Source organism: Lactuca serriola, chromosome 8, assembly GCF_051521515.1.
Source record: "Lactuca serriola cultivar US96UC23 chromosome 8, Lser_US96UC23_V15, whole genome shotgun sequence".
Lineage (NCBI taxonomy): Eukaryota > Viridiplantae > Streptophyta > Magnoliopsida > Asterales > Asteraceae > Lactuca > Lactuca serriola.
In genome coordinates this window covers 34663263-34807441 of record NC_136415.1, presented here as the reverse complement: position 1 = coordinate 34807441, position 144179 = coordinate 34663263, and the positions used below count along the sequence as shown (strand labels likewise).

Genomic DNA, 144179 nt, shown 5'->3' with positions numbered 1-144179 from the left:
ACTCACCCCGAACTATGCTCATTTTATGCAACCCTCCGAATCCATCCGCAGAAAACCTCTTACCCTTAAGGTGTTTTTAATTGAGCAACCCAAGCATACATAATCTAGAATTACAACTTTTCGATACCACTATGGAGCTCTTTTGGAATTCTTCACTTCCTTTAATAATTTGATCTTTGATCTCTTTCAATTCACCACCTTTATTGTTTGATTTTTGGTATCTTCAACTTCTTGGATTTTCGGAATTTTGATCTTTTGATCTTCACTTTGATTGCTCCAAAATTCTTACACTTCTCTTGTAATTCTCTCTCTCTTTTTTTTTTAACATGTACCTCTCTTTTTTCACTCAAATCCCTACATGCTTAAGCAGGGGCGCTCAATCTCAACCTTTATTAGCTAACGATAACAATCTTCCTGGATACATTTCAGGTTTAGGCTGCTAAACATATTGCATCCCTCAAACTAAGCGAGGTTGTGTTTTTGTCCCATGATTTCACTAGAATAAGGAAGCCACAAATCACTAGAACGTATATAGGCTCAACTAAACATTTGTGTCTTCATGCAATTATCAACACAATTCTAACATGGAATCCTAATTTTACTTTTACCAAAATTTTCTAAATTAAATCCTAAGTAATACTTTTGGTATGCAAATTTTTTTTTTAAAATAACCTAAACTAAGATTCTAAGTTTTCTATTTATGTGACCAACCCCCTACCCCACACTTATTTTATGCAATGCCCTCATTGCATATTATGCATGATAAAAAGATAAAAAGAAAATAAAGAGGGAATTGGAACAAACTCCCCTGAGATAGCAGTCGATAGATTGATCACTTCCTTTCCAGCTCCAATTCAATTGACTTTAGACATGGGAACAGCCCATCCATGCCTTGGGTGTCAATTCTCGTGTGGGTAGCTCCAAATACGCGGAAAATAGTATAAGATCTTCAAAAATTAATATGGAAAGAATAGATAGTCAAGTGGTACTCTAGCCAGCATCAAATTCGCAGCCCCTTTGACATGAAACCAAACGACTCGTCGAGTATATACAAGACTCGTCGAGTTACTTCGGGAAATCTTTGGATTTTTTAGAATTATGGGCGACTCGTCGAGTCAGTTTAATGCACTCAACGAGTTGGTCACTGAATGAAAATAATAGCGTTCTGTATCTGATCCAGCTTCCAATAAACTCTCTATACTTTCTATTCACTTCTAGACTCCCTTGCTAACATCTCTAAGGACCGGACTCAATAATTTAACTCTAACGCTCCTCTTTCTTGACTCTCTTTCTCACTTTGATTCTATGATTCTAAACCCTTTTGAAGCTAGCACTCCTAATTCAATTCTGAAATTTTGACAAAGCATCAAACATCAAATAAACATCAAAATCAAGTTCTAAAAAACATTAAACAAACCAAATAAAAACAAACAAAAATAAAAAGATTGAAAATTGTTCAATAAAAATGCAAAGAACTCAATCCTCCTCCTCATCATCATCATCTAGCCCTGCTCCACTTCCTCCCGCACCACTTCTTCTTGCACTTATCACCTCTTCCCATGATGGAATATATGGAAAGTTACCACCATCGATGTGCAGAATGTTAAAGTGGTCGAAAAGTCGTATATGTGATTGGTTGCTAAAATTCAAGCTCCGCGCCATCTGATCTTGTAGCCGCCTCATCTCCACATTGTACCAATCCATTGGTACTTCTTCGTTGTCAACTGGAATCACCGGCGGCTCTTCCTCCACATCCCGCTCTCTTCTCGAACGAACCCTCCTCCCCGGTGCTTCGGGACCAACAACCGGATCATCATTCGGGATGGCATAATGGCGACCACCATAGTCTTCAATAATCCTCGCTCTCTGGAAAAGAATTGGATTGAATGGAGGTGTAGGGACCATCGTCATGAAGTTCCATGCATCGCGGTTCATCAACCCGAATGAGTTGGCTAACCGGCTGACAAACATCCCACCGTTGATTCGAGAAGTTATGCGATCCTTGACCGCACCCTCCGAGAGATAAGAAGCTAGGCACCAAGGAATATTGCAAAAAACGTCGGGTGTAATAATGCTCCACAAATAGAAGACATCAAGGTTAGACACCTTGTCATCATCCTTCCTTTGGTTGATGGTGGATGAAATGAGACGATGAATGAAGCGGTGTGTTGGGGATCGAATGCTCCCTTCCTGTGCCGACTTCGGAATATAGACCTTGTTACCAATTGTATTCCACTAGCCCACGCTCGTAACTCCTTCGGGAAACACCATATGGGTTTGTGCCAAAAAGGCCCGAAAGATGGGTGTTGAGACCAAGGGCTGATCATAAACCCCTAATCGACAGGCAAGATCCACCACAGAGCATTGATGAAATTCTCCCCCAAGGCAGAAACTAAAGCTTGACGGGGTGATAAGCATCCACTCCCCCGGTGAAAGATACCATGGAGAAAAACTCCAAACATAGCTCCAAATAAACCGGCTCTTGAATACGGAAGACCCGGCTCCACCCGTCACAAATCATTGTTTCGCCTTCATGGTGAAAATCCTTTAAAAGATAAGGAGCTAGCTCCTCCTCATAGTGTACACTCTGCAACCAATCCCAATCTATCCGGTTGGGCACGTAGATGTCTTTCTTCTTTATGTCAACCAACTTCTTCTTCCACTTCCGCAATGTTGAAGCGGACTCGATTTGTGGGAAATTCAACCAAGGAAAGTCCCCTTGGTGGCCACTGGAACTTTGCCCCCTTCTGAACATGATTTCTGCAAAACAAAGACACAAAACCCAGAAACACAGAGTATAATTAAAGAAAACGTCTCGCATATGTTTCCCGACTCGACTCGTCGAGTCCATGTACGACTCGGCGAGTCGCACGAACTGCACGAGTCAGTCGGCGGATCGATGGAAATTGGACCATAAAACCTGGAAATTGCGTCAAGGGTTTTGTCTAGACACATATTATTAAGGTATTAAGGCCAGAATAAGCTTTCAAAACAACATAATTCATGAAAAATCAAAACCCTAGAAATTTACTACTTTTCAAAAACGGGTTTTTTCATGCAATTTTTATCATAGATGGCCTTATAATCATGTTCTTAACAGAAAACAAGAAGAAATTCATTAACTTTTTAGATGGTACTTGAAAGATTTGAAGAAAAATTGAAGAACACTTTGAATGCTTGAGAGAGAGTTGAGAGAGAGGCGCACGGCGAGTGTGTATGTGAAAAGAAACTGATTCATTAGGGTTAAAACCCTAGTTACCGGTTGTAAAAGTAATTTCAAAATTATTTTTTTCTGTAAATAATACCGACTCGTCGAGTCGGGGTCAGACTCGGCGAGTCTGGTCGCGATGTCAAACTTTTTCTGAAATCCATATACACTCGTCGAGTCGTGGTAAGACTCGGCGAGTCTTTTGCAAAAATTCATAAAAAAAAATTCATTTATAAAAAATCATTTCACCCCACACTTAGCCCATGCACACTCTCAAGCAGACATGTCCGACGAATTGGAGAATTAACAATCTAAAAACGAAGGAAAAATTTCAAACAAAACTAAAAAGTAAAAGAAAGCAAACTCTAAATAACGGGTTGCCTCCCGCCAAGCGCTTCTTTTTAAGGAGTCGTTAGCTGGACTCCTTCCCGTCTACGTCTCGTCATCTTCCAGCATCGGGAATGCACGCCTAGTCTTTTGTGGTTTGTACTTTGTTTTGTAAGCGTGATTCTTCTTCTTGTAAGCCCTTTTCAATGCATCTCCTTTCTTTTTCACAACATCATCTTCAGCTGCTTGGGCTTCCCTTTTCCTCTTTTACTTCTTTCCCCCATTCTTTTTCACCTTCTCTTGCACCTCCTTCTCTTTAAATTTAATTACTTCATATTTCGTGATGGTTCGTGCTTTAGGTTTAGTAGTGAATGGTTGATCAGCTTCCACCCTCCTTTCCTTTGTCTCTTCATCCTTTCCTGTGCTCAACCCATCTTCAAACGGAATCGTATCAAGACATGCTACATCGGCGTATTGAACTTTCATTCCCATTCCTCCTTCTGCTGTTTGTTCTTCTAAAGAATCATGAATAATATCTAAATCCAAGGTATGTGAAGAACTAGTAACAAACAGATCTAAGTCGGCCAAGTCTTTTTCAATTTCGACTGGACTCGTCGAGTCCATTAAAATGACTCGGCGAGTCTGATCGGGTTCCATTAATTCTTGGGTGTTTTCTGAGTTGGATCCTTCCAGTAGCTTTTCTAACTCCTCCAAGTCCTTGTTAACATCTCCATCTTATTCAGAGTGTATCAAAAACTTGGTTGGATCTTCCTTTAGCAAAAGTTCAAGCTCTTTTTGTAATATCTCATCATCCAATTGGATAAATGAGATGTCTTCATTCTTTTCCTCTTCTTGCTTGGCCTCTGGAATAGCTTTAAACATTACAGACTCATCACCCACCCTTAATGTCAATGTAGACTCACATATATCAATTAAAGCACATGCGGTGTTCAAGAATGATCTCCCCAAAATAATTGGAATTTCGGGGTCTTCTTCCATATCAACAACCACGAAGTCTACTGGGAAAATAAACTTGTCAACTTTTATAAGGAGATCCTCACAAACGCCTTGTGGATGAATTATCGTCTTGTCCGCCAAATGGATCTTCATATTCACCGGCCTTGGTTCTGGTAAATTCAACTTCTTAAAGAATGAAAAAGGCATCAGATTGATGCTTGTCCCCGAATCAGCTAATGCTCGGGTGAAAACTTCATTACCAAATTGGCACGGAATCACAATATTTCCTGGATCACCCTTCTTTTCAGGTAGCTCATTCACCAATATTTCCGCGACTTCAGCCAAATCTTTCCTAGCAGCAAAAAGGCCCTTAAGCAAGTTGAAGTACTTAGATGTTTGGAGCATTGTTTCCACAAATGGCACATTAACTTGTAAAGCATTAACATGATTCATGAAGGTTCTGTATGCTTCTACTTTTTCTGCAGGCATGGCTTTGGTTGGGTATGGCAGAGGAGGATTATAAGGCTTCAAAGAACTGACAGTTTTCTTATTTACGTATGGACTCGTCGAGTCCAGTGGAGTGACTCGGCGAGTCGGATCGGGTTTTGCTGGGTCCGATTCTTCTACCTTTTCTGCCTTCTTCTTGGAGATTCTCAGTGCTTCTGTAAATGTTTCTTCACTCCTGGAGGTTATTACACTTACATTCTCCATTCTTGGATTGGGTTCGGTGTTACTTGGAAGTTGACCCGGTCTTCTATCATTCACTTGATGCGCAAGCTACCCCAGCTGTTTCTTAATGTTGAGAATTGATGCTTGCTGATTCCTTAGCATGTTTCTGGTCTCGTGTATGTCAGCATCGTGATCATTGTGTCTTTTTTTGGACGCGGCTATGAATCTAGTGAATAACTCTTCTAAATCGGCTTTCTTTTCTACCGATTCTTCCTTTTGGTATAGTCCCCTCTCCTTCTGCTTGTATTTCTCCTCCTTTGCCTTCTTATACTCTTCGTATGGTAGCCATTCCTTCTTAGGTTTCCGCCAATTTTCATCATCTCGATCGCCACTTGAATAGAAGACTTGAGCTCTCTTATTTCCATTCTCATCCAAATCACAATCCTTTGTGAGATGGGGCCCTCTACAATTTTCGCATCCTACCCTAATAGCATGGATTGTTTGATCCATTTTTGTCATTCTTCGATCTAGACTATCAAGCTTACCTATCACCGCTGCCATGTTATCATTTGCCGCGTTCATTACCCCCCGACTTACTTCGTTTCTCGGATTGTGGTATTCTCTAGAGTGCTTAGAGAATTCTTCAATTAATTCTTTAATTACCGAGGGCGCCTTCTTTGTGAGCGGGCCTTGAGAATCAAGCAATTGCCTTTTGGTGACATTGACTCCATCATAGAAGATGGAGACCTCTTGTTGGCTATTAAGGTCATGGTGTGGGCAATTTCTAAGTAGGCTCTTGTACCTTTCCCAAGCTTCATAAAGAGATTCTCCGGGTTGTTGCTCGAAGTTGGCAATGGCTTTCTTTAGCTTGGCTATCTTGGAGGGCGGGCAAAAATGGTCTATGAACTCTTCTTTCATCTTGGCCCATGTGGTGACCGATCCGGGAGGAAGTGACTTTAACCAATCTTTTGCAGCTCCTTTAAATGTGACAGGAAGCATGTGAAGAAGATGGGTCTCGCGTGGAACATTCGGTACGTTGAAGTAATCGGCCACATCATTCACTTCGTCCAAGTGCTTATAAGCGTCTTCGTGATCCTTCCCGTAAAAAGGAATCTCTTTGAGTTGGGCGAGAATATGGCCTTTTAATTCGAAAGTAGCGGTCGCGGGAATTGCGGGTTGCACAAGTCCCAGCCCGGTGTCATCACACATCCTTTTCTTCCATTCCCCCATGGGGACTTCATCAATGTTAGCCATTGTGATAGCTAAATCTTCTTCGGAATCGGTTTCGTGCTCGTAAGTATGCTCTTCTTCTTCCTCGGTCTCGTACTCGATATCTTCTTGAATTGGCTCTTCAATTGTCAACGAGGCACTAGATGCTCCTGATTTGCTGCTCTTTTTCTTGCTGAAAACGGACTTTAAGTTTTTGAGTGGTGAGTTCTTTGAAGATGTGGTTTCTCCAACGGCTTTTCCTTTACTCCTTCTTAGTGCGGATTCCGGGTCTTCCAAAGGAGGGACCAGAGGTGTATCAGATCCTCGGGTCATGAAACAACTGTAAAAAAACAAAAGAAAAGAAACAGAACGCGTAAAAAGAACAAAAACGAAATACTAAAATAAAGCTGAAAAAGCGTCGGACTCGCCGAGTCTGCTCGAATGCACTCGGCGAGTTCAAAAAAAATAAAAAAAAATTTAGTTATCCTAAAAACAAAATTTTATTGAAACTAACTCTAATTACTGAATTACTTTGTAAATAACTTTGTGTAAGATAAATCCCACACAAAGGATCGATTAAACTAGAATTTAATTTTAATTTTAGAATCGTTCCCCGGCAACGGCGCCAAAAACTTGATGTGTGCAAACTCACTTAGTTTTAAACCTACTTTTAATTATCAAATAACACACAAAAGGCAGTGAACCTATCAATTGTGGTATAGCTAAATAAGCAGGGTATCGATCACAGGGAACGGCAAATTAAAACTAAAAACTAATTTTATCTAAGTTAATTAATAAGTAGGGGTTTTCTCTAGTTTTACAAGACTAGAAACTTACTAACTATTACTTAATTTAAGAACTAGAAAATAAAGACTTAACTAGATTCAATAATTGGAAAGGAACTTCTGTTTAGTTCAACTTGGTTGACTCTATGGTTGATTTCAAGGTAATGGTGCGATGGATTAATTCTTTCGTTGGTTACCGATTCAAGTGATTAGATTCGTATTCACTACCCTAATCCTTAGCAAATAAACTAACTTAAACAGTGGCCAATTGTCTAATTTAATTAAATTCACTAGATTAATTATTCGGGTTAAGTTAGACTTGCAATAGTTAACTAATTTATTCTTTTAATTAACTTCTTGTTTGATGGTCATCTTACAAGCTTGCACATGGACTTACTCAATTTTCTTATTAATTCTAGTTTCATATTCATTAATCCTAGACATATAGCATAGCGATCACATAGCATATGAGGTTAATAATCAATAGATGTTCATGTTAATCAATTATCTTCCTATTAACAGAAAATTAATTATTATTCACACACAAGGTTCTTTAGCAAGCTAAAATAACAAAAATTCACCAACTTAAAATTAATCCTACCAATCAATCAAACCATATTGTCAACTTTGTATCCCCAAACAGAAGTCTAAAGGTTTTAGCTCATAATTGAAGTAAATAACAGCAAACAAACAAAGTCAAATTGCTTAACCATAATGATAAAACAAAAGAATAAGTGGAATGATGAAATTTTGCCTCAATTACTCTCCGGAATTGAATTCTAGCTTCTTTCGTCGTCCTCTAGGGTTTCTCTGGCTTCTCAATCGCAGCAAAACACTTCTGAATCGTTCCAGAACTCTTCTCCATCGATCTGTGGAGTTATCTATGAATATCCGAATCGACTCGTCGAGTCAGGTGGTGACTCGTCGAGTCCCTCTCACATTCCCCGTATTGTGATAACTCTCTGGGATCCCGAGTCATTATCTTCTCGATTCTTCGATTGGACTCGCCGAGTAGCCGATCAGACTCGCCGAGTCAGTGCCATTTTTAGTGTTTTTCTTCTTTATTTCATCCTCGATCTTCTAACTGTTTCTCCCGCTTCCTTTCGCTTCCGAGCTTCATCTTTGGACTGAAAATATAATTTAAACACTTTTAAGTATCTTTTGTCCATAATATGCAATAATTTGGCTAATAAATGAATAATAATGTATACTTAATATGAACCAATTATGCACATATCAATGAGGTGGTTCGCATCATTAGTTGTAATGTTAGTGGTGTGTTCAATGTGAGATGTTGTGACTAATATTAAATATAAAAATATGATTACTTGTTGTAATATCTATTTACAATTTGTTTTTTATAAATTAAAATTGATTTTTATATTAAAAAATATAATTGTTTTATCTATTATTTAATCAAGATGATTTGTATATAATTATTTTTGTCATACACAATAATGACAGTTTTAAATCCAATTCAAAGTAAATTAGTTCAAACATGTAGTTAAAAAATGAGAAGTCGGAGTAGGTGTACTTAAAAATGTCAACAATGTTAAGTGTACTTAAATTTACATGAGAGCAAAAAATCATGACTCAATTATAAGCTAGCTTCTAACAAATTTAGTCCCTAAATTCTAATTGTAAGTGATGTGAATTGTGACTAAAGGTATCATCATACATGTAATACTGAATAGTAGCTAATATGGGTCTACATATAATAGCAATGTACTTAGAATAGTTGGTGGGGTCCTACACAACCTGGTGTTCTTACATCACAAACAAACGAACTATTTATCATCATGCACATATAATACACAAGTTCACAAGGTTATTTTTTCATGCTTTCAGGGTAAAGAGTAAGAGTGGATTCTTACCCCTTCCCCATGAAAGAATTGTGTACATCTTGGAGTTTAAAAGCATCCCTCACAACACTCACATAACCAACATTAACACAATCTATCTATATCTCCGATTTATAGTTTTAAATATTTAGTCAGTTTCAGAATTCATCGAAAACCAAATAAGAAATTCATTAAACATGACATGTTACTCCTTTTACCAAAATATAAAATATGCATCATTTTTTACCGATAATAACTTGTACTTTAGTACTTTACCCAAAGGAGCAACTCAATTTCATTTTCTTGAGATATAACAGTAATGTACTTGTAAATCCTTACTTATAATAGCAATATACTTACTTTGTAATAATCCTTTAACCCTATGAGAATAACCATTTATTCCTAAGATCACAAGCATTGTACATACTCGGTGTTGTTTATTTGCAATATCATCTCACCCTTCACATAATTAAGCACACTACAAAACCCAAAGCAATGAAAAAGAAATCAATGAGAGAAAATAAATGATGTTGTGTTCATTATATTTATTGTTGAAATGCTACATTAATGTCCCTAAACAAATGTTTTAAGAATTTATACATTTATGATTGCTAAAAAAACATGAAACAAACAAGTAAATTGACACTTAAAAGGGGTTTTCCATCATTATTCTATTTCCAAACACTAAAAGGTAAATATTCAAGTCAAATTCTATGTTTCGTATGTAGAAGAAACATGAACAATTGATCACAGATGAAACTGGATCAATGAAAACTACTAAAGAACCAATACAATTATAGATATCAGTAAGCACCATTATCAATTGTTGACATAAAGTTTTTCTATCTCTTTTAGAATATATATATATATATATCAAAACCAAATGCTAACCAATTATCAATTGTAATAGGGGTTTAATTGTTGCATGATAGAACATGTCTTAAAACAATAACTACTAAACAATTAAACCCATGATCCATGCATGTTGACATACATAGGCTATCCAATTATAGCATTGTACTATCAAAGTACAATGCTTTTAAACAAAAATATCCCATATATGATTAATTAAAAATGCCCATGTATGAGTACGATATCCTGTAAAATTAGACAGTCGTCCACTTAACCGTAAGGTACACAATAATATCACATAGAAATGTAAAATGTAACAAATCTCTACAAATATTAAGGAGACTTTGACTAAAATGCTTAAATTGCAGGGCGCTATATTAATAAGAATTGAAGATAAATGTAACTTTGCATCCTTAGAGTCACACTATAGTGTGTGCACCCATCAAAAGAAATTGGCGGAAGGAACCAAAAATTGCACATCAACTAAAAAGGCGATAATTTTTTTATCTTGAATAATCAACACAACATATAGAAATTCGGGGGATACGTTATAAAAGAAATTTGATAAGCCTCCAAGCTATTAGATAAAGAATAAAGGCTAACCAGATGGTGGATCGAAAAGGCTAATGACTTCTAAGAAAACAACACCAAACTTGCAATTCATCATGTACTTCTAGTCGGCTATAATAGAGATTTTTAGGGTTAATGATAATGAGGATGAAGAGTATTTATGTAATTTCCAATGCTATAATCAAACATCCAAAATCTATAATTAGGTAGATGTTTTTCTTGTTAGGACATCAGTATAATTTAACACAATAAATGGACAAAAAGGTAACCTGGGTGGGGTGGGCGATTACCTGCCAACCAACTTCAAGGATATCTCATTTGATGTCCTTCCAACCTTCTTCCCTTGAAAAAAAACATATAAAATATGTAATAAATGGACAATAAGAAGTATTTCACAAACACATGTGCTTATAGAAGCCATGGCAACTTACAAACTCACCATCTTCTGATAATTTAAGAGTAATTGAGTTCTTTAATGTCAGCCACAACCTCCAATGGATCTTCTAGAACATCTTATAACAAAATGAATTATATAACTTTTTACCCTTTAACACAATTCACAAAAACTTAGTTATAAAATTACCTTTACAAAATAAGGATCTAGGATCTTGTAACACTCTTCTACACTGATGGAAACCAATAACTAATTCAAAAGGAAGTCATTTGGTTTAATTTTGACCAATAGAAAGGCATACATAAATTCTAAAAATGTAAGATCACTAATAAGATACAACATCAACTAAACTGAGAAAGTTCATAAATAATCAACATAATGATACATACCTCTTAAAACCATTGAATACAGTCGTATCCAAAACAACTTCATTCAAGAATGACAAAGGAACTTCCTCATACCTCCTAAAAAGTGAAACATCTAACTATTTCATGCTTACTCAAAGAAAAGAGCCACACATTCAAATTCTTATTATCCTATTCTTATTCTCCTTTCTCTTATCATCAAGTATATTACAGGACTAAAGTGAACTACCATGACTAAGTACATGAGACTGTTTCTTATTCCAAGCATACACTACCAGACTGAAGTCAGAAGGCCACTTCAATTACTTTTTTTTGTTGGATCCAGATTCTATAACTGAATTGTTATATAACTTGACAAAGAAAGACGTTAGGACTAAAATTTACAATAAGTGTTATGGTCTGAAACAGAGTTTACATATACATCATTCAATAGCACGTGAATTCTATGAGTTTTGGTCAAGCTGCAAGCAAAAGAAAAATCACAGCCAAAACCAAACTCTAATTATCAACATGAGAAAGGTTCTTGTATGAAAGACTACCACCAAATATAATAATAAAAAACAGAACATAAATAACAAAATTTGAAGACAACTGCAGAATCTATGACCAACAAAGTTAGTGATAGAGAAGAGTGATAACCATGTCCAGGGTTTAGAGAGAAGTGCAGCGAATGTTGTGAGGTTTTATGTGATGGTGGTTAAAAGCAAGGGGGGGTCGATTGAACCGCATATATGGTTCTCTGTATATCGAATTTTTAGGGTTTTAAAGAGGAAAGAGGCAGTGTGTAGAGAGGAAAGAAGATGGTTAAGGGAGTCTATGGAAAGTAGAATGTAGAAGGAGATTGAGTGGAAATGTGGTATGGTGGTAGTGGCAAGGTATCAGATATGGTGTAGTGGTGGTGTTGTTAGTGGTGGCTAGTGGTAAGGATTCGTAGGCAGAAAGAAGAAATCTTATAAAGATAGGAAGTAGTGAATCGTTGAGTCTGTGGGGGTTGATTTTTTTGAAGGGGTGTGTGTAGTTGTGATGCGGGTGTCTTTCATCGCACTAGCATAATGGTGAAGGTCGCTTGTGGGTGGTTCGATCATGCAGAGGTGGTGACAACAATGATTTCACAGAATTAGAGTCAGTATTTAGCAATGGTAGCCGACAGGTGGAGAGAATGAGAAGATATGTGTTGTTGGTGACGACCGATAGTGTACGACCTGAAACAAAAAGATTATTCAATATAATTTCTACAATCAATTTTGAGCATAAGGTTTTTATAGGCAGCGACTGGTGAATGGTGTTTCATGGTGGTGCAATTATATTTACCTGTTATAATGGGAAAATTATGCAAAGGAATTCAAATGAGAAGAGCAGATCAAAAGCCAAGTTATTTGCTAAGATATTTGCCAAGATAATCGTCAAATGATCGATAACGAGATGGTTGAAACCCAGCATTAAGTAATTATATTTCATGTTTCTTATTTTATACCACTGACCGGACAAGATTTCCATGTTTTTTAATGCATAAATTCATTGTATAAATGGTATTATGCGTTGCACATCTTAAAATCCAGCATTTGACCAAATTTGCATAATAAAGAGTATATATATATATAATTACATGATAATAATAATAATAATAATAATAATAATAATAATAATAATAATAATAATAATAATAATAATAATAATAATAACAATAATAGAAGTATCATTAGAGAGAATGATGAAAGTATGTTAATACCTAAATACTATGTGTTAAATGTATACATCGAATTAGGATAGTGTTGCCTAAACAAAGTTGATATTGGAAGCCTAGTAGTTTTGCCCATTAATGAGATAAGACTTATTATAGATGCCTAGTTCAATTAAGTTTGATATTGGATAGTATCATTCAGAGAATGTGTGTAAGTTAGGAATGGAGAGTAGACTTCTATTCCGTGACACTTTCAGGTGTCGATGGTACAAAATACATACCGGAGTACAAATAATATTCCTTTTTAGATGACCAGAAACGATGGTCCAGATCAGGAAACTATAACAGTATGTTTGGTTATCTCCTAGAGTAAGATGACAACACTTGATAATTCTAGACGATATTGTGAATTACATTGTCAGAGTGGGTTCATAACCCACCGACGTAGATGAAATGGGATACCATATTCATCAAAATACTCTTATGGCTCAAGTGCCTTTATGACTTACACCGACCAAGGAATCCCCAAGCTGTGTAGTCAAACCCTTGCTTTAAAACGGTTTATCTTCTTGATAATTGTGGGCTAGGATCTTTAAGAATCGGTGGAGATGGGTATGATTGGTTTATATGTGTCTAAGTTTGAGATATAGTAAATAATATGAGAATGTAAAAACACTATTTTTATGTTATAATTCTGCAGTGAATTTTGTTTCCATAACTTTATGTCATTATTCAACAATGAATAAATAAATTGTCACAGGTTAAAACTAAAGTTATAATTTACTACAAAAATGCACACACATAAATTTATAATAGAATAATAACATTCTAATAAATATATGAATATTCAAACAATAATATTCATATTATAATTACTTCATCAATACACATATACGACATTCATTACAGAATAACAACATAAAATAGTGTTTTTACGTTCTCACATTATTTACTGTATTTATTTGAACTTACTTCTCTCTCTCTCTCTCTCTATATATATATATATATATATATATATATATATATATATATATATATATATATATATATATGCTTCTATAGTTGAACAAAGTGGCTTGTAAGAGGGAAAGGACTAGATATTCGTTCTAATTTTTTGAACTGCCTTCGACATTGAGAGGGAAAATGACTAGAACTTTGTGTGACTAAGGTTGTTAAGCAACTGTTAAGAACATTATGAGGTTTACCAAAATATTGGTTGCTTATAGACAATTGGAAGTGTAGTATTGTTTGGAAGGAGCATAGGTACATGTTTTAGATTAAGATGATTCTTGATCAGAATTGATGGTCATATTAGTATATGGAAATGTTTCCATAATGGGAGTTGATTATTAAAATCTATATGTGAGTTGGAAACTTTAATGCAAGAAAGGTGTTCAAGGAACGTTCCTTGAATTTGAGACATCCTTTCGTGGAATTGTTTTTAGTCACAAAGTTCCAATGGAACATTTTGTAGTATCGTTGGCTAAGTCTCTATGACTTTGAAGCCTCGACATCACAGAAGGTCAATGCATGTAAGGTTGGAATTCTAACACATTTAGTAGTGACAAGAATTTGGAATTATGAAATGAGCATCATCAGAATAGTGTCCAGTCGATGTGTTCACAAAGGAAAGACCATAGAGAAACATAGTATGCATGTTCATAACATGACATGACTGTTGTTTAATTCAAGTGTTTAGTTGATTACTCGAAACATTATACAATGAATAAAGTCTTAATTAATATGGTGATTAAATTATAAGAGTTTAATATATATTAAATAGTTTTGAGACCATAGATAATTAAGTTATTATTGTGTTTCACTTTGCATGTTTTACTTCCCGAATAATTTGATTATTTGAAATTCCACAGTCGATCGTACTTTTGGAAGTAAGTAGCGAATTATGACTGTCATGAACTGGATTGTAGATTGTCTAAAGAGTTTTAGACATAACGATTGTTTGCAGCAATGCTCAAGAGTACTTAGTAATGAGGATTTGAAGTATTGGATAAACTCACGCTCAGAGAATTACTTCATGGATTTTATCACGAGTAATTATGAGGCGATAATATCTTATATATTCTTGAAACGGAGATATATGAGTTGTGGTTTACAATTCATCTATGTATTGATAATACGTAAATGCATCAGTAACTTGATGTTATAAAATATTATTATACATGATTTGATGCATAAATAGTGCAAGAATTTAAGTCAAAGTTTATTCATTCCTTTTTCCCTAACGGGAAAAAGCGATATCTTTGGGCCCCTCGGTGATTTGGTGTTGACTTATAAGTGCTAGGCATAACCAAGAATAAATTGATGTGTTCGATTAGAAGTCTTATGTTGTCATCACATATCAGAAATCAGGAAACAAAACTTGGATAATGAGATTGATTATAATCCATGTCTCATGTCTCTATGATATCTTGTAGAACGGAGGAATATTTGATCACTTATTTTAGGACACATAACTGAATGGGTCAGAGTTCGACAGCGGTTTTTGGAAGCTACAATTTGATGATCAGTTTGGAAGTTACACTGGCAGTTATAGTTATAGACTTATCTAAGTGGAAGACTATTGGATTGGGTGTCTAAGCCCATAACTATAATTGGTATAAACTTGAATTGATGGTAACACAGTCCTTTTGGGTTGCCCTCAAACCTAGCACTTGAATATGATAACTTTTAGAGAGACATACTGATTTATTAATTTATTATATGGTTAATAAATTAATTAGAAATCAAATAGATAATTTGTTAATATATTATGAGAATATTATATTAATTAGAAATAGTAATATTTAATTAAGAATTAATCAATAATTAATTTTAATTAATTTTGGGATTAATTGGATTAATTAAAAGTACATGGGTTAACGTGTCATTGTTCCATAGTTGAGCAAGAGGAATTCTAGAACCTTCAAAAGACCTTGGACAATTTTAGTAAGGATCTAGAGGATCTATAATTATCCTTGGACGATAATTAGGAAGCTAGATAATTACCCAAAATAAGATAATGTTATTTAATTGGATTGGGGCTTATCTAGGGTTTCCTTGTTGTAACACCTATTCCAGGTATCATTTAATTTTCTAAGTTTTAGAGTTTTGTGCTAGGACTTGACGAGTTGGGGAGTTCCAACTCGTCGAGTAGAGATCATTTATGAGGATGCGGGACTTCAGATCTACTAGACAAGTTGGAAGGCCCCAACTCGACGAGTAGACACTGTAAAGAGAAACCCTAATTTTTAGGGATTTGTACCCAATTTAAAGAACTTATGGCTTATTTGTAGCCTCTTTCATTGTTCTTACAGTTCAAAGAGAAACCCTAGCCGCATCTTGGTGCTTTCTTGAGTGTGTGTGAGCCTTGGAGAGTGGAACTTGTGCTTTTGGAAGGAGATTTGAAGGATGAAGAGGTTGAAGTGATGAGAAGGCTTTGGGTTCGGCATCTACCTGTCATTAGCATCCATTTAGAGGTAAAAAGTTGATACCTTGGTCTCTTTTTACTTAGATCCCATCTTATGGAAGAATATGGTCACTTTTGGTGCAAAAATGGTGTCATACTCGCATTTAGACTTGTCATGAGGATATGGTTCTTGATCTGGACACCTATGGGTCTTTCATGACATAAAGTTGCTTCTTTTACCTAGTCTAAGCCCTTCTCCATGTCCTAAGTGTTGCATGAAACCTAGTTTTAGTGTTTTAGCCTTAGGAAGCCTTGTATGCACGTAAAGTTTGCAACTTTACGTGGTAACTACACCATAAGGGGTTGGATCTGTGATCTGGAGCCGTGGATTCCACTGGATGCACTCGACGAGTTGAGGTCAACATGGACTGCTGACCTTGATTGTTGACCTTGACTTTGACCAGGGTTGACTTTGAGGGTATTTATGGTATTTTGGGATTATGACAAGTTAATCACATGATGATTATAGGCAGTTTAGTTGGAGTTGTGTGTGGGATTTATCTGATCTTATCTTGTCAGTTCAACATTCATGAGAGGTGAGTCTCCTCACCATACCAATGGTTCGAAGGCACCAAGGCCGACCCATTTTATGGTACACTAGCTGAAGTTATATTATGAGGCATGATAGTTGGTTATATGCTAGGAAGTATGCTAGTTGTATATGTGGTATGCTTGTATGGAAGACCATAGGAGAGCCCATGACACCTGGATGTAAGACCATGTGAGAGCCCATGTCTTTCCTACTAAAGACCATGGGAGAGCCTATGGCAATCGGATGTAAAACCATGTTGAGAGCCCATAGCTTTCCTATCAAATACCATGGGAGAGCCCATGGCACTTACATGTAAGACCATGTGGGGAGCCCATGGTATCCTTGAGTAAGACCCTGGGGACGATCCCATGGCATCCTTATATGTTGTATGCATGGGTTATGTGGTTTATGTAGCTTTTATAGCTAATATGATTATGTGATTATGTGGATTGTGTCGGGTATGCTATGGGGAACTCACTAAGCATTAGCTTATAGTTTGTGGATTTGTTGCAGGTACATCCGAGCCTAAGGGCAAGGGCAAGGCTTAATGGATATAGTGTCTAAGTCCATAAGTATATTTGGTATGTACTTGACCCGACCTGGCATGGTCCATTTGGGTTGCATGGCATCATGCACTTGGATAGACTAAATGAGAGAAATAAGACACTTATGGTTTATTAATATATTATAAGTTCTAATATATTAATAATAAGAATAATAATATTTAGTTAGTATTGATTAATAATTAATTTAGAATTAATTATGTGATCAAAAGAAGACTAATTAAATATATGGGTTGATTGTGTCAATCATCCATAACTTATATAGTGGGCCAAGGATCCATGGATTATCAAGTTGGGTTAAACCCATAAGATGCTCCATAGGGGTTACATAACCCATGGGTCATGGAAATGAAAGGTCATGACAATTAGGGTTTACATTGTGTAACCCTAATTGTAACATACTATATAAAGAAGCTATTATTCACCATTTTCAGCCACTAGAGTGAATCAAAGAGGGCTAGCCGAAAATTCAAGTGTTCTTATTCTCTTAGAGTTTATTCCAAGTGTACTTGGTGTTGTGAGAAGCATTTGAGGCATCACACTTGAGGTGCTAGGCTCACAAGGTTTCAAAGGAATCCAAGCTACAAAGAGGTATGTAATTCTTACTAACTATAAGAATAAAAGATCCCCATGTATGCTAGATAGGATTATGAACCTTGGAAAATCATTTTGCATGTATCTTAGTAAAATATAGATCCAAGGTTTCTAGGGTTGCATGTACACCATAGGAGTGTTAGAATGCTCAAAACCCAACAGTGGTATCAGAGCCTAGGCTTGTTTGTTTGATACTTGATGCAAAATAGCTGAAAAATGATTTTTTTTTGTTCACTGCACATATGAACTTGTCGAGTCCATGGGGGGGACTCAACGAGTCCATGAAGAAATGCATGCTAATCATCGAGTATGTTCATGCACTCGACGAGTAGAGGCTGCAGTGTCCAGATTTTTGAGTTATGCTGCTGGAAATGGACTAGAAACATTACCCTAAACTGTTTTGGTATTTTAAAACGTGTTTTAGTTGGTGTAATGTTTATGCTAATCCATTTTCAATGGCTATTATCAAAAATTACAAGTTTTATATAAGTTTGTTATGATTCTTGAAATTCTTGATAATCATGTTCTTGAACTTATGAATTTAGATGATCATAGGAATTATTTGTAACCTCCATGTTAGTTAATTCTTGATCATTATGTGTTATAATGGAGTCCATAACTTGTCCTCCAGTTATGGAAAACCAAGAGTCACACTTGAATTAAAACCATTAAAAGAACACAAGAGTTATGAAAATGAAGAGTCTTCATTTTAATACTCTAATAAAATCATAAGTTATGAGAAATGAAAAGTTTTGAAAGTTTACAAAACTTGCCCTCAAGTTTTGGAACAAGTAAAGTCATAATTAAAACTTTAGTTCCAAACCTTAAAATTTTAAATATTAAAATTCAACCCTTATAGTTTATAATATTATAAGTGAATAATAATTATATATGTATAAGATAAAAGTCGTTTTACCATTAGTAGGTCTCAGTCACGAAGTCGGTCTATAAGGGGGGTATAAGGTTGTTGCCTATAAAATGGCAACTTAATGGGTGTCCATTCTCACCCACCGCTTCCTTGATCAGTGGAGGGTCGTTAGCTGAAAAGGTAGAACAATGACTATAATTCTCATAATAAGTATTATGAATATACTAAAGTAACTAAACATTTATTAATTCCCAATCTTAGTTATTTTAGGAAAATGTGAATAAGGTGCTAATCCATGAAATTACACTTTTCACTTTGATTAAGTCGTTAGTGGAGCGTGTGTGGATAACCGGCACACTAACTTGGACTTATCAAGGTAGGCGAAGGGTGACTTAATGTTTATCATAGTATCGTTGGAGCGTGTGTGGTTAGCCAGCACTTCGATTGAGGGGTAATACATTAAGTGTACCAAGTAATTTGCATGGTTACTTCACACCTTGTTTTGTGATCCTCGGCATCCCAGTCACAAAACTTGAAGGGCACACTCGATATTGAAACATGTCGTTGAAAAGTTCAATGAATCTCAAAGAACCTAGGAATTTCTAAACCAATTAAAACCTAATAAGATTTATTCTGTTTTATGGTGGAAATTGTTGAATCGTCATTCACCTACCTTCAAATATTGTATAGCTTGGATTACGGCATCCCTCTTCTAAGTTATAAAATATTGTGTTGGGTCCTAGCCTTAATATAGCATTTGGGTGCTTTATTAAGAATTATCCTGAAATCTAATCTAAACTTATTCTTACATTTCAGATGTCTTTCAAAAACAATGCTTCTGGCTCAAACCCTATTGGCTCCTTCTCTCTCATGAACCTTTGTGGGAGAGTCATCTTTGCTGGATCCAATTTTATGGATTGGATCAGAAACATCAGGATGGTCACTCGCTATGAGGACAAAGAATATGTCCTTGATAAGGAGCTGGAGGAGATTGATGAGTCAACTGCTACCCCAGAGGAGATTGCTGCATTTCAGGCACATGAAAGGGATGCTACCAAAGTAGCATGTATCATGACTGCCACAATGACAACTGACCTCCAAAAGTCCTATGAGGACTATTACCCTTTTGAGATGCACATGGACTTGATGGAGCGATGCCATCAAAGTGCTCGTCAAGAGAGGTATGAAATAATCTCCTCCATGATAACCACCCAAATGAAGGACAATGAGTCCCTCACGGCCCACATGCAGAAAATGCAAAGATTTGTGGATCCTTAAAGAAACTGAATGTTGACTTTCCTGAGGAGTTAGTAATAGATATCATTTTGCACTCCTTACATTCATGTGATGATCAATTTAGAATGACATACCACATGAATAAGGAAAAAGTTACACTTAGTAAACTTCAAGGACTCTTAAAGATTATAGAAAGTAGTCTTAAGGGTAAGTCGGGTGTTACTACTCCTCCTACTCCTACTATGGCTAATGTCTTGGCAATCGGGCATGGCAAAGGTAAGAAGAAAAAGAACCCTTCTAAGGGTACCAAGGGTAAGACCCTTGAAGGCTCCTCTTCAAGCAAAACCAAGAATGGTTTTGTCACTCCTTCTGCTAACCCTAATGAGGCTGAATGCTTCTATTTCCATGAAAAGTCGCACTGGAAGCGAAACTGTCCTAAATACCAGCAAGATCTTAAGGATGGGAAAGTAAAACCCAACCATGCAGGTATATACACTATATTGTCTAATAACTCACCTCATTCTAAGTCTTGGGTCCTTGATACAGGTTGTAGAATTCACATATGTTTTGATCTGCAGGGACTAAGAAGAAGTGAGGATTTGGAGCATGGAAAGATAAACCTAATCATGGCGAATAGGAAAGTTTCACCTGTCCCCAAGATTGGAGCTTATTCCTTGTTACTAGATAGTGGGTTTACATTAGACTTGAATAAATGTTGTTATTCGCCATAAATGGCAAGAAATGTTATTTCCTTTCATGCATTGTATAAACAAGGTTTCACCTTTTATTTTGATAATAATAGTGGTGGTATTGATGCTTTCTATAATAATGTTCTTTATTTTAAAGCATTACCTTGTGATGGTGTGTATGAAACTCTATCTGTTGTAGATAACTTAGGAAATAATGTATTGTGTATCGATTGTTCCATTAGCTTAGATAAAGCATCTTTATGGCATTGTCGTCTTGGACATGTAAGCAAGAAATGCATAGGCCAACTCCAAAAGGATGGATTCTTGGAATCATTTGACCTAAAGTCGGATGATAGTTGCGAATCTTGTCCACTTGGAAAAATGACAAAGTCACCTTTTACTAGCACTTGTGCTAGGGGTGAAGGTTTGTTGGATCTCATACACACAGATGTGTGTGAACCCTTCAGAACCGCCACTAGAGACGCCAATCGCTTTTATGTGACTTTTATTGATGATTTTAGTAGATATGGATATGTCTACTTAATCAAACATAAGTCGGAAACCTTTTATAAATTCAAAGAGTTTAAGCAAGAAGTGGAGAATCAGTTAGGCAGGAACATTAAGATGCTTCGATCCGATCGAGGTGGTGAGTATCTTAGTACCGAGTTCCTTGACTATCTTAAGGAATGTGGGATGGTCTCACAATTGACACCTCCCAGAACACCACAGTTGAATGGTGTAGCTGAGAGGCGCAATCGGACCTTGTTGGACATGGTTCATTCCATGATGAGTCGAGTTTCGCTACCAATCTCATTTTGGGGGTATGCCTTAGAGACTGTCGCCCATATCCTTAATCTAGTCCCTACAAAGAAGGTTGTCAAAACACCTCACGAGATGTGGACTGGAAAAGTTCCAAATATAGACCACATCAAGGTTTGGGGTTGTGAGGCTTTCGTGAAACGTGAGACTCACGACAAGCTCGAACCTCGAAGTGAGAGGTGTATTTTCATTGGCTACCCACATAAATCTTTTGGTTATATCTTCTACAGACCCAGTGACAATGTGGTCTTTATAGCAAGAAAAGGAGTCTTTCGAGTGAGAGAACTTATAAGCCAAGGAGACAGTGGGAGGCAAGTTGACCTTGAATAAATTCAAGAGTCAAGCGGTGAAGGAACCTCAAACCCTAGCCCTCAACCTGAGGAGGAAACTCCTGTTGAGCCGACTGAAGAGTCCATACCTCTGAGGCGTTCCACCAGAGTTAGGAATGCACCTGAACATTGTTATGGTTTCCATATTACTGCAGAAGGTGATACCCTTATCAGTGATAATACACTGATAAGTCTAGAAGAGCCTAACAGCTACACAGAAGCCATGGCAGGCCCTGAGTCTGCTAAATGGAAAGAGGCTATGGATAGCGAGATACAATCCATGTATGACAATCAAGTTTGGAACTTGGTTGACAATGTACCAGGTCGTAAGATAGTAGGGTGAAAATGGATCTTCCAAGAAGAAGACTGACATGGATGGTAATGTACAAACTTATAAGGCTCGACTGGTTGCAAAGGGTTATTCTCAAACTCCGGGAGTCGATTATGATGAGACCTTTGCACCAGTGGCCAAGATTAAGTCTATTAGGGTTCTGTTAGCCATTGTTGCATTTCATGATTATGAAATATGGAAAATGGATGTCAAAACCGCTTTCCTTAATGGAAAGTTGGCTGAGGATGTTTACATGGTTCAGCCAGAGGGTTTTGTAAGTGCAGAATACCCTAATAGGGTGTGTAAGCTTGAAAAATCCATATATGGATTGAAACAAGCACCTTGCAGATGGAATCTTTGCTTCAATGAGAAAGTCAAAGAGTTTGGCTTTTCGAGATATGAAGATGAATCGTGTATATATGTCAAGGCTAGTGGGAGTATAGTTAGCTTTTTGGTACTGTATGTGGATGACATACTGCTCAAAGGAAATGACATCTCAACCTTGCAGGAAGTGAAATCCTAGCTTGGGAAGTGTTTTGCTATGAAATACCTAGGAGAAGCTGGCTATATCCTCGGGATAAAGATTTTGAGAAACAGGAGTAAAAGACTAATTGGACTTAGTCAGAGTACCTACTTGGACAAAGTGCTGAAGAGTTTCAGTATGGAAAATTCCAAGAAAGGAGATTTACCTATTCAGTGTAATGCCAGACTGAGTAAAACTCAGAGCCCGAGTACAGATGAAGAGATAGCTGAGATTAGTCGAGTCCCATATGCTTCCGATGTAGGCTCGATCATGTATGCTATGACTTGTACTCATTCTGATGTTGTTTTTTCTTTAAGCATGGTAAGCAAATATCAGAGTAATCTAGGAAAGGCTCATTGGACTGCAGTAAAGAATAATCTCAAGTACATGCGAAGGACTAAGGACTGGTTCCTTGCCCTTGGTGGGAGTGATGACTTGAAAGTAGCAGGGTATAGTGATGCTAGCTTTCAGACTGATAGGGATAATTTCCGCTCTCAGTCGGGCTGGGTCTTTACCTAAAATGGAGGGGCAATTACTTGGAAAAGTTCCAAGCAAGATACAGTGGCTGATTCCACTTACGAATCAGAGTATATAGCAGCAAGTGAAGCAGCAAAGGAGGCTATATGGCTAAGGAACTTCATCGGAGACCTTGGAGTTGTACCAGCTTTTAAGGAGCCCATGGAAATTTTCTGTGATAGTGAAAGTGCAGTTGCCTTAGCAAAGGAACCAAGGGATCACGGGAGATCCAGGCACATCGACAGAAAATATCATTTCACCAAACATCGAATAGAAGAAGGAATCCTCATGGAAAAGAGGGTGTCATTAGATGAGAACCCGACAAATCCCCTCACGAAGGGACTAAGTAGGGTTAAGCATCTTCAGCATGTTAGGTGCATAGGGCTAAGAGATGATATTAGTTTTTAGAAGTTAGATAATTTTGAAATATGTAAAATGTAATTGACATTTGATGATAAATAAAAGTGGTATTATGAGTAAAGTGTTTCTATCTCTTGTCAATCATTTACTAGTATTTATTTTTGCATGTTTTGACTTCCAGAATAATTATGTTATGGTATATATCATATTATTCAAATTCTCCATAGTCAATCATATGTTGGAAGTACATATGAATCAAGACTTCCATGGGTTGGTTTGTAGAGGTCCAAGATGTTGGACAAAGGGGGCTACAACACTCATGAGTGCTCATAAGTTCTGAGTATTGGATTCAACCCACGCTCACTGGTATCACTTCATGGAATTTATCTCGAGTGATCGTGAGACGGTAATATCATATAAGTCATCAAACCTATACATATGATTTGTTACCTATAATTTGGTTATGCATTGATTGTACGAAAACACATTGGTAACTCGATGTTATAAAATGTACCTTTGTGTGTAATTCAACAAGTAGTAGAGTAAACATATGAGAATAAGTTTATCTGTTCCTTCTTGGACTAGAAGCGATATTTGGGCCCCTCGATGATTTTGTTTTGACCCATGTATCGGGCCCGGTCAGAACTAAATTGATGTGTTCAATTAAGTTCTATGTAAAACAAATCGGAAATCGGGAAACAACTGCTAGACAATAGAAAGACATTGTTCCATGTGTTTGTCCGGCTGATATCTAGAATAGAGGATTATATGATCACTTATCTAAAATGGCACTTTATCATCTTCTTAGTTCCGAGAGACCTTGAAAGAGCTACGATTGCTGATCGGTTCCTAAAGTCATACTTGCAACTATAGTTATTAGACTTATCCAAGTGGGAGACTGTTGAATATAGTGTCTAAGTCCATAACTATATTTGGTATGTACTTGACCCGACCCGGCATGGTCCATTTGGGTTGCATGGCATCATGCACTTGGATAGACTAAATGAGAGAAATAAGACACTTATGGTTTATTAATATATTATAAGTTCTAATATATTAATAATAAGAATAATAATATTTAGTTAGTATTGATCAATAATTAATTTAGAATTAATTATGTGATCAAAAGAAGACTAATTAAATATATGGGTTGATTGTGTCAATCATCCATAACTTATATAGTGGGCCAAGGCTCCATGGATTATCAAGTTGGGTTAAACCCATAAGATGCTCCATGGGGGTTACATAACCCATGGGTCATGGAAATGAAAGGTCATGACAATTAGGGTTTACATGGTGTAACCCTAATTGTAACATACTATATAAAGAAGCTATTATTCACCATTTTTGGCCACTAGAGTGAATCAAAGAGGGCTAGCCGAAAATCCAAGTGTTCTTATTCTCTTAGATTTTATTCCAAGTGTACTTGGTGTTGTGTGAAGCATTTGAGGCATCACACTTGAGGTGCTAGGCTCACAAGGTTTCAAACGAATCCAAGCTACAAAGAGGTATGTAATTCTTACTAACTATTAGAATAAAAGATCCCAATGTATGCTAGATAGGATTATGAACCTTGGAAAATCATTTTGCATATATCTTAGTCAAACATAGATCCAAGGTTTCTAGGGTTGCATGTACACCATAGGAGTGTTAGAATGCTCAAACCCAACAATTAGAGGCACGACATTTGTGGTGCTTGCTTCCAAGAGTTATTTAAGAAGGTTTTTGTTTCGTTATTTACTACATGAACTAAAAGCTATGTAAACCCTACTTTTGTTTTGTTATATTCAAAATTACCTAGGGTTTATAGTTTTTGTTGTTCAATAGAATATTACTTCAATAGAGTTATGATATAGATCTTTAGGTTGCATGTACCCTTAAGAATTAAGGATTTATCTGTGTTAATATATGTAAACCTACCATTATCTTCACTATAAGATGCCCTTATTCAACTCTATGTCTGATGTAATGGTACTTTCTGTCGATATGCTTGGATCTACCATGATCCTTGGGTTCCTCGGTCAAAGAAATCGCACATTCGTTATCACAATAAAGTTCCAATGGCTCCTGAATTATCAGGACTACTTTGAGATATCCAATGAAGTTCTTCAACCAACCCGCCTCCTTTGATGCTTCAATCTTTGTGATGTACTCTGATTCACAAGCAGAATCAACCACCGTATCCTACTTGGAACTTTTCCAAGTTACCATTCCTCCATTTAACACAAACACCCAACCCAACTGAGAACAAAAGTTGTATCAATCTGTTTGGAAGCTGGCATCACTATACCCAGTCACTCTCAACATATCACTTCCACCAAGGACTAGAATCTTCTGTACTAGGGCTCTGAGTCTTACTCATGTTGGCATTACTCTGAACAGGTAGCTCTCCTTTCTTTGAATTTTCCATACTAAACCGTTTTAGTACATTATCCAAGTATGTACTCTAACTAAGACCAATTAGTCTTTTCTTTATATTCCTTAAAATTCTTATCCCAAGAATATAAGCTTCCTCTCCCAAATTCTTCATAGCAAAACACTTTCCAAGCCAAGACTTTACTTCTTGTAGAGTTGGAATGTCGTTTCCTGTGAGAAGTATGCCATAACATACATTACTAGAAAGGTCACTATACTCCCACTAGCCTTGACATACACACATGACTCATTCTTAGTCCTAGAGAAACCAAATTCTCTACTTTCTCATGGAAGCAAAGATTCCAGCTGCGAGACGCTTGTTTTAATTCATAAATGGATTTCCCAAGCTTACACACTCTATTAGGAAACTTTACATCTGCAAAACCCTCTGGTTGACTCATGTAAACATCCTCAACCAACTTCCCGTTAAGGAAAACGGTTTTGACATCCATCTACCATATTTTATAATCATGAAAGGCAGCTATGGTGAGCATTATCCTAATAGACTTTATCTTAGACACTGGTGAGAAGGTCTCATCGTAGTCAATCCTTGGGGTTTGAGTAAAGCCCTTCACAACCAGTCATGCCTTGAAAGTGTGTACCTTTCCATCCATGTCAGTCTTCTTCTTGAAGATCCATTTGCACCCAACTGTCTTTCGATCGGGTACATGATCAACCAAATTCCCAACCTGGTTATCATCCATCGACTTGATCTTGTTGTACATTGCCTCTTTCCACTTGGCAGCCTCAGGGATTCTCATCACTTCCTTATAGTTAGTTGGCTCATCCAAATTAACCAGTGTACGATCACTAAAAACGTGTCACCATATGTAGTTATATGAAAACCATCAAACTCAGGTGACATGTTAACTCTACTAGAACTTCGAAGAGGTAATGAATTATCAATTAGTTCAACTATAATTTCTTCTTTTGGTTGAGTGCTAGTGTCATCTAAGGTTCCCTTATTGGTTGACTCTTGAATCTCTTCAAGGTCAATTGTACTCCCATTATCCTATTTGCATATGAGCTCTCTCTCGCGAATGACTCCTCTTCGTGCTACAAAAACCATGTTCTCAGTAGGTCTATAGAACAAATATCCAAAAGACTTTTGTAGGTAGCCAATGAAAATACACTTCTCACTTCTACATTTTAGCTTATCATGAATCTCTAGTCTAAAGAAAGCTTCACAACCCCAGACCTTGATTTCTACTAACGAGGGAACTTTCTCTGTCCACATCTCATGAAGTGTTTTGGACACCTTCTTGGCAGGGATAAGATTGAGGATATGGGCAGATGTCTCTAATGCATATCCCCATAAATAAATGGGAAGAGAAACTCGACTAATCATGGAACGAATCATGTGTAACAAGGTCCACTTGCGCCTCTCAACTACACCATTAAGTTATGGTGTCCTAAGAGGAGTCAATTGTGAAACTATTCCACATTCCTTAAGATAGTTGTAGAACTCGATACTAAGATGTTATCCGCCTCTATCAGATTGGAGCATCTTTATCTTCATGCCTAATTGATTATCGACTTAATGTTTAAATTCTTTAAACTTTTTCAAAGGTTTCTAATTTATATTTGATTAAGTAGATATAACCATATATTTTATAACCATTTGTAAATGTCACATAAAATTGATTAATATCACTTATGGTTGATTTGAAGGGTCCACACACATCTGTGTGTATGAGATCCAACAAACCTTCACCTCTTTCACAATATCCAATGAAAGCTGTTCTTTTTCATTTTGCCCAAAATACAAGATTCGCATTCATCATCCGGCCTTATGTCAAATGATTCCAACACTCCATCCTTTTGGAGTTGGGCAATGCATTTCTTGTTAATGTGGCCAAGAAGACAATGCCACAAGCATGCATTGTCTAATAATTAGACGAGTCAATATGAAATACATTATTTCCTATGCTATCAACACAATATTGTGTTTCACTTTGCATGTTTTGACTTCCCGAATAACTAGGTTATTCAAACCATCCACAGTCGATCATACTTTGGAAGTAGGTATTGAGGCAAGACTGTCATCAATGGGTCTGTAGAGGTGTTTTAGACATAGCACAAGTTTGTTATAATGTTCAAGAGTGTTCCTGGAATAAGATTCGAGTATTGGATTCAACCCACGCTCATCTGAACAACGTCATGGATTTTATCACGAGTGATTGTGAGACGATAATATCTTATATTCTTGAAACCAAGACATGTGAGTTGTAGTTTCAAGTCGGTTGCACATTGACATATGTAAATGCACCAGTAACTTGGTATTATAAACATATTGTTGTGTGTAATTTGATGAGTAAGTATAAGCAAGCACTTGGGTCGAAGTTTATCCATTCATTTTATTTGTTGTAGCTTGTAGAACTTCTTGAGTTTGGCCTTTAAGAACTTATTGCCCCAAGTGTTGCACCTCAAATGGTTCACAACACACCTAGGACAAAGGATGACTTTTGAGAGAATATCCTAACACCAAAAGAATGAATGATTTACCAATCAATCCCCTTACATTTAATTAGTCTCTTTTGATAACAAAATTAATTCCAAATTAATTCTTGATCAATACTAATTAAATAATATGATTTCATATTAATATATTAGAACTCATAATATATTAATAATTCATAAATAACCTCTTCTCAAAAGTCCATCCCATCAAATTGTCCTGGTGATATGCAACCCAAATGGACCATGCTACTCTCGGGTCAAGTACATACCAATTATAGTTATGGGCTTAGACACCTAATCCAAGAGTAATTAAATAATATGAGTTGCTAATATATTATAAGTTCTAATATATTTACATGAAATCATATTATTTAATTATTATTGGATTAGGTGTCTAAGCCCATAACTATAATTGGTATGTACTTGACCCGAGAGTAGCATGGTCCATTTGGGTTGCATATCACCAGGACAATTTGATAGGATGGACTTTTGAGAAGAGGTTGTTTATTATTTATTAATATTATATGAGATCTAATATATTAATATGAAATCATATTATTTAATTAGTATTGATCAAGAATTAATTTGGAATTAATTTTGTGATCAAAAGAGACTAATTAAATGTAAGGGGATTGATTCGTAAGTCATTCATTCTTTTGGTGTTAGGATATTCTCTAAAAATTCATCCTTTGTCCTAGGTGTGTTGTGAATCATTTGAGGTGAAACACTTGGGGCATTAAGTTCTTAAAGTCCAAACTCAAGAAGTTCTACAAGCTGTAACAAAGAGGTAATTCTATAACTCTCTTTTATGTTTGTTGATTATGTCATTTCCATGCTAGTTGTAGGGTTAATCCTTTGGAAATAATATTGCATGTATAATTAGAGAAAACATAGATCCAAAGCATTTAGGTTTGTATGTGCACCATAGGATGTTGTAGTATACTTAATCCCATCAGTGGTATTAGAGCTTTAGGATTATTTTCCATGATCAAAAGTTTTGATCATAAGGGAAAGGCCAAATTTGTGATTGTTCCATATGTCATTCCTATTGAGCCTGTTTGTTTCTATTGTTAAGGAAAGGGACATTGGAATCGAAGTTTCCTTGACTACCTGATAACTTTAGTCAGATTGTATGGTTCTACTTCAGGTAAGTCCACTATCTAACTCTATTAAGTTCGTAATTTTTTATTCTTAATACATGATGTGACAAGGTTGCATTTTGATGTTTTGTAGGATCATGCAAAAGGAAGGAAGCTTAAAGGATGAGTATGTTGAATATGGTTGCGAAGATGGATTTCAATCGCATGGTTCGATGATCGGATTTTTGAGTTGCTGCTTAAGATTTATGATAGATTGCTTAGAAATTTGTAATAACATAGTTTTCATTTGTAATTGCATTGTAAGGAAAAAAGTTTCCGCATTTTATAAATAAATAAAATTTTGTTTTATTTTCTTATATTTCCTTGCAATGGCATTTATGAAAATTGATGTTTGTATGTTTGTATGTTAGCAATATGAATTTGATTCTTTTGTTTGTGGTAGTGTCAAATTTTACCAAATAAGGAAAGATTCTCATCACCTAAGTTTCAGTTGGATAGAAACTTTGAATCATGAAACTTGTAGTGTGTGATGGATGAGAACCTTCATCTTTGGTAAATTAAGACTAATTCCTTGTTCACATGTATATGTGAGTCAAGTGAAGGACTATGGGATCAGGTACACTGGGTGTGCATTGGTCAAGTCCACCTCAAAGAACGATAAGACTATTCGTCATGTTTTACTAAAGTTTGGTAAATATGGTTATGCTTACAAGTTTAAGTATAATTCTGAACATTGGAAAAGTTTCAATGTATGGCAGAATGAATAAGAAGAATCAAATTAGGCAGAAAGATAAAAGTTTCTCCAATCTGAAAAGATGGGAGACTACTTTAGTATCGTGTTTTACGATCATCTTAATGATTATGGAAAACCATTTCACAATTGATCCTCTAAGGATATCTTAGTGCATTTGTATGGCTAAGAAGAGGAATAGTGAATTGTGGGCATGGTTGAATCAAAAAGGAGAATCATACTTCGTTCCAAATCGAGTCTTAGAGTCATACTCCAAGATTGTGACTTGAGTGACATATTCTTAAGCAAGGTTTAAAACACTCATCAAATGTAGAGTAAAATGTTTCTTACTCTTGTACATTTGAAATTGGTAAGTTGTGATGTCTTGGTAAGTACAGAGACCAACTAAGACCAATTGTGTGAAGTGTTAGTCTTGATTAGAATCCGCACTAACTCTTGAATATTTGTTTGTCAAGTAATGTTCCTTGACAAAGTGAATCTTATATGTCAAGAGGTCAATGGGCGTCTTAAAGATCTTGAAAGTTACAAGAACTAATGAAGAGTAAACCTACTGTTAAACACTAGCACATGACTTGAGGTTTGTAACCAATTGTGTTGACATATTCTTGTTTATGTGCCCATTCCAGTTAATTTGACTATGCATGTGAGTTCTATGAATTCTTAGTTGTTTGCGTAACAACCTAGGAAGCAATGGTAGGCCCTTGTGCTGCTAGGTGGCAAGAAATTAAGATTGAATAAGTTCAGTCCATATGAGTTTGGATTTGTCACTAACCTTGTCTTGTGATTATGGTTATGAAAAATTCACATGGATAGGAACACATACACTATAAAATCTAAGTGTCATAAGGTTTCTCTCCAATTCATGAAAATGATTGTGAGGAAACGCTTTCACTAAGTAGATTTTAAGGAAATAGCAATTATGTTATTTGCATTCTCAAATTCGATTATGAGTATGGCATCCCTCTTCATAGTTCGAATTGTGAGAAATGGAAAAGGTCTAAACATTTGAGACTTATTGATTTCTAGAAGTCCAACTGATTTATGGGTACATGTCAAAGCTAGTGGGAGCATAAGTGTTATGCTAATAAAGATAATAATTATTATGCTAGTGGGAGCATAATTATTATGCTAAGTGTTGCAAGTTAGCAATGTGAATTATAGAAAACAAAAAGTTTCAATTTGCAAAGATGCAGGGTTTGAAAAGTTGTTTTGCTATAATTAAGGGAGAGGAATTCATACTTCATTTCAAATCTAAAAGCTTAGATTGAGTTTTTAATCAAATTTAGTTAAATATATATATGAATGTTATGTTGGAATGGTTCAACATAAGGAAATTCTACAAATATGGAAATGTTAATTGCGTTCTCAAATTCGATTATGATTACGACATCTCTCTTCATAGCTCGAATTGTGAGAACATGGCAAATAGAAATACTGTAGCAAAAGATTGGTCAAGTATCATGTCTTTATGAATCGTGTCCCATATGCTTTGGGTATAGGATCGATTGCATATGCTATAATATTCTCGTGTTCTAATTTTCCAAATGCCTAGGGCATTAAGAAGGAAAAAGGAATAGAACTGGATATGACTAAAGTGGTTAAACAACTGTTAAGGAGAATCTAAGGTTCGCCAAGGATTGGTCGCTTAAGGACAGTGGGAAGTATAGTAATGGATGGACCATACCGACATTATTATGAATAGACAGGAGTCTATTAATAATGATTTGTCGTATGGAAACTATGGAATTTTTCCATATTGGGGGTTGAAGAATAGATGAGAAAGTTAGAAACTTTGAATTTGATACTTCATTTCCATGGAATTGTCTTGTAACAATCTCCAAAGGAATATTTTGTAATATCGTTGGTAAAGTCTTTGTGACTTTTGGTACCTAAACATTACAAAAGAATCACTGCATGATAGTTTAGAATCTAACACTTTTTAGCAGTGACAAGAATTTGGAATTCTTACACTTGCAATAAGGATTTGGAATTGTGAAATGAGCATCATTGAAATGTTTTCAATTGATCTAGATCACAAAGTAAGGACCATCGACAAATATAGTGTGCATGCTTGGATCATGGGACAACTATTGTTTTAATTCAAGTATTAAGTTGATTATTTGAAACATTATATAATGAATAATGCATAATCAATATGGGACTCAAAAGTTTTGGGGTCATATAGGATTAGTATTATTCTTGTGTTTCACTTTGCATGTTTTGACTTCCCGGATAACTAGGTTATTCAAACCATCCACAGTTGATCATACTTTGGAAGTAGATATTGAGGCAAGACTGTCATGAATGGGTCTGTAGAGGTGTTTTAGACATAGCACAAGTTTGCTACAGTGTTCATGAGTGCTCCTGGAATAAGATTCGAGTATTGGATTCAACCCACGCTCATCTGAATCACTTCATGGATTTTATCACGAATGATTGTGAGACGATAATATCTTATATTCTTGAAACCAAGACGTGTGACTTGTAGTTGCAAGTCGGTTGCACATTGACATATGTAAACGCACCAGTAACTTGGTGTTATAAAACATATTGTTGTGTGTAATTTGATGAGTAAGTGAAAGCAAGCATTTGGGTCGAAGTTTATCCATTAATTTTACCCTTAGAGGGATAAAAGGGATCTATGTGGGCCCCTCAATGATTTAGTGATGACACCCTAAGTGCTTGGCCAAGCCTGGACTGATTTGATTTGTTCAATTAGTCGGTCGTCATAAATCGGAAATCGGAAAACAACAGATGGATAGAGAATATTATTATAATCCATGTCTCAGTCCATACGATATCTAGAATGGAGGAATATAAGATCCCTTATCTAATGGACGTGTCATTGACTAGGTCAGAGTTCGAAAACGGTTTTTAAGAGCTGCGATTGCTAGTTGGGTTGTGGAGTCTTTCTTGCAATAATAGTTATTAGACTTATCCAAGTGGGAGACTGTTGGATTAGGTGTATAAGCTCATAACTATAATTGGTATGTACTTGACCCGAGAGTAGCATGGTCCATTTGGGTTGCATATCACCAAGAAAATTTGATAGGATGGACTTTTGAAAAGAGGTTATTTATGATTTATTAATATATTATGAGTTCTAATATATTAATATGAAATCATATTATTTAATTAGTATTGATCAAGAATTAATTTGGAATTAATTTTGTTATCAAAAGAGACTAATTAAATATATGGGGATTGATTTGGTAAATCATTCATTCTTACGGTGTGGGCCAATGATCCATGATTATTTAGGTTGGGCTAAACCCATGTGACAATCCATGGATGATCCATGGAGGTTTAAACCCATGGAGCCTAAGGAATATGGAAGGTCATGCACAATAGGGTTTACATGGTGTAACCCTAATCTTGTCACACTATATAAGAAGCCCCTTAGCATCCAAAATGATACACTAGTGTTCTTGGAGATCATTGAGCCGATTTTGGTGTTAGGATATTCTCTCAAAAGTCATCCTTTGTCCTAGGTTTGTTGTGAACCATTTGAGGTGCAACACTTGGGGCACTAAGTTCTTAAAGGCCAAACTCCAGAAGTTCTACAAGCTACAACAAAGAGGTAAATCTATAACTCTCTTTTTATGTTGATTATGTCATTTCCATGCTAGTTGTAGGCTTAATGTTTTGGAAACAATATTGCATGTATAATTAGAGAAAACATATATCCAAAGCATTTAGGGTTGTATGTGCACCATAGGATGTTGTAGTATACTTAATCCCATCACACAAGTCATAGTTTCATACACACTATTGCAAGGTAAAGCTTCAAACATAAAAACACCATTTTTATAAGCTGAAGTCAATCCATTCGAATCATTAAAAGAATATCGAAAATAATGCATGAAAAGAAATAATGTTTCACGTCATTTCTGATGAATTTCAACAATCAATCAAATCTACCCTAACATCACTACTAAGCACAAGACGATAAGTTACAATATTGGTAACAGGAGAAGATCACCTATTGCCCATGATTTAAATCCAGACCGACCCGAGCATCGGAGGAAGTTGTCTAACCACTAGATCTCGTTTTCGTTCGCTTTGATTTTTGTACTCCAAAAATAAAATTTTGCTCGTATTTTTCCCCCTAGGACTTTTAACCAATAATTTCCAACAATCGTGTCACTTGAATGGTTTTCCAACTTCCTCAAGGTAAAATTGCAAAGCTTCTTGAAGTATTTCTTCGTCGCCTTGGCCGCTTTTTCGTTTGGTTTTTAGGTTGTTGTACAACCCGTTTATTTTTGAAAACCCCTTGCTATTTCTTAAAACTTCAAATTCATTTGGTGTTTTGTACGGTAGTCGCCGTCTTTTCCTAGCTCCTCCCGAAGCTGTTCTAAAATGCGAAACCAAAAATGATCTCCTGGTTGTGCATTTCTCATCTTCGAATCCTCGGAAGTGTCAACCCAAGCTTTTACCAAAACTATCTCTTCTTATGGAAGCCATGGTATCGGCTTTTGTCTTCCCGATTGTGCGACACCCTCGTACGCTTGTTGTTTTCCATTGCGTCGTTGTGGGGGTGGTGTGGGTTGAGTTTCGGGAACCATCTTTTATTCTTTCGAATCATCTAACTCATTGACAAGTTGAAATTGTTGTTGGGTTTGGGTTTGAGTTTGGGTTTGGGTTTGGGTTTGAGGTTGATTTGGCGAATGTTGATCGGGAAAAACAACAAAGTTTGAAAACATTTGCGAACATTTGGAACTTGGACCGAATAATATTGTCTAACATTTTTATATTGAAATTGTAGTGGAGATTAAATGGGAGCATCGAGTTGTGGACGATAAACTCCTTGTGATGATGAATCGATAGCAAAAATGTTTCAAGTAGGGGTACTTAAACTCGAGACATGAGTTTTTTTCCTTCTGTCGGAGGTTGAGGTTTGATTGTCGGGATTCGTTTTTTTTTTCTTTGAAGAAAATAGAGGTTGGAGTTTGATTGAAGGTAAATGGGTATGAGTATTTATAGAGGGTAAAAAAATTACATTTTAAATAATATAGCCGTTGGAAATAAAAAAAGAAAAAAAATCAAATTTTACCGTATTTTAACGGTTGTTTTTAAAAAAAATCTATCCAATCCCTATCGGAGTGAGAACACAGCAAACCTTCCTCCCACCTCCTCCCCGCACAGCGCTTCCCGCACCCCGGTGCGGTGTTCATCGGAGTGGGAAACGCCCCACCCCTCCTTCCCACACCGGCTCCGTCCCGTCTTAGACTGATGTGTGCAGCAGGATAGTATAGGGTGGTGTAAAAAACATTTGCACAGATTATCTAGAAAGAGCCATAACTTTTTGAAAAAAATGCTAAGGTTGCGACTTATATTAAGCCTATGAAAAATAATGGAAGAACAATTACTAGATGTTACTCATTGGTCTATGAGAGGTGCTAGTAGGCCAGGCGAGGATGTAAGAATATTGTGAAAACTTATGTTGTAGGTAAAGGAAAATTCGTTGGAGATGTTGGCAAAGAAAATGATGTTCACTGTGAAACGCATATTGACGATAAATACATACATTTTCTATCCATTTTAATTTCTTTCAAATATTACTCTCATTTCTCAAATATCACTCTCCGTTAATAAAATTGTTTGGTTTTTAAATTTAATGTTATGGTTTTTAATTTTAATACTATAAAATGTTTGATTTTTTTTTAATTGCAAATTGTTCCAGTTATTAGATGGAAGTATGGCCCTTACCTGTATGTGGGCCTAAAATGAAATATATTAGTGCATCCAACAGTGATATATATGTGACACCAAATATTTGATACATTGCTAGACACCATACGCTTTAATAATATTTACAGCTCATAATACCTTTTAATATTATTTACAGCTGATAATTTTAATAATATTTCCAAATGTATTTGTTTGTTTAGGGTGTTGCAATATCCTATAAGAATTTAGGATCAAAACAAGAACTGTAGTTAGAATAATTTTATGTGGCGTAAAGATTTTTGGATTTTCCTATAATATTTTAGCCACATACATAATTTTCAGAAAACCAAATCTGATCTGCCTTCGCTTAGGCTCAATATCGCCAGGCCCATCTGTGGTTGGTTTATTCTCCAGAATCCACACACACAAAGCCCAGTGCCCCAGTAATGTTATATTGGATTTATAATAATCACATGCCGAGAAACTATAAGAAATACATCTTAAAAATGTTATATTAATATAAAGAAATATTTAAACAATGTTTTATAATGATCAGTTAGAATTTAATCTAGAAATTGGAATATAGAAAATTTTCATTGTGAATAATATAGCTCAATACGTATCGATGGAAGGCAAACGGGCAACAAGCTGGGCCACTAGTCCTTTCTAGATAACAAAACTAATTCTTTTGAAAACATCTGTGGATCTAGAAACTATACGTGATGTTACTACTAATCTAATAATAATTTAAAAATACAAAAAAAAATTATATAACAATAATAAACAATAAAAAAAATGAAAAATAAAGACAATAAAATATAAAACAACCAATCAAATAAGCAAATAAGAGGGAACACAAATTAATCCTAAAAGACAATGGTTTTTCTTAAATTTCTATAATTTTAATGTAGTTTTTATCAATACATTAAAAAAATGTATATAATTATAATTAATCAGACGATCAATTATTTGAGAACACGTATCTAGGCCCAGATTGATAATTCTTTATCTATCAATAATTCTAAGAAATTTCTATGATTTCCCTGGTACCACTTAACGACTTTTTAATCTAGGCATAGTTTAAATTTCCAATTCATGATTTTATTTTAATAATATTTCCACATATATTTGATTGCTCAGTGTGTTGAATATTTTATAAGAATTTAGGATTAACACAATAGTTGTAGTTGTAATAATTTAAGGTTGCATTTGATGTTTTTTAAGTTGTTGTATATAATAAACTATACTAAAAGTAGCTTATAAGCTTTTAAAAAGCTATTAGACATTTATTTCAGAGTTTTTTTTTAAAAAAATTAATATATTCTTAATTAATTATCAAAAAACATATTTTACCGAACACAATTATTTATCAACTAGCAATTAATTTTTCAGTTACAATCTAACTTTCCAGCAACTTCAGACATAACATGAATATGCCATAAAGACTTTCGAATTCTGTTGGCATACTTCAGACACATACGTGTTTTTTAAAACCTTCTTTAGCAATTTAAAAACATTAAAATTATGATATTTTTTTGGCAATCAAATAATTTTCAACTCCTCCTGTATATCACAAAACATCAAATTAAAACATATAAATTTGATACTAAAATAACAAAATAACGTATTCTCTCCAATATTATATTTTTTTAGAGAAAGTATCAGAAAAGTCTTAATATTTTCTAAAAAATTTCACTTTAGTCCCAAAAATATTCGAACAGAAAAATCCCGATTATTTGAATTTGCATGATAATATGTCATTTCCTGTTAAAAGAAGAAAAAATGACTTTTTTGTTAACTTAAGTCAAATTGAAATAATCGAGACTCTTATGCTCAAAACAAACTGGGACTAAAGTGAAACTTTTCCAAAAATATTGAAATTTTTCCAAGGTTGTAAAAAACGTTCGACGTTAGCTAATCGGTGGACTGGGGTCAAGGGATTAATCGTTTAGGCGGGGATTAATCGGGAACCATTAATTGCTAATTTGTTGAATTTTAAAAAATTAAATATGACTAGTATCATATCAAAGTTCGTAAATATCACTAATATGATAACAAAATAGGTTCATATGATTAATACAACACTAATCATGCCTAAAATAGTTTTCATTGAAATAAAACTTTTTCAAAATATTAAAATTTCATTGTTTTATAATGTTTAACTCATTATATATGCTGAGATTAATCGCTAGATGCCCTCTAATCGATCGAGTAGCGTCTAAGGATAAATCGGAACCTAATCAGAACTTTTCTTTATAAATAAATTTCTATAATTTAAAAAATCCTGGGTCATTATGAAATTCAATAAGGGACACTCATGACTCATCTATATAATAGAGTCCGGCCCACCATGCAAATATGTACACTTTTAGACAAAATATACCTTGTAGGTCGTACGATATATTTTAAAAGCTCAAGGACCACAAATGTAATTTTCATATATTGTCTCGATTATAAAATGATTATTATTAAATAATAACAATGTATTTATATTTATTTTACTATATTATATAGAAAGGTATTTTTTATTTCGTCATATCTATTTAGAACTCACATGATCTTTTAATTTCTTTTTAATAATAAAAATAAGTTAGTTAACTAGTACTTAAATAAGTGCAAAAAACTCTCTATCTAGACATCAAGTTATGACATTTAAAATTAGTTGATAACACTAATTAATTATAATAGTTGGTTTTATATTAAATACATTGAATGGTTTTAAAGTTTTTAATTTGTAAGTTTGTTATATATTAATTCTTTTTTTATTTTATTTTCTTAGTTTAAGTATTATTTTAAGACAATCATTGTATGTTGTGGTTGAAATTTTAATATAAATTAAATTATATTCATGTTATTGATCATATGTTATGGATTGTGATATAGATAATATTTAATTAAATATTATATATATATTTGTATGTTTATGTTGCTTCAAAGCAATAATTAATTAAAAAGCATGGATATGTCATATTATCCATATTATTTATGTAAGTCTCTATTAAAATGCCGATGAATAGGAATGTGGTTGATGTCAATGAATATTATTGCTCAAAATAGTTGAGATTATATATATATATATATATATATATATATATATATATATATATATATATATATATGTGTGTGTGTGTGTGTGTGTGTGTGTGTGTGTAAAAATATTATGTCAAAGTTAATGTTAATGACATAACCATTATAAACATATATTTTTCAATATTCTAACAATATATTTTTAACCTGCACCTCGCAATGCGTGAGAATTCGTCTATTTATACTTATAAATGAGACATTTCTTCAATCACCTCATGCATTTGAAACCTCCAATACATTTTTCCAATCACCTCATGCATTTTAAACCCCCATACCTTTTCACCTTCAAAGTAATTAATCACACATCACACACTTTATTAATTGAAATTTTGAGGCTACGAATAGAACTATGGATGGTCAATTTAGTGCATGATATGAATGAACAATTGATTTTGCTCCTACATACTTATAAATATCTTCTCAATTTTGATGAAAATTTTGGAAAGAATGATAAAACAAAAAATGCTCCTACATGTAATTAAATCATCTTATATGATTAATTTCATACCTTCAACTCCTTTAGTTTGTACAATTTCAAATACTATAAACGGATTATGAAAATATGATAGGTGTGATATAATAATTTATGGTAAATATTTTGGCAAGAAAGATGAAACATAACGTGCTCATGTTGCATAGTAATTAAATCCATTTATATCATTCATTTCATAACTTCCACTCCTTTAGCTTGTACAATTTCAAATACTCTAAACGAATTATGAATATATGGTAGGTTTGTTAGGATAATATGTAATAGGAATGAACTAATTCAGATACCATACGCTAGAAATGAATCCAAATTGTCTGATGATCGGCCGGTGAAGGCGATATTTTCTACCGAAGTTAAAGTCTCAAGATAGAGTATCAAAATATTTACATTTCAGATAGGTTTCCAGAAATATATTAATTCCAATCTTGAATAAATATGGTATTTGAAGGGGAGGTTGGAAAGAATTTGTCGTGGTTGACTACCCACCTCCGTTTCACATTCAATAATTTTCAAAAAATATAATACAACACATGTGAGATTTACTTAAAAAACTAAACGTATACGGCTCCAAATGCGAACCCTTATTTAATCAGTTATCAAATAATTAGATTAGATACTAATGTTTACATAAACATTAAATTTACAGTTTTAAACTAATAATAACGTTGCATTATTTAGTAATTTAAAATATTTTTAAATCAAAAATTATACATACTATTTAATCGTATGCAACCTTTATGTTTAGCCTATTCACAATAAATTAAACCATATCAGTTTTTGTTAATTGCATTATGTCAATATGTTATTTGTTTTAAAATCATAACTTTTCAATGAACCACATGCTTCAAAAGAATGTTAACTATTTATTTTACCATAATATATATAACCATATTTAACTATATAATAATTCCACTACATAATGCGTGGACATTCGTCTAGTCTATATCATCATATCATATCATATCATATCATATCATACTATATTATAAAGGAAGCATTTTTTTTCTTTCACCACATTCATTTGAAACTCCTATGACTTTTCAATATCTTTCTAATAATGATTATAAGTTGGTTAATAAGATTAAATAAATAATAAACCTAAAATGTAATCATATATAACCTAATTTTCAATATTAAAAGAATATCTTTACTTCTACTTATAAAGTTATATTTTTTAACTTTTAACATATTATACTTAATTTATTAGTTTTAATATATTGTTTGATGTAAACCATTATCATTTTAAAGCTACGATTTTTGAAATTTTTGTATAAAATACTTAAATTATAAATTTAAATATAATATTACAGGATCAACTTAAATATAAATTTTAGTTTAACTTAAACAACCCAAAGAATATTTTGAAATAGTTAAAAGTGATAAATTGTAGTGCCCTTCTAATAATTATTAGCTAATAAAGTTAAATAAATATCAAACTGAAAGTGTAATCATAATTAAACTAAATTTGAATATTAAAATAATATATTTACTTCTACTTATAAATTTATATCTTCAAATTTTAACATATTATACTTAATTTATTATATTTAATATGTTGTTGTATGTAAACTATTATCAGTTTAAAGCTATAATTTTTTAACAGTTTGGACAAAATACTTAAGATGTTAATTTAAATATAACATTACAATGTCAACTTAAATATAAATTTTGGTTCCACTTAAAAAACTCAATGAATATTTTGTGAATAGTTAAAAGTGATAAATTGTAGTGCTAAATGAAAAAACTAAATTATAATCTCAATTTAACGAAAATATTTCCTAAAGATATTTTTATAATCGTTAAAAGTTTTCAAATAAATATCTTAAAATAACTTACAATAACAATAGTTAAAAAAACAATTCTATATAAATGATTATATTGTTACATTTAAAATCAAAAAACAGTGTTTGATGTTTTAAATAATTATAATGATAGAAATTAAAATATTAAACAAATACATTGTAAAAAATTAATTAACAATAACAACATTAAAAATATATTATATGTAATTTTATTCATGACTAACTCGCGGGTAGAAGTCATTCAAACGGTTGAGATTATGCAGTTATAATAGATGTATACATATTATCATATAATTCAAAATAATCAATATAGTATACGAATTATTATATCAAATTTAACAACAATTTTATTGTTATATTTTTAAAAAAAAAAAAACATATATTTGTAAAGATTTCAACTATATAAGTGTTTCTGCGCAACGCGCGGGTATTCGCCTAGTATGCTTATAAAGAAAGTATTTTTTCCTTTCACCACATTCATTCGAAACTCTCATGTCTTTTTCCTTTCACCACATTCATTTGAAACTCTCATGGCTTTACAATTTTTTCTAATAATAAATATAAGTTGGTTAATAAGGTTAAAAAAATCTCAAACCTAAAGTGTAATCATATATAAACTAAATTTTAATATTAAAATAATATATTTATTTCTACTTATAAAGTTATGTTTTTAACTTTAAATTTTAATATTAAAATAATATACTTAATTTATTAGTTTTAATATATTGTTGGATGTAAACCACTATCATTTTAATGATACAGTTTTGGAACAATTTGTATAAAATACTTAAATTATTAATTTAAATATTACATTACAGGGTCAACTAAAATATAAATTTTAGTTTAACTTAAACAAACCAAAAATATTTTGTAAATAGTTAAAAGTGATAAAGTATAGTGTCTTTCTAATAATGATTACAATTTGGTTAAAAAAAGTTTAAAAAAATATCAAACCTAAAGTATAATCATAAATAAACTAAATTTCAATTTTAAAATAATATATTTATTTCTACTTATAAAGTTATGTCTTTAACTTTTAACATATTATACTTAATTTATTAGATTTAAAATGTTGTTGTATGTAAACCATTATCATTTTAAAGCTACAACTTTTGAACAGTTTGGAAAAAATACTTAAATTATTAATTTAAATATAACATTACAGTTTCAACTTAAATATAAATTTCAGTTCCATTTAAAAAACCAAAGAATATTTTGTAAATAGTTAAAAGTGATAAATTGTAGTTATAAATGCAAAATCTAAATTGTAATCTCAATTTAACTAAAATATTTCCTAAAGATATTTTTATAATTGTTAAAAGTTTTCAAATAAGTAGCTTAAAATAACTTACAATATATAGCCTTATTAAACGTCTAAATATCATATTTGCCCAGCTTAAACTCTAAATATCATATTTGTCCTTCTTAATGTTTTAAAATATCATATTTATCCAAATCTATTTTTTAAACATTTTTTATTATTTAATAACCTTTTTTCTATTTTAAAATCATTAAAAATAAAAAAAAAATAGTCAAATAGACCATAATACCCTTTCCTTCTTAATCACATGTATACCTTATTCCTTTGACATGTGACTTGCGTTCAGCTCACGATCAACACAACCTGCGTCTTTTTTTCTGCCTTCTTCTTTCCAAGTATGTTGCACGATCAACACGACAATCGACTACATCATGTACATTTATGTTTTTATTAGTTAATGGAATATTCAATTCTTGATTAGAAGTATTGATCGTTTCAATTTTTTTGAGAATGTGTGATCAGATTGAATTTGGAATCGGCTACAATCAACAAATTATTTGTTTTCTTTGCCAATTAAACATTGAATGTGTGATTACAACTAATGAATTGATGCTACGAATTGTTTGTGAATTGATGTGAAATACACATACAACAGAGACACCAATAGTTACTCAATCCTTCAAAGTATACATTTTTTCACTCCAATAAAACTATCAAGGGCAATCTATAACTCTTTGTCCAAAAGTACAATGGTATCATCTCAATCATGGCGTTTCCAGGCTCTAATCCTTTGCTTTTATGTGAAGTCTTGACAATTGTAAACCAAGCTCGGATGATTTATGTTGGATACCCATTTATAGAAATACCAAGGTACAACAATAAGAATCAAACACAAAGTAAATGAAGTTAGACCAAAAAAATATAGAAAAATATAAAACATAAATCACAAAAGTCTAAATTAACATATCAAAACTTTAAGATAAGGCCAAAAAAGGCAAGAAACATGCAAGGTACCCTGCGAATCAGCTAACAAAAAAAACCATGCAACTATAAACTTCAAGAATAAACAACCGACAACACCATAAATTAGCTCGGTAGAGGATTAAAACTTTCAGGTGTAGCCAGGAAAGACAATGTATTTTCAATATGAACCAACATTAGCATTATACATTCAATACATTACCTATATAAGCTTGAATTTTTAGGAACAAAACCAGCCAGAGCTCCAACATTTCAGAAAAAAGCACTAGCAATGAGTTGAAACAAACATTAGCATTGAACTTTCAAGAGCAAATCATAATTAGCCATCTACTTTCAAGAATAAGCCAACTCCAAAACCAAAATTCCAAATCGATCACCCCAAAAATCCAAATTGATTTACCCTAAAAATCCAATCGATTTACACCTCAATCAATGCTATGAACGAAGAAGAGTCTCATATTTTAGATAAGATGGTGGCTGATGAACTGGTGTCACAGCCTAAATGAAAGGAGTGTGTATGTCGTGTGTGTGTGTATGTGTTAGAAGAATTTAACCAGATGAGAATGAGTCGATCACCAGTTCTCCATCGTTCTCTAGTTCTCCATCTACGTGATTAGGTTAGACAACTAAGGGCTATATTGGTCAATCTATCAAACGTATCATTGGATTTTAATATCAAAGGGCAATTTAGTCTATTAGTCTTTTTTGATAAATTAATATGATTATAAAAAATTAAAAACTAATTAAAAATGTTTAAAATTGTTTAAAAAATAAATTTGGACAAATTCGATATTTTAGAACATTAAGAAGGATAAATATGATATTTTGATTTTAGACCGGGCAAATACGATATTTTGAAGCTTAATAAGGGTATATACGAAATTCTCCCTTAAAAATAACTTTATATAAATGATTATATTGTTACCTTTAAAATCAAAAAACAATGTTTGATGTTTTAAATAATTATAATGATAGAAATTAAAACATTAAACAAATAAATTTTAAAAAACTAATTAACAATAACAACTATAAATAACATTAAACCATATATTGTATTTAATTTTATTTATATGTAACTTACGGGTAGAAGTCATTCAAACGTTTGAGATTATGCAGTTATAATAAATGTATATATTATATTATATCAATTTAACAACGTTATTGTTATATTTTATATATATATATATATATATATATATATATATATATATATATATATATATATATATATATATATACTTCAACTATATAGATGTTTATGCGCAACGTGCGGGCATTCGCCTAGTGTGTGTGTGTATGTATATATATATATATATATATATATATATATATATATATATATATATATATATATATATATATATATATATATATATATATATATATATATATAAAGAGAGAGATTTTCAAGTACAACATTGATTTGAAACTTTCATGTGTTTTCATTTTCTATAATGACTTTTCACATGCTTTTTAATAATGTTTATTAATTGTTTTAATTTCAAATATATTATATATACTCTTACATGTGACTTTGGATTCTATATTTCTTTTTATAGTTTTTGGTTTCTGAAACATCTCACTTTTGTATAACACTTTGTGCATCTTCTATCTTTATGATGTCACACACCTTGGGACATCCTAGCTTCAACAACATTGCACCACACTTCCACACTTCTCCTAGCTATATACATTTAAATCTCTACGGGTTTGTAAATTGTAATTCATATTATATATAATAATTGGAATCGTTTTTTTATCAACCACTTATTTGTAATGGTTTTGAGAAAGAGCCAATGTAGAATATTTGAATTCATCATCGGAGGTTCATGCTATTAAGTTTAGTGACCTAAAAAATAAATTTTGTGTTATTGGTTGTCATTTTAAGTCATTTTCCCTTGTTTATACTCTCCATTGTTCACACGCATAAAGTCCGATGGCCCAAATAATATTAGTCCTCAAAGTTTTCTAAAGACAAAATTGCAAAAATGGTCATTGTGGTTCTCCTATTTTCTATGACTAATGTCCAAACGTTTGAAAAGTTATAAATATGGTCATTTTAAGCTAGTTTTATCATGAATTTGATCCATCGAAAACTTTTAATGTCTATTTTACCCTTTTAATGTCTTTTTCCTTTTATTTTTAATTATTTTTACAATTTTTGTTAATAAAAAATATAAATAAATTTCATTCACACCCATACCCTTTTGTCTTCTTCTTTCCCTTTCCCACGTTTACCTCCTCCCTCTCTTCTTACACTTGCATATCTCTTCATCGTTTCTAATGACTCTCCGCTAAGCTCAAACGATGAGTCCCAGAAGCAAGAACAATAGCATGTCACGTGCATTGATTTGATCTCATTCCTAAACCTAAGCAACGGTGACGTTCACGATCATTGGGCTGCCACCCTTTTTTGTTGCCCCGCCCCTTATCAAGGACCTCAAAAGCTTCCACCACCACCATCATCGCCTGAGAAACCCTAATCCCATTATCCCTCTTTTGTTGAAACATGCAAATTGCTATTTTTTTTAGTTTCATGAAGATGAAACTCGAATCATAAATGCTTATGAATCTGACAGGTGTATCATGATCCTTTTATCAAATTGATAAACCCATTTTATTTGAGTTTGATTCTAGATTCAAGTTCAAACTGAAGACCAAAAAACTTTTTTGAAATTAACCATATCGATTCACCTTATGTGTATCAGTCTTCAAAACACAATTCAGATTCTCAATCTATTTCATCGTATTACTGAGGTATTTCGAGAGATTCATCTTCCCCTAATTTTTTCTTGACCTTCAAAAATCAACCCGAACCCTCTAAGGATTTGTTCTTGATCTATAATGATTTATTTAATTTTTCCTCCCTCACATTGTTGATTTAGGGAAATTAAACTTTGACTATCACATTTGAGTTTTTTGGTGCATTGGATATTGTAGAGAGAGAAAAAAGAAAGAAAGAAAGACGAGAAAGAGACAACGAGAGAGAGAGAGGGGTACGGGATTTTTTTCTATTTTTTATTGACAAAAATGGAAAACATAATTAAAAATTAAAGTGAAAAAGAAAATAAAAAGGTAAAATAGAAATTTTTCTAGTTTTTCAGGGACCAAATTCACAATAAAACTAGCTGAAAAGGACCATATCTGCAATTTTTAAAAGGTTTGGACTTTAGTCATAGAAAATGACAAACCACATGGACCACTTTTGCAATTTTGTCTTTTCTAAATTTCTAAATTAAGACTCACCCAGTCACCCCTATGCTTCATCATTTCATTAATTACACTTTAACCTTGTGATTCCACTTTATATTAGATATAGTCCAAGCTTAGAACTATCATACAAAAATTTAAGACAAAATAGCAAAAATGTTCCCTATGGTATGCATTTTTTCTGAGGTTTAGTCCAAACATCGACTTTTTTCGGCTTCGTCGTCCTTTTAAGCTAGTTTCGTTGCGGATTTTTTCCCTCAGTAAACTGAAATGACTTCAATACCCTTGGGGTATTTATTTTCTATTTTTCTTTCATTTTTTAAATCTAATACTTATTTAAACAATTAAAAAGTAAGAGGCTCTCTCTCTCTCTCTCTCTCTCTCTCTCTCTCTCTCCCTCTCTCCTTTTAGACCCACTTTCATTTACCATCACTTCTCCAATCATCAATCAAATGGATTTAACTCCGTAGCCACCTTCCTACGCATCTCATTGGACCTCTTCCTATCAACACCAGAAACCACCATTTTTACCATTTCTTATTCCACCATTTCCAACCTCTCAATCCTTCCTTACATGACCAAACACTTCCTCGCCTACCACATCTCACTGGAAAAACTAACACTCCAAGATATGTTCATAAAGCCCATAAAAGCATGCTCACTAACCTTGATTCAACACCAGAAAGTTTCAATCACGAAGAACAGTAACAAACATCAAGTTCTTGAAGTCAACAACGTGTCGATTACTCACCCGAAATTGTTACTTCAAGGACCCGCCATTCATGACATTGCAGGTTTGTTTGCTTCCTTCCATCTTAACCAAGAAAGTATAACATTACCGGCATGTGAATCCGGTGGTGGTGGTGATCGTGGTCATGGATTTATCAAGAGCAAGGAAGAATGGGGGAAAGTGGTGAAATTTCTGATCTCATCCAGATTCATGTCGTTTGCCATTGGATTAAAATCAATGATTCAGGGGATTCTCAAAAAATTTCCAGATTTAGGTTCGGTGTCAACTAAACTCAGTGATGCAGAACCACACAGACAAGCTCGAGGATTCGATGGTCATGAAATGGGATCGAACTACAAATCAAATTACACATAATATGAGGTGATCCGGTGAATCAAAACCACAAGGATCCATTCTTTCTTGGGGGCAGAGCAGGACTCACACAAACGAAGATGAAGAAGAGGAAGGGTACAAAGCTCCAGATAAAGTAAGCGACTTGTAAACGACATGATCTAGAAACAAGGGTGTTCTTCATCACCATCTTCATCTTCTAGGGTCCATAATGACGAATTTAAACGAGAAATTATGGTGGGGAAGAGTAAGGTGGGAAGTGGGTCCAGATCTAATACATCGACGTCATTGATGGAGGGAGGTCAAGGTCAGTTTTCTCTAGGACACTAACGAAGACACTAAGGGAGATAACGGGATGTCGTTGTCGTAAAATATAGAGACAAGGAGGATCAATCGGACTAGGATTAGGGGTGCTTGACGGAAATTAGGGATTAATCGGACTTGGCAGAATTAATCGGTCAACAAAAGTAAAAGAAAAAAAAAAAGTCAAAAAAATTGAAAAAATCAACTTTTGTTTTTACTCCAAAATTTTCAAATTTTCAAAATTTCAAATATTATACAAAAATGTTCATATTTTCGTATTTTTCAAATTCCAAATTTTCTTATTTCCTAATTTTGAAGTACTTGTTTTTCTTAAGATATATTAATCTTTGATTAATTTTAATATTTTATCAGTGTTGCAAATAACAGCCTAGGCGGTCGATTAATCGGCGCCTAGGCGCTTGGCGGTCCTCCGACGATAACGTTTATATCTAATCGGCCTTAATAATCGGAGGTGGTCAAAGGCGGAGATAATCGGGTCTAGGCGGGTCTAGACACCCTAATCGGTCATCTGGTCAACGTAAATTAAAAAACTTTTAACGGCAAAATTGTCAACTGCTGCTAGGGTTCCTTCCAATTTCACCATTCGATCAAATTTCGTTTTTGAAATTCCCTCTGTCGTCTTAAGGAACGAATGGAAGAATGAAGTGAACGCCGACACCATCAGCTCCTCCTCTGACGCCATCTTGTTCTTCCAGTGAACGTCGACGTCATCACAGTCTGTCTCGTCCTTGAAGCACACCAGTCATCACTTCTGATGCTAGGGTTCCTTCCGATTACCCATTCCATCGCCGACATCTTCTTCTCCATTGACGGCGACGACAACTTCTTCTGGTTCGTCGACTTCCGATTCCAAGTTTCTGTGACAACCCGAATTTTTTTTACTTTTAAAGCCCAATCAATCAACTCAAATGAGTGTTAGACTCATCGGAAATGAGTTCTAGCCCGGTTAAAGGTCATTCTAAGGAGTTTTGAGCCTAATACACTTAAGAAATAAGTGTTAGAAAGTACCTGCTAGAACCGCAATGTAGCAAATCGAACCCTAACCTCATCTAAATGAGTTCACGGCCACAAGACCACGAGTTTACGGTCGTAAACTCATGTGGCCATAAACTCAAGAGCATATATAAGGCTTTTGGGTCATTTCTAGTCATTTCTTCCTTCCTTGGCAGATTTTTCCTCCAAATCCTCTCAAGTATCATCAAGGCTTTCACATTGGATCTTCAAAAGAGTAAGTGTTCTATCCCTTTATTAGTTGATACATCTTATTAACTAGCTACATACATTGATTTCATCCATGGAAATCATGTTTGTTTAGATCTTCAAGTTACACCAAGAACACACACTAGTGTTCTTGGCCAATATCAACCATTTCAAGCTTCTAGATCGTAAGTACTCTTCCCCAAACTTCATATCTAGCTAGGACTCAAGTTTAGAGACTTGACAACATCAAGAAACACAAGGAAAAAAGGATTTTACGGCCAAGCCATCTCCCATGGCCATAAACCCCTTTAAGGTTGTCATTTTGGCCATTAACCCTCCTAGATGCAAAGCTAGTGACCCAGGACCCTTCATGGATGAGTTTAGGACCTTAAACTACTCTCACAAACATAAATGGTCATGAGTTTACGGCTGTAAACTCCCTTGGGCCGTAAACTCATCAAAAGCCTCAATGAAGGTGATCTTTCTCATCAGTGTAGAGCAAAAGTCCCTAAAGCATCCCTAGCCTTCAAACTCACTCTTAGCCATGTTTGACCATGAGTTTATGGCCGTAAACTCCTTTGGGCCGTAAACCCATGGTAGTAAACTCATCTTGGTGTCATTTCACATTCCTTGTAGAATCACATGTGATTCCAACACTAGGTCAAAGTGTTTCCTAGTCCCGGAAGGTGTTTTCTTTCATATAGTTGGTTATAAACACTATATTCATGCCAATATGCGTCATTATATGTCATTTAGGACCTATTGTGTCTCGGGACTTCATTTGTGGAACTTCTTATCCTTACACGAATACCCGTTTGAATCACCCACATCAGGTGAGTTCATACCCTGTAATGAATCTTTTAACTGTTTTAAATGCTTTTAAAGGGGGGAATACAAGTTGAACACAATGATAATTGTGTGATTATTTGTTATAAACATCTTTCAAAATGTTGCTTATGTCTTCTATAAGTGGTCAAAACATTTCAAAAGCTATTTTACAGTTATGTTGCTTTATAGTTTAACAAAACTCCGTTTTTAAAGTACAAGTATAATTGAGTAGTAAAATGAGTCTTTTCAGTAACAGTTCAAGTAAAATACTAGTAAACTATAATAGGTATATTTTAGAGGTTCAGCTCATACTAGATACAATACACGATAACAGGAAGAACATACTAAGATACTATAACAGGAGAAAGTACTAAGATACTATAACAAGAGAACATACTAAGATACTATAACAGAACGAATATACTAAGGTGCTATAGCATGGAACACTTACAGGATCTAACTATACCAATGAATCACTAACGCATTGTTCTAAACAAAAGGTGATAGTTATATTGGGTATACATGATCACATAATTTTAATGTGGATGTTCACAGCTTGCAATTGATTGCAGAGGTCGCGTGTGGGTCCTAGAATCTTTTGACAGGGAAAGCGTTTAGTATGGGATCTAGCCATCACATTATACCTTAATAATCAATTTAAGGCAATTAGTACAACAGTAGTTACTATATATACAATACTACAGTATTTACATTTTACAAACGACAAACAGAACAGTCGGGTCTAGAACATTCAGTAGAAGGGACCATAATGCTAACCTTATGATTCCTTAATGTATACACCAAAGGATATATATATATATATATATATATATATATATATATATATATATATATATATATATATATATTAATAGGATCCGTTAGGTAATAAGATGTGTGCTTTCCGCTTCATTTCTTGTTCCTTGTTTGGTTGTGGGCTTAGAGCAGATTCACCCAGCCTATTATCTATTCGATCTTAGTTATATATACGTTCCGTATACATTAAGTCATCATAAGGGATACCAGGTATGGGTCAAGTCATAGGACACTAATTTAATGCACAGTTTTCTAGTACAAAGCATACTTTTCAAACAGAACTTTTGGTACTCAAAGCTAGAAACTCACCAGTAAAGGGGTTTAATCCATTTTATTAAACCAATGTAGACTTAAAGGACTTTAGATGATTGACTCTATAATACCTTAGTTTATACATCATGGTTATATATCATTAATACCCAACAGGTAGTTGAATGTGTGATTTCCGCCTTATTTCCTGTTCCTTGTTTTGTTGGGGGCTTAGCAGATTCATCCAATCAATTGCTTATTCGATATTAGATTATATATAGCCAGTATAAACTAAGTGATTATAGAAGTAATCACTGTGGTCACTATTTTATTATAAGAAATAAGGGTTTTCTTAAAGGATCTTTTCGTTAAATATAAAGGAACTATTACAATTAACTCCATGAGTAACAAGTGAATACACCAGGGTTATATACAACAAGGACCTAACAAACAATGGGATGTGTGCTATCCGCCTTACTTCATGTTCCTTGTTTGGTTGTGGGCTTAGGGCAGATGCGCACAGTCAATTATTTGTTTACTCTGAGTTTTATATAACTTGTATTCATTTAGTACTCATAGAAAGGATTGTAGAATCATTTTTACGTATCTTTCATTAAAGTAGGAAATATAGGATTTTCTAGAGGAACAGGCGAACTTTTCTAAAACATAACTTATAACTTACTACATTTCAACTCCATTTTTCCAACAACTTTCAACAACATACTTATATCACTAAAATCTTATGAACTCACCAGCTTAATTGCTGATAAACTCTTTCAAATAACTTGTATTCTCAGGAAACTAGTAGACAGGTACTCGCACTAGGAACTCAGAAGATGGAGCAGTATAGCTTCAAGTCTTGTTTTGTTATTTGCTTATGTACTCTATGTTTTGTGAACACATACTTTGTAAACACTTTCTTTCTAATGAAATGGTTGTTCATTACTTGCTTACTATGATACATGTCTTGTAATGCTATACATGACGTCCTCCACCCCCGAACGTTTCCACCGTTCTGGTTTTGGGATGTGACAGTTTCTGAAGCCTCTCGTCTTCCGATTCCAAGCACACCGATACCAACTTCTAAAGTTAAGCACTCGTATCGAATTCTGAAGTAAACACTCGTATCGACTTATGAAGCTTCTCCACTTCTTGTTTTATTTACTGATTCTATGGAAGGTTAAGTTGATTTTGCAGCACTAATGGAGCAGGGGTCGTAATTTTGTGGCCAACAGATATGAACTCTTAAGGTTAGGTTAAATATGTTGGAGTTTTCGGATTTTTTTTAATCAATTCGTTTATCTCTTTGATCATGCATAGTTATGGTATTGATTTTGAATGTTGATGCCTATAGTGCTTACAACTACAATATCTTCATAATGAATTGAATTCATAATTTTCAATTATCTGCACACATTTAGACAATTGTATGGTTTAAATTCCAATTCAAGGTTAGTATCCAATTCCAGGCCTGTGCATAATGGTGAAATTGGTTTCTAGTGGGTTTAGGGTTTAGGGTTTAGGATTTACTGTCAAAACATATTCAAATGGAATTGTAACAGATGCACATGTGGATGGAATTATAGAGCAGTTGTCTTGTATTTATCAGCTAAGATTCCAAGAGGGATTCCATTCCTGATTGAAATTACAGCGATTGTTGGTGTCCCTGGAATCAAGTGTGATGTCAAAACTCCAAACCCGGAAATTGGGCCCTTGTTCTTTGATGCCCTGGAATCACTCCTCAAGAGTTAAGAATTGGTGTGTTTTTCATAGTGTGGTGTAACATCCCGACTCCCAGGTATAAAATTTAAAAGCTTAAAGTCATATTCTTAGACCTACTCAACGAGTTAGTTGACCCCAACTCATCGTGTAGAAGTGGATCAGGTCGCATGATTTATGAGGTCTACTCGACGAGTTAGAGGACCCCGACTCGACAAGTAGGAGCTGGAAATGACACCCTAATTTTTAGCGTTTGCACCCTATATAAAGGACTTAATCCGCCCCTTGTGGCCTCCCTTACCACTTCATTACCCAGAGCATAAACCCTAGCCGTTATTTGTTGTTTCCTTGAGCTTGTGAGACTAAAAGAGTGCTTTTAGTGTATTTTGTTGAAGAAGTTGGAAGATTGAGAAGCTTGGAACGAGAAGGAGCTTGTAGATCCAACATTTACAACGTTTGGGCATCTATTTGAAGGTAACAAGTTGTTACCTTGATCATTCTAGCATTAGATCCCCCTTTTCTTGGGTTTAAGGCCATTTTTAGTATATTTGTGGAGCATTTCGGGTGTTGGGTAAGATCTGGAGTTGTAACTCTAGATCTGGACTCCTCTAAGTCCTTAGAGTTATAAAATCACTGAACTTATCAAGCATTGGCCCTTCTCTTTGGCTAAAACCCCTCCTTTAGCTTGGTTTTGGCATTTAGAACCTTGCATGTACGTAAAGTTTGCAACTTTACGTGGAAACCATTCCCTAGGAGGTTAGATCTGCAATTTGGAGCTTTATGGTAGCATAAAAACGTCTGAATGAGTAATGGACTGAAGGGACTCGACGAGTTGCATGGCCAACTCGACGAGTCGGATGAAGATTGCATGTATTAGCTCTGCATGGACTCGACGAGTCAGTGAGAGTACTCGATGAGTTAGTTAGGGTTTTTCCCAACATTTGGACATCGTATAGACTCAACGAGTTGGCTGGGAACTTGATGAGTCAACTAGGGTTTTCACGATTTCTCGAGTTTTGGAAGGACTCGACGAGTCAGTAAGCTGCACTCGATGAGTTGAGTCAACATGGACTGTTGACCTTGACCGTTGACTTTGACTTTGACCAAGGGTTGACCAGTTTGACTTTTAAGGGTATTTTAGTAATTTGGGAATTTATGGAAGTTGATCATTGGTGGATGTAGGTGTTGGAGATGGAGTTGTATTTGGAGGAGTTTGACATTATCACTCCGAGCTACTTGTGAGGTGAGTTCTTCTCACTATATCAACAGGGTCTAAGGCACCAATGTCGGCCCTTTCGGATTTGTATCCGGGTTTATTGCATGATATGCTTATTGATTTACATCTTGGTAGTTAGGATGGTGATATGCTTAGTGACCTGGTAGGTCGGTTTCCTGGTATATAGGATAATGTTATGTTAGTTACCGGTTAGGTCGGTATCCTGGCTATAAGATGTTGCTATGATTAGTGATATGTTGGATCAGTTTGATTGTTATATATGCTAGCATATGATATTTATGTGCACATGTTTGTTTGATTTGGGGTTAGGTTAAGGTGGTCCTGCTTTGTGTTGAAGGCCAACATACTCAGGGCAGACCGAATAGACTACAGGCCCGGGAGGGCGTACTAGTCAGGCCAAAGGCTCGGCGAGCGGTCCAGATAGGCTGAAGGCCCTGCGAGGCGGTCCAGTCAGGCTGAAGGCTCATTATGCATGCTGATTGTTTATATAATATGATTATGATTGTATGGCATTAGTATATTGGGGGAACTCACTAAGTTTTGGGCTTAAAGTTGTTGATTTTGTTTCAGGTACTACTGATGATCGCAAGAAGGCGTAAGCGTGATCGGTACACCTCCATATGTTTTTATGATTTTATTATGCAATACTCTGACACTAAACTATTTTGAAAACAAATTTTGTAATAATTGTTGGTTTTTGAATGTTTTAAAAAGTTTAAATTTGGCATGATTTTTTATGCGTGTTACATGTGGACTTTTGGTTTTGTATTTGTTAGAATATTATGTATGTGTTATAAAACATTTGTATTCTTTTTAGTGTTTTTGGTGCATTTTGTTGAACCAACTTTATACTATTTTGCATATGTAATTGTCGTGTGACTGAGATAGTTGGTTGGGAGTCTATTGTAGAAATGGAATTGGAAGACAACATTTTGTAGTATGTAAAAGACCAAATTTCATGTTTGGATTTATTAATTTTTAATATTTTTCTTAATATTTAATGGTATCCGATTAATCCCCGCCTAGCCGATTAATCCATTGACTCAGTCCACAGTCGAGCTACCGTCGAGTGATTTCTGCAACCTTGTATTTTATTAATAATTTATGGTCTCCGATTAATCCCTGCCAAGACCGATTAATCCTTTAACCCAGACGACCGTCAAGCTACCATCAAACGATTTCTACAGCCTTATTTTTTTTATCAAAATAACCATTTTTTACTTACTACTCAAAACAATCATGTTTTTGGCTACTGCAGCATTTTATGCTGCAAAATAGTTTTTCAAAATGTTACCACTACAAAAAGAAACTTCAAAAAAAATCATACATTTTTCAATGAACAATTTCATAATATATAAATGTGTATGTTCAAATTTCAAAATATATAAATATTTCTAAAAGAGAAATAAGATTTGTGTGTGTTAGTGTGTGTATGTTGGGGGACATTTATATAGCCATCTCGCAGCATAGTCATTTCTCACTAGGCTCATCACAAAATATGTAATTATATTGTGTAACAAGTCAAAAATATGGTTATTTTGTTAAATGCCTCTATCCAATTTTTGTAATTTTTTCAAAATATAATTTGGAAAAAAGTATTTTCTTCATAATGTTACAACATACTTGTCGATTTGGCATATAGGATTATAGTAAATGATGCTTATAAAGTTATAATGAAGCTAATAATTTGGAATCTAACCTAAGCTTTCAAGAATTAACAATTAATTAATACATAAAAATTATTTCATCAAACAACAAAATTTTCCAAACAAAATTAATACAAAAAAAGAAAAAGTGTCATACACTGATCTGACCTTCAGTTCTTGTGTTGTATTATTGGCATTGTATTTCGGGTTGCCAATGGCTTCCCCAATATATTTAATGCTTGCATTCGTTGCATTTCTTGTCCTTCAAATCAGAAAATAAAGAAAGGAAAAAAGATTACATAATCATTTATATTTATAGTCACAAACTAATGATAATTACAGATTATGAGATTATCGACAACATTGATTTTCGTACCTTCTTCAATGGTGAGCTGAATTGCTCTTTTTTCTAACTCAACTGCGTGTCTGCTAAGTTCCAATGGAGATAATCGCAAGAGCACTGTAAGATCAGAACAATCATAAGTCAAAACCTGATTTTCAGCACAAAAAGAAATTAGATTCAACTTACATTGAATATTCTCTCTATGATTAGATCCATCACATTGCTTGATGAAATTCTGCAGACGAATGAATCTTTCTGTCATCTGATCATCATCATTGGAAACTTTAAACCGAGGAACAGATGTCTTTGAAGCGATGTAATTTGGATGCGTATTCTTCCCATTTAACTGGCTTACTTTCCTGCGAGGGTAATTGAAATGTTCATGTGGACTGTTATTGTTCAAGAGAGAAGATGAAGAGTAGTCTGGCGTATGCCTTTTGATTCCAGATATTTTAGCTGAATCCATGAACGATTGTCCCTCAACTGGAAGCAAAATTGCGGGATTTGTGTCGCGATTTAAGTTACTATTATCTCTCAGTGCGACTTTTTTGGCTGCTAAAATCGGCTGTTTATGGAATGCGGTTGGGCCGGTTACATCGATCGTGTTAATCTCGGAATTAATCATTTTGATTGCTCTGAGATGAAATTCTTCACAAATTCGTTTATTCTGACCTGCGCACAAGATGAAATCCATCAATGAAAAACAAAAGTAATCAGTTACTAATCATTTTCATCGATTAATGCGATTTATAATTGGGGGCGATGAGTTAATTTTGAATGAATTTGACTCATGGATTATTGCCCTAAACATGGAACGGAAAATTATCATGATTCATAAATGTACAAATCCAAGAACAATGAGAAACAAAAACAAGCTTCGAATCACATTCAGATCCAAGTAAATTAGGAACTAATTTCTCTGAGAATCGAGTTTACACAATTGTAAGTAAAAAGAGGCGAAATTTTCGAGTTGAAGAAAATCAAATCCCTATTTACAAGAAGATGATATCGATTTCAAATTCAGTTTGAACTAATAATTGCCATGAAGATTTACCCTTTTTAGCTGCTAATTCGCCCGATCCAAAGGGAAGAAAGAGAGACGGCGCGAGTTAAATGACATTGGGGGTTTTCAAAACAAGGTTTGGCTCCAAATGAAGCCCAACAAAAAAAAAAGTCTAAATCCATCATCTTCTCTTTTTTTTTTTTTCTTTTTCTTGCCTTTTTTTTGAATTTTCAATTTTGGAAGTTTCGTAATGGGTGACTGATTTTCTTCTCCAATAATATAAATAAAAGTAACATGAATGGTCCTTATGGTTTGGGTAATCTATGAGTTTGGTCCCTAAAATGTATTTTTGTTGTGCGTTGGGTCCCTAATACACTTAAAATGACTATAATAACCTTATTTATTTGTTTTTATTTATTATTATATAAAATCAATATAAAAAAAATCATAAACTTAATCTAATAGTTCCCACCCTCTCTTACATTTTCTCTCGTCGACATCTCCTTTCTTCTTCTTTCATTGACCACCAGCCCAACCACCATCCTCCACCCCAACATTTGTTGCCCCTACCACCAGCGTCCAATGATGGTGCTATTTCCCTCGTGTTCTTCCTTCAAGGCATATTGGCGACGTTCATCGGAGAAAGCGGAGGTGAAGCATGCTCTTAAACGTTGTCCTTTTTCTATTGTTGGTGCCCCAAACCAACTGTATATCACCGATTACATTTGATTTCAATTTTGATTCTCAGTTTGATTTTAGTTTTAGGTTTGATTTTGAGTTTGATTCTAATGTTGATTTACAGAAACCCACTCACTCACTCACCCTTCGTTCTCCTTCAGGTGTATCACCCCTTCATCTTCCTTGTCGACACATGCACCCTCTCCCTTCACCGGAGTCTGCATCACCCTTCCGCCTTTCTTGGCCTACAACCCCGACATCGCAACGTATTTCTTCTCTGATCATCTTCTGTAGCGTTGCCGCCTGTGACATCCCGGGATTTAGGTATAAAATTATGGACAGTCAATTCATAGTAAATCTCTTTGTAATTTGACTCATTGAGTTTTAGTGCATCTTTTGTAAAACAAATGATTTCATTCCTACTATTATAAGTTACCAGATGGTTCCATATGTGTAAACTGTCGAACTAATCAAACAGCTTAAACTGCAACCCCAATTAATGCGTCTAAAAAAACTAAAAATTTGTATTAAGCAGTTGTGAGCAAAGAAAACATTTTAGTCTCATAGTACATGTTCCCCTTTTTTCAAAAATATAAAGAACGTCCAAAACACAGTTCGTATACAAAAGTTACGACAATTATAAGAAAACAAACCAGTAAAACACTGGTTTTCTTTAAACTGCTAAAACCGAATCAATCCGTGAAGGCACTGGCACGCCTCAGATGGAAATTTTGAGAGCATTTTTGGATTCAATTTGTGATCTAATATTTAATTTCATACTTGTCACACCCCCAAACCAGAACGGCGGAAACGTCTGGGGGCGTATGATTTCATGTACAGTATCATAACAATTGAATATGAATTAAACATAGCAACCAAACATCACACATTACAATATACCAACATTCATTGTTTTACAAATTATACTCGTTTAACAATTACATAAAAATAACATAAAGTAGGATGGCTCAAAAGGTAGTAAAATAATCCAGATCCAAGGCTTGAGTACATGTTCATTAAGTCCCTAAGAATACAAGTCGTTTGAAAAGCGTCAACATAGAATGTTTGTGAGTTCATAAGAATGTTTGTAGGAAAAACTTTGTAATATCGTTGCTTATAATAAGTTTCAAAACTCCAGAAAATCCAATATTTTCTATAAAAAAAAGTAAAATAGTTTGTGAGTATCATTCTAAAACCATGTATATAATTGCATGCGTGTTCTTTGCTATCCTTTCTTTATATTTGAAAAGAGTGTATCCCTAGAAAATCTTATATTTTCTGTATAGAAGGGTGTTGTGGTCTTAAAACCCTAAGACCCAAGTGGTGAAATCAGTTTACAAAGTATACGAAACATAGTTTGGTATTTTGTAAAAAAAAAAAAACAAAAACAAAAACAAAAACAAAAAAAACTAGTAGAGTGGAATCCTTTGTAAATCCAAATAATGTTGTTACTCTCTACGTGTCTTTTCCTTGGAGAGTAAAAATGAATGTATCCAGAAAATCCAATATTTTCTTAATAGCGAATTGTAGTCTTAAACCCTAAGACCATGATGAAAATGAATATTGTACAGCCATTTGCATGTATAGTTTCATTTGTTTTAATAAAACTAATGAAGTAAAGTTTCTCGTAAACCAAAATGGTGTTTTTATTCCCTATGTGAGTCGCTATAACTATACTAATATGACGGAGTGTCTGTCTTGATGCTCATCAGGCTTCGGTTTGGTTGAAGATATTTGTCACCCTAGACTGCCCTAGTCTAGCTGTAGCGAACAGCTCAGGTGTGGGATGTCAACCCCGTATAGATCTATACACAAACTCTCGTTCTCCCTCCAGGAGACTCTAGTTATAACTAACAAGACTTACCGCGTACGCTAGGTAGGTACGACTAAAGGTGAGTCTCACAATAGCCTTAACAGATTTACGTAAACTATGACTTCTCTTTCTTGTAAAACAACTTGAGTATATCTAGTGTAATTGAAAAAATGTATATATTCAAGTATATAAGCATATGCAAGTTATCATGTCTAGGTGTTTTCAAAAGGTTACAACCTTTAAACTTACATCTAAACACAAGTATAAGCACTTTTAGTATGTTAAAACAATTTTCTGGTTTTTGGCTTTTCTGTCCCTGTTTTTAGAAAAATTATAGAAAAATCATCGTAAGTCGAAACTGGGATCCGTAAACTCTGGGAGTTTGGAAAATGAGTTTACTTGGTTCAAATTTTTTCTCATAATTTTTAATAGCCTCAAACCAGTGTGAAATTGTTCATCTTCACAGACTGGTCCGAGATTATTCCTGAAACGATAGGCAGTTTTGTAAAAATCGCCAAAAATCGTAGAAAAATCGTATGAATGCGTGAGACTAGTCATTTGAAAGTATAAACCTGAAATCTTTTCATGTAAACAGTTTTGAAAAAATTACATTAAAGGTGGTCAAAACAGTCTGTGAATGACACATAACTTTTCTGTTGAAAGCTATTGGTTAAGTTTAGGTTATGCATGTTTGAATACAACACTCATTTTTGGTATATTTGAGTATATAACCCACTTTTACAGGTTTACATGTAACATATATGATAACACATACTTTTATCATGATTTTTATGAAGATCTATATGATAAACTTCATGTTCAAGTAATAACCCAAAAGTTAAACACATAACACAATGGTCCATGCAATTATCCAATGGTTAACCGAAACTTTGACTTATATCCCCCCCCCCCCAAAGAGTATGAAAACATGAAAAATAAAGGGGTATGATGTGACATCCCCATTTTCACGGCCAGAAAAGACCGATTTTGTTTATGCTTGTTTGAAATCAGAGTAATATTTTTCATAAAAGTGTTGCGGAATTTGTTCCCAAAATAAAATATGATAAAGATTTATCAAAGCATTTCCGTAGAAATGTATTTCATTAAAAAGACTCGGGATGTCATGTTCCATACAGATCAAAAGCATAAACAGTACAATATAAGCCTTACTACATTATTTCATATCTGCAGGCCTATATCCGTAATCCCTGATCCAAAACATCACATCTATGCTCATGCGTCACTACCTGTAATACAAGAAACTTAGTGGGTCAGGCTTGGGAGCCAGGTGAGCACATAGGGTTTTCAACCCACAATAAATAAGTTATTTAATTTCATCAACCAACAATAACCCGATTACCCGTTCCCGTTATCCTTACTTTACTTCCCTAAACATCTATCATAAGGGACCTAGCCTAAGGATCATCATCGGGATGGTCACTATTTCTAAGGGGATTCCTAGGCAATAAATGTCCTTAAGACAACCATGTGGGGGATGGAGTACACCGGTGAACACATCGTTCACAAACACCTACAGGTTGCGAGCTACTAGTGTTCTATTGGACTGTCTAGAAGAGTCCATGGTCGTCATCCATACTCCGCTAGATGACAGAATCAACAACAACAACATCGAGGCCTCTCATCATTTTATCACACATTGTCTATTACATCTACCCATGTTTTACCCCAACATTTTTTTGTAGATATAAAATACATATACAGTTTAAATCATTGAAAACATGTATACAAATCGTTCATCCAGCATAGATAGCAAGTATACAGATAATATGCACACATAGCATGTAGTTTATATAAAATACTTCATATCCATCTGTAAGATGAAAGTGACTATGCACTCACCTGATAAGGTGGTGATTCTGAATTCAGACAACGCTTCATTACTTCTTAAAACAATTTCCTTCGACAAAAACCTAGTATCATTACCACTAGGGTTTAGTTTAATATTCACCGAGACTAATTAATAGTCTAACTATCGTTAATATTATATAAGCGTTAAAAAATACTTATATAACCCATAATAATAGCCCAAGTACTTATTATAAGTTCCTAATAACATTACTATATTAAAACATACGCTATACTAAAGATAGGTTAGGCGTATCTCACTTACAATGGGTTTTTTCTCAAAACTAGGCTTCACTGGAGCAGCGTTTCCGAGCCGAAAGGCTCTTCTTCTCGGGGCCGTCGGGCACTCCAGGGCTTCCGCCTCGCGCTAGGGGGTTCCTAGGCTTTTCGGGGAGTTTTAGGGCTTAAAGAGAGAGTATAGAGAGAGAGGAATGAAGTGTTAAGGTGTGAGGAATGAAGGAGAGGGGCGTCTCTATTTATAGGAGGCTGAAGAGGCTTTCACGTCGTGGCTAGCTGGGTACAGCCAGGCACAGCCTGGTGCTGACACGTGGCATCACACACAATGTAGATATCAACCGATTTTCAAAAATTCATAACTTTCGCATACGAGCTCCGTTTTTTACGTTCTTTATATCCACGCGTAGGTAAAAATAAGATCTACCACTTTCATTTCGACTCTGTTGGCTAATTCTCGACCGATCTTAAATTTAACAGTAGGAGGAGATTATATTGTTAAATGTCCGCGTAAAATTCATAACTTCTACATACGGACTCCGTTTTCGTCTGTCTTTTTATCATTGAGTTCCTATTAATGAGATCTTCAACTCTCATTTAGGTCGCGTAAGCCAAAAACCGCTCGAACTAAAATTCGAGTTTCGGGTCGTACACTACTAAGCCAATTCTTAGAAAAATCATAACTTCCTCATAAGAAGTCAGATTTGGGCGTTCTTTTTATGGACGCTCTCAGGTTAACATATTCTATGACTTTTATTTAGATCACTAAGGCCAAAAAGTCCTCTATCATAAATTCACTATTTTATGTTTCCCGGTGTCGTGCCGTTCTGTTGCGAAACTTCGACGGGTCATAACTTCTTCGTTATAACTCGGATTTCGGCGTTCTTTATATCACCGGAATCCTTGATTAGACCAATACATATTTATGTAAAGATATAGGGCTTATCTCACACTTTATTTTTGACGCTTATTTTTATTCTTTATTAATTATACTTTTATAATTAAGTTATAAGCACGCAAATACACATAATTCACATAGTATTCAAATATGTCATCTTTATTACTTCAAAAAGAGTTACAATAGTTGGCCTAGACTATTACATCATCTAAAATGCTTAGCCCCGAAACCCGGGCGTTATAATTCTCTCCCCTTTAGGATGATTCCGTCTCGGAATTATGCATCAGCAAACAGATGCGGATAACGACTCATCATGTCACTCTCTGTTTCCCAAGTGAGATTCGGCCCATTCGTATGTTTCAATCGGACTAGCACTAAGTCGACCATCTTGCATTGTAACTTCTTAGTCTTACGGTCAACATTTGCCTCAGGCTCTTCGATCAACCTCTTATTCTTATCCATTCTTAACTCTGAGATTAGAATTATGTCGGGAACTTCTCCCGTGAACTTCCTCAAATAACACACATGGAAAGTGTTATGAATACCATCTAGTTCTTCTGGTAATTCGAGCTTGTAAGCTTGGTTCCCAATCCTCTGAAGAACTTTGAACGGTCCAATAAACCTTGGACTCAACTTTCCTCGTTTCCCAAATCTTATAAGTCCCTTCCACAGTGAGACTTTAAGCAAAATTGAATCCCCAACTTCGAAGGTAATTGGCCGTCTCTTATTGTCAACATAGCTCTTCTGACAATCCTGGGCTGCTAACATCCTTTCCCTAATCACCTTCAACTTCTCAGCAGTCTCATGGACTATTTTTGGGCCCATAAACTGCTTTTCTCCAACCTCAAGCCAACAAGACGGCGTACGACACTTCTGTCCATACAAAGCTTAATAGGGTGCCATCTTGATGCTCATGTGGAAACTGTTGTTGTAGGAAAATTCTACCAGAGGTAAGTGCTCGTCCCAGTTCCCTAGGAACTCCAGGGTACATGCTCTCGGCATATCATCAAGTGTTTGAATCGTTCTTTCGCTCTGACCATCAGTTTGCGGATGGTAATTTGTACTCAAACACAACTTCGTACCTAATTCCTCTTGTAGACTTCTCCAGAACCTTGACATGAAACGACTATCACGATCTGATACAATCGTAATAGGAACACCGTGAAGTCTTACTATCTCCTTCACATAAGCATTTGCAAGCTTATCTATAGACCACCTCTCATTGGCTGATATGAAGTGTGCACTCTTAGTGAAACGATCTACGACCACCCAAATCATGTCGTGACCGTTCTTCGTCTTGGGCAGTTTAGTCACAAAATCCATGGTGATGTCTTCCTATTTACCCATCGGTACAGGTAAAGGTTCTAAACTCCCATACGGTTTTTGATGTTGTGCCTTAACTCTTGCACAAGTTACACACTCGGCCACATACTTTGCAACATCGAGCTTCATCGGCGGCCACCCGTGGTAGGGTTTTAGGTCCCTATACATTTTAGTGCTACCAGGATGAATTGATTACATGGTCTTGTGCGCTTCCTCCATCAAAAGATCTCTTATCCCTCCCGTCTTAGGTACCCAAATCCGATCTTGGAATACCTTCAGCCCTTGACTATTTGTATCGAATTCCAACGTCTTGCCCAAACGTTCTTCCTTTCGGTCATTCTTTACTATAGCTTCTTCTTGAGTTTTCTTGATACTTTCCACAATCTTCGAGACAACTTCTATTCTCAACGCTCTTGGCCTTTTCCTTTCAAGATTGACTTTCTGACTGAGAGCATCAGCGACAACGTTTGCTTTACCGGGGTGGTAAAGTATCTCACAGTCGTAGTCCTTGAGTAATTCTAGCCAGCGTCGTTGCCTCATGTTCAATTTTTTTTTATTAAAGAGATATTGCAGACTCTTATGATCAGTAAAAAGCTTGCACTTCGTTCCATAGAGGTAATGCCTCAATATCTTTAAGGCAAAAACTATCGCCGCCAACTCCAAATCATGAATGGGGTAGTTCTTTTCATGCTCCTTCAATTGTCGAGATGCGTATGCTATCACCTTTTCTCTTTGGGTCAGAACACAACCCAACCCATCTCCCGACGTATCGCTATACACCGCGAAGTCTTCAACTCCATCGGGTAGAGAAAGAATCGGTGCTTCGCATAACTTCTTCTTTAGCTTCTCGAATGCCTCTTCGTGTTTCTCGCTCCATGTATATGTGGCTCCTTTGTGGGTCAACGCTGTCAGTGGAGAAGATATCAAAGAAAAGCCTTGGATAAATCGTCGAGAATATCCGACTAATCCTAGAAAGCTTCGAATCTCTGTGGGACTCTTTGGACATTCCCACTTCATTACAGCTTCAATTTTTGCTGGGTCAACCATTATTCCTTCCTGGTTAACCACATGACCCAAGAATTGGACTTTTCGGACCCAAAAATCACACTTGGAGAACTTTGCATACAACTTCTCCTTCTTCAGCACTTCTAATACTTCTCGTAGATGCTCGCCATGCTCCTCCTGACTTATTGAGTATATCAGAATGTCGTCTATGAACACTATCACGGATTTATCGAGGAATGCTTTACAAACCCTATTCATCAAATCCATGAACGTTGTTGGTGCATTGGTTAGTCCGAATGACATAACCAAGAACTCGTAGTGTCCATATCTTGTTCTGAATGCAGTCTTCTCAATATCCTGCTCTCTTACCTTTAGCTGATGATATCCTGACCTGAGATCGATCTTTGAGAAATAGCTCAAGCCTTGCAGCTGATCGAATAGGTCATCAATCCTTGGCAATGGATACTTGTTCTTCACCGTTACCTTGTTCAGCTCTCGGTAGTCTATACACATTCTCATGCTTTCGTCCTTTTTCTTCACGAATAACACCGGAGCTCCCCAGGGTGATGAACTAGGTCGAATGAAACCATTGTCCAACAACTCCTGAAGTTGCGTCATGAGCTCCTTCATCTCTGTCAGTGCTAGTCAGTATGGTGCTTTTGCTATTGGTGTTGTCTGTAGCACCTGATTCCTGGTATGTATTCGTGATTATTAAATCTCTTTATTTTGCATAATTAGCCTTGGACTCGGCGAGTTAAGGGACTGACTCGCCGAGTAGAAGCGGGACTAGACGCGGGATCTACTCGGTCTACTCGGCGAGTAAGTCCGATGGACTCGGCGAGTAGACCCTGTTTGGACTTAAACCCTAACCCGGGTGTTTGCACCCTATTTAATCGATCTAACCCAACCTCCACTTCCCTTAGCACTCCCAGAGACCTGTAGAACGAAACCCTAGCCTCCTTTGTGTCCTTGTGGGTGATTGTTAACATTTTGAAGGTGTTTTGGGGCTTGGGAGAAGAAGTAGAAGATTGAAGAGTGCAAGAAGGGAAGGAGATCCGGAATCTACTCTGTGAAAGGCCTCCATTCAGGTAGAAAGGACCCTAACTTGATCTTTAGCTCGTTAGTCCCCTTTTTGTCCCTAAGAAAAGAGGTTTTAAGCCCTAAAAACCTAAATCTCTATTTGTTTATGGCTAATGTTCTGCAAGGACTTCGGATGTGGACCTTTTGGACTTCATAGTAGCATAAAGTCTCTGAGGTTGAGGTAGTGGAAGTCCCCAATGAGCATAGGACCTCTTGTATAGCTTGGAAGTGCATGTTTGAGCTCATAGGGCCATGCATGCACGTAAAGTTTACAACTTTACGTGGTAAATGAACCCTAGGACCATGGATCTGTGGTCTAGAAGTGTTGCATGTCCTAGATCTGGCCTACTCAGGAAGTGGGTCGAAGGACTCGGCGAGTCCCAAGGTGGAACTCGGCGAGCTCTATGAAGATGGTCGTCGACTCGGCGAGTTGGATGAACAAACTCGGCGAGTCCTATGAAGATTGCCTGGAACTCGCCAAGTAGTTCTTCAAACTCGGCGAGCAATATGAACATCCACAGAACACGAGGGGTTTAAGCGTCAAAGGTTCAACCCTTCGTACCTGTGCACGGAATTAACCGTATAACGTAGTCTCGAAACCCCCAAACCATCGAATGGGGTGTTTTGGTGTCGATTGGAAGCAAGCAGAGGACCTGCTCGAGGAACTCGGCGAGTTGGTACTCGAGTCGGCCCCAAAGTCCCGGACAGCGAGTCAAGGGTGACTCGGTGAGTAAAAGAGGGACCTGGTGAGTGGGACCGGATCAGTGAGAGATGGACTCGGCGAGTTGCTCTGGACTCGGCGAGTCCAGTCAACTAGAAGTTGACTTTGACCTGGTCTTTGACTTGGTGAGGGGTAAAAGGGTCATTTTACCCTAAGAACATCTAGCGTGTTTGACTGATCGTTTTGTGGGAATTACAGTCGAGGGACGTTAGCAGCAGCAGCAGCAGCAGTAGACAGCCAGTTCCCACACAGACCAGTAGCCTATTCGAGGTGAGTTACCTTCCAGTAGCGGTGGGTCTAAGGCCACAATGCCGACCCACCAGTAGGAGACGTATGATAGATGATTGTCTTTGTGATACCATCTAGGTTGCTACCACCTGATATGTTATATGCTAGCACGATATGTTGTATGTGATAGTAGTCGAGTTCGGTTGTTAGGACCGAAGGGTAGTCAGACACCCCAGTTACGTCTGACAGTATGTGATGATATGTTGCATGCTGGCTTGCTATGTTATATGCGATAGAGGTAGTATGAGGGGACCAGTCCCTGTGTTCGGTTGTTAAGACCGACGGGTGGTCAGCACCCCAGAATGGCTTGACACGGGTAGTCAGCACCCCAGAATGGCTTGACACGGGTAGTCAGCACCCCAGAATGGCTTGACACGGGTAGGACGGCACCCTAGAACGGTCGTACCGGGTAGTCAGGCACCCCAGAATAGCCTGGCAGTATGCGTGTTAATTGTTTGTATAATATGTGGTACGATGGGGGAACTCACTAAGCTTTGTGCTTACAGTTTATGGTTTTGGTTTCAGGTACCTCTTCGTCGAAGGGGAAGGAGCCGGCGCGGTAGCGGCACATCATGCACACACACGGATTTCCGCACTTACGAGATTCTCTGGGATTTATACTCTGATATTATGATGATTGTATGATTTGATTTTTTTAGACATGGCTTACGTTTTGTTATGGTTTGATCAATCAATGTTTTTAACAATTAATGTTTCTCTAAAGTAATGTTTTTAAATTGAAATTTTTGGGCGTGAAATTTGGGTCGTTACATTGTCCCTAGTAACAAGTCTATTCGAAACTCTACTTGTCTATCAGGTGGTAATCCAGGAAGATCTTCGGGAAAGACTTCCGGATAATCACACACGATCGATATATTCTGCACCTCCTTCTTTTCCTTCATAGCATCGATCACAAATGTCAAATATGATGCACATCCTTTGGACAAACATTTTCTGGCTTTCATCAGGGAGATAATTCCAGAATTTACTCTGCGTTTGTCCCCGTACACCATGAATGACTCTTTTCCGGGTGGGTTTACTCTTACTATCTTCTTTCGGCATCGTTGGCGCTAAGCCAATCCATTCCAAAAACGATATCGAAACCGTTTAACTCTATGGGTATTAGCTCCTCGTGGAATTCGTTTCGGTTTAGGTCGATGACGATGTTCCTAATACGATCACTAACAGGTATGAACATGCCACTGGAAACTTCCACAACTAAGGCATTATCAAGTTTTTCTACGGGCAATGTAGTTTCCCACCAAACTTATGTGACACAAAGGAGTTGTTTGCTCCAGAATCAAACAGTATATTGAAAGGCAAACCATTTACAAGAAAGGTACCTGAAGCGACGTCTGTTGCCTCCTTCGTAGCCTCGAGCGTCATCTGGAAGGCTCTTCCCTTCGGCTTCGGTGGAATGTTGGGTCTTCCTACCTCCTTCTTCTTCAGGCAGTCCCTAGAAATGTGCCCTTCCTCGTTGCACTCATAACAGACCTTCTTAGTGAACGTGCACTCGTTAGCATAATGCCCAAGCTTTCCATATTTGAAACATGTGACCCCTCCGTCACATTTTCCTTGGTGCTTCTTCTTGCATTTTTTCGCACCATTTTGCTTCGGCTCCTCCTCCTCTCGAACCAGACTTTGAAAATTTGCTTTTCTTGTTGGACCTTGAAGATCCATCGAATTTCCTTTTCTCACCAACCTCGGCCCTCTCCAGACCCCTTTCCTTCTGCTGGGTCTCCATATTCTTAGCCGCTCGAACAACTGATTTCAGCGTGGTTGTCATCTTGACTGTTGGGCCAAAGTCGGCTGACAATCCATTTGCGAACTTCTCAATTTTGGAGTGTTCGGTTGGCACAAGGTATGGAAACAACTTCATCTTTTCCGTGAATGCAGCAACATAGTCGTCGATGCTAATTCTCCTCTTCTTTAAGTTTTGGAACTCATTGTTCAGATCAATCAGATCTATCTCTGAACAGTATTGTGCCTTCAGTTGTTCCAAGAACTCATCCCATGACATCTTCAGAGCTTCTCCTCACGGCATTGTATCCGCCAATAGCTTCCACCAGCTCAAGACTCCAATTTTCAGTTGTCTTACAGTGAAGACGGTCTTCTGTTTCTCGCTACAGTCGCAGCTCTCAAACACCATCTCCATCTCGGAAATCCAATCCATAATCTCAACAGGTTTTGGGCTTCCCAAGAGACTCGGTGGTTTTGCATCCAAGAAATTCTTGTACATTCGCCCATCCTTGTCGTTTCTCCTCTCCGGGCCATCCCTTAGTTCACCTTGAGTCCCCACTTGACTCACTTGGCGGCTGTAGTTCCCTTCCTCCAATTTCTCGGGAATCAGCTTGGGTTGCTCTATGGGCATGGTAGGTTCGTCCCACTTTTCGTGCAACATCTGCCTCATTTCCTCCCTTTGTTCTACTAACATAGCTCGAATCATGGCTTGTACTCCAACCATGGTGATTGGCTCGGGTGCAACTTCTACTACAACAGGTACTTGCTGAATCACTGGGTTTGATTCCTACTCCCATTCGCATTCCCAGCTCCACTGCGGGTTCTCGTCATTTTGATCTTTACACCGAATAAGGTGAATTTAGATCTTTATTTAGGATTGTCATTTAAATCATCATTATCCCTCCGAAACGTTTATATGCTAGTTCTAATATCGTAGTCGTACATTTAGAATCCTAAACACATAAGGTTTCCAGATCTGGTCAGCAACAGACCATAGATCCGAACAAATAACAGCATATCAGGCACAAAGCATTTAGCACATAAAAACATTTTAGGCATAATTCCTAAAATAACCTAGTGTTCACATCTCGCGATCATCGCTTAGCATTATAAGTTTAAGTCTAGAAATCCTACAAATTCCTAGTTCGCTTAAACTAATGCTCTGATAACAACTGTGACATCCCAATTTCACGGCCAGAAAAGACCGATTTTGTTTATGCTTGTTTGAAAATCAGAGTAATATTTTTCATAAAATTGTTGCAGAATTTGTTCCCAAAATAAAATATGATAAAGATTTATCAAAGCATTTCCGTAGAAATGTATTTCATTAAAAAGACTCGGGATGTCATGTTCCATACAGATCAAAAGCATAAACAGTACAATATAAGCCTTACTACATTATTTCATATCTGCAGGCCTATATCCGTAATCCCTGATCCAAAACATCACATCTATGCTCATGCGTCACTACCTGTAATACAAGAAACTTAGTGGGTCAGGCTTGGGAGCCAGGTGAGCACATAGGGTTTTCAACCCACAATAAATAAGTTATTTAATTTCATCAACCAACAATAACCCGATTACCCGTTCCCGTTATCCTTACTTTACTTCCCTAAACACCTATCATAAGGGACCTAGCCTAAGGATCATCATCGGGATGGACACTATTGCTAAGGGGATTCCTCGACAATAAATGTCCTTAAGACAACCATGTGGGGGATGGAGTACACCGGTGAACACATCGTTCACAAACACCTACAGGTTGCGAGCTGCTAGTGTTCTATTGGACTGTCTAGAAGAGTCTGTGGTCGTCATCCATACTACGCTAGATGACAGAATCAACAACAACAACATCGAGGCCTCTCATCATTTTATCACACATTTTCTATTACATCTACCCATGTTTTACCCCAACATTTGTTTGTAGATATAAAATACATATACAGTTTAAATCATTGAAAACATGTATACAAATCGTTCATCCAGCATAGATAGCAAGTATACAGATAATATGCACACATAGCACGTAGTTTATATAAAATACTTCATATCCATCTGTAAGATGAAAGTGACTATGCACTCACCTGATAAGGTGGTGATTCTGAATTCAGACAGCGCTTCGTTACGTCTTAAAACAATTTCCTTCGACAAAAACCTAGTATCATTACCACTAGGGTTTAGTTTAATATTCACGGAGACTAATTCATAGTCTAACTATTATTAATATTATATAAGCGTTAAAAAATACTTATATAACCCATAATAATAGCCCAAGTACTTATTATAAGTTCCTAATAACATTACTATATTAAAACATACGCTATACTAAAGATAGGTTAGGCGTATCTCACTTACAACGGGTTTTTCTCAAAACCGGGCTTCACTGGAGCAGCGTTTCCGAGCTAAAAGGCTCTTCTTCTCGGGGCCGTCGGGCACTCCGGGGCTTCCGCCTCGTGCTAGGGGGTTCCTAGGCTTTTCGGGGGGTTTTAGGGCTTAAAGAGAGAGTATAGAGAGAGAGAGGAATGAAGTGTTAAGGTGTGAGGAATGAAGGAGAGGGGCGTCTCTATTTATAGGAGGCTGAAGAGGCTTTCACGTCATGGCTAATTGATGCCCACGTCGTGGCCAGCTGGGTACAGCCAGGCACAGCCTGGTGCTGACACGTCGCATCGCACACAATGTAGAAATCAACCGATTTTCAAAAATTCATAACTTTACCATACGAGCTCCGTTTTTGACGTTCTTTATATCCACGTGTAGGTAAAAATAAGATCTACAACTTTCATTTTGACTCTGTCGGCTAATTCTTGATTGATCTTAAATTTAACAGTAGGAGGAGATTATACTGTTAAATGTCCGCGTAAAATTCATAACTTCTACATACGGACTCTGTTTTCGTCTGTCTTTTTATCGTTGAGTTCTTATTAATGAGATCTTCAACTCTCATTTAGGTCGCGTAAGCCAAAAACCGCTCGAACTAAAATTCGAGTTTCGGGTCGTACACTACTAAGCCAATTCTTAGAAAAATCATAACTTCCTCATAAGAAGTCAGATTTGGGCGTTCTTTTTACGGATGCTCTCAGATTAACATCTTCTACGACTTTCATTTAGATCACTAAGGCCAAAAAGTCCTCTATCGTAAATTCACTATTTTATGTTTCCCGGTGTCGTGCCGGTTCTGTTGCGAAACTTCGACGGATCATAACTTCTTTGTTATAACTCGGATTTCGGCGTTCTTTATATCCCCGGAATCCTTGATTCGACCACTACATCTTTATGTAAAGATATAGGGCTTATCTCACACTTTATTTTTGACGCTTATTTTTTTTCTTTATTAATTATACTTTTATAATTAAGTTATAAGCACACAAATACACACAATTCACATAGTATTCAAATATTTCATCTTTATTACTTCAAAAAGAGTTACGGTAGTTGACCTAGACTATTACATCATCTAAAATGCTTAGCCCCAAAACACGGGCGTTACATATGAAGCTCACCTTGGTGTTTTGAGGATCTAGATGAAAAAGGAGAAGGATTTTTGAGTCCTAGCTTGCTTCTTTGAGGAGATCTTTAAATTTATGGTGTTCTAAGAGTATAAACACAAAAAATGGAGTGTAAGAAGAAGGATTCTAGTGTAAAATTGGACAAAACAAAAGATTTTTACCATGGGCTTATCAAGTTCTTAAGGTGTCTTGATGAAACTTCACAAATGGCATGCATTCATTCAAAATTTTGGAGTGAAAAAGGGAGGAAGTTATAGTGAATTAAGTGAAGGAAATGAAGTTTGTGGGGTGTGTGTGTGTATGTATGCTGAGAGGTAGAGAGAGGAGGGAAAGAGATGGATCTTATAGCCTTGAGACATGTTGGACATTTAGCAAAGTGCATAGATGTTTGTGGGTTACTTTCTTAGATATTTGATGTGTAATAATGAGGTGTCATGCCTTTTACACAATTATTACTTATTTTATTTTTTTTATTTTTTGTTTAAAGGCCCACAAATATTATTTGTTGGCCCAATTAAAGCCCATGTGTGTGTTTTTGGCCCAAAAAGATGTTAAATAAAAGTTTTCGGCCCAAATAGAAGATCCAATAACAAATTGTGGCCCATTAACGCTAAAATAAGGTTTTTTGGCCCAATAATGTTTTTGGAAGGGTATTGGCCCAATTAAGGGTTTTAGTTTGAAAATTTATGGGTTAAGGCCCAAAAATGATTGGGCTTAGCTTACTGGATCGAGTTTTGGGTTTGAATCACAATATATGAAAGTATGAACTTAAATGACATCGTAGTTTGAATTTTACTAGCTAGGTCCTTATAAGTTTACATGGAGGAATCATCTCGTTCGCGGATTAAGATCTAACCCTAATTTGATAGTTGTGACAATACTCAAAATATTTTTAGCGAAAATATTTTCAGAAGTTGAAAATCGAGCGTTTCAGACCATTTAGATGCAAAATTTTAAATGCGATTTCCTAGAGTTCTACAACCCGAAAAATTAATATGTTCAGGATTTTGGAATCCTTGAACTCGGCTCTATCAAATGACACTTTCAAAAAATTATTCAATGTATGGATCTCGACACACCAAACTAGGATTGTTTTTTGGGACTTTTGCTAAACATGACATCATTGTGGGGCTCAACTAACCTTTCCAGACAAAAAATCATATTTCCTTTGATGTTCTTAGGCATAATAAAACAAATTTAAAACTCTTAAGTGTGCATGAAACCTAAAACAAGATCTATGTTTTAACTATTGAACCTATAACTAAAAACATCAGAATAAAAACCCTAGAAACCCTAGGTAATTTTCGAAAAACACAATAAAGGGTTTAGGATTACATACCTTATTGTTATTATAGTAAATAACAATTATCCTTGACTTGTAGAACCTTTGGAAGCAAGCACCATAAATGACGTATCTCTAATGTCTCACATCCAAGCTTGCAAGAAGGAGATTAAGGATATGGGAGGAGGAAGGCTTAGAATTTTGGCTATCTCTCTTAGAGAATGAGTGGTCGAAAATGTGAAGGTGAGGAGTCCTTATATGGTGCAATTAGGAAACCCCAGATAAGCCCAAAACCAATATAATAATATTATCTTGAATTGGTAATTATCCAACTTCTTAATTGTCCTCCAAAGATAATTCCAGAAACCCTAAAGGCCTATAGAAACTGTCAACCCCATGTGTGGAAGGTTCTGGAGCCTTTTGTTCAACTATTGAACAATTGCACTTTAAACCATACACTTTTAATTAATTCCATTAATCCTGAAATTAATTCCAATTAATTTCTGGTTAATTATTAATAAAATATTACTATTTCTAATTAATATATTGTTCTCATAATATATTAATATTTATTTCAATTTATTAATCAAATAATAAATCAACCTCTCTCTCCAAAAATCATCATGTCCAATTGCTAGGTTTAAGGGCAACCCAAAAAGATTGTGCTACTATCAATTCAAGTTTATACCAATTGTAGTTATGTGCTTAGACACCTAGTCCAACATCTTTCCCCTCCTTACCCTAACCCACGCGACCATCCATTCCTCTACACCACCTTACCTCTTCCATTCTTCTTCTTCTTAGCTTACACACTCCCCGAAAAAGGTACAAGCATGGAGTGATGGAGCATGGTCTTGTAAGAGTTTCCTACACTATAAATAGAGGCTTAAGGCTCCCTCAAATCCTCACAAACCACAACGACATCAACTCCCAAACTCTCCATCTCCATCTCTTTTCTTCTTGATTTAGAAAACATCACCTTTCCACCACCGAACCACCACACCACCTCCTTTATCCACTATTTTAGCGAGACAACACCACCCAAAACCACCCTCTTCCCTCCCTCCACCAAAAACCTACCCCCCTTCATTTTTGGAAGCATAAAACTAAAGAAGGAGGCAGCAAGAGGTTGTTGGAGCCCCTCACCACCCCTATTGCCGCTAGAGTTTCGGCCACCACCACCTTTTACGTGATGTTGATTCGTAAGTCCACCACACTTAACAAGAGAATGATATATGAGAGAGGAAGAGGGAGCTTTAATTTTTGGCTACTCTTCTTAGGGTTTCATGTGGCTAAAAACACCAAGGGTGAGGCTCCTTATATAGTAAGGTGACTTAGAGCTAAAGCTAGGGTTTTAGGAGGAAACCCAAATTCCTTAGCTTAAGGACCAAGCAGCCCATAACCTTCCATTTAATAGCCCTTGGACGAAAATTCTAGGGCCTTCCTAGATGTTTTCGTCCAAGCGTCTTTAGGGAGGTTCTAGAGCTTCTTTCCTCAACTATCAATAAATTGTCAAACAACCCCTACACTTTTAATTAATTCAATTAATCCCAAAAATAATTCCAATTAATTTCTGATTAACTATTAATTAAATAATATAATTTCTAATTAATATATTATTTCCATAATACATTAACAAATAATAAATTCTTCCTCTTTCTCAATATGTCATCCTGTCTAGTTGCTAGTAAGAAGGCAACCCAGAAGGACTGTGAAACTATCAATTCAAGTATATACCAATCATAGTGATGAGCTTAGACACCTAATATAATAGTCTCCCAATTGGATAAGTCTAATAACTATAGTTGTCAGTATAACTTCAAAAACTGATTAGCAAATTGTAGCTCTCAAAGCTGCTAATGAACTCTAACCTAGTCAGTAATGTGTCCTAAGACAAGTGATCATATAATGCTCCATTCTGCAAGATATTGTGTGGACAAAAGACATGGAACTAATTTATTCTCATTGTCCAACAGTTTGTTTCTCGATTTCTGATTTGTAATGACAAAGAACTACAATTGAACACATCAATTGAATCCTTGTCGGGCTCGACACTATAAGTCAACACCAAATCATCGAGGGACCAAGATATTGCTTTTCCCATTTTAGGGCAAAAGGAACAGATAAATTTTGACTTATATGCTTGCACTATTTACTTGTCAAATCACGCACAACAATACCTTTTATAACATCAAGTTACTGATGCGTTTACGTATCATCAATGCACAGTCAACTCGTAAACAACAACTCATATATCTCCGTTTCAAGATTATAAGATATTATTGTCTCAGAATTACTCGTGATAAATTCCATGAAGTAGTTTTTGAGTGTGGGTTAATTTAATACTTAAATTCTTCATTTCAAAAGTACTCATGAATGTTGCATCAAACCATTGTTATGTCTAAACCCTTAGACAATCTACAATCCAATTCATGACAGTCTTGATTCATTACTAAATTCTAAAAGTGTGATCGACTATGGATGTTTAAATAATATAATTATTCGGGAAGTAAAACATGCAAAATGAAACAAAATAATAAACGATTGACTAAAGATAGTAAACAATACTCATACATAAATCTCTATTATTTAATCTTCAAAAGTCAATTACATTTACTTTGTTACAAGTTTCTAAATATCTATCTAACCACTAAAACTAATGTCATCCTTCAGACCAATGTTCCTTGTATGCTGAACGTAACCCTACTTAGACCCTTTGTGAGGGAGTCTGCAGGATTCTCTTCTGAGGATACCCTCTTCACGACGAGGCGTCCTTATACTCTATGTCTAATAAAGTGGTATTTTATGTTGATATGTCTAGATCTGCCATGACCTCTTGGTTCCTTTGTTAAGGCAACTACTCCTTCATTATCATAGAAAATCTTCATTGACTCCTTTATGGTTAGCACAACTCCAAGGTCTCTGATGAAGTCCTTCAACCATATAGCCTCCTTCGATGCTTCGCTTGCTGCAATGTACTTTGAATCACATGTTGAATCATCCACCGTTTCTTGTTTGGAATTCTTCCAAGTTACCGCTTCTCCATTAAAGGTAAACACCCAACCAGATTGAGAATGGAAGTTGTCTCTGTCTGTCTGAAAGTTGGCGTCACTATACCATGTTCCTCTCAAGTCATCATTGCCACAAGCACAAGGACCCAGTCCTTAGTTCTTCGCAGATACTAGAGAATATTTTTGACCTCTATCCAATAAGCTCTACCCGGATTTCCCTGATATCGACTAACCATGCTCAAAGCAAAAGCCACATCAAGGTGAGTACACGTCATAGCATACATGATTGATCCAACGGCGGAAGCATATGGAACTCGACTCGTTTATGTTATTTTTGCATCAGTACTAGGACTCTAAGTCTTACTCAACTTCGTAATATTCTGGATATGCAACTCTCCTTTCTTGGAATTCTCCATGATAAAATGTTTTAACACTTTATCCAAATACATACTTTGACTAAGTCTAATTAGTCTTTTACTCTTGTTTCTCAAAATCCTTATTCCCAAAATGTAAGCAGCCTCTTCCAGATCCTTCATAGCAAAACACTTTCCAAGACAGGACTTAACTTCCTGCATGGTTGGAATTTCATTTCCTATAAGGAGTATGTCATCAACATACAACAATAGAAAGGTTATTATACTCCCACTAACTTTGACATATACACAAGATTCATCTTCGCTTCTAGAGAAGCCAAACTCTTTAACTTTCTCTTCAATGCAAATATTTCATCAGCGAGAAGCATGTTTCAATCCATAGATTGATTTCTCAAGCTTACACACTCTATTGGGGTACTTAGCATCCACAAAACCCTCTGGCTGACTCATGTAAACATCCTCAACCAACTTCCCATTAAGGAAAGTGGTTTTGACATCCATCTGCCAAATATCATAGTCATGAAATGCAGCTATGGCTAGCATAACCCTAATAAATTTAATCTTAGCCACTTGTGAGAAGGTCTCATCATAGTCAACCCCTGGGGTTTCAGTAAAGCCCTTCGCAACCAAATGAGCCTTGAAAGTGTGCAATTTTCCATCCACTCCGGTCTTCTTCTTGAAAATCCACTTGCACCTAAGTGTCTTACGACCTGGTACATTGTCAACCAAATTCCAAACTTGGTTGTCATACATGGAATTGATCTCGCTGTCCATTTCCTCTTTCCACTTGGTAGACTTAGGACCCACTATGGCTTCATTGTTGTTAGAAGGTTCATCCAAATTTACCAGTGTACTATCACTGATAAACGTATCACCATCTGTAGTAATGTGGAAACCATACAACTCAGGTGGAATTCTAACTCTACTGAACGTCTAAGAGGTAATGACTCGTCAATTGGTTCAACTAGAATTTTTCCTCAGGTTGAGTGCTAGTATTAGAGGTTCCTTCATCGGTTGACTCTTGAATTTCTTCAATATTAATTGTACTCCTGCTGTCCTCTATTCATATGATCTCTCTCTCTCTCTCTCTCTCTCTCTCTCTCGCGCGCGCGCGCGCGTGCGCACGAAGGACTTCTCTCTGTGCTACGAAGACCATGTTCTCACTAGGTCTGTAGAACAAATATCCAAAGTACTTCTGAGGGTATCCGATGAAAATACATCTCTCATTTCGAGGTTCAAAATTGTCGTGAGTCTCTCGTCTAACAAAAGCTTCACAGCCCCAAACTTTGATATGTGCTAGCGAGGGAACCTTTCATGTCCACATCTAGTGATGTGTTTTGGCAACCTTCTTATTCGGGGCTAAATTAATAATCCGGGCGGCAATCTCAAAGGCATACCCCCAGAATTAGATTGGAAGTGAATCTTGACTCATCATGGAACGAACCATGTCCAACAAGGTCCGATTTCGCTTCTTAGCTACACCATTAATTTGTGGTGTCCTAGGAGGTGTCAATTGTGAAACTATTCTACATTCCTTGAGGTAGTAATGGAATTCAATACTAAGATACTCACCACCTCTATCATATCTGAGCATCTTGATCTTCCTGCCCAATTGATTCTTGACTTCTTGTTTGAACTCTTTGAACTTTTCAAAGGTTTCTGACTTATGCGTGATTAAGTAGATATATATCCATATCTGCTATAATCATCATTAAAAGTCACATACAATCTATTTGCATCCCTTGTAGTGGATCTGAAGGTTCCACACACATTTGCATGTATGAGATCCAACAATCCTTCACCTCTTTCACATGAATCAGTGAAAGGTGATTTAGTCATCTTTCCAAGAAAACAAGACTCACATGTATCATTCGACCTTAAGTCAAATGATTCCAACACTCCATCCTTTTGGATTTGGGCAATGCGTTTCTTGTTGACATGTCCAAGAGGACAATGCCACAAGCATGCTTTGTCTAAACTGTTAGACGAATCAGTTGTTAAAACACTATTACCTAAATTGTCTACAATCATCCAGCTTGAGACTTTCCCTTCCAACTTTGTTTAGGAGGACCTTTCCTCTTCTTCACTTTTCCTTGCCCTATGGCCAAGACAGGAGCAACAGCAGTAGGAGTGGAGGCAACACTTTTTCCCTTCATTCCACTTTCAGCAATTTACAACAGGTTCTGAAGTTGAGCCAATGTGGTCTCTTGGTTGTTTAAATGATAATCCATGATAAAATGATCATAACAACTGGGAAATGAGTGCAAGACTATATCAATAGCCAATTCCTCATCAAATTTCACATTAAGCTTCACCAGGCGTTCCACGTATCGTTGCATTCGTTGCAAGTGACTATTAACAGACTCTCCATCTTTCATCTTGTTGGTGATGAGAGACTTTACTACCTCATATTTCCCTTAACGAGCTCGTTGTTGGTACTTTTTCACCAAGTCCTTGTTCATATCATACGGTCAGTAATCCACATAGAACCTTTATAGCTCAGGAGTCATAGTAGCCACCATGATGCAAGCCACTTTGGTAGCATGATTATAGTGCCTCCTATACTCAGCTAGTTCTTCAGGAGTAGCTTTTGTTTTATTAATCTCGAAGAGTTCCTTTTCGAGCATATACTCCTTGTCCTCAAAGCGTAGAGCCATCTAGATGTTTAGCATCTAATCATTGTAATTGGTGACATCAAAGGTAACCATCGAGCGGATGTTCAAGAGTGAGAAATTGTTTTTGGAGGAGTTGTTGTTGGAGGAGGAACCAGAAGCATCGTTGGGAGCTGACATCTTGAAAAAGAAGAAGGACAAGTTTTGGTTAGATTAGAATATTCCTCAATATAACACTCAAATGAAATATTAAAGCTAGGATTCAACTAGACATTTCACAACTTAGAAAAGGCATGTCGTAATCTAATTGTAAAATAAATAAAGGTAGGTAAATGATGATTTACCAATTTCACCACGAAAAACAAAATTTAAACGAATTAGGTTTTAAATGAAATTCCTATATCTTTTGAGATTCATTGAACTATTCAATGGCATGTTTAATCTCGATTATGCTCTTCCATTTGTGATTGTGATACCGAGGATCACAAACAAGATGTGAATAACCATGCAAATTAGTTTGGTACTCTCGATGTCATTTATCATCTAGTTAATGTGTCGGTTAGCCACACGCGCTCCATCAATCAATTATAATTTACGAGACACCCATTGCCACCCATTATTAGTCCATATTAGTGTGCCTGTTAACCACACACGCTCCACTAACAACTTATATAAAGTGCAATGTGTAATTTCATGGATTAGCATCAAATTCACATTTTTCCTAAATTAACTAAGATTGGTAATTTTTTTAAAAAAAAAATTAGTTACTTTATAATTTCATTAAACTTATTAATGAGAATTGATTCTCCTATCAAATTCGTTCGGCTAACGACCCTCCACCAATCAAGGGAGCAGCGGGTAAGAGTGGATACCTAATGGCGGTCATTTTATAGGTTGCTTCCTTAAACTCCCCTTATAGATCGGCTTTGTGAATGAGACGTACTAGTGGTTCGACCGAGTTGTCTTATATATATATATATATATATATATATATATATATATATATATATATATATATATATATATATATAACCTTTTAATGTTACATGTAATATAAGGTTGTATTTTTAAAACTTTTCAAAAATACTAGGTTATATTTAAAAAATTTCAAAATTAATATTCAATTAATTAAATTAAAATATAAAATCAATCATGAATTCAAGATAAGGATATCAAATTACATTTTAGAAAATTCAGATTTATAGAATTAAACAATACTATAAAAGGTAATTGATAGGTGCATTTTATGCACCTATTTTGCATGTTTATTTCCGTCCTTTCATAGCATTCTACTTCATAATTCTTGTATTTAGTTAATTATTAGGGCAATTGCATATTTCTTTAAGAATGTCTGATACTTCACTATTTTTGATTTATTTTGCAGGCATTATGGAGCGTGGAGCTTGGAAGCATGGAGCTTGGGAGCATAAAAAAAAGATGAACCGGTCATGCAATGGAAGAGAACAAGAAGACAGAACCCGAGTCATTATGCATTATCATCATAGCAAAGGATTACATTTGAAGCACGGTTCTTGTCACACTGACATGGGTCATGTTTGTCTTTTCTCATCTTATATTTAGAGCAGCATGACTCATGGTGAAGCTAGACTAAAGATAGAGCCAACAGTGAAGACTTATTGGACTTTTAGCAAAAAGCATGGGTCATGCCAAAAACACATGGTCAAAACAAATGGCCATGCCAAAAACGCATAGGCAAAAGGCATGACCATGCTAAAAACGCATGGCCTTATGGAAAGCACGTGAACATTAATAAAAACAAGTGAAGATGTCGTCATTTCGGAGAGGACAGTTTCTGGAGCAATTTTGGGCGATTTCTTGGTGTTTTTGAGAAGATCTAATCATTACAAACACTTTAGATTTCATTTTGTAAGCATTAAACATTTCCAATTCCATCTTTTTCCTTGATTGATTTGTTCTTAGCCATGTGTGGCTAAGAAACCCTAGTTTCTAGTTCTTGTTCAAAACATGTTGATTGCTTGACTTGAAGCATATGATTTGATGTTTCATTTGTGATTCTATTATATTGATTATGTTCTTGTTTAAACTAGAATCCTTAAACTTGATTTGTGTTTGATTGGCCACTTCCATGGATTGAATTTTTGTGTAGTTAATTAACTTTTAGGGCACCTAATCGTTCTATAAAGTTAATGATTGGTAACAAACAATAGGTTTCCTTATTGTAGAACATTAATCACATGTTTTCACACTTTCGAGCGTATGAGAAGAAATGAACATTGTTGGGAAGCTTGTACAAGACTTAATGCAGTTTTTCAATACAATCTAAGAGCGTGTTTAGGTTGAATTAGTAAAGCTAGGTCTAGTCAAAGAGCGTGTTTTGGTTAGATAATTTGGCAAGCGAGAGTAATTAGAGCGTGTTAATATCTTTCAGTACCAACTTAGATTAGCAATCACAAATTACATCAAGTCATAATCAGGTTAAATGACAGCATTAAGAACTAGAACTGGAAGCACTTTTACAACTTGTTTACAAACCTATTTCATTTTCTACATTTTTCAAAGTTGATTGTTATTTTCATTATTTGACTTTTGCAAACAAATCCCCCTTTGTGACAAAAGTACCTTGCGCAAAGAGGTATAAACTTTTATTTCGTGTCTCTGTGGTTCGACCCTGCTTGCCTTGTACTATTTTTTTAGTGCATTAAAGCAGTGTATTTGGAGTCTATTGTACCCCTATCATTTGTTGGGTTTGACACGCCTAACAAATTGGCGCCGTTGCCGGGGACACAATGTTATTAATTGTTTATACCGAGATTTTTGTGAGCAGGTACATCTCTATAAAAAAACGAAAAAAAAACAATAACAAAAAGTGTGGCTCGGAGATGAACACTCCTTACATTAAAGACCAACTTTCTGAGCTAGCCCAAATTGTTATGATGATTGGAAATGACCAGCGTATGTAGCCCAAACCTATCCTTTGTGATTTTTGCACTCAAAATGGACATGACACCAACATGTGTCCATATTTACAAAGGGAATGAGAGGAAGTGAAGGAAAGGGGAAGCTACTACTGGCCAAATCAATGGAGTTATGATCAACCTCAACATGATCAATGGTGGGGAAACAACCAATGCCAAAACCCATACCAAGCTTGGGGAAATGACCAATACCAACCAATTCCACAGTTCCAACCACCATATTTTGCACCTCCCCAACAAGCTGAAACTTCGAGCATGTCCTTAGAAGACATTGTGAAAAGTATTGCAACTACTACCCAAATCTTCCAGGAAACAACCAAAGCTAGCATCAAAAGCTTAGAGGAACAAATTGCACAACTTGCTCAATCTGTGAGTATATTGGAAACTCAAGGCAAATTACCATCGCAGACTGAAGAGGACCCAAGGCATACCGTTTCTACCGTTACCTTGAATGATGGGAAAATTTTTGATGACCCAAGATTGCAATTTGAAGACTGGGAGGAGGAGGAAAAAGTAGAAGTGGAGAAGGTTGTCAAGGAAGAAGTAGAAATAGAGAAGGATGACATGGAAGTTGTAAAGGATGTATTGGAGGTTGACGAAAAAGAGACTGTGCCACCCACTACCAATGAGAAAATCATATCACTGGTAGACCAACTATTAGAGTCGGAAACGATAAATCTGTGGGACCCTTTAAAGGATACATATCCCGAGAAGGAAGACACCCAATCAGTCATCAACTCAACCACCTTATCAAAAGAAAAAAAAAGTCACTAAGACTAAAACACACAGAAAATGAAAACCAAACAGGACCAAACACAAACAATTTGATAGTTGTACTGAATCAGTATAATTTAACAAATCAAATAGACCAATGTCTAATTTTATCTATTGAATTAGAAAAAACTAATCGATTAAAAATAAATGTTACTCCCTCCGTCCCAATATTATTGTCCACAGACAAAAAACACACAGATTCTGAAAAACATTAATTACCACTAATGTTATTTAATAAACTGACAGTTTTGTTCTTACGTTACATTTAATGCTTAGTTGGTTAAGTAATAATGAAGGGGTATTTTGATAAAAATGTTATTCATTTTTAGAAGTGGACTATTATTTTGGGAAAAAAAAAAATAGACTATAATTTTGCGAAAGTATTATATACACTCACAGGTGCCATTAAAATCCGCTCGAAGCCTATTAAAATCCAATTATGGCACCAAAGGCCCTCAATGAGTCAATGGGTTTTTGGATTATGTTAAATCAGTTTTTAATACATAGAATTTGGGCTAGCTTCTAAAAGTTTTATATACATGAATAATTTTAGGCCCAACAAATATCAAGAACAATCGGACACGAACACTAGACCAGAACACGAAGCTCTGTCTCGGCTTCTTCCATACTCACCTCTCTAACTCAAGTAAGTTTCAACCTAATTTTGCTTTTTTATTTTGTAAACCCTAAATTACTTGTTGGATTAGTATTATGGTGTATTATATGTTAATTACTTGTTTGGATCAGTGTATATAGGCTCTCACTTTTAATTTTTGTCGCTTGTTTGAAGTCATGAATTTGTGAATTTCGTGCCATGAACCAATTTATATATGAACCTCAATGTTAACTGTTAAACAACTTAGCCGCGACACCTTAGTAGGCTGTTCTATAACGTCAGCTTACCTGATGATCCCTGGGCGATTTCTCTTTTACACAGCATTTGTTTATCACTTTTACTTATTTCCCACTACAGATATGTCGTTTTGATAGTTTTCTGTTAATTGATATCGCTTTTTAATTTGATTTACCAACAAATTGCTGGGTATCAATGGTGTGAGATCAAATGGAGCACAGCTCGTTAACTCAACTTCAATCGATTTGGAGTTTTTGGATTTCTACATTGTGAATTTGTTTGAACACGTTAATATATTAGTATATTTGTCTTGTGAAAAGCCCTAGGATGGATCAACATTACCTAACAAAGTTACGCCCATGAGATGTTTGATGAAATGTCTCAACAGAAAACATGAAACTTAACTCCGAAACTTTCATCTGACATTAACAGGTAGCTCAAAAATGGCAGCAAGTTCTTTTTCCAAATGTTTTCGTGGTAAGTTTTGAATCTTGTCTCTCAACAAACTTTTCCATTTCATGATTCTTTCTGACCTATTTTGTATAGTGGGTCATTCTTTGTTGTCTTCCAGTATCCAAAGATCATCATCATCACAAGAAGCCACCTGCAACAATCTCTTAACTCAGGTTTTGTACTTTAATGTATAAAGTTTGAACCTTTTTAAACCATTTTACAAAATCTTGAATCTTTTTGTACTTTTCAACAGCAAATAAGGACATTCATACAGATGAGGACGAATCTGAAAGTTGTAGATAACTCAGGGGCAAAACGGGTAATGTGCATACAAGCTTTAAAGGGGAAGAAAGGGGCAAGATTAGGGGACACGATAGTTGCATCAGTGAAGGAAGCACAACCTGGTGGGAAAGTGAAGAAAGGGCAGGTTGTTTATGGTGTGGTTGTTAGGGCAGCTATGCAAAAAGGGAGGTGTGATGGAAGTGAAGTGAAGTTTGATGATAATGCTGTTGTGCTTGTGAATAAACAAGGTGAGCCTATTGGGACACGTGTCTTTGGACCTGTCCCACATGAGTTGAGGAAGAAAAAGCATGTTAAGATATTGAGTCTTGCACAACATATTGCTTGAAAAGGTATTGGTTTTTTACCTTTTTATGTGAAAGGTGAAATGAATAAGATTTTTCAGGATTTTTTTTTTTTTGGAACGAAAAGTTATGGTATTACTATTATGATGTTAGTATTTATCTGATTTAGTCAGTGTATTCTGTTTTTTAGAATGATTCTTGTTAAATTACTTGGATTTTAATTGTGACAGTTAAATTGATGTTATGGATAAGGGGTTGTTTCTTTTTTTCATTGTTAAGTTCTGAATGGGTAAGGTGTCCTAATGAGTAATGTTTGTTTGGATAAAGTGTTTTATACCATATGGTCTTGACTTAATGAAACTAAATAATCAGTTTATCCTTGTATTCCAAAAAGCTAATTTCAGAACATTCATAGTGGATGAAAAAGTTTGATTTTAAACTGGTTAACCCCAATTTTTATAGTGGATTATCAAATTACAATGTCTTAATAAGAATATAATCTAAAACTACGCAACATTCACTTATATTTTAAATTTAACTTTTTCCTATCTCTTTTCTTTTCGATTCTAAATTTATCACAAAAAAAAATATTAAACATTTCATAGTACGCGTTTCTCAAAACCCTACGAAATTGTCGAAACAAATGGTCGTTTTGTTCTTTAAATCTTGGAAAGATAAATATAGTGTTAATTTGTGTCTTATTTTCAAAGTACATTCCTAATTTTTTATATTTAGCCCAAACTTAACAGGTTCAAATTCAGAAAAAAGGTGGTTTATTTCTTTTTTCTTTTTTTGCTCTATTGCTCTTTCAAAACATTTATACGACTCACATATCTAAAACAACATGGCATCATACACTCTTAAAATTTAAACATCGATTCAAATCTTACATACTCAAATGGAAAACCTGATTTTACTCAAAACATGTCTTTCTTTTTTAAATTGATAATACAAATATTTGATTTTACTTTAATTCTAAAACAGATCAGATCACCTTCCTCTTCCACCACCAGGAAGCCCACCTCCACGCCCTGCAGCTTGAGCCTGCATAACCATTACTCCATTACTTCCAACAACTTTAAAAATAAAAAATAAAAAATGCAAATAACATTTTTCAAAAAAAAAATAAAAATATATGCACTTGTTTTTTTATTTATTTTTCAAATTAACTGTAATACTTACTCGAGCTCGCATAGCAACAGCGCGTCCCCGACCAACACCAAGTGCTGAACCCTTACCCTGAAAAAACAAAAAAAAAATATTTACATTAATAATAATAATAAAAATAATAATAGCAATAATAATAATAATAATAATTACCTTAATTCTAGCTTCTAAACGCTTGAACATAGGAGCATTCTTAAGCATGTCTGGTATGATCATAAACCTGCAAGATTTATTTATTAGGAATATTTTAACATTTCCACTAAATAGTGTAAGAAAAAACAAAATATTATTGTAAATAGAGAGAGAAAAAAAAGGGTATAAAAATGAAAACTTGTACTCAAAAAATCATTTCAAACCTGACTTTGCTGCCACGAATGAAGACATGTTCAAGTTGAGCCACCTTCCCATCCTAAAAATGTGCACAACAATATCAAGCTAAATGCTTTTCAAGAATATAAACTTAATCTCACAAAAAGAAAAAAAAAAGTTCATGTTTAAAGTTTTGTATATATGTTGAGCACAGCTACAAATGGTTGTTTCTTACAAAAACTGGATTAACCCATTCAGCCATAAGTTTAACTAGCTTTATGCTTCATATCTTCTACATATTTCTGATGACATGTTTCTTATAGTAACAATGTTTCATAAAAGCAACACAACAACTAACAGACAAGGATCTTGAAGTACAGTTTTCTAAAACAATTTTTAAAATCGCATGCAATATTCTCTCATAAAGAAAGTGACAGGTAACATTCTAGCAAAACAAGAAGTTTTTCCTTCAAGAAAACTTGTGTCATTTGCAATTTTCTTCCACTCCATAATTTCTAAAGTTTAGTAATTAGTATTATGACTTATGATTAACTAAACATACCAGTCAAAACATTATAAGAATTACACTCACAGAAATTTTGCAAATATATGGACACAAGCAATCAGTAAGAAAAGAGAACTGTATTAACCTTGGAATATACAAGAAAATTAAAGAGGGTACTAATCTGAGTGCTTCAAAATCCTATCTGTAGGTGAGAAGTCAGTGATAATGGTATACAAAACGGTAACTCCATGGAAGAGAAGAGATAGTGACAGTGGAAAACATGAAACAATACCTATTGGTGATTGCAACTAGGAAATGGAAGTCACACACCAACACAACAGAAGAACAATATATTGGCCTATATCAATATCTAGACTAACAAAAAAGAGCACTCCAAAATCTAAACCTGCTAGACCTATGAAATCTTAATCCATTTTCGTGACTATGAAAATTACACAAACGAAAAGGAGTATGGTCATATACCCTAATGGTGGTAAATCTCCAAAGCAGATATAATTCGAAAAATAGTTTCCAGAATTTCATATTGTTCTACCAGACAATTAGATAGAATTTCTCTATGAATAAAAATAATCTGAATTTCTGCTATACAGTGGAGGTACTGTCAATGCAAACTTATTTTAACACAATTATTATGGGTTCAAGCACATTCTTGAAGATATTGTTTATGGTATAGGGTTTAGGAACATTCCCGAATTGTGCCAGCATTTGGTTGTATACAATCATAAAATTTTACCCTTTGCAGAGCCACCCCGAAAAAAAAAATATTAGGTTTCGAGTGCCTAACGAAACCCCAGAAAACGCAAATCGAGAAGAGATAAATCAAGCGAGGAATTAGAAACTACAAACAGGTTGCATTGAGATCAAGAATCAGGTGTACTAACCTTAGCAGTGAAAGTGATGTTTTCTAGTTGGCAATTCCAGTTATCTTCGCATTCTATCATGCTTCCTCTGTAAACTTCACCGCTCTTGAGTTCTACCGTCACTATGTGTCCGGCAGCTTCGTGCAGCAGCTTTACCGGAATCCCAAGGCTCCGACTCATCCTGGCCTGATTCTTTGTCTCCCTGTAGAATCGTGTGGTGATCGGCGGCGAGGGTTGCGGTTGAAGGGTTTTGAAAGTGGAGAGTCCCGCGATTGGTCTATTTACAGTGAATTAAGGTCAAGGGCATTTTCGTCAAACGAACAAAATTCTTTTCTTCCCGTCAATAGCATATATTAGGGTTTTGGCTGTGTGACGTTATTAAATTGTTAATCCAACGAGTATCCATATCATTTTGTTTCTTAGAGATTTTTCAAAAAACAAAAACACACATAAAATTTAGGTATGTTTGGCATGTATCGTTTGCAAACTTCTAACTTTTAACATTTAATAAAACGTTACATTTTAAACAAAAATTCTAACTTTTAACATTTAATAAAACGTTACATTTTAAACAAAAAACATCGTTTGACACTAAATGTTTTTAGCATTTAGTTTAAACAATACTTTAAATCTAAAAGTTATTAAATATATTAAAATATAATTTAATAATTATATTAATATTTAAAATAAAAAAAATATTTTTTAATTTAATTAAAAGTCATTACGTACTTGAAAACGACAATTAAATTAAAAAAAATACAAAATAAGTCTACTTTCATAATTTATTCTTTTGCCTCAAACCTATAGCAAGTTTGTCTCCCGAAAGATGTCGTTGTTTCGTGTTAAAGATCTTATATCGCGACCTTTTGTTTTACTTCTCACATTTTTATTTCTTCTCTTATGTTTTTTTTTCCTTAGTCAATTTCTTTTCTTCTTGGTCTTGATGCATTAGACAAAGACCTATCTTTTTTACCTTATATCTACCAATCGGGTAGACTATATCTTCGAAATCAAGTTCGTCAACTTGGTTCAAGTTAAACCCGAGAACAACATGTAACTTGTTTCACAAATTTTTGTTCGTTTTGAACCACCTTTTTTTTTTCAATAGACTCTTTCCATTTTTGGTGATTGGATAAAAACTTCCAAACATCGACAAATTTTAACGGCCTCTAATATTGTCGGTTTTAAATATTTCAAGTGTTGTATCGAAAGCGTTCGCATCACTTTTTACACTTTTTCTTTGGTTTTTCAAGTTGTTGTACACCCCGTTGAACTTTGTAACTGTCTTTTTCATTTCATGAAACTTGGTTATACAATTGGTGCTTTGAATGGTACTTGCCAATACAACACCCCGTTTTCGTCTTGCAGTATAAATGACTGAATATGTAAAATAGACTTTTCGATAGAGGACTATGTAGGACAGATAGTCTTGAAAAAAAAATTGTAGTAATTGTAAAAGCGAATTCATACATATAAAAAAACGCACAAATTTGATTTCGTATGAGAAAATTATGATTTTTAGAAGTTTTAGCGTATCACGTGTACAACACAGATACTTAAATTAAGATCGATCGGTTGTTAGGAAAAACAATCTAAATGAGAGTCGAATATCTCGTCCATATCTATCCGTCGATATAAAGACAGTCGAGAATGAATACCGTATGAAAGAGATATATGATTTTTACACAGACTTTAACAGTCCAATCCTGTAAAAATTTAACTTTAAAAATAAAGTGAAAATTATCCGACTGAGTCTAAACAAAAGTTGTAGATCTCATCGATAATTTCACGTGGATATAAAACGCGTCGAAAACGGAGCTCATACGTCGAAAACAAAAGTTGACATGTATACTTTCTCGACCTATTCAACCAACTAGTCAAATAATTTTATTTTTATTGAATGATAATGAAAAATTGGAATAGACACTAAAATTACAAAAGAAACTATTTGAGACCAAAACTGGAACTTTTGACCAAACTCATGGACCAAAATGTAATTTACTCTACAATATAAATCTAAAGATATGATCACGTCACGGATAAATGTAGGGGTGAGAATATTAACCAAAAAACTGAACCATAACCAAATTAACCAATATAACTAAACCATTACTAAAATATATGAAGCGGTTTCTAATTTTGATTAACCGAATACATATGGTTCGGTTATAGTTTTCATCCAAAACCGAAACACTATTAACCGAACTGAACCAATAATATTAATAAATATTTTTAATATAATATAATATTAAATACTCTTTCATCCCATATTTATTATCCACTTTTGACTTTTGTCGTATTTATTCTTCTACTTTAACGTTAAACATTTATGTTTTTAATATATATAACTTGACGCAAAATATATGAATGAATTGTTTTTTAAAATGTCTTTTTATTTTTATAAGTTTCATCAAGTAATTTATAACACAAATAAGAATATTTAAGGTCAAAGTTAAATAATAAATACTTCAAAAGTTAAAAGTGAACAATAAATAGATGACAGAGGGAGTATAATGTATATAATATATTGAGAATTGAAATTTTAAAGGGAAATCACTTGGAATTAGATATGATAAGTAATCTTCTATCAATATAGTTATATATACACAATCTTTCATTTTTTATAACAATGGATTTATGTTTTTCAATTTTTATAGAAAAATATTTTGATTTTTATGTCATTTTTGGACCATTATGGTTAACCGATATTAACCATTAACCATAATCATTAACCAACGAAAACCGTTATCCAAAACCAATATTAACTGTTACCTAATGGTTATTGAAATACATTAACCAAATATAATGGTTATGGTTCGGTTTTGACCAATAACCGAACCAAACCGCCCCATACACACCCCTAGATAAATGAAACAGACACGACTCAAATCGTTCATAATGTCATATAATATTTTATTATAATAAGTCAAACAGAACATTATAAATCTCACCTAGCCAAAAAACAATTTTTGCTCGTACACAAGTTTGGCTTTCTCCCTCAAAACAACCTTTTGTGTTTTCCCCGTTGATGTTTTAAGCAAATCATCAAACACCACAATTCATGGGGTCATATTTTCTAGTAATCGACTTCGTCAATACTTTATTACTTTATTAGCATCCACGACATATCCTTTTTTTCAACTTAAAAAATGTACAGAGCACTTCCCCTAAACGATCATCACTTCATCAGGAACTCCAACAACTGCCACCCAAGCACTTTTGGATGACTAAAGATCACAACTTCCACAATGATTGAGCTAATGTACTCACCGGATGATATGATAATGTCACTAGACCGATCTTTTAGTTCTATGTAACCATCCGTGTGTTTAACTCCTAGATTTCCACTTTTGTACCATCCACCTTTAAATGCATTTTTAGTTGCTTTCACGTTTTTTATAGTACCCACTCATTCTTGTGTTGCCTCTAAGCATGATCTCACCTATGCTTTCAACGTTCGATGGGACGGTGTTCATAGTAAATGGGATCTTTCACATTGACTTCCTCCATGCCAACATGGTTTAACCCATGTCGAGCCTTGAGGTTCGCTTGTGATTCTAAAGGTAAAATATTTCACTCAGGTTTCCATGTACATATGGTCCCTGGACCATAGCACGCAGTACTCCCATAACAGTGATATACCTTAAACCCTAATTCCTCCATTTTTAAAGTATTTGTGGCGGAGGGGCTGCACCACCTGTCATGACCTTTATGATCCCCACAACAGGGATATGGTTATTGTAACATCCCAAAAATCGAGACCAAAATTTTTATGTTTTAATTATAGTGCTTATAAAATTTGTTTGAGGAAAACATTACTGATATCATATGAATTCATAAACCACAGTTACATGTCTCAAAACCATATGATCAAATAGTAATAATGTCAGAGTACAATCTCAGAAATCTCAAATGTGGAATCATGTGTGTGCGATGCGCTGCTACCCTGCCGGCTCCTTCCCCTTCGACGAAGAGGTACCTGAAACCAAAACTGAAAACCATAAGCACAAATTTTAGTGAGTTCCCTCATCATACCACATACCATACAATCATACATACCGCCAAGCAATTCTGGGGTGCTCGACCTACCCATGTCAAACCATTTTGGGGTGCTAACCTACCCGTGTCAGGCCATTCTGGGGGTGCCTGCCTATCCACCGGTCTATCTCAACCGGGCACGGGGACTATTTCACCCCTTACCACTATCATATAATGTAACACCCAAAGTCAGGAAGGCCAAGAAAGGAAAGGAAACCCTAAGTTTAAGGGACGACTCGGCGAGTCCAAGGAGGAACTCGGTGAGTCCGAGCGGGATCCAGGTCGAGGAGTAAGTGACCGACTCGGCGAGTCGGCCAAGGAGACTCGACGAGTCTGGTCTGTGTGAGGAAAACCCTAAATCCGGGACTTTGGGCGTTATTTAAACTCCTTATTCTCTCCATTAGGGTTCCTTAGAGCCTCCCTCATACAAAAAACGAACCCTAAGTCTCCATTGTTGTGCATTCAAGCTTCCAAGCCATTTTTGGGTGATTTGAAGGAAGAAGAAAGAGGGGAATCATTGAAGCTTCAAGGATTGACCTTAGATCTGGAGTTTGTGGAACCTTTCTGAGTTATTGAAGGTATTAAGTCATTTTCTTCCTTTAGATCTTCTATGGTTGTGAGATTTGGGGCTTTTTAAGCCATGGTTAGTCATCCATTTGAGTTAGAAGTCGGATCTAGAGTTGCTACTTAAGATCTAAGCATATTTTGGTCTTCGGAAGCATAAAGTTTCAGCCCTTTAGTTGATTATGGAGCCTCTTTGCCTTAAACCCTAGTTTATGGTGTATTTAGCCTAGATCTCCTTCTCTGCACGTAATGTTTGTTACTTTACATGAGGAATATGCTTGGGAAGGGTAGATCTACAGTTTGGGGTCCATGCATGACTCAAAAGTCCTCTGCATGTATGTAGATCTGAATGGACTCGGCGAGTCCTTTGAGTGGACTCAGCGAGTAGCATGAAGATTAGGAGGAACTCGACGAGTGGGATGAACAGCTCGTCGAGTCGGATGAAGTTGGGCAGGAACTCGGCGAGTTGGAAGAACAACTCGGCGAGTCTGTTGAAGGTTGTATTAGACTCGGCGAGTCAGGTCTCGAAACCCCAAACCCTTCGAGTTGAGACTCGAATCAGTGAGTCAAGTGGAGACTCGGTGAGTTGGACAGGTCAGGACTCGGAAATCGGTAGACTCGGCGAGTCATGGATTGACTCGGCGAGTCGAGTCGCGAATGGAAGGCTCTGAACTTATGAACTCGGCGAATCAGTAGGTTGACTCGGCGAGTAGGGTTGACCTGGGAGGTTGACTTTGACCAGGACCTTGACCTTGACCAGAGTTGACTTGGTTGTCTTTCGGGGGTCAGTTAGACTAAGTGTTGCATTGATATTGGTAGCTCGGGGAGCTAGTGGAGCAGGAGTTCAGAAAGTTGCCGGTCAGCAGCTAGTGGGACCATCAGCAAGTTCAGCCAGTACATGTGAGTTTCCCTTTTGTGTGAATGGGTCTACGGCCACAATGCCGGCCCATGTAGTTATGAGTAAAAGACCCGGGGGTTAGCCCTAGGCACAGTATGCTAATATGATATTCAGGACGAGGTCCAATGATAGCGGGCGGGTGCCCAAGGAATGGTTTATGTGATAGTTTATACTTGTTTTCTGTGTGATACTTGTATGTGCCTGGTAGGGAGGTGAGTGTGGGCGTGGTCCCGTATCTCACCAATAGTAGAGTGTGGATGGTGTTCCACATCTCATTAGCAGCAGATCAGGGGCGAGGCCCAAGTTAGGGAAAGAGTGAGTGTGGGCTGGGCCCGTATCTCACTATCAGTAGGAGCATGGACGGGGTTCCATGACTCATCAGTAGAGGTCGGTTGTTAGGACCAGAGGGTAGTCAGACACCCCAGATACATCTGAAAGTATGTGATGTTATGTTTACATGCTAGCATGATCCGTTATATGAGTTAGAGGCAGTAGGGGGAGATAGTCCCCCAGATTACCGGTCGATAGGGCCGAAGGGGCGGTCATGCCCAGACATGCTAGATGGATTATGTGATATATGTGTTATGTGGTAGTAGTAGGGGTTGAAATAGTCCCCAGTACCCGGTCGAGAGGACCGAAGGGGAGACCAGCACCCAAATATGCTAGTTAGTATCCGGTCGAGAGGACCGAAGGGGAGGCAAGCTCCCAGATATATTGGTTAGTATCCGGTCGAGAGGAACGAAGGGGAGGCCAGCTCCCAGATATATTAGTCAGTATCCGGTCGAGAGGACCGAAGGTGAGGCAAGCTCCCAGATATATTGGTCAGTATCCGGTCGAGAGGACTAAAGGGGAGGCCAACTCCCAGATATATTAGTCAGTATCCGGTCAAGAGGACCGAAGGGGAGGCAAGCTCCCAGATATACTGGTTAGTATCCGGTCGAGAGGACCAAAGGGGAGGCCAAATCCCATATATATTTGTCAGTATCCGGTTAAGAGGACCGAAGGGGTAGGTCGGGCACCCAGATATGCCTGACAATATATGTATGTTATGTGATTGTATGGTATGAGGTATGATGGGGGAACTCACTAAGCTTCGTGCTTACGGTTTTCAGTTTTGGTTTCAGGTACTTCCGGTAGCAGAGGGAAGAGCTCGTGGTGATCGCATGGCACACACCATAGACTAGACAGCCTGGGAATGTTTTACTCTGATAACGAACATGTGTTTTAGAAATTAATACTCTGATTACGTTCTGGATTAATGATTTTACTTTAAGTAATATTTTATTAAAAGAAATTTTTTAGTCTTGAATTTTGGGACGTTACACATAATAACATATCATAATAAAGTTGTCAGACATATCTGGGATGTCCGATCTACCCTTCGGTCCTAACAACCGAATCGGGGGACTATTCCCCTCCTACTACCACTATTGCATATAACATATTATACCGGCACATAAGACGCATCAGGTAGTAGCAAACCTAGACAACTATCACAAAGACAATCATCTAAAAACAACTCCTGCTGGTGGGCCGACATTGTGGCCGTAGACCCACCCCTACTGGAAGGTAACTCACATCGATGTCGTGTAGTGTCTGCACTGTCCTTGGTGTGAAAATCGACTCCTCAATCCCTACACAACATCCTTTCTACATTACCATTTCATACTCATAACCCTTACAAGGGTCACTAAATTCCAAGTCAAAGTCAAGGTCAAAACCCTGATCAAAGTCAACTTTGTTTAAAGTCAACATCTGATTGACTAGACTCACCGAGTTGGTTCACCAACTCTTTGAATCCCCTCGTCCACGAAAAGTTAAAACTTCGTCCTTACTCGTCGAGTCTAGCAAGAGCTCGACGAGTTCGCCTTCAGCAACACATCGGACCTTCTTCAACCGAATCGTCAAGTTCATCCTTGAACATGTCGAGTTCATCTTCATCTGTATGAAGGAGTTCAGTTTATGACTCGCCGAGTTCCCCTTGAACTCGTCGAGTTTGCCTTCATATGGTTGGGACATTGTCTTGAACTCGTCGAGTCCGCTCATACACTCGCCGAGTTCCATGATTTCCAGGTCCCTAATGAGCCTAAAAAATTGAGTGTTTTTCTATCTTAGTGTAGCGCCCGTGTTTCTAGGCTAGGAATTAGTATCGATGTAATAGTCTAGGTTAACCTTTGTAACTTATTTTGAAATAATAATAATGTATTATTTAAGTATTATGTGTTTTATGCTTAATTGTGTGGCTTAAATGAATTAAAAATACAAATAAGCGTACAAATAAAATTTTAGATAAAACCGATATCGATACATGAAGACGTAGTGGTCGTGGCAAGGTTTCCGAAAATATAAAGAATGCCGAAATCCGAGTTATAACGAAGAAGTTATGATCTGTCAAAGTTTCATGACAGAACCGACACGACACTACGCGACGGAAATAGTGAATTTAGGATAAAGCGATATTTAGCCTTAGTGATTTAAACGAAAGTTATAGAATACGTTAAACCGAGAGCGTGCATAATAAAGAACGTCTAAATTTGACTTCGTATGAGGAAGTTATGATTTTTCGAAGTTTCGATTTAGCAGTATGCAACCCAAAGTTCGAATATGAGATCAAGTGATTTCTAGCAAAAACAATCTAAAAGAGAATCGAAGATCTCTTCGATAGTAATGCAACGGTAAAAAGACAGACGAAAACGAACGTCAGATGAAGTAGTTATGAATTTTTAACGGAGTTTTTCTGTCTACTAAAAATAATATAATAAAAGTTAAAATTCAAAATTAGCAGACAGAGTCTAAACGAGAGTTGTAGAGCATAATCTCATTTTCGTGTGGATATAAAGAATGTCGAAAACGGAGCTTGTATGCGAATGATATGAATTTCTGAAGTTCGAGGCACGCTTACCAAAGGGGGAACGCCCCGTGTTCGGAGCCCAGAGCCCGTCCAGTCACATGTGAAGTCCAAAGTTCGTAAGCCATGATGCACAGCGGAACGCGCTGAGTTCGTCCAAGGAATGTGTTGCGTTCATTTAGGGAACGCGCTGCGTTCGAGACCAGATTCACCCTATAAATAGATCATAAGTGCAGCCGAGTTTGGTTGCCAAATTTATTGTCTCTCACTTATATTACCTCGATTTACGTGCAAGATATACCCCCGAAGCCCCCGTATCATCCCAACACCCGAAGCAAGTCTTGAAGCCCCGAAGATCCCGACAAATAGAGATGTCGAGCCGAAACTCTGCCCGCGAGAAACCCGGTTTTTGGAAGATATCTCGGTTTCATTGAAGATTATTATTTTAAGAGCCGTAGTGTTGTCTGAGCATCGTCTTATCAAGTGGATGTGTAGTTGCTTTCTTCTAACACATAGATATGAATTATTTCTCTATAAAATACGTGTTATGTGTTTATATATTATATGTTATCTGGAATGAGTATTGAATGAATATATTATACTAGTTTTAAGTTGTGTATGAATGTGTGTGTGTGTGTGTATATATATATATATATATATATATCTACATAAAATGATGGGTAAAGCATGGGTAGATAGTTTATGTGTGATGAAATAAAATTGATGAGAGGCCTCGATGTGATTGTGATCTAGTTGTCGAGCAGAATATGGATGACGACCACGAACTTTTCTAGACAGTTTAGTGGAACATTGACAGGCTCCCTATATTTAGTATAAATTTTTATCATTTATTAGCTAATTAATTGCATATTATGGACAAAAGGTACTTAATTATGTTTGAATTATATTTTCAGTCCAAAAGAAGTGCTCGGAAGCAAAAGGAAGCAGGAGCAGCTATCGGGAAGCTTTGGAGTGAACAAAAGAAGAAAGGACCAAAAAACCACAAAAGACTCGGCGAGTCTGGCATTGACTCGACGAGTTCTCACGAAGATTCGCGAAGCAGAAGAGTCCTTTCCTTGCCGTACATGGGAATTTAATGAGGGACTCGACGAGTTGGTCTTGGACTCGACGAGTCAAGTCGAATCTATAAAAGGAGCCTTCCAGATCGATACAAGAAGTTTTTAGAGAACCCTAGAGAGAGGAGTCGCAATTCAGAATGAAGAACGACATTTGGAAGAGTGAATATCCAACCCAATTCCAATTTTGAAGGATAACTAAGGCATAATTGGATTTCTCTTAACTAGATCTAGTACCTAAACCATGTTTATGTTATTGAATTGCGTTTTTGAGTTTTCTACTGCCTTAATCATGAGCTAAACTTTTTAGCTTCTGTTTGGGTAAGACAAATTTGAGACTATGGTTTGATTAATGGTAGGATTAACTTTAAATTGGTATTTTGTTGAATTAAGCTTGTTAAAGATCCATATGCATTAACCATAACTATTTTCTGTTAATAGGAAGACAATTAGGCTGCATGAACATCTCTTAATTGTTTACCTCATGTGATTTATGTGAACACTTCATTATGTGCCTAGGATTAGCGAATGTGAAACTAGGATTAACTAGAGGATGGGTAAGTTAATGTGTGAGCTTGTTTGATAAACCAACAACAAGAGGCTAATTGAATTATTAATTTTATTAACCATTACAAGTCTTACTTAACCCGAATAAATAACCTAGAGAATTAATTAATTTAGACAACTGGTCACTGCTTGAATTAGTTTATTTTCTAAGGATTAGTGATAGCGAGTGTGAAACTAATCACCTGAATCGGTAGCCAATAAAAGGTTAATCCATTGTATTATTACCATTAAATCAACCATAGTATCAATTAAGTCAAACGTGAACATAAGTCCCTTTAAATATTGAATTTAGTTGTTCTTTGCTTGCTTAATTGTTAGTTAAGTTATTTAGTTTAAGTGTTAGTAAGTTTCTAGTCTTGAAAAACTAGAGAAAACCCCTCTTTTATTATTTGTTCTTATATAATTTTAGTAATTAGTTTAATTGCCGTTCCCTGAGTCTGGTACCCTGCTTACTAGATCTATACCACCAATTGACAGGTCAACTGCCTTTGTGTGTTAATTTTATAATTAAAAGCAAATTTAAAACTCGTTGAGTTCACACACATCATGTAGTGAACTTGGGTGTTCATTTGCTGTATTTTATCCCCCTCATGGTTGCTTTAGGACATTCGTTGCTGAGGAAACCCCTTTGCAGTAGTGTCCGTCCCGATGAAAATCCTAGATTATGTCCCTTGTAATAGTTGTTGTCATAGGGACGTAAAGTGAGGATAACGGGAATGGGTAATCGGGTTATTGTTGGTTGGTGAAATTAAATATAACTATTTATTGTGGGTTGAAAACCCTATATGCTCACCAGGCTCCCAAGCCTGACCCACTCAGTTTCTTTGTATTACAGGTAGTGGCGCGAGAGCATAAGTTGGAGAATTTGTGAAGATGTTTTTTTTGTTTATAGACCAGTAATTGTATATAACTGTGTAAGGTCTATGTTTTAATTGTTTATGTTTTTGTGTCTGTATCGGAACATGACATCCCGAGTTTTGATATGTAATGAAAATACATTTCTTTAAGAAATGCTTTGATAAATCATATTTATCATGTAATATTTTGGGGACAAATTCTGCAACTCTTTTAAATAATTGGATTTACTCTAAAATTATTTTAAAAGCATAAATGAAACCAGCCTTTTTTGGCCGTGATTTTGGGGATGTCACACTTAGCATCTGGTCCATCAACAGAAGGATTTGATGGGAAATACGACCCGACTCGTCGAGTCCCTCTTTTTCCAAAACTATATAGTCGATTTCAGTGGGTCTCAAAGCATTTAAACCATAGATCTGACCATAATACACGTAAAGTTACAAACTTTACGTTCATGCATGGGCCATTTAGCTCAAAAGGCCCTAAAATGGAGTCTTCAAGATGCATGGGGATCTCATGGCAGTAAAGTTGGCACCTTTATGCCATGAGAACCCTCCTAGGTTCCAGATCTAAAGTTGTTTCTCTACATAATAACCCAAAGCAGAAGGTAACTTAGAAATGCCCCAAAAATGACAAGATTCAAGACCTAAAGAGGATCTAACAAATGGAAAGTCAAGGTTGAAGCTTTTAACCTCAAATGAGCTGGAAATGGGACACAACCTTTGGAGCTACAAGCTTCAACTTGAACTCCCAAGCTCCTTCTTCCTTCTGAAGCTTCACAACCACAAAAAATGCACAAAATGGCTCAAGAATCACTCAAACAAGGTTAGGGTTTCGATATATGGTTTCTATGAGTTGGGAGGGACGATGGGGGTTGGGTTGAGGCAGAATAAGTTGTTTAAATACGGTGCAAAACCTTAATATTAGGGTTTTATCCAGACAGCTCTTACTAATCGAGTCGGTCCCCCGACTCGTCGAGTTGGTTACTAAACTTCCTGGTCAAAATCGAGTCTACTCGACGAGTTGGGCCTCCAACTCGCCGAGTCCCAGAGCAAAACATGAATTTACTTGATTGGTTTCTATTGTATTGATGCCTTGTTAACTTGTTCATGCTTGAAAAATTCGATTTTGGTAAGCCTGCCTGATGAACTCGGCGAGTCCCATTGTGGACTCGGCGAGTAGGCCCCTACTCGACGAGTCCATATGGGTACTCGGCGAGTTCGAGCGTCAGAAAGAGGGGATTTCGGGATTTCTTGCTATTTTACTCATGGATACTTGCCTTATCTGTTTTAGGTCATTAAAATCCGATTTTAATCAATTTTATGAGTATATCCTTGACTAAACAAAATATAATTACCAATTGATTAGATAATAATTTCCTTATATGATAAAGTTTGATTATTTGTATTAATTGGGTAACTTATTTTGCAAGAAATTGAAATTAGGTCAAATGTAGATAATGATAAGATTAATTGTTTAATTTATATTATTTGCTATTTGATTCTTGTGTTATGAAAAGTTTCAATTTTCCCCTTTAGGTTTTATAGTTTAAATTTGAACTCAATGTTTTGTTTTGAAATTTAAATAGTTGAAACCCTAAGTTGATTAAAAGTTTAATTTAGGAATGTTAAATTCTAAAACCCTAGTGATGTTTTGAAAAGTTCATATCACACCCTTATGGTTTTATTAATTAATTAAGGTGTATAATTAAAAGAGGTTTAAATAAATCCATAAAGTTTTGGTTTACAATTTAATTGAATTAAAAGTATAATTGTTAAATTTGACCACCTAGTATTTTAAAAGTGTAAAATACACCCTATACTATATATAACATTAAAAGTCTAACATTATATATATGTATGAGTAAAAGTCAGTCTTACCGTTAGTAGGCCTCATTCACGAAGCTGGTCTGTAAGGGGTGTTTAAGGAAATTGCCTATAAAATGGCAATTGAATGGGTATCTACTCTTACCCACCGCACTCTTGACTAGTGGAGGGTCTTTAGCCGAACGGGTAGGATAGGAGAGGACTTTCCATTATAAGTATAATGAAGTACAAAAGTAACTAAATGTTTTACCAATTCCCAATCTTAGTTACTTTAGGCAAAAGTGAATTGATGCAATTCCATGAAATTACACTTTGTGCCCTTGCGAAGATGTTAGTGGAGCGTGTGTGGTTAACCGGCACACTAAATGGTTCTAAGCAAAGGTAGCAAAGGGTGACTCAATGTTTGTCATAGTTCGGTGGAGCGTGTGTGATTTACTGGCACATCAAATAGGTGACTGTAACATGTGGGGGCACCATGTAAGTTTGCATGGTTATTCACACCCGCTTTGTGATCCTCGGCATCCCAGTCACAAACTAGAGGGGCATATCGAGATTTAAACATGTCGTTGAAATGTTCAATGAATCTCAAAGGATCTAGGAGTTTTCATAGATTTAAAACTTAAATTTCTTTTTCGTTTTTCATGGTGGAAATTAGTGAATCGTCATTCACTTACCTTCAAATATTCTGCAACTAGATTACGGTATCCCTTTTCTAGGTTGTAGCGTATCGTGTTGGGTCCTAGCCTTAATATCTCATTTGGGTGAGTTATTAAGGACTCAATCAATCAACTAACTTGAATTTGTTTTCTCCCGTTTTGTAGATGTCAAAGTTCGACAACTATGGTCTTCCCAAATCCTGTGGAACAAGCATTCCACATGAAGATGATATTCCACGATTCGATCGAGGAACAAGATATCATGCTTCACTTCCTCCACCTCCTCCAATCATTCTCCCTAACCCACAAGATCGAAGAATTGAAAGGTTCAATATCACTAAAGCCATATAGGAAATGAAACATGAAGATGGTAAACCCGTGTGTGCCCACGTTTTGGGAATGAAATCACACATTGATAGGTTGATAATGTTGGGTGCATCATTCCCTGATAAGTTGGCTGTGAACTGGGTTCTGCAGTCACTTCCTGAATCATATAATGAGTTCAAAAGAAAGTATTATATGATGGATCATGACGAAAACCTCATTGTAACACCCAAAGTTTTGGAGGCCAAGAAAGGAAAGAAAATCCTAATTTTTTAGGGGCGACTCGGCGAGTCCGAGCGGGATCCGGGTCGAGGAGTAAGTGACCGACTCGGCAAGTCGGCCAAGGTGACTCGGCGAGTCTGGTCTGTGCATGGAAAACCCTAAATTCGGGACTTAGAGCCTATATAAACGTCTTAATCTTCTTCTTAGGGTTCCTTACTGCCTCTTTAGCCCTGGATACCAAACCCTAGCCCTCATATCCTTTGATTGAGCTATCTGTTGCCTTGGAAGGTGCATTAAAGCTTGGAGAAGGAAGAAGGAACTTGGAGGAGCAAGAAGGGACTATAGATCTGGGATTGTGAGTTCATTCTGAGCATTTGGAGGTAATAAACTAGTTCCTGGACCCTTTTTGCACCTAGATCTATGTGTGGTTGTTGGGGCTTTTAGCCATAATGTTATTATTTTGAGTTAGAAGCCAGATCTGAAGTTGCTACTTCAGATCTAAGCATATTATAGTCTTGAGAAGCATAAAGTAGCAGCCCTTGAGTTGATTATGGAGCCTCCTTGCCTTAAACCCTAGTTTATGTGTATTTTGCTTAGAACTCCTTCTCTACATGTAAAGTTTGCAACTTTACGTGAGGAATAGGCTTGGGAAGGGTAGATCTACAGATTTGAGTCCCTGCATGACTCAAAAGTCCTCTGCATGTATGAAGGACCGGATGGACTCGGCGAGTCCTTTGAGTGGACTCGGCAAGCAGCTTGAAGATGAGGAGGAACCCGACGAGTGGGATGAACAGCTCGTCGAGTCGGATGAAGTTGGGCATGAACTCGGCGAGTTGGAAGAACAACTCGGCGAGTCTGATGAAGATTGTCTTGAACTCGGCGAGTCTGTTCTTGGACTCGGCGAGTCAGGTCGCGAAACCCCAAACCCTTCGAGTTGAGACTCGAAACAGTGAGTCGAATGGAGACTCGGTGAGTTGGACAGGTCAGGACTCGGTAATCGGTAGACTCAACGAGTCATGGACTGACTCGGCGAGTCGAGTCGCTAAGAGGAGGACTCTGAACATATGAACTCGGCGAGTCAATAGGGTGACTCGGCGAGTAGGGTTGACCTGGAAGGTTGACTTTGACTAGGACTTTGACCTTGACCAGAGTTGACTTAGTTGACTTTCGGGGGATAGTTAGACTAAGTGTTGCATTGATATTGGTAGCTCAGGGAGCCAGTGGAGCAGGAGTTCAGAGAGCTGTCGGTCAGCAGCCAGAGGATTATCAGCAGAGTTCAGCAGTGCGAGGTGAGTCTCCTCACTGTTTGTATGGGTCTAAGGCACCAATGCCGGCCCATTTAGAATATGCATGAAAGACCCGGGGGCGGCTCCTGGCACACAGTATGTTATTATGTATGGTAGGAAGACCCGGGGGTTAGCCCTAGGCAATATGCATGAAAGACCAGGGGGCGGCTCCTGGCACACAGTATGTTATTATGTATGGTAGGAAGACCCGGGGGTTAGCCCTAGGCAATATGCATGAAAGACCAGGGGGCGGCTCCTGGCACACAGTATGTTATTATGTATGGTAGGAAGACCTGGGGGTTAGCCCTAGGCAATATGCATGAAAGACCAGGGGGCGGCTCCTGGCACACAGTATGTTATTATGGATGATAGGAAGACCCGGGGGTTAGCCCTAGGCAATATGTATGAAAGACCGGGAGGTGGCTCCTGGCGCATTGTATGCTATTATGTATGAAAGACCAGGAGGTGGCTCCTGGCGCATTGTATGCTATTATATATGAAAGACCAGGAGGTGGCTTCCGGCACACTGTATGTTGTTTAGCTAAGTAGAGTAGTATGTACAGTTGTCTTTGTGATACTTGCATAAAAGACCAGGGGGTGGCCCTTGGCACATGTCTGTAAGACCAGGGGGTGGCCCTTGGCACTTGTCTGTAAGACCCAGGGAGCGGCCCAGGCTTGACCAGGAAGACCACGCGCGGCCTGTGGAATAATGGCAAGACTATGTTTGGCACATAGCACCTTACTTGATTATGGATAAGTCGGTTATGTATGGTTCTTGGCTATGAATGGTTGTATGGTATGTGGTATCTGGGGAACTCACTAAGCTTCGTGCTTACGGTTTTCAGTTTTGGTTTCAGGTGCTTCCGGTAGCGGATGATGGAGCTCGGGATGATCGCATTGCACACACCATAGATTAGTCAGCCTGGGAATGTTTTACTCTGATAATGAACATGTGTTTTGAAAACTAATACTCTGTTTATGTTTTGAAATGATGATTTTACTTTAAGTAATATTTTATTAAAAGAAATTTTTAGTCTTGAATTTTGGGATGTTATAAGTTGGTATCAGATCCTTGGTTTGAGGGATTCGGACATGCTCTCGAGCGTGTATGAACTCAAACTGAGGGATTGGTATAGAAGTTTTCAAAATGAAAAGACAGTTTTGTAAAAGAGAGTTTTGGGAAAGAAAACAGTTTTAGAAAAGCAAAAATAATTCATAAAGGAAAGAACTTTGAAAAGAGAAAAGAGGTGTGGTGCATGCAATCAGCCGAGCTCAAGTAAGTACCCCAAAATACCCATACAAGTTTATGTTATGATTATCAATTGATAGAAGAGCATGCTAGATTAGGACTAAGGATCTAGGAATGATGCCTTATGTGCCTATTATATGTGCTTTGAGCTGCATGATAGTGCTGATTAGACAGTAGTAGGATAGCCTGTTTAGGTTATGCCTGAGTTATGAGTTTATGTTGCATGCTAGTTCAGTTTCTTGCTATGTGGATATGATTGCTTGAGTATGTTGTGGTTAGATTTTCCCTTGTCTGAATGCTGCTTGCTTTGTGCATTGTGGGATTCTGAGTGATGGAAGTTAGCCCTTAGGTGGATACGTCACGCCACATGTGATCGGGTTTGAATAATCTCAGAGTGCTGGATTTGGCCCTATTGCGCAGCTCTCATCTGAGTCCAACCGTTGTAGGGACGAGTCTCTTACTCGAAGGATTATCTGAGCCTCGTCACACGTGATGGTATCGAGGTAATGGCTAATTGGCATCACAAGGAGACCTTCAGCAGCTGAGGACTGGTTTGAGCTGAGTTAGAGGTTTCCCTAGGGTAAGACTAGGATGAGATAGTGCTGGGAGCAGTGGTAATGGATAAGGGACCTGGTGGAGTCGAAGCAATTCCTGAGGAAAGTACGGATAGATGTGGAAGGTAGTATGGGCCCGTGCTACTGAAAGCAGAGGATCTGTACTTGATTCGGGAAAGGCCGAGACAAGACCGGGAACCTGATAGGGTATGTGTTTGGTCGCGCAACAGTGATAAGTATGCTGATAGAGGATGTATTATATTTTCGGTATGGTGACATTGCGGGAGAGACCATCGGGTGGATCAGGCGCCAGAGAGGGATCAGGCTCAGGTTCTAGAGTCGGGCAGCTTGATGATCAGATGAGGGATTTCCTTTCCGCAGATATTGTGCGCAACATCATTGATCAGACTCCAGTGATTTTTGGTTCGGTTAGAGAGGCCATTGTGGAGCTTATGAACGGTCATTTTGAGGCCTTTAGGGCCGAGATAGTATCAGGACAGTTTGGGGCTCGTCTAGAGCCCGGTTCTTATGGAGTTCGGGGATCCATCAGAGAGGCGGATTCCATTTCAGGCTTTGCCATCAGGAGTCAGGAGTGAGTGGGGCACCCTGTCTCCAGGAGAGACCCTTGCATGACTGGGTAATTAATGAGGTTTCGCTAGTCATTCGTGAGGAGTTGCCCAACATCATTGAGCGGGTCACGGGTCGGATGACCGCTAAGTTCCAGGGACAACCAATTGCTGTTCATATGGTTGATGGAGTAGTCGGGGTCACACGAGAGCAGGAGATTGGTTTGGATGGGCAACTTGGAAAAAGGAAGCGGGCACGTGTTGCAGGGAGATTAGGAAGGAGTGTGGAGTCCTACTCAGCTGACTTGGGCGCTGGAGGTCAGGAGGACCTAGAGGTGTGTGGTAAGTGTGGGGGGACTCATGGGTTTGCTTGTCACAAGTTCAGGTGTTTCAAGTGCGGGGAAAGGGGGCATATGTATCAGGATTGTAAGCAGGATCAGAGATGTTTTCATTGTCACCAGTCGGGTCATTTCAAGTCTCGATGTCCCGTCTTGGTGGTGGAGAGAGTTCAGGGCCAGGCGCCCACCGTTCCGCAAAAAGTCAAGATTGAGCCGCACTAGATCACAGGTATGTAGTTTGAATCCTTCCCTTTGTAGCAACTCTATTGTTATGGTACTGCATCGATGTTAGTAGGCATGTATCTGTGGGTATTATATTACCTGCTTGTGATCGATTGATATGCCATCTGCATACCTTGGATATTTGAATGGTAGTTAGGAGATGTGCTCTATGGGAGGAGGATTCATAGGATGCAATAACTGTAGCATGCCTGGGAGGGACTTGGTATGTCTCACTAGATCGGAGTTGTATAGTGTTGGAGATGGATTGGTTGGATCCCTAGCTATGGTAAGCTTGGGTTCCTCAGCAGATTGATTATGGAATGGTAGCAAGGATTTCATTTGAGTATTGAGCAACAAGGGGTAAGCAGGATCGAAGTGGGGGAGAATCCCCCGAGTGTGCAAAGGTAGGTGCACGCAGACCCAGAATGAGTGTGTGACCTCCGAGAAGGAAACGAAGTGGTTCAGCGTTTGATGGATTGAGGATTTCATGGTTAGGAGTTTGAGAAACTCCCCATCAGCTAGTCGGTGTGGAAAGGTGTTGTCAGACTACCGAATGGCCGTAGCATTCACCAGTGGCTACATAGTAAGAGAAGTATGTTAAGACTGCGGTATGGTCCGTAGCAATCGTATGTGAGGATGATTAGTAAGACTGCGGTGTGGCCCGTAGCATTAGATTAGTAAGACTGCGGTGTGGCCCGTAGCATTAGATTAGTAAGACTGCAGTGCGGCCCGCAGCAATCGTATGAGAGTATGGTTAGGCTACGGTGTGGCCCGTAGCACTGGTTTAGTAAGACTGCGGTGTGGCCTGTAGCATTAGATTAGTAAGACTGCGGTGTGGTCCATAGCATTAGATTAGCAAGACTGCGGTGCGGCCCGCAGCAATCGTATGAGAGTAGGGTTAGGCTACGGTGTGGCCCGTAGCACTGGTTTAGCAAGATTACGGGGCGGCCCGTAGCTTGGGTTGGCTGGCAGCGTAGAAGTGTTGTAAGACTACGGGGTGGCCCATAGCATTCATCGGTCCCTATTCGTTAGAGCGAATGTATCAAGTGTATGATTTAGTGGCAGAGTGGATTGAGCGGTTATTGGTGAAGTTTCTTCGAAAGTCGCTGGGAGCGACTAGGAGTTGAGTTGGGGCTAGCGACCGGTGGGAGCCGGTAATCCAGATATTGGTAGATTGGTAGGGACCAGGGTGGCCTCAGTTCATCCGGAAGGCAGATAAGAAATAGCAGAAATTTCCAGCCAGTAGCAGTGCTGGTAAGCAGTCTATGGTGAAATTCAGATAGTTGGTCGTGGGGTGCTCGACACCAATTATAGTAGAAAGAATGCCCAGGGGATACTGGCGATAATGACCCGTACTGGAAGTATCGGAAGTAATGGATTGGTGAAGATAGGATCTTCACAGTGGCAGGGGAGATAGTTGTTTTGGGGCATCGCCTTGGGAAGGCAAGGGAATCGCGTGAGGAAAGAAGGGGTGAATCCCTATGGGTTCAGTTGCGATACTCGGAGAGTACCAGAAGGTTGTCGGCTGAGTAAGTTATGTTTCCAGAATGATCAGGATCAGAGTTGACCCGAAATGATTATCCACAAGGATTTGTGTTAGTCAGAATGACCAGGTGGAAGACCAGTGAAGGTAGGCAGCTGGTGTTGGGATAATTGGCGGGTTTTGGAAGCAGATCGCAGACAGTGGACCATGGAAAACTTCGAGGACGAAGTTTATTTTAAGTAGGGGAGAGTTGTAACACCCAAAGTTTTGGAGGCCAAGAAAGGAAAGAAAACCCTAATTTTTTAGGGGCGACTCGGCGAGTCCAAGGAGGAACTTGACGAGTCCGAGCGGGATCCGGGTCGAGGAATAAGTGACCGACTTGGCGAGTCGGCTAAGGTGACTCGGCGAGTCTGGTCTATGCGTGGAAAACCCTAAATTCGGGACTTGGAGCCTATATAAACGTCTTAATCTTCTTCCTAGGGTTCCTTACTGCCTCTTTAGCCCTGGATACCAAACCCTAGCCGTCATATCCTTTGATTGAGCCATTTGTTGCCTTGGAAGGTGCATTAAAGCTTGGAGAAGGAAGAAGGAACTTGGAGGAGCAAGAAGGGACTATAGATCTGGGATTGTGAGTTCATTCTGAGCATTTGGAGGTAATAAACTAGTTCCTGGACCCTTTTTGCACCTAGATCTATGTGTGGTTGTTGGGGCTTTTAGCCATAATGTTATTATTTTGAGTTAGAAGCCAGATCTGAAGTTGCTACTTCAGATCTAAGCATATTATAGTCTTGAGAAGCATAAAGTAGCAGCCCTTGAGTTGATTATGGAGCCTCCTTGCCTTAAACCCTAGTTTATGTGTATTTTGCTTAGAACTCCTTCTCTACATGTAAAGTTTGCAACTTTACGTGAGGAATAGGCTTGGGAAGGGTAGATCTACAGATTTGAGTCCCTGCATAACTCAAAAGTCCTCTGCATGTATGAAGGACCGGATGGACTCGGCGAGTCCTTTGAGTGGACTCGACAAGCAGCTTGAAGATGAGGAGGAACCCGACGAGTGGGATGAACAGCTCGTCGAGTCGGATGAAGTTGGGCATGAACTCGGCGAGTTGGAAGAACAACTCGGCGAGTCTGATGAAGATTGTCTTGAACTCGGCGAGTCTGTTCTTGGACTCGGTGAGTCAGGTCGCGAAACCCCAAACCCTTCGAGTTGAGACTCGAAACAGTGAGTCGAATGGAGACTCGGTGAGTTGGACAGGTCAGGACTCGGTAATCGGTAGACTCGACGAGTCATGGACTGACTCGGCGAGTCGAGTCGCTAAGAGGAGGACTCTGAACATATGAACTCGGCGAGTCAATAGGGTGACTCGGCGAGTAGGGTTGACCTGGAAGGTTGACTTTGACTAGGACTTTGACCTTGACCAGAGTTGACTTAGTTGACTTTCGGGGGATAGTTAGACTAAGTGTTGCATTGATATTGGTAGCTCAGGGAGCCAGTGGAGCAGGAGTTCAGAGAGCTGTCGGTCAGCAGCCAGAGGATTATCAGCAGAGTTCAGCAGTGCGAGGTGAGTCTCCTCACTGTTTGTATGGGTCTAAAGCACCAATGCCGGCCCATTTAGAATATGCATGAAAGACCCGGGGGCGGCTCCTGGCACACAGTATGTTATTATGTATGGTAGGAAGACCCGGGGGTTAGCCCTAGGCAATATGCATGAAAGACCAGGGGGCGGCTCCTGGCACACAGTATGTTATTATGTATGGTAGGAAGACCCGGGGGTTAGCCCTAGGCAATATGCATGAAAGACCAGGGGGCGGCTCCTGGCACACAGTATGTTATTATGTATGGTAGGAAGACCTGGGGGTTAGCCCTAGGCAATATGCATGAAAGACCAGGGGGCGGCTCCTGGCACACAGTATGTTATTATGGATGATAGGAAGACCCGGGCGTTAGCCCTAGGCAATATGTATGAAAGACCGAGAGGTGGCTCCTGGCGCATTGTATGCTATTATGTATGAAAGACCAGGAGGTGGCTCCTGACGCATTGTATGTTATTATATATGAAAGACCAGGAGGTGGCTTCTGGCACACTGTATGCTGTTTAGCTAAGTAGAGTAGTATGTACAGTTGTCTTTGTGATACTTGCATAAAAGACCAGGGGGTGGCCCTTGGCACTTGTCTGTAAGACCTAGGGAGCGGCCCAGGCTTGACCAGGAAGACCACGTGCGGCCCGTGGCATAATGGCAAGACTATGTTTGGCACATAGCACCTTACTTGATTATGGATAAGTCGGTTATGTATGGTTCTTGGCTATGAATGGTTATATGGTATGTGGTATCTGGGGAACTCACTAAGCTTCGTGCTTACGGTTTTCAGTTTTGGTTTCAGGTGCTTCCGGTAGCGGATGATGGAGCTCGGGATGATCGCATGGCACACACCATAGATTAGTCAGCCTGGGAATGTTTTACTCTGATAATGAACATGTGTTTTGAAAACTAATACTCTGTTTATGTTTTGAAATGATGATTTTACTTTAAGTAATATTTTATTAAAAGAAATTTTTAGTCTTGAATTTTGGGATGTTACACTCATTGACCTAACTTACATGCTCATTGCTGCTGAATCAGAAATGATTTGGCAAAGCACTGGAGCATAAAAGGCAAGCACCTTGATCAATGAAAAGTACATTGTTAGGAAAGGGTGAGCTGCTTAACTACTTGGAAGACATGGTGGGCAGCTGTGTCACCACAAGGCAAGAAATCAAGATTAAGAAAGTTCGGTCCATATGAGTTTGAATTTGTCGTAAACTTTGGTTTTGAAAAATTCACATGGATAGGAACACATACACCACTAAAATCTAAGTGTCATAAGATTCCCTCCTTCATGAAAATGACTGTGAGGAAATGCTTTCACTAAGAGAGATTTTAAGAAGATAGCGATTGTGAAAATTGGATTCTCGGATTCGATTATGGTTACGGTATCCCTTTCCATGATTCGAATTATGAGATTTGGCAATTAGTCTGAATTGTTTTAGACACACATATGAGCTATCTAAGACAAAGGTGTATAAATTCAAGAAGCCTTGATAAAAGATTATCAAAGCATTGGGTATTAGAAATATGAACTTAAAGAAATTCAATAGGCATTGTTTTTTTTTCTGAAAGTTAAGCTGTTTCTGAATACATGTCAAAGTTAGTGGGAGCATAAGTGTTATGTTTGTAATAATCATCGTGATAGTGGGAGCATAAATGTTATGATTGCATGATTATTAAGGAAAGTATTGCAAGTTGGCAATATTAATTATAGAAAACAAGAGTCATACTTTGCAAAGTTGTAAGTGTTGTATAGTTGTTTTGCTATAATTAAGGGAGAGAATGTTATGCTTCATTTCAAATCTAAAGGCTTAGGTTATGGAATATTAATAATATTAGTCAAAGGATACATAGTGTGTTCTTAAATTTCGATTATGATTACGGCATTCCTCTTCATAATTCGAATTATAAGAACGTAGCACATAAAATATTATGACAGAAGATTGATAAAGTATCGAATCTTTATGAAAGACATTATGCATCGTGTCCCATACGCTTCGGGTTTAGGATTGATTGCAAATGCTATAATATTTGACCAATGTAAAATTTTCCAAATGTCTAGTGCATTTAGAGGGAAATGGACAAAAATCGGTTTTGACTAAGATAATTAAACAACTATCAAAGGACAATCCAAAGTTCGCCGAGGACTGATCGCTTGTGAGTAGTTGGAAGTATAGTATTGGATGGACCATATCGACGTTATTATGAATAGAAATGATTATATTGAGAATGAGTTGTCATATGGTAAGTATGGAAAGGTTTCCATATTGGGATTTGGATATTGAGAATCAATGTCTAGATTAGAAACTTTTATGCAAAAGGATGTTCAAAGGAATGTACTTTGAGTGAGAGACATCATATCTAAGGAATTGTCTTGTAACAATCTCCAATAGAGGACTTTGTAACTTCATTGGCAATAGTCATTGTGACTTTAGTGCAATGACATTACGAAAGAATCATTGCATAAAATGTTAGAATCTAACATATTCTATAAGTGGCAAGAATTTGATATTCTTTCACTTGTGAGAAAGCAATCGGCTTTGCCTAAGTTGTAATGACAGAAAAATCCCTGTCGATGAAGAATGTTTCGAAAGCAGCCTCAAAGCGGTTAGCTTCGCTTTCCTTGACTTTAGAGAGGAATGGTTTCAGATGAACTACTCCCTTTACTGGTTGATGAATCATGCTTCGAACACCTAGACCAGCCTTTGATCAAATGGAAGGATGAATGCCAGCCTTTAGCAACTTCGTTCGGTACATTCCTTCTACCCAGCTCTATAGATGAGAGACTACCAAACTTAGAAAGAGGGGAATGGATCTAGACTAGATGAGATGCCGGTGCCATTAAACTAGCTGCCAGAACGAGTTCAAGAGATGAGGATCCAGGTAGTGAAGTCACCCTCGGGGGAAGAATCATTCCATTCACTTGTGAAACTGCTAAGAAGAATAAAGGATTAGGAATTGTGAAATGAGTATGATTGGAAATGTGTTCATTTGATCTATTTCACAAAGTAATAACCATAGGTAAGCATTGTGTGCATGCTAAGAGCATGGGACAAGTGTAGTAATAATTCAAGTAAGAAGTTGATTACCCAAAACAATAAATAATGAGTAATCGATATGGTGATAAATAAAAGGTGTTTTATTTATACTCAAAGGTTTGAGGCCATATGGGATTATTATTATTCTTGTGTTTCACTTTGCATGTTTTGACTTCCTGAATAATTTAATTGGTTGAGAACAGTCAAATTATTCGAACGGGCCACAGTCGTTCATATGTTCGAAGTATGTATGAATGAAGACTGTCGTGAATTGGTGTGTGGATTGTATAAAGAGCATTATACATAAGCAAATGTTTGCTAAAATGTTCATGAGTGATTATGAATATGATTTGAGCATTGGATTAAACTCACGCTCACTTGGATCACTTCATGGATTGTATCACGAGTGATTGGTGAGACGATAACATCTTATATTCTTGAAACCGAGATGTGTGAGTTGTATCTTGCGAGTCGATTGCATATTGATAATATGTAAACGCACCAGTAACTTGGTGTTATAAAACATATTGTTGTGTGTGATTCGGTGAGTGAGTGCAAGCGAGCATTGAGTCGAAGTTTATCCGTTCCTTTTATTCAAAGTAGGATAAAAGCGATGTCTGTGGGCCCCTCGATGATTTAGTGATGACATCTAAGCGCTTGGGCTTGGCCAAGTCGGGACTAATTTGATGTGTTCAAATTTTAGTCTGTTGTCAGTCGCCATAAATCTGAATTCGGGAAACAACACATAGACAAAGAGAATGATTTAGTACCATGTCTCAGTCTATACGATATCTAGAATGGAGGAATATATGATCCCTTATCTAAATGACACGCATATCTGATATGATCAGAGTTGACAACAGCTTTGGAAAGCTACGATTGCAGATCAGGATCTGAAGCCATACGCAGAATAGTTATTAGACTTATCCAAGTGGGAGACTGTTGGATTAGTGTCTAAGTCCATAACTATTTTGGTATGTACTTGACCCGATGGTGCATGGTCCTTTTGGGTTGCCTTCACCAAATCAACTTGATATGATGAATTATGGAGAGAAAGGATTAAATATGATTTATTAATATATTATGAGAATAATATATTAAAGGAGAAATCATATTGTTTAATTAATATTAGTTAAGAATTAATAAGAATTAAGTTTGTGACTAAAAGACATTAATTAAACTTAAGGGACCAGAACTGTCAGTTGTATGATAGTTGAATATTGAGCTAATGGACTCTATATTAAAGGAGTGGACGAATTCTATGGGGAAACCCATTAGAAATCGTCCCAAGGCCTTTAAGGAAGGAGCCCATGGGTTGCTTAGGGCTTAAGCATCCAAATTAGGGTTTCCTAGTTTGATAACCCTAATAGCCTCACTATTTAAAGAACCCTTATGCCCCAAAAACGTGGAAAAGTTTCCTTCTAGGGTTTCCACACGTTTTGGGCAGCCTCCTTCTCTTCTCCTCTTCATCCTCTTGCTCTTGGTGTTTGTGAACCATTAGAGGAGTGACATTTGTGACTCTAAGCTTTCTAAAGTCAATACAAGAAGGAATTGTGATTGTTATTGCTACATAACAATCAAGGTATGATCTAAACCCTAATTTATATGTTATATTGTTTATCATATGCTAGATCTAGGGTTTATAGTCTTGGATAACTTGCATGTACAATAGAGAAATCTAGATCCAAGCATTAGGGTTTGTATGAGCACATAGGATGTTCTTATAGCCAAAACCCATCATTCCGAAGCTATTTTACGTAGCAAAACACTATGTTTTCTAGTAGTGGATATTTAATAATATAGAAAAATGTTAACTCAAATCGATAAATTATGTGGGAATATAATCTTTGAAAATCTAACATTTTTGGAACTATTTTAATTTAAGCACGACCGTTCATTAATTAATATGTATTAAAGATAGTAATGGATTTAAGTTGGTTCACAATGTAGTCACACGTAAAATATATCATAAGTATTTAATTATAATTTATTTGTCCAAGTCTTTTATTAAGGGACTTAACTAACGTTGTAGATTTGAAAACATGAAAGATGTTTGTTATGTGAGGCTTTAATTATGACACGTAGGACAAATAAAATGCGAAGAAAAGAACAATAAGTGAGACGGGTGTGGGCAACGGGAAGCCCCGTTATAGGTGACATGACACCTAATAACGACGCCATAACGGGAGGAACACCCCCTCTAGCCGTTATTAGGTGTTATGTTATGATGCGTTATGGTGAACACGGGAGATAACGTCGCGATTTTGCTTGTGTTTTTATTCAACGTCCATAATTTCAACCGTTTGTTTCAAACAGTAACATAAAAAAAATAAAGTTTTATATATACTATCACATAATCTATATTATTTTTACCTACAAAACACATACTTCTCTACATATTTCTTTCAATATTTCAAAACCAAAATATGGATCAATTTTATTCGGCCCATCCGTACAACAATGATAACGACGAAGACGATTTGTTCGTGAGTATGATGTACCGGTATTATACAGACAGCCTACTACAACCAGATCTAGCTCCACTACTCACGCGACGTGCGACCTTAAATAGAGACCGTGAGGAAGGGCATAGACAACTAGTTAACAATTATTTTGCGGAAAATTGTGTCTACCAGCCAAACGATTTCAAAAGAAGATTTCGTTTGCGAAAAAATGTGTTTGAAAAGATAGCCAACGCTATGGAAGCAAGGTATCATTTGTTTCAACTTTTATAATTTATAAAATGTCACTTTTAGATAAAATAAATACAATTTTTACATCTTTAATATTTATTTAAGTATGAATTTTTTCAATTGAGATATGATGCTAGAGGCAAACGAGGCTTCACAAGGTTGCAAAAATATGTTGCTGCAATTAAACTTATGGTAATGGGGGAGTCGCCCGATTCTATTGACGATTATATGGGAATGTCTGAGAGGACCGCACGATAAAGTTTGTATTTATTGTCAAGAGATGTTGTCGAAACCTTCGGCGACCAATACTTGCGCAAACCTTCGTTGCATGATATGCAACAATTATATGCGGCGCATGAAGAAAGACATTGTTTTCCGGGTATGTTTGGGAGCATTGATTGCACACACTGGAAATGGAGAAATTGCCCCGTGGCATGGAAAGTCCAGTATTCGAGCGATCATCATGGAGCGCCTTCGTTGGTATTAGAGGCTATTGCTTCACAAGATTTATGGATTTGACATGCTTTTTTCAGGGTTGCGGGTTCTAACAACGACGTCAACGTTCTCGATCAATCACTAATATTTGACGATCTTTTGTCAGGAAAAGCCCCGGATGCTCCTTTCACAGTGAATGAAAATGAATATAAGTTTGGGTATTACCTTATAAACAGAATATATCCACAATATTCAACGTTTGTGAAGGCGTTTCGACACCCAATAGACCCAAGGGATAAATATTTCAAGAGACGACAAGAAGGAGCACGTAAGGACGTTGAACGTGATTTTGGGGTTTTGAAATCAAAATGACACATAGTTGAACATGCGGCGAGACCTTATGAGTTAGATACTCTACGATATATCATGTATGCGTGTATCATAATGTATAACATGGTTGTCGAAGATAAAGAACGCAATATTGCAACGTATTCGCCTACGAAACCAAGACGTGTGCAATTTCAACCAGGGACATTAGAATATTTACATAGAGTCGTTGATATTCAAGATCAACGAAAACACAAGCAACTCCGTGAATACTTGGCGGATTACATCTATGTTGGTCACGAAGATGAAGATGAATAGTTTTAGGCCAGAAAATGTAGGTTTTATCATTTTTTTTAGGTTTTTAAATGTTTTTTTTGTGTTTTGTTGTACTTTTTTTAATGTTGTTTTTAATTTAAGATTTATTAAAATTTTATTTTTACTTTTCAAATGTTATTTTTAATTTATGATTTAAGTTATATGATAAATATAAATAAATTAAAAAAAAAAAAAACAAATTCGAAATATAGAAAAAAAAAACATAATTTTTTTTAAAAAAATAGAAAATAATTGGTGTTATCTTGGGTTTTATAACACCCATGTATGAGTAGGATGCTGACATTACACATTTTGGGTGGGGTAACATGTAATAACATATTGCCTACCTTGGGTTTTATAACACCCATGTATGAATAGGATGCTGACATGACACCTTTTGGATATGGTAACGTGTAATAACATATTGCCCACACATAACAGTCTAAAAGATTATGTGTTGCCACGGTTAATGTAGTTATGATACATCAACTGACTAAATAAAATTACGTTGTCTCCACGGTTTAATTCACTTCCGACTTTAAAGCTGCCTAAGGGGGAACCCAAAAATGCCTCTTCCTAGAGCGGTACACAAGACTCATAAAGATAAAAGGGAACAATCATATATATATATATATATATATATATATATATATATATATATATATATATATATATATATATATATATATATATATATATATATATATACTAGGTGAATCCTCGCGCGTTGCACGAGAATATAATTATATAGTTAAAATAATAACTTTTACCAAATTATTATTTAATATTTCTACTTTGAAACAAAATGTTAGTAGTAAAGCAAACATATAGTTAACATATTAGTTTTATTAAACATTATAGTTTAACTTTTAAGTCATTGTGATATATACAATTATTTGATAATTTTATAAACCGTTTAAAATTGTATAAATTATATATCAAATGAATGATAATATAACGGATAACAAAACGCATGAACAAAAATATGAACTGCAATTTTTAGTAACATAAAAATAGAAAAAACATTTATTATAACATTTGTATTAAAAAAAAGATATATATACAACGAATAATAAAAAATATAAAAAATAAACACTATAACTTTTAATAACATAAAAATACTAAAACATATATTATAACATTTATATTAACTCTTCATATTTAAATCATAAATCTCTTCAAATACATTAATGTTTTTAATGAGCAAAACTTTACAACCTTATAAAAGAAAGGAAAATAAAAAGTTATTAGTGATTACTAATTAATAATCATAAGTTAAAAACTCTTGAGTTTTAACTAATTAATATACATAAATTAGAAAACTCTTGAGTTGTAGTGTGAGTTTCAAATGAATGCGGTACTTGAAAATGTATATTTATTATTATTATTATTATTATTATTATTATTATTATTATTATTATTATTATTATTATTATTATTATTATTATTATATCCTTCTTAATAATTGGTTTTGATGCATCATTTTAATCTCTTCAATTATTAAACATAAAGATATTTAATTATAAATTTATAACATACATATGTGCATATACATGTTAAACAAATCACACACACACACACACACACACATATATATATATATATATATATATATATATTCGTAAATGTCATATGTAATTCTTATGGTAGTAATATGGATAAATTACTTTCATATGAAGAACGTATCATGATAAGCCTATCATAATTACATATTAAATGTTCAAAATTATGTTATCTTTTAAATATTGTCATTTAAATATGTTGTGTAGGATAACCCAACAAAAAAATAATATAAAATAAACATAATCAAAATAGAAAAACTACAATCAAATAAATAAGAGCAATTGGTGGTTGAATATATAAATAAAGATGTTGCATAAACATACATTTAAATCAAAAGAAAAAACTAACACTCGTCAACTTTGCTCAAACAAAAACACCTATATCCATTTTATGAATATTCTTTCTTCATCTAACACCATTCAACCATAGAAACTTGATGACAATTCTTCACTAACCTGCATTCAAAATATTTTTCTTAAAAAAGAAGAATCAGAAAGATATTACAAGCAAAACATTTATCTTTGGAGAGTCACATTCAAGATTGAGTAATACACACAAATCACATATAAAGATTAAACGAGAAACTGAATATAAAGAAAGAATAGAAATGTTTCATTTGTTTTGGTTGAAAGGAAAAATCATATTACAATTACCATCGATGCGACATTACCTATTTCTTCAAATCATCATATTTGGATCGTGAATGCTTCAACTATATGAAAACTTTTATATCACAATATCTTCAAATCCTTCTTACATGTAAGATTTTATATAACACAAAAGAAACAAAAGATTGGCCTTTTTATAGTAAAATTTTTACAAAATGCTAATTAAACATAATATAAGTTATAAAACTTTTGAGTGTTAAATCATAATTAAGAAAACTTTTGAGTTGCATTAGTTTAAAAAAAAGGGTTTCAAATGAATGTGGTTTGAGAAAGTTAAAAAAGGGGGTTTCAAATGCATGAGATTCAAGAAAAAATGCTAGCTTTATAAGTATATATATATATATATATATATATATATATATATATATATATATATATATATATATATATATATATATATATATGGGAAAAGTGAATATACCCTTAAGGGTATATAAGATTAGGTACCCATTCCTCAATACTACGTAGTTTTATCACTTGGTTTAATTTTTCTGACAACAAAAAAAAAACAATTTCCATAATCGACAGAAATCATCAACACAAAAATACGTTTCTGATTTCACATCATCTTCGTCTCTTCCAACACTAACGTTGACATTCACATAAGTTGAAGCCCTTCACTTGTTCGCCGACTATCTCACCTGCGATGCAAGGCATGTTCAGGCCCGGCGAGATGAGGTAGACAGCCCCCCAGCCTCTACTCCGTCACAACAACGCAGCAAATCGACAACAAACTTGGGGAATTTGGTATATTCTCGGTTAATAAAACACTTTGCCATCTTCAAATTCCCATTCTTTATGTATTATTTCTTCTACTCATCTTCAATTTATAGTCTGATCAGTTGAGTTGATTAGTTTTTTGATTCAGTGAACTGGGTCTGTACTCTTTACATCATTTCTAAATTGGTTTGAAATAATGGGTTGGTTTAAGAATGTATCTCCAAATCATCATTATGTATAATTAGGGATGTCTAATTCCATCTTTCTTACAGGGGAAGAGGATACGATGTGCACAGTGCACATAAGGTGCTCGATGAAATGCTCGAATCAATGGATGTAGTTTTCAAGGCTTTTGAGAAGATGTCTAAGTCGTGGCTGACCGTTATCAATCTGGTTGATGTCCATTCTGGTGATCTTTTAGCTGTTTCAAAGATTCCTGGAAGATGAGGTGGCTTTGAAAATTGGAGAAGTGGGTCATTGTCTCATTTGCTGGTCATACAACAATTTGTTTAAAGGATGAATTCGGTAATCTTTGTGATAGGAAAGCACTAGTTCAGACCCATAATTCCACATCCGTGGACCCGAATCGGAGATGGATTAACCTGACCCAGTTAGAGTATCCAAATACTTGACTGTAATTTTTGGGTTAGATTTGCTTGTATTTTGCTTAGGCATGATATGAAGCAGTTTCATCTGAGTTTGAGCAGGGACGCCGAATCAAAAAATCAACCAAAGGTGAATATTTATGAACTTGAATTGAGTCGGTTTATGTATTCAATCTGAGGCAGAAAAGTTACTAGTAGAAAAATGCGACTTAGGGGTAATGATTCAACATTTTGTAGCTTTTAGTAAACAAAATTGCTTTGGGGGATGACATAAGAGACCATTTCTTGCAGCTGGCAGTTAATCGTTCCTCTGTTATCTGTTGTCGTGTCTCTCCTAAACAGAAAGCCTTGGTGATGCTCTTTGTTTCCAATTTTGATTCGAAAGTGGAATACCTCAAACAGTCGTTTCAAACTCTAGAGGTAAATTTTAAACAACATAGCTCTATTTAACATCAATGGTAAATGACAATATTCATGATTTCATGTTATAATAGCTCCCAAATGTTTCAATCTAAATCAGGCTGCTTGTGATTTATCTTTACTATGCTATTTCTTGCAATTTTTTTTCTTTTCTAGTTTTTTATTGAAAAAAATTCTGTTTTTTTTTTTGTTTTCTATCTCAGGTTGAACAAATTTCTTTTACTTTTTTAAAAAAATTTTAAAAGTATTTCCTAAACAATAGTAAAAATATTTATAAAAATCAATAATATGTGTACTATGTGGGCGAAAGAAATGTCTAGATGGTGTATTGCACTTAAGATCACTGAAATACTTATGCTTATCTCATTAGAATTGTTTTGGTAATCTATTAATTAACCTTTGTATTGGGCCTATGAGTAGTTGTACATAAGTTATAAATATAGTGTGATAGAGAGAAAAACATAGTCACAGGTAGAAGGAAGAGGGATGGCCGCCAGGTAGATGATCGGAAAAAGTAAAAGAAAAGTATTCAATGAAAGAAATGGCGGAGAGAAGAAGGGATCAAAGATGCCCCATTTTCTATTTTTCTATTTTCTTTGAATAAAAGAGTGGGACCACAATGTTTTAGTAAATAAATTTCAAAGCACTATCATCTGTTAAATAAAATTTCCATTTACTATGGCCACGTTATAAACTCATCCAACATTAGGGGTATTTTTGGAAATGTTTGTTGATTTATCTTTACTATGCACATGGATCACCATTTTATTCTACAAATATCATAACATAACATTTGGTTTTGTGATAAACTTAAAGCCAGAAGATATCAGCTAGATTAAGCCTCGATTGATTCCCATTTGCTTGTGTATTCATTTGTTTGTTTGTTTACAGGAGGTATATTGGGCATAAAATAACAATTAGACCAAATGCAAAGAAGTTGAGTGTTTTATTCTTGCAAAGATAGAAGATGTCATGGGGGGGGGGTATCTCAAGTAATGTGAAATCAGCCATTTTCAAAGAGAGAACCTTGAAGAGAAAAAAAGATAATGATTTTTTAGAATAATGGTTTGTTAGCAATTTTTTAGAATAATTGTTTGTTAGCAATTTTTTAGAATAATTGTTTGTCATTTCAAGTCACTTTACTCATTGTGTATTTATATATGCGATTTTTTATAAACCAAACATCCATGAATGGTATTTCATTATTGATCATAATAGATGGTATTTCGCATGCTCAACAAGTGTTATGGATGGAAATAACATATTTACAGATGTTTTGACAAAAAGCATATAAACCATGTATTTTGTGAATTGAGCTGAGATACCAACAAAGTTACATTTTTAACCCAAAATGACAACATACTTTCGTGTTTAACCCATAATTGCAACAAATTTACATTTTGTAACCCAAAATGACAACATACTTTCGTTTTTAACCCGTAATTGCAGCAAATTTACATTTTTAGCCCAAAATGACAACATACTTTACTTTTTTCACAAAATACCCTAATACTTTAGTTTTTTTCACAAAATACCCTCGTACTATGTTTTTTTTTCACAAAATACCCTAAAACTTATGTCTTTTCACAAAATACTCTCATACTTTTGTTTTTTTCACAAAATACCCTAATACTTTTGTTTTTCACAAAATACCCTCGCACTATGTTTTTTTTTCACAAAATACCCTAAAACTTACGTTTTTTTCACAAAATACTCTCATACTTTTTTTTTAACAAAATACCCTAATACTTTTGTTTTTTCACAAAATACCCCCGTACTATGTTTTTTTTTCACAAAATACCCTAAAACTTACGTTTTTTCACAAAATACTCTCATACTTTTGTTTTTTTTCACAAAATACCCTAATACTTTTGTTTTTTCAGAAAATACCCTCATACTATGTTTTTTTTTTTCAGAAAATACCCTAAAATTTTCGTTTTTTCACAAAATACTCTCATACTTTTGTTTTTTTTCACAAAATACTCTCATACTTTCGTTTTTTTCATAAAATACCCTCATCCTTTCGTTTTTTTTCACCAAATAACATCATACTTTCGTTTTTTCACAAAATACCCTCATACTTCCGTTTTTTTCACCAAATACCATCATACTTTCCTTTTTTCACAAAATACCCTCATACTTTCGTTATAAACAAATAGTTGCAGCCAAATTTCAGTTATAAACACAGAAATCATAAACAATCAAGAAATTTCATTCAAACACATTAAAATTGTTAAGAAACATCAATAACTTCTATAATATTCACATATCAATTGTGTGTAAAACATGGAAAAGGTGTAGTTAACCAAAAAAAGAATGTCATGAAGCATCTACTTTTTCTTTTGCTTACAGTCACAACATGTCTCATCATTATGTATCTTGCAAGGATTCATCCGCCTGATCCATGAAAAAAAAATTAATTGTTAATATAATTGTTAGAGTTGTAAATCATGAATATTAAATTAATATAATAAGAACCTTTCTTTTTAAACAACTAGTAGCGTAATGGCCCAATCCTTGACAGTAAGAGCATGTTCGTTTTTTAGGGGCTTCTAAAGAAGACTTGATTCTACTAGCAATTTTAGGACGCTCTTTTGTAGTAGTTGGACCAAGAGGATCACGGACATATAACTGTGGCATCATATCTATTTGCGAAGCTCCCATACAAGAACCTTGAGATGCATTCTCCAAAGACATAGATTTCTTTCGATTTGTTTGATCATCTAAAAGACTTATCAATAGCGTATTGACTTTTTGTATCTCTGAAGGGGAGTCTCTAGCTTGTTCAATTAGTTTTGTAAAATTTGAACGGACACACCATAGTGTGTAGGCACTTACTCCATTTTCATTATTCATTTCTCCGATTCCAATACTATCACTACCCAGTTTGTACCTAGCATTAAGGGTCCATCGTGGTAAAATATAGTGACTCGGGAGTTCTTTAACATGCTTCTTCTTCATCACATATAGGCTATGTTTACATAAAATTCCATTTGTCTCATACTTAGCACAGGAACATGTGACGCTGACTTGATCCAAAGAACAAAAGGTAACAATGCGCCAATATTTTTTATCAACATCCAATTGCCCAACTCGGTATGTGCTTTCTTCTGTAGTTTTTCCTATAGTCTCATGAGTCAAATTGGTAATAGCTTCAGTCCATTCTTTTTTGAAAGTATCAAACATCTTTCTAGTATAACATTGACCTGCTTTTGCTTCGATTGGATGCACTGAAGAAAGGACCGGCCTCGAGTTCATAGTCTTGAAGTCTTCATCTTCTTCGGCGGCCCTTCGAGACTCAACTGCTTTGTCGTATTGTACAACAAATTCATTCAACATGGTCCTCGAATTAACAAATCCATCAAAAAATGAATTGATGCTCTCACTTCGTCCGGTTGTTGTCATACCAGCAAAGAAAGTATCTTTCAAGAAGGGTTTAGCCCAATGTATACGTTGGTTATACATGTCACTAATCCAACAATTGCTTTCTAGTTCATACTTACTACGCATAACCTCCCATGTTGCTTCAAATTGTTCAACGGTGTCGCTATTTATCCATTGTTTGTGCGTTTCTTGAAAATCACTGTAACGGGAAACATACGATCGAAGGTGCTCGGTTTCATGCTTCATGATATGCCATGAACAGAAACGATGTCGGGTCTTCGGAAACACTTTTTTTATTGCATTTCCCATTGCTTTGTCTTGATCTGTTATAATTGCCTTCGGATACTTATTAAACACACATTTGAGGAAATGTTTAAATAACCATTCAAATGTCTCTTCCTTTTCATTTTCAAGCAATGCTCCACCAAAAAGTATAGACTGTCCATGATGATTCACTCCAGTAAAGGGAGCAAAAGGCATCTTGAACTTGTTAGTCATATAAGTGACATCAAAAACAACAACATCTCTGAATTTTGTATAAGCATCTCTTGATCTACCATCAGCCCAAAAGATATTTCTAGGATACCCATCATCAGAAAAATCCACGACAAAATATTGGTCACTATCAATTAATGTTTTATCTTGAAAATGTTTTATAAGTCCATAGAACTCCTTTCCTTTATGTTGTTTTCGTTGCTCAGATAAGACATCAGCACATTGCTTTGAAGTAACATCAGCTATATTTGAGGTTTTCATTGTATTAACAGCCTTTTTAATCTGAGAAGGTTTCAACCCTGCTTGACCAAATTGCACCATAAGAGATTTACCTTCTATTGAACGGTGAAAACTGCTATGAGATCGATGCTTCATTACCTTTGTAGGTGTCATGGTCAAGTCGTGATTGTGTGTGTCATTAAATGAGTCCACCAACCATTTCCCATCCTCCTGTCTCGTTATTCGAAGCTTTGCTTGACATCCGGTTCTAATATCTCTACGACGTTTTTTCTCATTTTCACTTGAAGCATTTTTGTCCATCCTTTTGAAACCTTCTTTGTTGCATACATATATCTTCCGAAAAGGCTCATTTGTTTTAGGATTTTTAATTGTGTCATCTCTACGTATACCAAAGCCATGTAAAAATGAATAATCATTATAAAATGTATATGCATCATCGGGTGTATCAAAAACCTTTCCAAGTATACTTTCTTTGTTAACTTCATCTTCGTCAAATTCAATGTTCTCACCGATACTATTTGTTTTTTCACATTCATATGTTGCTTCCAAGTAATCATTTGTGTCACTATCTTCGGTTATATATGGTTCTATAGCTTGATTAGTTGCTTCGGCTTCACTCATTGTGGTCTGCAATAGACAACGATGCATATTTCCAAATAAAAGATTAACACCAAATTGTTTTATATTGAATATAATGGAAACATTATACATAAAAAACAAAATAACAAACAATTGCAATTTGTATGAATTCTTGTCAATTTAAATTTGTATGAATTCATGTGAATTACAATTTATATGATTTACCTTAATTGGCTTCCATGTAATCGGAGCAGAAAAAAACCATTCATTAAAATACATTACACCTTGGAACATAAAAAATCATTCGTTAAAATACATTACAACCGATGACTTCATATTCAATTCATTTGTTGCTTTTTATTATCAATATTTCATTGTTTGCAATAAGTTGGATCAAGTTCATCCAAGTTACCCTAAAATATAGACTTTAGATGACACCATGAAGTTAGCTCTTTAGAATAACGAATTGCCTAAACTAGCTATAAACAATGAAACTGTGTTTATTAATGAGGTGTCTTCAGCAAAAAAAAATAAATAAAAAATAAATAAAAACGCAACATTGCAGACCGCACGCACACAGGACCAAAAAAATTGAAATTAAGGACTATTTATAATCTTCATATATGTGTATGAATTGCAAACGATTCCAATTAATAACAAAAAATACAAACCTTGAAACATCATAATTAGTTGATATAAAAAACAAACGATTAGAATCAAGGAAAGTCACATACTTTTGAAGTCGTTGAATGAAAAAAAACAGGGGAAGTAGGAACATGATCACGTAGTCGATTCCTTGTCAATTGTTTTTTTTTTCAATACATTGTAATTTGTTTTCAGCTCTCTGAATTGCGATTCCAGTCAATTTTAGTTGAATCCGATTTCTTGAATATGGAACGAATCAGGGATGTAATCACGTAAGGAAACCTACGTACTTTTTTTTAAGGATTTGTTTTATTTAGAAAATTAACCCAATAATCAAAACTACGTAGTTTTAATAATCAGGGTACACAACCTTAGGTACCCTTAAGGGTATATTCACTTTTCCATATATATATATATATATATATATATATATATATATATATATATATATATATATATATATATATATATATATATATATATATAATCAGACGACTCCACAACTCAACGTATTATCAAATACTTTATAATGGATTTGAGTTATAAAATAAATTTATTTATCAAATTTTATATAATATCCTTTGACATTAGTTATCTATTATTTATTTATATTCAACTACTAGTTAAATTAAATATTAATCAAATTTTAGGGTTGTTGGATTATATGTTATAACTATACATTACTTTTATTTAAATACTTTTCATTAAAACTATTGTTTTATAAAAAACATATATTTAGAACTTCAATTGAATTATTAATTTTTATCAAAAATATCTAGAATATGTATCTTATTTTATGATTTCCTTGTATTTTTTTCTTTTTAAATACTTTTTTAAATGATGTGTTTTTAAAAAAAAAAAAAGTTAAATACGTTTAACATATAATTTAAACGAATGAAATCTGATTATATGCAATTAACGTAACGACGTACCTTTATCTAATTAAAATTTATTTTTATAAAATAATATTTTTTTATGTATTTATCGATATGATATAATTTACTTTTTTATTTATAAATAACAAAAAGCATGTTTGATTCATTTTATTCTATCGAGTCAACCAAATATTACAATGAAAAGTAATAATTCATATCATTAAGATGTTTTTCATTTGATTAGTTTGTGATTCGATTTCTTTGTATATAAGTTGTCATTGCCGGTAGTCCCTGTTTATCTTAAATTGTGTCCGGGGAATTAAATTATAAATGGTTTTTAGATAATAAGTATTGTAAAATTCGTACAATATATGTTAAAACTTAAAGTGTAAATTTTCACAAACAAATTATTTCTTTTATTGTAATAATGTTATATTGTGAACATATCTTAGAGAATAGAAAAGCACATATAATACAATGATCAATTAGAAGGAAAATAGTGTAAATTGTAATGGAAAACATATTCAATCATTTATAAGCAACACTAGAAATAGAAAGTATAAGAAAAAGTTAAAATTAAAACCATATCGAAATACTAGATTTCACTTGATTTAATTGAAACAAGATAACAAAAATCAATTAAATAGGGCGACCAACTTCTAGATTTTAAGAAAAAAAATTCAAAATACCGAAAAATGTTATAGATTTTAAGCTTTTATTTTAAACAAAAAACTTTAAATTCAGAAACAACCTCAAATACCTTTTCAGAGCTTTTATCTTTCATGTTTTGTCATTTTATACATTCAAAAGCTTATAGCTATTTTAGCCAAACACTTATGCTCATATAAAAATTATAGTTTTAGCTAGTTTTGAAAGATACTTATAATGAACATCATTAAAAGCTTATAGATCTCTAACTCTCGATTTAAAATTTATGGTTGTTTGAAATTAAGGCATTTACAAAGTTGTCACTACTCTATAAATGAACTATACGGATATTCGGAATAAGTAAAATAACATAGTAATATTGTACAAAATGTAGCTAATATTCTTCAAAAGCAACAATGACATCAAATTAATCTCTCTTCTTCTTCTTCTTCAAGGGTATTTTTGGGATTTCCACTTTGCTCGTGAGTTGCTTCTTGGATTTTCTCAACATCGTCTAAATCTCTATCATCAACATAATCTTTGGCTTCTTCCATAATGTCTTCTTCAACCCGATAATAAACCTTCATAAATCAATTTAAAATTCATGGCTATGAACAAGCTAAGGCGTTGCTTCTTTTTTATTTAAAGGGCTTAATGAGTTAAGCCCTTAATCAAGGAGACTATACATGGCTGTTTCTTTTTTATTTATTTGGCACATAACGACTTAATGGGTTAAGCCAAAAAAAACTTGTCTTAATCTATTAAGAAACTAATAACCTTTTACCAATTGTCCTGACCTATTTTTTCCTCCCAACTCTTCTCATGTAAAAATTGATGCATATTGTGAAATATGTTTTTTTTAGGAATGTAAGGGTAAAATGGTCATTAAGTCTCTTAATACAATAGTTATAAAAGATGATGCAAGTAGAGATCTAACCACACAAGTCCTTGGTGGTGAAAGAACTTTGAACGAATTCGGACGGTTGTTGAAATTCGTTTCAGGGAGTCCCGGGATTCCTTCAGGCCAAGTGAAATGATCCACATCATGACCAACCTAAAAAGTCAAAACACAAAACTTTGACCATATTTACATCAAATAATTGACTTTGAATGTCAAATGATTTTTTAAAATAAGTTGCTATTTTTAATTACTCTTCCATGCCCACCGAATTCCCAAGCATCACTGTCTAAAGCAACTCTATATTTCCCGGGCAAATCGCAACCAACCTTGTACCTATCAAATCACAATTTACAATGATTTGTTAAAGGGTATTTTGGACATTTTAATGTTGCAATTTTGTAATGGAGGGGAAAGATTTACATACCCATCGTACGTCTTATCCGCATGGAAATTGAAAACAAACACTAGATCTCCCCTTTCAAACACTATAACCTGTGAACCATTTAAAAAAAATATATATAGATTGACTTTCAAAATTAATCGGTTTGACCTTAAAAGTCAAATAGACGAAAAAAAAATTGGTGTACCTTGTCATCTTCATCTGTGCTGCTTACAATCTGCTTGGTGGATGAGAGAAAGGAAAATTTTTCATCAAGCAAGTTCATAGCTCTATCAAAAGCGTTCATGAACTGCATTCAAAAACTCATGCTTTTAAATTTTAATTGTAACAAAATGTAGATATAAAATTATAATATATATATATATATATATATATATATATATATATATATATATATATATATATATATAAAGTATCCAACCTTGTATCTTAAGTGCTCTTTATCAACAAGTTCCCATTGGCGTCTACACTTGTCATAACTCCAATTATTGCCTGATCTTGGGAAATCAATCCACTCTGGATGACCAAACTATATAAAAAAGACAATTTAAAATATTAATATATCATAAGAGAATAAAAAAAAATATACTTTTTTATCTTCCAAATTATAAATAGTTGTCTGTGTATTCTTACCTCGTTTCCCATGAAATTAAGGTAGCCTTCTCCTCCCAATGCCATTGTTATAAAATGAATCATCTAAAACCAAAAATATATAATTAATTTATTGGAAAGTAATAGGTTTGACCAAAAAAGTCAAAATTGGGAAAATCGAACCTTGTGAAGTGCAATGCCACGGTCGACAGCTGGTGAAGCCTCGGTCAAACAAGACATCCCAGAATACATTTCATTATCCATAAGCAAAAATGCAATTGTTTTATCTCCTACAATCGACTGCATTCATTGATCATAATAAGTAAATGGGACCCACATAATTAAAATGTAATTTTCTTTATACCTGGTCATGACTCTCAGCATAAGCAACACATTTCTCATTATACCTCCGATTAGTCAAACATGTAGCAATATCCACCATTGACCACTCATCATCGTTCTTATTCTTCAAATAATCGATCCATTTATCAGGAATCCCCATAGCCAATCGAAAATCAAACCCGACCCCACCTTCATCCACGGGCCTACCAAGTCCAGGCATTCCGGAAACATCTTCAGCAATCACAATCGCATCAGGCAACAACAAATCAATCAAACAATTCGCAAGCATCATATACACCACAGCATCAACATCAATCGATTCACCAAAATACTCATTATAATCACCAGTAAACGCAAAGTTAATCCCATGGTGATTATACAGCATTGAAGTTATCCCATCAAACCGAAACCCATCGAATTTAAACTCTTCAATCCACCATCGCAAATTCGATAAAAGGAAACGAAGAACTTCCCAATTTGAGTAATTGAAAAGCCGACTATCCCATAAAGAATGATACCCTCGTGGACCCGTATGGAAGTAGGAATCTTGTGTGGGCTGGCCCACATCGAACCCGTTGAGCCCGTCTGTTATATTGTTGCTGACGTGGCTATGAACAACGTCCATTAAAACACGTAACCCTAAACCATGTGCTTTATCGATTAGGTATTTGAGATCTTCGGGTGTTCCTGATCGACTACTTACAGCGAAAAAGTTTGTAACATGATAACCGAATGATCCGTAATAAGAATGCTCCATTATTGCCATTAATTGGACTGTGTTATAGTTGTTGGCTTGAATCCGAGGTAAAACATTGTCCGCAAATTCTCGATAGGAATTCACTCGGGGTTCGGAATCACTCATTCCGACGTGAGCTTCATATATCCGTGGTGCGTTGGGTTTTGGTGGACGGGGGTACTTAAATTCATACCTACATTGGAATTGGAATTCACCATTTTTTAGTGTGTGTTGGTATATTAGAATGTAACCACGAAGGAATGGAATGAACAAGATAATGGAATGGGTTGTTACATTCCATTATTATGTTTGATTGACTTGAAGGAATGCAATGAGTCATTCAAGCATGTTGTTTAGAAGAAGGAATCACATTCCATTCCTCTGTCAAAACATACCAACATGTTCTATTCCCTTTTTACTTTACTTATTGCATACCAAACACTATCTTAATGTAAAAGTCAGCATACATGATTAAAAAAACAACAACAGTGGGCTTAGAGGCCAAATTACTTTTATACCCTTACAGAAGTAGGGTATGATACTATGATTTTATACCTTTCTGAAGGCGGTGGGTCCCAGTGAACTCCATCGTAAGGGGCAGCAAATCTAGTGGAGTCCACAGTGGCATATTTTATCCAAGCTGGAATTCGATCAACCCAAACTCCATTGTTGTGCTTGAATCTGAACTTAACTTTTGAATTATGAGGAATCGATGAGTTTCCATCATGATCAGGAATCTTGATGCTCCATACCCCAAATTCATTTCTTTCCATCTTGTGGTTCGATCCATCCCAATCATTAAAATCCCCAACTAATTGTGCTTCTCTGATCATTTATAAAGCAAACCCTGATCAGAATTTTAAGGAAAATTACCTATCTACCCTTTGTGAAATGATTATGTGAAGAACATACTCGGCAGCTGGTGCCCATTCACGATAAACAATGCTTCCATCTTCTCTGTTAAGCCCGAACTTTAAATAACCTGATGCATATCATGATTAGTAGAAAGACGTAAAATGACTTATCTACCCTTTGTATTATTATTACCTTTTGCAAATTCTTCAACACTTCCTTCATATTGATCAATGAGCAGTTTCTGTTCTGAAAATCTTTTCATTCTATATTCAAAGTGATCTTTGTAGGGTCCTAAAGCAGGATCGAGCTCCAGTATTTTTGGAGTTTTCATTTCTGCTTTGATGTTTGTCATTGGTGAAAGCTCATCGGTCACAACAGCAGAATCATGATTCGCCTAAATTAATAGCAGCATCAACAAGAGTTAGTGATGACAATGGGCAAATAAGTCATTTTAGCTATAAAAAGGATAGAAAAAACTGTCATAAACTGTCTTCTAATTAGCCTGGATAACAACGTAAAAGACAATCATACCCTTGTTGGAGTTGAAGATAATCTTGGCTTATGAGGAAGTCTTGAACTGACTTTCTGATTTCTGGGTCCCACACTAAGTTTTGTTAGCTGTGATGGAGCAATATAAAAGTTGCTTCTTGTAGCCTGTCAAAAAAATTGTCAAGCAAAATGACCAAAAAGGACACTGCATATATTGTGATTATTATTAGACGAGGGAATATAATATATAAGACACACATGTTTTAATGTTCTTTTTTTCTTCAAATATTTTGACAAGTCAAGAGTCAAGACCTTCAAATGAATATGAATCAAAAGTTCGAAGTATAAAAACTCAAAAAGCCAAACAGATTATTATAACAAGAGCTTCATTTCATCTTTGTAGTGCACTAATTGTTGAAATTACAAGTAAATGAAGATATGAAACAGATTAGTAACCATTTGCAGCAAACTTATGTATGAACAAAATAAAACCCGAATGCCAAAAATGAAGGGAAATAATATAGAAATCAAATGAGAAATCTTGACTAAAACCCTAAATCGGGTTTTGGAAGCGTCACTCGAATCCTAAAAATTGAAGAGAAAGCTAATTAAATCAAGAAGTAGAAAGAATTATGATAGCCAATGAGGAATACTGATCAAACCCTAAACGAGGTATAGGAAGCAATGATTTTACCCAAAAGAAACCCCTAACAAAACCTGAATGCTAAGAATCTTGATTAAGGCCCTAAATCAGACAGCAACAAATAGCTATGAAGAAAATGAACCACAATCCTAAAAATGGGAGAAAAAGGCAAGAACACATTAAGAAATCAAAGAATCTGCTTTACCATTGATGAATTTTTACTATAGAATTGTGTTAAAAATCCAAGATCAGCAGCTCTAGGAAGCGTAACCAAAGAACAGTACATCTCTTCACAATTTCACACACAAAAACACACACTCACTGTGGTTCTAAGGGGGAAGGGTTAATGATTGAATGACGATTGAATTATAGAACCATTAAAAAGTACTGACCTCGTATAAATCCAGATGATTTGATGGTCAAAGACATTCAGAAAAATACATATTTTACAGGGATTTTCAGTGACCCACATTGAATTCTCAAAGGAAAGCATATGTTTGTTTTGTTTCTCACTTTTGCATTGGTTTGATGGATATGAGAAGGGAGGCAAAGCATATGCCAAGAGTATGTCTTGAAGATGCATGTGACCTTCAAACGCAACAAATATAAAAATACATTTTGGTAGGACAACAAAAAATATATATATATATAAAGAGGAAAACTAGTTATTTTTTGGGTTTAGTCCTACAAAATTTTCATGTTAATTTTAAAACCTTTATTTTATTTATTTATTTATTTATTTATTTTTGTAGTTTAAAAACTGTTTTCACTTGCTTTGGAGACCATTTAACATGTTATAATAGATTTTAAGATTTCACCTCACCTCTTCCAACCTCCTCCCTTAGCTATTAATGTATCCCCTCCGAACTCTCATTCAAGTATTTGATGTTTACCATTCCTAATCCATCTACACTATCGATCGTCGCCGATCGCCACCAACTCCAATGTTCGACGTCGTTCTTGTCAACCAACTTGCAAAAACGTAGTTGCTTGTTGATAATCATAACTTAACCCCTAATCTTAGTTTCTTCCTGTTTTAATGGACGACGTCAACGAGTTTTCAGCTTATGTCGTCGTCATCAGATGGTTGATGTACACCATAGAAAATTAAAAACCTTGTGACAACGTCCGTACAACTCCAAATGTAAACACTCTCGACATTTTTGGTCGAAAAAAGCTTGAATAGTTCAAACTCATAATTCAATCCGAGGGGAGGGGGGTCAAACCCTGTTACCCAAGATTCTTGTTTCCAAAATCTTTTCCTCTAAGTTACGTTAGTATTTCATCATTATATATGAATCTACTCCTCACGGCTTACCCCAAGATCGAGTTTTTAGATCCATAAATCACCATCATTGATATTCATGTGGCAGTTGAATTGACGAGTCAGTAACCTCTATTCAAGAGGTAACCAGATTATCCCTTCACTTTTCCAATAATGATGTTTTTAACCCATAAAAATTGAGTTTAAGCCCCTAAAAAAAATATAAAAAAATAACATTAAGGATATTTTAAAACAAACACGAAAAGTTTGTAGGGCTAAAATAACATTTCACGTTATATTTTTAATGAAATTTCTTTTGAGTTTACAATTAGTCTTAATATTTACGTCTTCGTTTTTGTTTAACCCCAACATTTTTCTTGTTTTGTATTTACCTTTACTTTTTAGAAAATTTCATTTTTAATCCTTAACTGGCCACCAACATATATTTTAAAACGTAATAGCTTAAAATGAAAGAGAAAAATATGTTAAAGGGTTGTGAGATCATCATCCCTATGTCCCGTTACTCTTTGAAGCCAATATAGACAAGTGAACAAATCTAACTATTGTTGTGGAGATTGATCCTAAAACACAACTCTAAGGCCTTCTATGTAATATCCATATTTTTCGATGTTCTTTGATGCAAGAAGTTTCTTACACGCTTATGATAATGGACATGCTAATATCTGAGCCAGTGAATATCTTTCTTAATTCATTCATAATTCATGTATATATAATGATACACATTTTAATAAAACTTAGGCATATAGCAGATATATTCCTATTTGTACTTGCTCACCTTCCACGATATTCATTAAATTTTGATCTAGCTTTATGTATACTCAACAATCAATTAACAAATTAACGATTTATCTTAGATTTCAGACTATTTTATGATAAACCATGGAACCCGATTAAGATATTTTCATCTCATTTATTTAGTTTCTCAACAAAAATGTCAATAGAGATAGTTGGTTGTTTCTTATATGAATTAAGAATGAATAAACAAATATATTCATTGGCTCATGTATTAGCATGACACATTATTTATTAGACGTCCTCGGTTCAAGACTTACATTATATGTTTTCCCTTCATTCTTAAATACATGTATACATTAAATAAAATAGACATCAATAATGGAAACAAATAGAATAATCCTTGGATCACATGCTAGCACGCCCCGCTACTCAAGGAAAAGTCGCGGGTTCGACTTTGGTCTTCGGCTCCTCTTATTTCACTTTAAGCTATTACGTTTTAAATATTTGTTGGTGACCGGCCAAGGGATCAAAATGTTACGAAAAATAAGGGTAAATGTATAACTAAAAAATGTTGGGGTTAAACGCAAACTGAGACGTAAATGTTGATGCTGAATACAAACTAGAAAAAAGTCATGTCAACCAAACCGACACGTCATCATAATCTATTGGCGATCAACTAAGACTTAAAAAAGAAAAAGAATTTCAAAATATAATAGCAAAAAACGTTTGGACTAAAACATAACAAGACCGTATAGAATAATGACTTTTGTGAAATTAACCCTAAAGTACATGACATAATTTGTCATTTGGTTTGTTATTATTTATGAATCAAGTTCATTTTCTTTAAACACATGAAGAGAAATACTGTCACAACTAGAAAATTTTGGGTCAAACCTAGCCTAAGGGGTCTTGGGTATAAGTTATCTATAATGTTTATCTATGTAACTTTGATACAATGATGTTTATTGAAAGCCAAGAGGACACCATTTGTATGATTAGAGATGATACACATTTGGAAAATTCATGTTGAAATAATCCTTGAATGATCAATGAAAATCAAACATGAATCAAATGGTTTTAACACAAGAACTTGTATTTATGCCATAACCTTGAACGCTCGATTTTTAAGGCCACCATCCTTGTGAATTCTATTGCTCAAAACCGAAAACATATCCATGGGAATCATTACAAGACCGAAATCACTATCCATGACTCATTAAGGCCGAAAACCCTAAAGGGTGAGTCCATTAAGGCCGAAAACCCTTAATGGGTGATCACTAAAACCGCAAACCCTTCTCCCCCATGCAAAGCAAGACCGAAAACCTTTTTCCATAGCAAGGTGATTTCGGTTGGGTGCAAGACCCAAAAAGTTGACTTTGGTGATTTGATATTCTAGCTTTACATCCCTTTACCCTCTATATCTCTATACCATGCATGCACATACACACCAAGTATCCATACATGACCTCTAAATAACCACCAAATAACAATGAGCCAACTTTCCCCTTCTCCTTTTAAACTCACGGGCGAGAGGGGGTTGTTCCCACTTTCACCATCTTTTCTTCACTTTAACTCCATTCTTCTCTCATATATTCTCTCAAAATCGAACAAGGATCCTCAAAGATTGAATCTTCATCAAGTGGTTCCTAGAAACTTGGTAAGTGTTTCCAAAATATCTTACTGTTTGTAAGCCTTTTATCTTAGTATCACCGTATTTACACATATTTTGTGTGTTAAACTACTAGGATATTTACACCTCCAAGAAGCTCTTCAAGTTCATACAAAAAGTTAGGCTTGAAACTCTCATCTCTTCCTTCCTACCACCCACGAAAATACCCAAAGGTGAGCTTCATACCCCCAATTTTTTTTTTCGAGTTTTACATGCTTTTAGGAGGGGGGGATACAAGTCAAAATGTGTTTGTCCTTGTATATTTGCATGCTTTATTCTTATTATATGAATATGGAGTAATCTTTGCATAAAACGTAGATGTTATTTTTTTATCATATAAAAATCGTGACTCATGAGTTTGATAAGCAAAAATGACCAAAAACATAACTCATTTTGTGGTAACAAATATCAACAAGAAAAATATGGGTTGTACAAATTACAAGTTTATGGAATTTTTTACTAAAAATATTTTTTCTTGTAAAATTGTCAAATTTTAGTCATTTCAGTTTTGGTGGGTTAAAACCCATGAATATTATGTTTTAATAACATATATTAACACTAGACAAGTATTCAATTTGATATTTATATAAAGTTTATATAAATAGTTTACACATAAACATACACGTCAAGCTATAATTGATATAGTTTCGTAGTCACAAAACCATACTTTTATAACATTTCAATGGTATAATTATTTCATTATACAAGAAAAAGGGAGTCGTAGTTCACGTAAATCTGTTAATGATCTAGTGAAACATTCTCTTCACCGTACCTACCTAGCATACACTTTAAGTCATGCATTATAACTAGAGTCTCCTGGAGGGAGAGCGAGATACTTGTGTATAGATCTATACGGGATTGACAACCCCACACCTCAGCTGTTCGCTACAATTAGACCGGTAAGTCTAGGATGACAAATATCTACCAATTCCAACGCCTGAAGAACGTCGTACATGCATAACAGTCACATTAAAACATGGTTATAAAAACTCACATAGGGATTAACTGTTGGATTAGTGTCTAAGCCCGTAACTGTAACGCCCGTAGATCCGGGCTAGTCAATTTAGAGATAATAGGGGTCGAAAACGAATTTTCGACAAAATATTATTTAGAATAAATAATCTTAACCAGGTTGTATAATATGTCTCAAGGGTTCCGTACATATAAAGAGCGCCGAAATCCGAGTTATAACAAATAAGTTATGGTCCATTGAAGTTTTTCGGCAAAACCGACACGACACCGGGAGACGTAAAATAATAAATTTACGATAGAAGAATTTTTTGCCTTAGTAATATAAACCAAAGTTGTAGTATACGTTAAACCGAGAACATCCATAAAAAGAACGCCAAAATCTGACTTCATATGAGGAAATTATGATTTTTCTAAGATTCGGCTTAGCAGTGCACGGCCCGAAACTCGAATTTTAGTTCGAGTGGTTTTTGGCTTACATGACCTAAATGATATTTGAAGATCTCATTAATAGGAACTCAACGGTAAAAAGACAGACGAAAACGGAGTTCGTATGAAGGAGTTACGAATTCTTCGCGGTCATTTAACAGTCTAATCTCTTCCTACTGTTAAATTTAAGATTGGTCGATAATTAGCCAACGAAGTCTAAACTAAAGTTGTAGATCTTGTTTTTACCTACGCGTGGATATAAAGAACTTCGAAAACGGAGCTCGTATGTGAAAGTTATGAATTTTTGAAAATCGGCTGATTTCCACCCTATGTGCGATGCCACGTGTCAGCACCATGCTGTGACTTGGAGCCCAAGCTCACTCACGATGTGAACATCAAGAGATTCATGACGTGAAACTTCCTCCAGCCCCTATAAATAAGTGGTGAGGCCTCCATTCATTCTCACACCTTCCTACTTCTTCCTCACTCTTTAGAATCTCTCTCTAGCCCTTGAAACCCCCCCGAAAAGCCTAGGGAACCTCCCTAGCACGAGGCGGAAGCCCCGGAGCACCCGAAGGCTCCGAGAAGAAGAGCCTTTCGGCTTGAGAACGCTGCTCCAGCAGAGCCCGGTTTTGAGAAAACCCCGCTGTAAGTAAATTACGCCTAACCTATCTTTAGTATAACTTATGTTTTAATATAGTAATGTTATTAGGACATTAAAATAATTATTTAGGCTATTATTATGAGTTATATAGAGTGTTGTTTAACGCTTATATAATAGTAATAATAGCTATACTATTAATTAGTCTCGACGAATAATAGACTAAACTCTAGTGGTAATAATACTAGGTTTCGTCGAAGGAAATTATTTTTAAGAAGCGAAGCGCTATCTGAGTTCGGAATCACCACCTTATCAAGTGAGTGCATATTTACTTTCATCTTACACATAGGTATGAAGTATTTTATATAAACTACGTGCTATGTGTGCATATTATCTGGATACTTGCTGTCTATGCTGGATGAATGTTTTTATACATGCTTTAAATGATTTAAACTGTATATGTATTTTACATCTATGATAATGTTGGGGTAAAACATGGGTAGATGTAATAGATGTAATATGAGTTGGATGATGAGTTGAGAGGTGTTATATACCACGAGGTGAGGGTGAGAGGTGGACGATGTGAGAAGCCTTTTCCCCAAATGATGGCCCCGTCATTCAGCAGAGTATGGATGACAACCACGGACTATTCTAGACAGTCCATTGGAACACTAGTAGGCTCGCAACCTGTAGGTGTTGTGAATGATGTGTTCACCCGGTGTACTCTAAACCTTGGCGATCATGCAAACTTGATGCCTAAACTCTGGCGATCATGTAGACTTGATGCCTAACTAGATCATGCAGACTTGATGCCTAAACCATGGTGATCATGTAGACTTGATGCCTAAACCCTGGTGACTATGCAGACTCAGTGACCGTTGTGTAAACTGTGGCAACGATGGACTTCATGCCGATTCCTTAGGATGATCCTTAGGAATGAGTGAATGAGAAATAGCTTATTCTTAGGGCAGATCCTTGAGAATAAAGAAGATAATGAGGATGGGTGATTAGGTTGATTGCTTGATTGTTTAAACATAATAATTATATTATTATGGGTTGAAAACCCTATGTACTCATCAGGTTTCCCAACATGACCCACTCAGTTTATTTATATCATAGATGTTGATATGAAGTCACATTACGCTGAGAGATTAAGGAGATATAAATCACTAGTGATAATGAATGTAAGTTCTATTTATGTTTATGTTTCTGTATTGACGATGACATCCCAAATGTTTTAAAATGAATAAAAATACTTTTCTTCGGAAATGCTTTGATAACTTATTTATCATGTTTTACTGTGAACAAATTCCGCAACATTTTTATTAAAAGAGGTGCTCTGATTTTTATAAAACATAAACAAAAATCGGTTTTTTTTTGCCGTGAAAATGGGGATGTCACAGTAACTATATTTGGTATGTATTTGACCCGATTGTGGATGGTCATTTTGGGTTGACTTCACCAAAGCAACTTGATAGGATGATTTATGGAGAAAGAGGATTAATTATGATTTATTAATATATTATATGAATAATATATTAAAGGAGAAATCATATGTTTAATTAATATTAGTCAAGAATTAATTAAGAATTAGTTTTGTGACTAAAAGACATTAATTAAACTTAGGGGACTGGAATTCTAATTATAAGATAATTGCAATTAGGATATGGATCACCTTGGAACATAGGTTGGACGAATTCTATGGGAAGCCCATAAGGAATTCCTCCAAGGGGTGTTCTAAAGGGAGTCCATGGGCTGCTTGGAGCCTAAGCAGTCAAATTAGGGTTTCCTTGTTTGATAACCCTAATAGCCTCACTACATAAAGACCCCTATGGCCCCAAAAAAACATGGCTAACTCTTTTGGAAGAACCCTAGGACGTTTTTGGTGCTCCTCCTCCTTCTTATTAGTCATTCTCTTGCTCTTGGTGTTTGTAAACCATTAGAGGAGTGACATTTGTGACTTTAAGCTCCAAGGAAAGAAGATTGAAGAGATTTAAGCCATTCTACAAGAGGTAATCATCTAGATCTGTTCTTACATGTCAATTTCGAAATTAGTATGCTAGATCTAGGGTTTATAAGTCTTGGATGAATTACATGTACAATAGAGAAACCTAGATCCAAGCTTTAGGGTTTGCATGAGCACATATGATGTTCTTTTATATAAAACCCATCATTAACAATACTATCTTGGTTTATGGAAAGCTCACACTTCATTAGTTTTATAAAAATATATAACTATATACTACCTTTTAGTACACTATTGCTTACATTTCTGGTCTTAGGGTTTAAGACTACAATTCATACATAAGAAAATATTGGATTTTTTGGAAACACGCATACTTATTCATTTTACAAGGATAAATATACAAAAGACATTCATACATTTTTAGTCTTGGTTATTAGACTAACAACCTATTTTATAGAAAATATCGAATTTTCTGGAAGCATACGAAACTATTTTAAACAAAGCAGTTACAAACCTTTTTTCATACAAAAATGCTTATGAACTCACCAATATTATTGTTAACGCTTTTCAAAATCACTTGTATTCCCAGGGAACCAGTAATTAGGTATCTACATCTTTGAGAACAGGAGTTGCTGCATTATGGGATTTTACTTTTCAGTCATTGTTGTGTAACTTTTGAACAAACACAATATGTAAACTATATAAGTTGGTATTCTTAATGTATGTTGTTTGGGTTGCTATGCTTCATTTATATTCAACTGTTATGATACTATACAATGACGTCATCCGCCCCCGGACATTTCCGTCGCTCCGGTTCGGGGGTGTGACAAATACCTTAAGCATAATGAGGTGTAATGTACCACTTGGAAGTGGCCCTTATAATTTTTTTCATAGACCATGGTCCCTATTTACAAATGAGAAGTGATGGGTTTGATGCACTTATGTTGGATATCACATGTTTTTGTGACAATAATGACATTCAAATGTTAAACATGGAGGAATATTCTGTTAATCTAAGAAATCGAAGAAAACATGTTAATATTCGAAATCAACATTATTGCGAGATTTTTTTTTTGTTTTAACCAAATTTTGAATATGCAAATTCAAGCGTTTGGCGATCGTTTTAGTGAAGTAAGTTCCGGATTGCTTATTTGTGTAACAGGATTGAATCTACATGATTTATTTTATGACTTTGATTGGTTCATCTTGTAACTTTGACCCATCGAAGATATGAAAGTTGATTGATTTCTATCCAAATGATTTTAGTTACCAATATAATGCACATTCTACACGAACTTTCTATCTACCCCATTCATATGTAACAAGATGAAAGATTTGCTAACTTGAGGAGTATATTTTATCTTGCTAAAGTGATGGTGGAAACGAAAATGCATCGGTTTTTTTTCTTTGATCTATCGATTAGTGAAGTTGACATTGGTTTTGTCGGTGACAACCAAAACCATGGAGAATTGTAAAATGGCATTAAGTTCAAGGTTTTAATGTCATTACTTTTTTTATTTTAATTATACAGTGGACCCGGTTGACTTTCGTGTGTTACGCCAATGGACATGAAAGTATTAGAAAGAGAAAGTATTAGAAAGAGATGAAGTTTTCTCAATAGAGAATTGATGTATGTTAAGTTAATAAGTTTAAAGTACATTTTAAACTTCTATTTTTTGCAAGTAGGCAGAAAATTTCTTGAATTATTTCAGATTTTGATTTTCATTAATAATAACTTTGTGGTTCAATATGTCATCGTAGTTTGAAATTCGATTTTGCGTCATAGTCGTTTTCCAAAGACAAACACACCTAGCGGACTCTCTTGGAAGGAAAACTAACCCGACAAAATTCCCATGTCTTTCTCTTTATAGATCCATCTCTTTCTCTTTACAAACGAAACTAAATTTAACTCTCATACATACTTCCATATTGATCTCGAAGTTGAAAACCTTACTATATTGGTAACATCAATTGATGGGGAGAAACAGAAACTGTTGAATTTTGGTGATTCAGATGGCGCGTTTTCCTATTCGTCATCGTCGTCTCCGTTTCACGATTTTACCCTTCTGTTTGATATTGTTCTATGCTTGTTTCTCGATCGTTGATTGTAGAAGGAGCGTTAATTATGTCTCGCATCAACAACGACAACCTTCAATCACGCCAATCAATCGTGATCTTTATCACACTAGGTAAAACTCAACGCCTCTTCATTTCATTTGGTTTTCAATCTAGGGCAATTGTTTCTCGACGTTGATTGTATGATACATACACGATAGACATTGTTTGAAATCGTTGTTCCTTTTTCCAGTGCGACATTAATGGAAGAGATAAAAAAACTGGTTCATCGTCACCAAGATAGATTCCATGTGAGTTTTGTGTCTTTCCTTTTCCCTTTTTCTAGCATTTATACTTGTTTGTTTGACTTTCCAACAGATGGAGACATTTACAGGTTCAAATAAGGGCTACCAGGCTGAACTCAACGTAGTTACATATTCCCAGAACATAAATGAGATTGAAGAAGACAAGTCAAAGTTCCGAATCCTTCTTGTAAGTTCAGTTCATTCACAAAATTACATTACATGAAAGGAAATATAGACAATATGTTATGTTGTCTGAGGTTATGATTGGTAGCTGATCTTTTTGACAGATGATTACTTGTCTTCCAGAGTTTTGGGCAGCATGCACGAGAGCTTATTACATCTGAACTTGCACTCAAGATCCTCTACATCTTAAGTGAAGACCAAACTTTACCTAAAAGGAATCCACTCTTGCTCAACAGAACCCTCCAGAATACCATTATAAAGGTTTCCTTCTTTTTTTTTTTAAATATATATTTTCATTAACACATAAAACATCCACAGATTTCATGATATATAGATATATTATATTATATTATGTTAATCTCTATGTATCTCTCAGGTGGTGCCAATTGAAAACTTGAATGGACGCAAAAAGGTTGAAGCAGGAGAGCTTTGTGAACGCAGAAATGGTCTTTCTCTTGCAGTTTAGTGTTTTATATTAATATATGTTGTAATTATTTTTTTATTATTGACTTTGAACTTTTATTTACATATCAGGGAGAGGAGTTGATCTCAATAGAAATTGGAGTGTGGATTGGGGAAAAAAAGAAAAGGTTGATTATGAATATGATTATATATGATATATGAAGCAACGTACCTTAGTTAAACAAATGATAATCTTAAAACGTAATCTTTGTTTTCAGGATTATGATCCTAATGAAGAGAATCCAGGGAGTGGTCCTTTTAGTGAGCCTGAAGCTCAAATGATGAGGAAGCTTTCAAGATCATTTAAACCACATTTATGGGTCAATGTGCATTCTGGAATGGAGGTCAATCATAATCTTTAACTTTTCGTCTTCTACTTTTTTTTTTTTTAATGATTAATTTTTTAAAATGTTTGTAGGCTCTGTTTATGCCTTATGATCATAAAAACACTACACCTCCTGGAGAGCAATCTGAGAAAATGAAGTTGATGCTTGAAACATTGAATCACCTTCATTGTGAAGATCGTTGTGTGGTTGGATCAGGGGGAGGATCTGTTGGGTTAGTTTAGTATTCCGTTTTTCCTTTTCTTGTTCTTTCAAAATATGAAAACCCAATTTTTTTTTTTTTAATAAATTTCCATTTTTAATAGTCATACATACATGTGTTTAATAGGTATCTAGCACATGGTACAACAACAGATTACATGTTTGAAGTTGCAAACATCCCCATGGCTTTCACATTCGAGGTTTATAATTATAAACTCTACACCAGTATTTTTAAGCATATATTTTATGGTTATTTTGTGACATGTATATCGTTTAATTAATGCCAGATATATGGAGATGAAAAAGCATCCTATAAAGACTGCTTCAAAATGTTCAACCCCGTTGACCAACCTACCTTCAATGTACAAAATTTTGATTTCATAATTAACAACGTGGCTCCTGTTATAAGTTACTAATATGGTCCCTCTACCTTTACTCAAAATAGCAAGTTCAGTCCATTTTTTGAAATCATTCTTACGTTTGGTTTTTGTTTCCGTACTGGTTACCAACACATGTAAAATGACCTTTTTTCTCTTATGAGATATTTTCAACTTTTTTTTTTTCAGCCCTTCAAGAAGTCCTACATATTTAATAATAATATCAAATTAGAAAAATAATAAAAAAGTTAAAAAATAACATAAGGGTAAAAAGGTCATTTTACATGGGACCAATGGTGTGACAAAAACCAAAATCTATGGACGACTTTGGGAGGATTTCAAAAAATTGGACCGAACTTGCGATTTGAGTAAAAAGAAAAGCACACAGGGACCAAATCTGTAATTTACTTAATAACTGGTGATTGTTATAACATTAAAAAAAATTGCAGAGAGTTGTGAACGAGTGGTCTGCTGCATTTTTCAGTATGTTTGAAATGGGAGCACATGAGATGAAGATGAAGTTTATGGAAGATAGGGCTCCTTTTAACGTGGATAATT

At 35.7% G+C, this 144179-nt stretch overlaps 8 protein-coding genes, 1 non-coding gene and 1 pseudogene across 11 annotated transcripts in view; 5 read left to right on the top strand and 5 right to left on the bottom strand.

The window, feature by feature from the left end:
- Nucleotides 1-5924: 5924 nt before the first annotated feature.
- LOC145071727 (small nucleolar RNA R71) lies at nt 5925-6031 on the top strand. The gene has a single exon (XR_013690734.1). It is a non-coding gene; the product is annotated as a small nucleolar RNA R71 (small nucleolar RNA).
- Nucleotides 6032-47181: 41150 nt separating this feature from the next.
- LOC145066787 (fasciclin-like arabinogalactan protein 21) lies at nt 47182-48016 on the top strand. Its single transcript, XM_079014058.1, has 2 exons — nt 47182-47201; nt 47323-48016. Exons 1-2 carry the CDS (start codon nt 47182-47184, stop codon nt 48014-48016), a joined length of 714 nt encoding a protein of 237 aa, XP_078870184.1.
- Nucleotides 48017-56051: 8035 nt separating this feature from the next.
- LOC145069931 (uncharacterized) lies at nt 56052-57531 on the bottom strand. 2 transcript variants are annotated; one of them, XM_079016869.1, is made up of 5 exons: nt 57409-57531; nt 56789-57026; nt 56541-56713; nt 56388-56471; nt 56052-56273 (listed from the first exon to the last, which is right to left on the bottom strand). In XM_079016869.1, the coding sequence occupies exons 2-5, from the start codon at nt 56977-56979 to the stop codon at nt 56182-56184; spliced, it is 540 nt and encodes a 179-aa protein (XP_078872995.1). In that variant the 5' UTR covers nt 56980-57026; nt 57409-57531; the 3' UTR covers nt 56052-56181. The 2 variants fall into 2 exon arrangements, with proteins under 2 accessions (XP_078872995.1, XP_078872994.1); XM_079016868.1 differs by having other exon boundaries at nt 56541-57026.
- Nucleotides 57532-84043: 26512 nt separating this feature from the next.
- Nucleotides 84044-85680, top strand: LOC145070878 (large ribosomal subunit protein uL14mz-like). The gene is made up of 4 exons (XM_079017837.1): nt 84044-84165; nt 84805-84849; nt 84919-84998; nt 85079-85680. Exons 2-4 carry the CDS (start codon nt 84816-84818, stop codon nt 85451-85453), a joined length of 489 nt encoding a protein of 162 aa, XP_078873963.1. The 5' UTR covers nt 84044-84165; nt 84805-84815; the 3' UTR covers nt 85454-85680.
- A 564-nt stretch (nt 85681-86244) lies between these two features.
- LOC145070501 (small nuclear ribonucleoprotein SmD3b-like) lies at nt 86245-88586 on the bottom strand. Its single transcript, XM_079017441.1, has 5 exons — nt 88293-88586; nt 86933-86985; nt 86730-86796; nt 86592-86648; nt 86245-86453 (listed from the first exon to the last, which is right to left on the bottom strand). Exons 1-5 carry the CDS (start codon nt 88449-88451, stop codon nt 86400-86402), a joined length of 390 nt encoding a protein of 129 aa, XP_078873567.1. The 5' UTR covers nt 88452-88586; the 3' UTR covers nt 86245-86399.
- Nucleotides 88587-91222: 2636 nt separating this feature from the next.
- Nucleotides 91223-92002, bottom strand: LOC145066785 (butanoate--CoA ligase AAE1 pseudogene; annotated as a pseudogene).
- Nucleotides 92003-115519: 23517 nt separating this feature from the next.
- Nucleotides 115520-115971, top strand: LOC145066784 (uncharacterized). Its single transcript, XM_079014057.1, has 2 exons — nt 115520-115644; nt 115698-115971. The coding sequence occupies exons 1-2, from the start codon at nt 115520-115522 to the stop codon at nt 115969-115971; spliced, it is 399 nt and encodes a 132-aa protein (XP_078870183.1).
- Nucleotides 115972-122587: 6616 nt separating this feature from the next.
- On the bottom strand, nt 122588-124957 carry LOC145066783 (protein FAR1-RELATED SEQUENCE 5-like). The gene is made up of 2 exons (XM_079014056.1): nt 122696-124957; nt 122588-122614 (listed from the first exon to the last, which is right to left on the bottom strand). The coding sequence occupies exons 1-2, from the start codon at nt 124955-124957 to the stop codon at nt 122588-122590; spliced, it is 2289 nt and encodes a 762-aa protein (XP_078870182.1).
- A 2364-nt stretch (nt 124958-127321) lies between these two features.
- Nucleotides 127322-132585, bottom strand: LOC145066301 (1,4-alpha-glucan-branching enzyme-like). 2 transcript variants are annotated; one of them, XM_079013520.1, is made up of 14 exons: nt 132433-132585; nt 131440-131562; nt 131101-131302; nt 130966-131035; nt 130609-130878; nt 129340-130246; nt 129159-129275; nt 129018-129080; nt 128806-128913; nt 128572-128673; nt 128409-128476; nt 128236-128317; nt 128021-128137; nt 127322-127664 (listed from the first exon to the last, which is right to left on the bottom strand). In XM_079013520.1, exons 3-14 carry the CDS (start codon nt 131258-131260, stop codon nt 127506-127508), a joined length of 2223 nt encoding a protein of 740 aa, XP_078869646.1. In that variant the 5' UTR covers nt 131261-131302; nt 131440-131562; nt 132433-132585; the 3' UTR covers nt 127322-127505. The 2 variants fall into 2 exon arrangements, with proteins under 2 accessions (XP_078869646.1, XP_078869645.1); XM_079013519.1 differs by lacking the exon at nt 132433-132585 and adding an exon at nt 132246-132404.
- Nucleotides 132586-141448: 8863 nt separating this feature from the next.
- The window catches only part of LOC145065709 (uncharacterized), a 3097-nt gene continuing 366 nt past the window's right edge, over nt 141449-144179 (top strand). Inside the window, exons 1-11 of the mRNA XM_079012758.1 lie at nt 141449-141883; nt 142003-142060; nt 142128-142241; nt 142361-142498; nt 142614-142683; nt 142772-142827; nt 142918-143043; nt 143118-143257; nt 143372-143444; nt 143532-143606; nt 144071-144179. The exon at nt 144071-144179 is cut by the window's right edge and continues 366 nt beyond it. Of these exons, the coding sequence (XP_078868884.1) occupies nt 141708-141883; nt 142003-142060; nt 142128-142241; nt 142361-142498; nt 142614-142683; nt 142772-142827; nt 142918-143043; nt 143118-143257; nt 143372-143444; nt 143532-143606; nt 144071-144179 (1135 nt within the window). The 5' untranslated portion in view covers nt 141449-141707. The remainder of the gene's footprint in view (nt 141884-142002; nt 142061-142127; nt 142242-142360; nt 142499-142613; nt 142684-142771; nt 142828-142917; nt 143044-143117; nt 143258-143371; nt 143445-143531; nt 143607-144070) is intronic.

What these genes read in the sequence shown, in the direction of transcription:
- LOC145066783 (XM_079014056.1), bottom strand. Translation starts at nt 124,957, where the DNA reads ATGAGTGAAGCCGAAGCAACTAATCAAGCTATAGAACCATATATAACC. An exon ending in CTAGTTGTTTAAAAAGAAAG is followed by an intron (nt 122,615 to 122,695) that starts GTTCTTATTATA and finishes TTCATGGATCAG; the next exon opens with GCGGATGAATCCTTGCAAGA.
- LOC145070501 (XM_079017441.1), bottom strand. Translation starts at nt 88,451, where the DNA reads ATGAGTCGGAGCCTTGGGATTCCGGTAAAGCTGCTGCACGAAGCTGCC. An exon ending in GTTTAGAAGCTAGAATTAAG is followed by an intron (nt 86,649 to 86,729) that starts GTAATTATTATT and finishes TTGTTTTTTCAG; the next exon opens with GGTAAGGGTTCAGCACTTGG. An exon ending in CTGTTGCTATGCGAGCTCGA is followed by an intron (nt 86,454 to 86,591) that starts GTAAGTATTACA and finishes ATGGTTATGCAG; the next exon opens with GCTCAAGCTGCAGGGCGTGG.
- LOC145070878 (XM_079017837.1), top strand. Translation starts at nt 84,816, where the DNA reads ATGGCAGCAAGTTCTTTTTCCAAATGTTTTCGTG. An exon ending in TTTTTCCAAATGTTTTCGTG is followed by an intron (nt 84,850 to 84,918) that starts GTAAGTTTTGAA and finishes TATTTTGTATAG; the next exon opens with TGGGTCATTCTTTGTTGTCT. An exon ending in GCAACAATCTCTTAACTCAG is followed by an intron (nt 84,999 to 85,078) that starts GTTTTGTACTTT and finishes ACTTTTCAACAG; the next exon opens with CAAATAAGGACATTCATACA.
- LOC145069931 (XM_079016868.1), bottom strand. Translation starts at nt 56,979, where the DNA reads ATGATTAATTCCGAGATTAACACGATCGATGTAACCGGCCCAACCGCA. An exon ending in TCATAGAGAGAATATTCAAT is followed by an intron (nt 56,472 to 56,540) that starts GTAAGTTGAATC and finishes CTGATCTTACAG; the next exon opens with TGCTCTTGCGATTATCTCCA. An exon ending in TCAGCTCACCATTGAAGAAG is followed by an intron (nt 56,274 to 56,387) that starts GTACGAAAATCA and finishes TCTGATTTGAAG; the next exon opens with GACAAGAAATGCAACGAATG.
- LOC145066301 (XM_079013519.1), bottom strand. Translation starts at nt 132,326, where the DNA reads ATGTACTGTTCTTTGGTTACGCTTCCTAGAGCTGCTGATCTTGGATTT. An exon ending in GTGGCATTGCACTTCACAAG is followed by an intron (nt 129,081 to 129,158) that starts GTTCGATTTTCC and finishes TTTTGGTTTTAG; the next exon opens with ATGATTCATTTTATAACAAT. An exon ending in AATTCGGTGGGCATGGAAGA is followed by an intron (nt 128,138 to 128,235) that starts GTAATTAAAAAT and finishes TTGACTTTTTAG; the next exon opens with GTTGGTCATGATGTGGATCA.
- LOC145066787 (XM_079014058.1), top strand. Translation starts at nt 47,182, where the DNA reads ATGACTTCAATACCCTTGGG. An exon ending in ATGACTTCAATACCCTTGGG is followed by an intron (nt 47,202 to 47,322) that starts GTATTTATTTTC and finishes CTCTCCTTTTAG; the next exon opens with ACCCACTTTCATTTACCATC.
- LOC145066784 (XM_079014057.1), top strand. Translation starts at nt 115,520, where the DNA reads ATGAAGAAAGACATTGTTTTCCGGGTATGTTTGGGAGCATTGATTGCA. An exon ending in ATCATGGAGCGCCTTCGTTG is followed by an intron (nt 115,645 to 115,697) that starts GTATTAGAGGCT and finishes TGCTTTTTTCAG; the next exon opens with GGTTGCGGGTTCTAACAACG.